General features: G+C 47.2%; 1 protein-coding gene across 1 annotated transcript; it reads right to left on the minus strand.

The window, feature by feature from the left end:
• Window positions 1-59216: 59216 nt before the first annotated feature.
• Marco (macrophage receptor with collagenous structure) lies at window positions 59217-95468 on the minus strand. Its single transcript, XM_041649020.1, has 16 exons — window positions 95340-95468; window positions 80983-81084; window positions 79794-80009; window positions 79373-79408; window positions 76086-76130; window positions 73280-73324; window positions 72877-72984; window positions 70615-70713; window positions 70478-70513; window positions 69770-69868; window positions 69622-69684; window positions 64239-64283; window positions 62314-62412; window positions 61842-61886; window positions 61064-61246; window positions 59217-59461 (listed from the first exon to the last, which is right to left on the minus strand). Exons 1-16 carry the CDS (start codon window positions 95446-95448, stop codon window positions 59331-59333), a joined length of 1461 nt encoding a protein of 486 aa, XP_041504954.1. The 5' UTR covers window positions 95449-95468; the 3' UTR covers window positions 59217-59330.
• Window positions 95469-144179: the final 48711 nt, after the last annotated feature.

Genomic DNA, 144179 nt, shown 5'->3' on the forward strand with positions numbered 1-144179 from the left:
TGGTCCCTGCGGTCCCAAGGAGGAGGGCTGTTGGAAGCACCTGCCACCTCATTCCTTGGCACTTGTCAACTTTGGAACAATCAGTCTGCTACTTAACAGTTAACGGGCAAAGGCACGAGTGGCTGCATCCGATTTGTCTTTGTTAACACTAACAGGAGGTGGGCGTGGAGGTCTCCCTGTGCCACCTCCCTGCTGGCGCTGCACCTGGGGCCAGGAGAGCAATCACTTAGGCCCAGAGCAATCACTTTGCTAGGAGCGGGGCACACTTTCACCTGGCACTTTACGCCATCTAGAGCTCAGAGGCAATGGGCACTCTGTCTGTGTGTGTGTGTGTGTGTGTGTGTGTGTGTGAGAGAGAGAGAGAGAGAGAGAGAGACTGACTCTCTGAGGAAGGGGTCCTGCGACCGGCTCCAAGAGGAGCCCCAGAACAGAAGCCCTCCCCCCAGTACCTGTCTTCCATTTGAATGAAGGAGAATGTATGGCAGAGGGAGACCCCCTTTATGGGCAATGGGCAAAATGTGGGCACAGACCACAGCCTTACCTCCACGGCTCTGTCTAGCTGACAAGGGCAGATGAGCCCCCAGGTAATCTCTCCAGTATTTTAAGTGCTAGAATTGCAGCAGGGGCTGAGATTTGTCTAGGGAGGTGTCTTAGTTAGAGTTTACTATTGCTGTGAAGGGACACCATGCCCATGGCAATTCTTCTAAAGTAAACATTTAATTGAGGGTGGCTCACTAGCAGCTTCAGAGGTTCAGTCTGTGATGATCATGAAGGGGAGCATGATGGCATGCAGACAGACATGGCGCTGGAGCTGAGAGGGCTACGTCTTGACTCAGAGGCAACAGGAAATCCACTGACTGTCACTCTGAGTGAAGCTTGAGAAAAAGCTGGCCCCCGTGGTGACACACTTCCAACAGAAGTGGTGGCCCAGATTAAAGGTGTGCCCTCCAGCTTCAAGGTCTGGATTAAAGGCTCGTGCTAGTCAGCTTCCTCCAACAAGACCACGCCTCCTAATAGTGTCACTGCCCATGAGTTCATGGGGACCAAATACGTTCAAACTATCACAAGAGGTCAGGAAATGCCTCTTGGGTTTAAATGTGGGCAACCACCCAGCCTGCAAAGGGGAGGAATGGAGTGCTGTGCTGAAGAGAGGCACCGAGCTAAAGCGGCTGTGTGTGCAAAGGCCCAGGGGAGAGGGGAGACTGTGGTGTACTGGCTGATGTAATGGTTCTGAACTATCATGTTTTGTGTGTATGTGTTTCTACACATTATCACTCAAGTTCCTTGTTCTCTCTTCATAAATTTACCTTGTTTCTCTGCCACCTATCCATGCTTCCCATGTTTATTTTTATCGACTCATTCATCCATTTATACATCAGCCAATTTACCAGTCCATCTACCCATAATATGTTTATCCATTGACCCAGCCACCTATGTGTCTACTGAGCCATCCGTCCATTCGTCCATCTGTCTGTACACCCACCATATACCCACCTACTCATACATATGTTTATCCATTGACCCAGCCACCTGTGTATCTACTGAGCCATCTCCCCACCCATCCGTCTGTCCATCCATCCACCCACCCACCCACCATATACCCACCTACCCATACATATGTTTATGCATTGATTCAGCCACCTATGCATCTACTGAGCCATCCGTCCATCCATCCATCTGTCCATCCATCTGTCCACCTACCATATACACACCTACCCATACATATGTTTATTCATTGACCCAGCCACCTGTGTGTCTACTGAGCCATCCGTCCATCCATCCATCTGTCCACCTACCATATACCCACCTACACATACATATGTTTATTCATTGACCCAGTGTCTACTGAGCCATCCATCCATCCATCCATCCATCCATCCGTTCATCCATCCACCCACCATACACCTACCCACACATACACTTGTGCACCCATCCACCCATCCATCTATTAGTCCATTTCTAGGAGTTTTTTTTCCCCAAAATAACTGAACTCTAGCCACAGCTGGCCTTGAATTACTGAATGACCCATGCTGGTCTAGAATTTGTGACAATCCTTCTTCTTCCACCTCTATAGTATTGGGGTTATAGGCACAAGCCACCCTGCTTGGCTTAGGAGTCTTGAAATCATGACTCAGAGTCTATCGGTCTTTGAAGAGCTCTCACAATTGATGCAATTTCCCTGCCACAGGAGGGGTGCACGCTCCTAACTGACCTCAGTACCTCCCAGCCTTCCTTACAGGCACCTACCAGGGAAAGGCAAAAAAATTCACAGATGCTATAGCCTGTGCTATCTGTATGAAATTTCTCTTCTCTTTGGTAGGTGAGGCCTGGCTTCTGAAGATAAACAGGGAGCCTGGGAGAGGCTCCAGGACAGAGTTCAGCAGGACAGGCCCACTGCCCTAGTTTGGATCTTGACTCTCCCCGAAAGTTCCATGTGTTGGAGGTTTGGTCCTCGGGACACACTGTTTCTGGCAGGTGCTGAGGCCTTTAGGAGGTGAGGCCTAGAGTGTTGTTCAGGGTGTTGGCTCATGTTCTTGATTGGAGATTGTGGAACACTTGATCTCTGTCTCTGCCTCTGCTTCCTGACCACAATTGAGCACAGTTTTCTGTCACATCTCCCTCTGTGATGCTTTGCCAAAACCAGACCAAATGGCAATGGGGACGATTGAATGTGGACTGAAACCTCTGAAATGGACTCAGAATGAAGCTTTCTTTTTTTTCCCATCTTGATTGCCTCCAGTGTTTGTTTCAGTGACAGAAAACTGACCAACATATTCATTGTTGAGGACATTTTGTTGACATGGCCACATCCTTGGGGCCAGGTGGACACTGCTGTTGAGCCCATCTGTCTTGTCCATATGCCACAGGTATGGTAAATATTTTGGTTTTGTACATACTTTTCAGCCAATAAATGCCAATGGAATATTGGGGAAAGAGAAAATTCATTACCACAATAAGGATGCAACCTTGTGCCAGGCTTGCCAACACCCTGGCCAATGGGCACTAGCCTTGTCAATAACCTGGCCAGTAGGTGTCAGACTTTCCAACACTGTGGCCAGTGGGTGCCAGGCTTTCCAACATCCTGACCAATGAGTGCCAGGCTTGTCAACACCCTGACCAATGGGCGCCAGGCTTGCCAACACCCTGACCAATGGGTGCTACACTATAGAAGCTGGGGGAGGGTGAGGAGCTTAGAATCCACCGGAGTATCACATGAGTTCAGGCAGGTCTGGCCTTGCACAGTAATTTAACTACCAGGATGTAGCTCCACTGGGAGGGCGCTTGCCCAGAGGGAATGGAACCCTGAGTTTGATCCTCAGTATCACATAAACTGGGCAAGGTAACACAGAGCTGTAATCCCAGTGCTCGGGAGCTCAGGCAGTAAATGTGAAGCCAGCCTGGGCTGCATAAAACCCATCTCAAATATTTAACCACAACAATTGACCAACTGGTGGTTTGTGGCAAGAAATATAACCTCTCCAGTGCTCAGTTTCCCAAACTGTAAAATGGGACTAATCTTGTGTGTTGGGGACCTAATGCCTATGGTATCATGAAAAACAAATCACTGCACAGCAAGAGTGGGCATTGGGGGGAGGGGTGAGTCAGTACAAGGCTTGCCATGGAAGTACAAGGGCTGCTGTTGTACCCCTTGTACAAAAGCCAGGATTGGTGGTGGCACATGCTTATAATCCCTGTGCCATGGAAGGCAGAGACAGCAAGATCCCTTGATTTGCTGGCCAACTGAATAGATGAGTTCCAGTACTGTGAGAGACTCTATCTCAAAAAACAAGATGAATAGTACCTAAGGGACAGCACCCAAGGTTGGCTTCTGGCCTCCGTATGCATCTGCTCACATGAACACACATCTGCACACATGTGTGTACCCACAAACACATGGGCACACACACGAGTGGGTATTGGCACACTTTATTTGTGGAGACAAGCAAGTGTTAACAGGCCCCTTTCGTTTCTCTGAGGATAAGAAGAAATATGCTATTACATGCCGAAGCATGGGAAGGCCTCCTCTGTGTACTGGAGAGCTCTGTGGACTTGGTTTCAATGACGGTTTCTTCACAACTCTAGACCCGAAAGGTTTGAAGCACAGTACATGTACCCTCACCACTAAAGGTTCAGATTTGAGGTCATAACCCTTATGAAAGAATTTTCAGGGGCCAGGCATGGTGCCTCACATCTTCAGTCCTAGCTCTTGGACAGGGCTGGTGGTGGTGGAGGCAGGCCAAGCTCTGCGGATTTCAGGTCAGCCTGGTCTACCTAGTGAATTCCAAGCCAGCCAAGACTACAAAGTGAGACCCTGTCCTTGTCTCAACAGAAACAATAGTAAAAGATAGATGATAGATAGATAGATAGATAGATAGATAGATAGATAGATAGATGGAAGGAGAAGGCAAAACTTGGGTCTTAATCTGACGCAAGAATTCTGTAAGAAGTGTGTGTGTGTGTGTGTGTGTGTGTGTGTGTGCATACACATGCACACTTGTGTGCTAGGCAGGAGAAGAGGAGAGGGATTAGGAGGAAGAGTATCTGCCAGTTAGCTGCAGATCAAGGTCTTGTGAGGAACCTTTGCATCTCTAGAATGCCTTGTGTGGGTCAGCAAGGCCAGTGATGTGCCTTCAACACCCTCATGCAAAGGTTCTCCACGGTCCTGTGTCCTACTTTGGGATACAAAGAATCCCAAGAGGGAACCTAGCAGGGGGATTATTTGGGGCCGGGACCCCAGGCTGAAGCAGAGTGTTTTTTCTACCCATTGCTCTTTTGTATTGGGAGGAGTTGCTCATATTCCTTCACCAAAGAAGAATCTAGAACTGGAATTAGCACTCTTCCCCTCTTTCTTAGCTATTTTTCTATTATTGGGGTAAGACACCATGACCAAAGCAAGTTATAGAAGAGTTTACAGTTTCAGAAGGTTAGAGTCCGTGATGATCATGGCAGCGAGCATGGCAGCAGGCAGGCAGGAATAGTGCTGGAGCAGTAGCTGAGAACTCACATCTTGATCTACAAGCATGGGTAGAGTGAGCTAACTGAGACCGGCTGGGACTTTGAAACCTTAAAGCCCATCCCAAGTGACAAACCTCCTCCCATAAGGACACTGATGTAGGAGTCCCCTCTGTGTGCTGTGATTACCATTACTAAATAAAGAAACTGCCTTGGCCTGTTGATGGGGCAGAACTTAGGTAGGTGGGGCAGGGGGAACTGGACTGAATGCTGGGAGAAAGAAGGGCGGAGTTAGGGAGACATCATGGGGCCCACCACCAGAGTCAGACATGCCGAAACTTTGCTGGTAAGCCACTGCCACGTGGTGATACACAGGTTAATAGAAATGGGTTAAATTAATATAAGAGTTAGCCAATAAGAAGCTAGAGCTAATGGGCCAAGAAGTGTTTTAATTAATATAGTTTTTGTGTGATTATTTTTGTTCTGGGTGGCTGAGACAAACAAGCAACTTCCTATTACAGGCCATACCTCCTAACTCATTCCAAAAGGTCCCAACAGCTGAGGCCAGGTATTCCGCTATGCAAGCCTGGGAGGGCCATTCTCATTCACAGCACCACACCTTCCTCAGGGCACAGGAACAGCCAGTCCAAATCACAGGATTCCAGGCAAGGGAGCCCCTGGTACTCAAGGCTGCCTGGAACTGCTCACCCACAGGATGTATTAGTTACTTCTCACTGCTGTGACAAAAGACCGGGCAAATGCAACTTAAGAGGAGAAAGGGTTTCTTTATTTTGCTCACAGTTGAAAGTCCATCTAAGGGAGGCCTGGTGGCAGAAACGTAAGTCAGCTGGTCACACAGTATCTTCTGTGAAGTTGTTTTCTCTTTGACTGATGGGGAAGTGACATTGTGTATGTCTGTAATTGATGTGGCGGCACACATACCATCAGCATGGGCCCATCATCTTAATCAACTCCAGTCACACAAACCATCAGAGCCTATGTAACTAGTCCCATCTGCTTGATATTCCTTAGTCAGTACAGTGGCTGTGATTTGCCTTGCTAGAATCCTGTGGGGAAAGGCATGAGAATAATGGTATTTAGAGTCTCTCTCCAGAGCTTCTGGGTTATTTGACTAGGAAATGGCTAGAAAGCTTCTAAGAGCCTTCCTGGTCGTTCCGATGGGCAGCCAGGGTCAGACCCTCTGCTACTTTTGGATCTGCTCTGATTGTCTTGTTTACTCATGCATGAACACACACACACACACACACACACACACACACACACACACTCACACGTGTGCACAAGCATGCACATTTGTATGCTTCCCGCATGTGTATTCAAGTACACGTGCTGTTTGCTGAAATTTCTGTCCCTTTTACTGTGTAAGTATGTGTGTTAGTGGATGTGGCATGCCGTGGTGGACATCCATGTGGCAAGGGATATCTTTATGGAGTCTGTTCACTCACGGTTAGGTGGACTCTGGGGATTGAACTCTGTTGTCAAGTCTTGCTTGGGTTGTAAAGCCTTACTTCCCTGCTTTAGAAATTCTTTGCCTTCCCATGTTTTCTTGTCTGAGCTGCAGAAGGAAGCCAGGGCAGAGCTGTCTCATAGGAGAAGGGTAGCTCCAGTCCGCAGGGCCTTGCTCTTTCAAGCCCTCTCTGAGGGGAGTAACTCTTGGGGAAGGCTCAGAGGTCACGTGTCCCCGGCTTTGTCCCCAGTCCTTCTCTCCACAGCTCACAGGACAACTGAGCTGCAAGGTGTCTTCTCCAGAGCTCATCAAAAAGCAAACACTCAGGCACTTGAATAAGATAAGCAATTTGGGGCTTTGTAAAAAGTCAATGCAATTCAATTTAGGCCTCTTAAGGAGCGTGCGCCGCTCACATTTATTGTTTCCATGTCTAACCTGCTTCGGTGGTGGAGAGACTGCTGTTTGCGATGTGGGCTGAAGTCCCCAGAATGAGTGACCTTCAAGCACCACACGAAACTTACAAATGAAGCTGTCGCTGAGAAACCTCACTGCTGCCTCAGATCGCAGCTCTTTATCTCAAAATAGATTTGAGTTTTGCAAAAGGCAGATTATAAAACTAACGATCCCCCCAACACACATGCTTTAATTTCTTCTCTCTAACCGAGAAGGACATTAAAATGCCGCCCCGACTCTAATGGCTGCCCTTTCTGAGAGGCTCCATGTTATAACCTGTGAAGACCCCTTTGGAGATCAGGATAGACAGACACTTGAAATAGACTTCTGTCCCTCTTAGATGTCTTGGGGCAGATGTGGGTTTTTCTCCTCCTTTTGCCACAAAGCAGATTGCTCTTGGCTTCTTTATTTGTTCCTCATTGATTTTATTTAGAAAACTGGCTAATTTAGTCCCACCTTGGCAGACAAATTCAGGGCAAGCAAGAATATGAATACTAAAGATTTTTGGTAGACTCTTCTCTGCTACATAAAGCTTCTTTCTCTCTGGGTGTGTGGTGTGAATGCACGTGTGTGTGCACGCTTTTGCATGCATCGGGGGCATATGTGTGTGAGTGTGCATGCACGTGTGTGTGCATACTTTTCATGTATTGGAGGTGTGTGTGTGTGGATGTGCATGCTCGTGTGTGTGCATGCTTTTGCATGTATTGGAGGTGTGTGTGTGGGTGTGTGCGTGCATGCTTTTGCATGTATTGGGACATATATGTGTGGTGTGCATGCACATGGAGACCTGAGGTTGGTATTGGGTCTAATCCTCCATCTCTCTTCCACCTTACTCCCCACCACAGGGTCTCTCAATCAAACCCAGAGCTTGTGAATATGGCTAGTCTAGTGAGCCCTCTCTCTCTAGGAATCTCTTACTCTGCCTTTCTGGGCCCCAAGCTCACCTGGGATTTATGTGGGATTCCAGCGAATCTCAATTCCAGCCCTCATACTGGCACAGCATGGGTTTTAGCTGCTGCTGAGAAACTGTTCCAGCCCCTGCGCTAGATTCTAAGCTTGTTTTTGAACTCTTTGAGAACCTGAATCATTTTACTGATGAGGTCCAGAGACAGAATTCAGCTTTGCCAAGGTCACACATAGATGTCAAAACAGAAGGAATGTCTGGCAGTACTTTGAGAGCTTCTACATAAGACTCCACTTAAGTTTCTTCCTGAGTAACTTGGAGTCTCAGTGTAAGGTAGTCTTGGGCAGCCTGTTTTCATATGAGTTCTTTTGGTTTGTGTTCCTGGAGATCAAAGGGAGCCAAACTGAAGTCTTCTCAAATGTCTTTGTCGTTTGTCTCAATATTAGGTTTCTGCATCACTGTGAGAATGGGACCTAATAGGCCATGCTTCTGCCCCCCTTAGAAACTCTGTTCCCTCTCTCCCACCACATTTCTGGAGAGCACTGGCCACCTCCTACACACTCTTGACTTCAGAAAAGCTACAGGGCTCACAGTCGTGAGGCTCAAGTTCCTGGCACAGAATAAGGGATAGGGCCAGGCTGCTGTCCTGCCTTTCTTCCTCTCTGTCTGTGGCCCAGGTGTCTCAGAATTGACACTGGAAAGGCAAGGAGTTAGATGTGAGAAACCGTGGAAAACTGCAGCCGCAGATTGGCAGCAGATCTGATGGTGAGATGCCCTGAAGCTGCAGTTAGCTCATCCCCACGATGTCAGAAGCTAAAGCACCAGGGCGTTCTACACACGTGTGCACTAACAGAGCACCTGTGACCTCAAGATGCTGATGTCATCATAATATTGCTTGCATTGTGGTTTTGACACCTTCCACTTTTGTGGCAATCCTGGGAAAAGCGACCCTTAAAAGGTGATTTGGTCCACCTTGATTTGGAAGGGGAAAAGAGTCACCTTACTTTGTGAATATTCCACATACATCATAAATATTCATGAAACTCCTCTAAACTCTGGAACATTGAGCCCACTGGGCAGCTCTTTGCCTTGGATGAGACCACTCCAGTCTCCCTTTAGATTGTTTGCTTTGCTTAGCTTTGCCGAGCAAATTTTTGCTTGAATTCTATCTCTTTTATGTATGTACATTGTGTGTGTGTGTGTGTGTGTGTGTGTGTGTGTGTGTGTGTGTATGCGTGCTGGTACAAGTTCACGTATGTCTCTTGAACTTAGGGGTTAATGATAGGTGTCTTCCTCTTGCCATCTCCACCTTAGTTTTTGAAGCTGGGTTTCTTGCTGAACCTGGAGCTCACCAATTCAGCAAGGCTGGCAGGATGTGCAGTCTCTACTTCCGGAGCTCTGAGAGGCAGCATTGCTTTCACTGGGGCCTTTTTTGCTGCTGCTGGTGCTGAGGATCCAAACTGAAGCGTTCTCTCCTGGAGGGTCAGGGAAGAGCCTAAGACTCAGGAAGGAAATGAAAACAAGACCTAGGAAGTCAACAAAACTCACAGACTGGAAGCTCTTGCAGTTACAGGATTAGTAGGACCCTCTCCGACGTGACATAAGCAGAGATAACTGTCAGGGAGCAGAGATTCTCTGAGAAACCACTATGTCTGCAGGCTGTCCAGGGGTCCTGCGGCTGCAGCTTTTGTGAACTGTCTGTCACTCTTGCTGGACTGAGTCATCTGTGCTCCTGTGAGGGACCACTGGCTCACAGAGCTGGGCTTGGATGGAACAGTATCGCTGGTCTGATGTTGGTGCTTGTCTGCCGAAAATAGATGTCAGCATCTCTCCTGGAAAAGTCATGTGGCGAGCCCGTGTGAGACCCCATGATCCTAACAGCTCCAAGACTTTCCCTTCCTCTCCTTTGCATAGAAAGCAGTTTGATATGCAGCTGCAGGGCTCTGGGCATTCAGGAGTCCCCCAAACGGACTTGTCAAATGATGGATTACTTTTTTGATTGAACATTTTCTCAAATTAAACTTTCACAGTGTCTCTAGCAAAAGTCAATCCTCCTCTTGGGAGCCCTCAAGTTTCCTTCCGGTCCTCTGGGGCACTCAAGCTCGTAGTACATGCAGTACACACCCCAATGATAAAGCCCTCAATAACTGCGGGAGGAGCTGGCAGGATGATTTAGATCTAAAGTCCGGAGCAAGGCAATTACATCTGGCTCCCAGCTTTACAAAATTGAAATAATCTTTATCTGAATTTTAAAAGGTATGCTAACATTAGAACATCAAATGCCAAACGTGGCGGTGACTTATCCTACCCACAGGGTGACACGGTCGGGCAGGCCTTCATATGCATGTGGCCGCCACTTAAAGGTTAAACACGTCCGCTGCGATCCAGTGAGCTAATTGTACTTTTATTGATCGAGTTCGGAATCTGAATAGTATCAGGGAAATGAAATTCTTGAGGCCAGCCTTGCTGCTGTGGGCCTTCCTCATCCTCTCTGGACAGATGAGACATTAGGAGAAGGACGGTGTCTCTTGGGGCTTGCTGTCCTGCTAAATTATTTTCTCTTTCTCATTAATTCTTGTCTTCCTTGTGCCCACACCTCCCAGCCCCTTCGTGCCCTCCCTTGCCTCTCTGAGTTGCATCAGCTGTCAAAATCTTCGGCTCTCCAAGGCTGCTCCTCGCTGCTCCTTGAGCTCCACCCTGTCTCAGCCCAGGGCTCCTGGGACCCAGCCATCAAAGCTTAGTTATGGACCTCTGGAACGGATTGCTAATGATCTCTTCTGTGCTTCCTGGGACTCTGTCCATGGCAGACACTGGCTTTTTATATAACAAACATATTCTAAGTAATCTTTAGAATGTATAAACCCATGCCTATAAGAACTGCTTTAAGTCTAGCACAAGGGTTGAGGATGGAGTTTAGCTGGCAAAGGGCTTGCCTAGAATGCACAAAGATCAGTTCCATCCCCAGCAGTGCTCAAATAGGGGGTGCATGCCTATAACCCTAACACTCAGGAGGTGGAGGTAGGAGGTTCAGAAGTTCAGGGCCTTCCTTGACTACATGCGGAGTTCCAGGCCAGCCTGGGCTACACCTCAGGAAAAAGAAAGCAAGCAAAGACCAGAAAGGGGTATTCACAAGGCTCAAGCAGAGCCAACTGCATCCAGGATGTTGTGCAGTTACTGCCTGTGGGGGAGGAGGAAGAAGAGAGGCTCATAGACTCACTCAGCAAGCAAATAAAGCTTAGAAGGTTCTGAAAGCTCTAGACCCTTTCTCAAGGCTCCCTCCCAGAGCTGTATAACCAGTGACAATGGCCGGAGAGAGGGCTCGCACCTTCTGTGGCGCCTGTAACACAGACAGTGACAGAGCTTTGCTAAGTCTTCACCCAAGCCCTAGAGGGCAGGAGGCAGGAATGGCCACGTCACCCTAGCCATAGTGTGGTCCTGCCTGCCACTAACCCACTCCATCTCTCTGGCAAGGGGCTTGACAAGTTGTCAGAACTGGGTGGAGTCTCTTCCCAGTTCCCTCTCTGGGAGGCACCAGACTTCAGCCTTTCCCTTCTCCCAGCATGAGATTGCTGGGGAGGGGCTGGAGATGGCTCAGCAAAGAGAACTTGTGGCTCTTGCAGAGGACTCAGGTTCACTTCCCATCACCCACATGGCAGGTGACAAACTATTTGTAACTCCAGGTGCAGGAGAGCCAGGCCCTCTCTGTCCCCTCCCCCACAGGCACTGCATGCCCCTGATGCATAAGCACACGTGCAGGCAAAATACTCAGACACATAAAATAAAATTAATTTTAAAAATAATAAATAAAGATTTAAGGGAAATTCTAATTACTGGAGGTTTGTTGTCTCAGTAGTCTGAGAGCCAAAGAGAGAGACACAAATGTCTCTTTATAGTATCTTTATTCCAGTTATGTAGGCGACCCACAATTATAAATATGCATTTTGGAGGAAATCATTATAACATTTTCTGGTGGGCTGGGTGACAGACAAGGTTTTGGGTTTGTTGGTCTACAGGACAAACTCCCGAGTCTTCAGCAGGACTCCCAAGTGTCCCTGTTTCCCAGTCCTGTGAATGCTCCACTCTCTCACCTCTCCTCCTCCACCTTCCTGCTCCTCCCCTAGACGCAGAACTCCTCCCCCACTTGTCTGTCAGACTGTCAGGCTTTTCCAGCCCAAGACGCTGTCACCCACATTCAGGGTGAATCTTCTCATCTTAATTAACCACTGTTAGAAAACTTCCTCACAGACACGCCTGGAGGTGTGTCTCCTAGGTGATTCGAAATGCTGACAAACTGAGAATGAGGACTAATCATCTGGGTTTTAACTAATGATGTTGCTGGGTTCTCAGAGCACCACTTGGTTTGTGTCGGGTGGAGATTCTGTTGATTGATGTCTGCATTCCGTGTCAGGGGGTGGGGTGGAGATCTGCCCCTACAAAGAGAGAGGCCGACTGAAGCAGCCTTATAGAACTTCATCGTTTATTAAGCTGTGCTGTTTCAGGTGTGTGTGTGTGTGTGTGTGTGTGTGTGTGTGTGAGAGAGAGAGAGAGAGAGAGAGAGAGAGAGAGAGACAGAGAGAGACAGAGAGACAGAGAGAGAGAGCCTCCAGATCTGTTACTGAAGAGGTCTTGCAGAGATATGCAGGGACTCTTTCAGAAGTCGTAAACACACTCTGTGCCTGTACCTTGGTTTCTGACCATCATTTGTCTCCAAAGGTTACTGAGAGAAAGTGGTGGGATCAGACAGAGACAGCCTGGGACATCCATTTTTATTTTTGTCAAAAAAACAAGGGAGAGCTTAAAGACTAATTGGGTCATGTATAGAGGACACAGGGCCCAGCTGGAGGAGGTTTCACTGCACAAATCTATGACAATGTGAGCATCAAAGAGGATGGTGTTAGTAATGGATATTAGCACACTGACAAAGTTAATGAGTTTATCATTATGAGAAAGGAGAAACGGGGTGGGGGGGAATGAAAGGGTAAAAGGGTATAAAGTTTAGTCTTCCCAGGAGAAAGTCGATTAGTGAGAGTGGAGGGGACCAGAGAACTTACAATATCACCGCATTATAGCCAGCAATATAATTCATGATTTAGACAACCAGACTCAAGGAATTCTGCAAAGATCATTAGAGTAAACATATTCTCATCCACTGTAACTATCAAACACATCTCCTGCCTACAGCTAATTATGACAGTTCTCATGTTCCCAGTTGATGTCTAATTGCAAGTAATACTGAACCTCTTATAATTATACTTTTTCTGTCTACATCAATGATAAAGTTAATTTGAAAATTAGTCACAATAATACGTTAATATATTACAAAACAAAAATAATATATAAGTAATAATATCTATCAAAAGCAATTACAATGATAAGTATGGTAGGGTCTCACCACGTAGCTGAGGATGACCTTGAACTTCTGATCCTCCAACCTCCATGATTGCTATCAAGCCTGGCTACTATGGTGCTGGAGTTAGAACCCAGGGCTTCATGCCCCCTAGGCAATCCCTACCAACAGAGCTGCATCCTCATCCTTTACGCGATATGTTATAATAAAAGTTGCGTGACTGTGCCGCCTTCCTCAAAACCTTACGGTTCCTGCTCATTCTCACTTGAAGTAGCCACTTCCCAGCTCCTCATTGGCTCCTCTGAACTGCTAAGGTCACATTTCTCGCTCTCTGGGGTCATTACTGAGTAAACTGAAGGTGATCTGACGACCTGACGATGTGCACTGAAGTTCCACAGCAGCTGGTCTGGTGACCAAGAGGGCTGCTGAGCGGATGGCAGGCAGGCGGTGTATACAGTGTGGGGACCGGGGACGTAGGGGGATTCATGTCTCAGGCATGAAATCACAGGGCAGTGCAGAAGTCATCAAGACTTCTCGACAGTACAAACAACTGGAAATTTGTCTGTTGTTTATTTCTGGGATTTTTCTCTTAATATTTTCAGATGAAGACTGATCACTGTCTTAGGGTTTCTTTTGCTATGAAGAAACACCTTGATCAGTGCATTCCTTATAAAGGAAAACATTTTACTGGGGCTGACTTACAGATTCAGTGGTTTCGTCCATTATCTTCATGGTGGTGTGCAGATAGACACGGTACTGGAGAAGGAGCTGAGAGTCCACAGGCAACAGAAGTCACCGTGCCATTCTGAGCATGGCTTGAGCAAAGGAGCCCTCAAAACCCACCCCCACAGTGACACACTTACTCCTAATGGTGCTGCTCCCTATCAGGGCCATTTTCATTCAAACCATCACAATCATAAGTGACTGAAATGACAGTAAGTGGGTATTAGTGCAATGACATTGTATATAAATATCCTCCAAATGAATTCCATCCGGGAAGCAGGGAGAGACTCCTGAGCCTCAGGAAGTGAACACAAGTCACTGTCTGCGAAAGGTGAACTTACAAGATTCAAGAAGGGCTCTCCCCAGGGCTGTAGCTGCCAGGAACTCCTGCTGGAGTGGAGTCAGTCACTAGCCAGCCTAGTTACTGAGAAGATTCTCAGGGCTTGTGGCTACCTGCAAGTCCTGTAGAAAGCTCCAGAAAGCAGCACCATGTCCCTGGGCTCACCCACTCCCATAAGCTAAAATAAACTTCTATCCACTGAAAAAAGTATAAAAGAGAAACTGGAGAGCCGGCTCAGTCTCACAAATCCATCGTGATTTTACAGAGCACCTCAGTTTGATTCCCAGCACCCATATTGGGCAGCCCACAGACAGCTGTAGCTCCAGTTCCAGGGACTCTGGGGTCTTCTGGTTCACAAATGCACACAACAAGACACCAGAGTTGAACGAAATCTTTTTTTTTTTGAAGAAAACATAATCAAACAGACACCAAGTTACTGGGGAGCTGGCTCAGTAGGTAAAGCGCTTGCTGTGCAAGCCTGAGGACCTGAGTTTGATTCCCAGCATCCACGTAAAAAGTTTGTAACTTTGAATTTGGTAGGTGTGGGTAGGGGGAGAGAAGAGGATCATAGGGTTTGCTGGCCAGCCTGCCTAGCCAAACTGGTAACTTCCAGGTTCAATGAGAGAACCTGTTTCAAAAAATAAGGTGGAGAACAATAGAGGAAGACAGCTAATTCCAGTCCCCACACATGCACAGAGATGCTCATGCACACATGACACAACATGACACACACACATGAACTGATAAAAGAAAAGGACTCCAAGGGGACCTAAGAGGTAGATGCCATGGTCCAACTTTTATTAGAAGCTGGAGAGGAAGGATAAAAGAGGCACAGAAGACACTGTGGAAACAGTGAGAGACCAGCCGTGGCATTGCTAAGCTAACTTCCTTAGATGTGGGTACTGTGTGGTGATCCTGTAGAAGAATACCTGCATGCTCCACACGTCTCCCCCTGTACACTAAAGGCTTGAGTATCATGGTGTCCACAACTTAATTTCAAATGCTTCAGAGAAAGAAAAAGAAAATAAATCTTGGTGAAGGATTTCTAAACGTGAAAAGTAAAATGGGCAAGAGAAGAAGTGTGGTGTATTTAGAAAGAAATGGTCTGGACATCTGAGAAGGGCTGGAGATGCAGAGTGTTTGTGGGTTAAAGCTGCGATGAAGCAATGTTCCAAGACCTTCTCTCTTCTCCATGTTGCAAAGCCCCCATCCAAAGCCAAGTTGTGGGATACACAGGACACTGCAGCCCAGAGCGACCCAAGCCTGGCAGATCCAGTGCCTTTTGTCATAGCTGTGTACCTTAGAGTAGCCCTCTGATACACAGCTCCAGAGACGGTGCAGTGAGTAAGGGCATGTGCTTACAAGTATGAAGACCTCAGTTCAAATCCCCAGCACTCATGTCAAAAGCTGGGCATGGCTATGTGTGTGTGGCCGTAAGCCCAGGAAGATGCAGAGATGCAGGGCAGGAGGGTTCTGGGAGCTCAAGGAGCAGCCAACTTAAACAAAGGGCAAGCATCTGGGAGACCCTATTTTAGAAGAGCAAGGTGGAGAGTGAGTGAGGAAGATGCTGGCATTCTCCTCGGGCCTCTGCATGCCTTCACATAACTGTACATTCATGTCATACACCATACACACAGTACAGCACACACACACGGAAATATACAAGTCTGGCTCCCTTCAGCATCCTTCTCTGCAGCTCCTGCCCAGCCCATCACAAATGACGGAATGCATGATTGGAGCAATGATTCCCTCCAACACAATAATTACAAAACACTTAGCACTCTTTCTAAATGATTATATGTTTTATTTAAATATTTATCTTTCTCAAATTTGACTGAAAAATCTATAAGTAATTAGTTATCAGCCCAGTTACTGGGATGACAGGCAGTTTCCTTAATTTTCTATGCAGTCGACGGGGCTTTAACTCGGAAATTATTCTAGTCACAGCATCCTTCAAAGGTCTAAATGGAAAAAAAAGTTAAATGCCTTAATATCTTTGAGATTTGCAAAGATATTTGAGGATTTGCTGAGGGATTCGGTGTAGGACGAAGAAAGTGTTTTGTTAGTGCGGAGACTAGCTTGCATCTCCACTTTGAAAGGAACCGTGAAATCTGAATGCACAGAGAGGGTTGAGATGAGAGGGCGCCGAGCAACCATTGTGTCTCTGCAGCCTGTGCCTTTGAGGCCTAGGTTACACTGGTTCAGAGGCCTGTGGGAATGTGTGCGCCCTTCCTCTGGCAAGGGTAACTGCAGGGCACAAGGATGAAATGCAAACTAGTGAACATTAATTATAAGGTGTCTAAATTGTTAGTGAAGTACAAATCCCCCCCCCCCTCCCCGAGCAAAGGCCCAGCAGTAATGGGCAATTCTGTAGTGACTGCATTGTAAGGGCTGGGGGTGGGGAGTAGGGGTGGAGGGCAGGTTTATGCCCTGCCCTGAGTGGTGTTTCACCTCATTGGAGATACACGTTTATAGATTAAAGATAGGGCCTCACTGTATAGTCCTGATAGACCTGGAGTTTCTATGTGTAGACCAGGCTGTCCTCAAACACAAACTCTGAGATCTGCCTGCTTCTCCCTTCCATGTGGTGGGATTAAAGTGCATGCCTCCATGTCTAGCCTCACCTAGTTGGTTTTCATCATAATTTGCTGGTGTCCTGGGTTCGTCACCCTGGTCTGCTGTCCTGCTAGGCCTGGCACTGGCCTCTGACATTGGTAGGGGGTGCTTTAGATTTTCATGCTCTGTCCTCATTTCCACAGAGTGCAGCAGGAACCCCAGGGGCTGAGGAGAGAGCCCCCTAAGTAGTGCTGGTCTTGCAAGCACCAATCCTGAGTTCGATCCTCAGAACCTACATAAGAAACTCTGGGTTTGGTGGCATGCATTTGTAATCCTAGCTCTGGGGAGGTGGAGACAGGAAGATCCCTGGCATTCCTTGGCCAGCCAGTTTAGCTTACTTCTGCTTAGTGTGCTCCAGGTCAGTGAGAGACCTTGTTTAAAAAAGAAGAAGAAGAAAAGAAAAATAGATGATGCCATGCCTAAGTTGTCCTCTGGTGATGTGGGAGTGTCATATATCAATCTGTTGATTTCATTGGTTAAGTAATAAACAAACTGCTTGGGCTCATAGCTTAGAACATAGGTGGGTGGAATAAACAGAACAGAATGCTGGGAGGAAGAGGAAGTGAGGTAAGACGCCTCAGACAGAGACGCCATGCTCCGCTCTCCCAGGCAGACAGACGCGATGAAGCTCCGACCCAGGATGGACGTAGGCTAGAATCTTCCTGGTAAGCGCACCTAGAGGTGCTATGAAGATGATTAGAAATGGGCTAAATTAATATGTGAGAATTAGCCTAGAAGAGGCTAGATAGAAATGGGCCAAGCAGTGTTTAAAAGAATACAGTTTCCATGTAATTATTTCGGGTAAAGCTAGCCGTGGGGGCGGCCGGGTGCTGGGGACGCAGCCTGCCGCTCCTATTACTACACTCTGGCCTCCATATTCATGTGTTTGTGCACCTATACACATATACACATTTATGTCATTTACACACACGTGTACACACACACACACACACACACACCCCGTGTCTCTGATTAAGTAAGTCAATCCTAGATGTCTAGGGCAGCACAGCCAAGCCCATGCCCCCAGGCATCACAGAGCAAGGAAGACGTGTTTGTGGCTGCTGCCCCACTGTGGCACAGCACCAAGTTCTTGGAAACACCTCTGTACATAGATGCACCCGGATAGCTCATGATCTGCATTTGGTAGTGCCTGCCTATAGTCCCAGTACCTGGGAGACCGAGGCAGGAGGATTACTGTGAGTATATGCCTGCATAGTGAGACCTTCTCAGAAGCCAGAACTATCCTGTGCATGCAGGAGGTGGGTATAAGTCAGTTTGGAATAGGCACTGTGGTACATAAAACACCACTTCCTACAATGGCTAGGATAGTTTTAGGGTCCTAAGACCCTTATCTCAGTTATGTTTCTATTGCTATGATAAAACACCATGACCAAAAACACCTTGGGATAGAAAGTATTTATTTACAGTTCTTCATCACAGTCCATTACTGAAGAAAGTCAGGGCAGGGACTCAGGACAGGGACCTGGAGGCAAGAACTGATGCCGAGGCCTGGAGGGCTGCTGCTCCTGGCTCGCTCTCTCTGCTTTCTTATTGCACCCCAGGACTAGCAGCTCAAGGGAGACACAGTAAACTGAGTCCTCTCACATCAATAGTTAACAACAAAAATGCCCACAGGCAAATTCGGTGGGACATTTTCTCAGTTGAGGTTGCCTCTTCTCACTCTAGTTTGTATCAAATTGACTAAAAACTAACCAGGACACTCTATCCCTTGAGAATGCTTTTCTGCTTTCCATATCTGCTCCTCTCTGGAGAAAAGAAAACAGGCCCCTTCCATCAGCATTCTTGCAGGGTCTTGGGACAGTATATAGGGCACAGAGGTTTGCCCAAGGCTAGGGACCACACCTTCCCTGTGCATGCTGCCAAAGAGAGCTGCCTGATTTACAAATCCTGCTTTGTTTTCTGAGTGGTGGAGACACTAGCTATTGGCAGTTAGTGCCTAGGTCTGCTTTGGGCTCTCCTAGGCATCAATGTTCCTATCATGCACGTCTGTATTTGTACATATATGTACATACATATGTACATATACTTATATACCTATGTATGGATACATAGATGTATGTGTCCATGTGTATAGATGTACTTAACACCTATGCATGTAATACACGCCTGTTGGTGTACGTATGTGTGTGAGAATGCTCATGTACATATTTATGTACTCAATGCAGTGAGTTCTCTATCTATCTGTCAAAGTATAGTGTCTCTGAGTATTAGATTTGGGGACAGGGATGGGGTTGGAGGGGCAGAGACCAAGAGGAAGAACTGCAGATGACAGCGCCTGTAGTGGCCACTTGCACACATATGTATCTTCCCAGATCTCAATGCATGAGTTCATTACTCCTCACGGCACACTTAAAACATGACTCTCATTTAGGAAATGATGACACTGAGAGTAACTCACCTGGCCCAGGTCGTACAGCTCTTGGATGCTAACAGTTAACACCTGAATCAAGGCATCCTGGGTCTTGAAATCTGACCTAGGGAGACTGTGAGCCATGCAGCTTATCAGGTGAGGCTCCCCACTGGCAGGAATGGGGGAGAGAGGCCAATGACAGCCATGCAAAATTGGTCCATTAGGGCTTCAGAATTTCAACAACAACAACAACAAAACCCCCATAAATCCAGATTTCAGGTAAAACGCCCAGGAATAAGAAGGGCTTTGCAGGACTGTAGCTGAGTCATGGAGTACATGCCTAACATGTGTGAAGTCTGGGCTTCCATCTCTAACATGATATCAAACCAGCATGAACCTACATACCTGTAATTCTAACACATGGGAGGTGGTGACAGGAAGATTGGAAGTTATCTTTGTCTACATAGTGAGTTTTGGGGACAGCCTGGGCTAAATGAGACCCTGTCTCACAGAAAACACAACAACAACAAGAAGCCCCCACCGAAAGTCAAAACCAAAGCTTTGCATACTAAATATGTCTGCAGACTACTAGGCACCTACCTGGGCTCCCAATTTACAACAAAGCAAACAAGCTCAGAAAGTGAATGCGATTTTCCTCCAGCCAGTCAGCCTATACCAGAACCCTGGAACCCAGCCATAACCCATCAGCCTGACCTGGTCCCAGCTGGAAGAATCCATCCTCTTTCCCCAAGGCACTTCCTTCTCTGTCTCCCCTGGTGACAGGATCTGAGAGGCCAGGTTTCTCTGGGTCCATGCAGCCTGTGTGTTGTACAAAAAGCATAAAGGTATCAGGGCTCTGTTTTGTCTTTTTCTTCTTTATTTTACAATGTCTTATATGCCCCACAGATTCTTTGTGGCGCAGGTTGTGTTGGAGGGATGGCTTCCCACACTCTCATAGGAAGGAGTGGAGCAGGAATCAGTTTCTCGGGTAAAGTTATACACCGGCTCTTGCTTGCCCTTTAATGCCCCTCAGAAGTCCTGTTTCCACTGTGGGGACAGGACAGAATAAGCCAAGATGTCTGGAGAAATGACTTTGCTTTCTCTAACTTCACTGAGGGTCTGGAGTGCTCTGATGTCAGCGGGTGGGGAGAAGTGGATGGTCCAGTATGCATCCAGCCACTGGAGGCTGCTCAGCTGGCAAGCAGAGGCACTTCCAGACCTGCCCTCTGTTAACTGTCAGCGATGCCACAGACCCAGCCACTGTCCCTCTTCCTCCCGTGTGTTCTCTGATCTGTGTCCTTAGCGTTGTCATCTTAGCCCTTAGTCCCACTAACTGGCTGCTTTAGGCTTGGGCAGCCCCAGCTGTGCCCTCTGGGGATAGCTCTTCCCTGCATATCAGCCTCTCCCTTATCACTCACCCCTGCCTAGTTCTGCTTACTGCCCCAGTTCCCCCCCCCACTGTTTCTTCAGTCTAGCTGGCCCCTGCAGACCTCCACCTGACCCTTATTTCTTCCCCGATGGGAACCAAGCTGTCTTGCATCAGATAGACTGACTCCAATCTGGTCTCTGATTGTAGAATGGAGTATCAGGTCCCAGGGAAAGGGAGGGAGTTGGCTTCGGTGTGGTTGATTGGCTCCTGGGTTGATGGCCATATCACAGCTGGATTAATTGGCTTATTTCTAAAAGGCAAAGCTGGATCCCCTGAAATCACCTGGAAGGTATCGCTCCCATCAGCTGTTGGGTTTGCAAGATTAGCTGAGCTGTGGAATATCAGCTATGTAGGGGAATGTGGGCCCTAGAGCAGGAAGCAGGAAACACCCACCATCCATCCTTATGTGGTTTGCCTACTACCAGGTAGACAGTCAATAAACAAGGACATAATTAGCCACAGGGCTCATTAGGAAGGGACTTACTCCAAGAACAGCAGAATGAAGTGGGAAGGGGAATGAAAGCTTGAGTGGGGCTGATTTCCCAAGCAGGCGGCTAACACCAGAATGGAGGCTGTGAGCAGCTGCCTGGAAAGGACCATTCTAAGACAGTGCAGGCACTGGTGCAGACGCCTTGAAGCAGCAGACCACGACTGGAGCCCATATGGCCCAGAGAGGAGACCGGTAGCCAGCACAAGACTGAACATGGGTATCTTAGTTTCCTTTCTGGTCATTGCGATAAAATACTCTACTGAAAGAAACTCACAGAAGAAGGGCTTTATTTAGCTCACACCCCTAGGTGATAGTCTGTCACTGCAGGGATGTCAGGGCAGTAGGAGCGCGACCACAGTCAGGAGGAGAGAGCGTGATGTGTGCCTGGGAGGAGTAGAGAGATTGATGCGTGTCTGCGAGTACATGGCTCTCTCCTTTTCATTCAGCGCATGAAATGCAGCCTGCTGCTTTCAGGGTCTTCCCACTCAATTAGCCCAACTAAGAAAACCCTGCATAGACATGCCCACAGGCCAACCTCGTCTAGATAATTCCTCCCTGAGACCCTTGGGCCAATGTAATGTAGACAATTTCTCACCGAGACTCCCTGCTCAGGTGAGTCTAGATTATGTCAGGTTAACAATTAAAACCAGTCATCACAATGGGAGTACCACAGGAGGGGGACAGGGACAGGATGGCAAGCAGGGCTTAAACAGGGAGAGAGACAGGATCTGGCTGATGCTGAAACAGAGCCACCTCGACTGCTGTAGTGAGACAAGATGGCAAAGAACACTTAGGACCTGTGATCCGTGCAGCCAAGGATGACGCCCTGTGCAGAGGAGGGGCACTGGGTGATGAGGGCAGTGTTTGAACTCCAGGTGTGATGAAGGTGAAGCGTATGGGGTGTGCTGCGTGAGACACCCCAGGACTGGGGTCCACAGAACCTGAGCAAAGGCGTTGTGGCTGATGTGGGAGACTGTAGAGGAGCAGGCTCGGGAGGAGGATGGGGTTATTCATTCACTGAGCAGATGCCTGTGGGCACTGCTGCGTTCTCAGGAGTGTGCCAGAGGTGGAGACAGAGGGAATAACTACTAACTCGGTCCACGTGTTATGGCCCCAGTGGTCTGTGCACCAACTAATGGAAGTATCATCCACTCCAACATCAACTCTCTAGTAGAACGTGGGCTTTCAAGGACAGGCAGTGGGCCAGCTAAGCTAGTTTGGAGAGTGGCCGATGGGTGAAGGAAGTGGTATGAAAGACAAGGAACAGTTGGCTATGTGAAAAGGTGGGTGTGGGAAGCGTGTCCCTGTGAGAGGAAGTGTGTCGAGGTCCTGTGGTCAGAGGAAGTGTGGGGGCCCAGGGCACATGAGAAAGGGTTTAGTGTGCAATGTCCCGGAAGGACAGGAAAGAGCAGGGTGAGAGCAGAGGCCGGGAAGCCCAGTGATGGGCGGGACTAGTGGTACAGTATTCAGGGCCCTGTACATTCGGGTCATTTATCATTATTTTACACATCAGGAGGTATCATTTCAGTGGTGAAACTCTGAAATCAGAGGGAAGGCAGAGGGGGTGCACTTTGGACTGGTCACACGTGAGGGAGGGCGAGTGGCAGAGGGCAGATCAGAGATGGGCACCTGGGAGAGGCGATTGCATAGTCCAAGAGAAATGATGGAAATGTGGAGGGGAAAGGGTGGGACCGGCGAAACAGTCAGTAAGAGAACTGGCGACCTGTGCAATCGTCAGGTGTGACCGCTAAGACAGAAAACCAGTGCTGTGTATTTCAACCAGGGATAAAAGCAGACCGCACGGAAGAAGGCTGGGAGCTGTTACTGGGGCTGGAGAGATGGTTCAGAGTTTAAGAGCACGTACGTCTCTTACAGGAGGCCTGCACTCACAACTGCCCGCAATTACCCCTCCAGGGGATCTCATGCTCTTTCCTGGTTTCTACAAGTGTATGTGTATGTGTGACATCCAGTCATTATTAAGCAACTGGCCACAAATCATTGTGCAGGTATGGATGAGCGCATGTTGGTGTGCACGAGCATGTGTGCATGCAGAATCCTCATGTGTTATTCCTCAGGAGCTAGTCACTGTTTCTTAAAATTTTTTTTGGACAGGGTCTCTCATTTGATGAGAAACATAGCCTATTTATAAATGTTCGTATTGTCTTCTGCTGGTTCCTGAGATGGCAGTACTGGGCCCTAAACTTCTATCCATAATGTTTGTGATCGGAGGTTAGAACATGGAAAGCAGAAGTCTGGGTTCAGGTTTGAAAGCACCGCGAGTAAGGCGGGTTGCGGAGCCCAGCGCTCCCACATGCTGATTGCCAGGTGTGATGAGCTAGTCACTCAGTCAGTCTGAGGCTCAGTCCCTGGATGAGGTGGTTTCCCTCCATACCTCCTGCAACAGAACACGGTGAGATTCTGAGCTCCCTGAGACTGTGGAAGGCACATCCACTAAAGTGAGTCGGGGGTGAAGAGCAGAGGGCAGGGTGCTGCTGGATGGGGCACCAAGGAGGAGGAGGCAGCTGGGGTACACCTGCCTTTGGAACAATTCTCAGAGAAACTCGAGGATCCATAGTAATACGTTCCTGAGTTTCCTAGGCCCTTTTATCAAGGAATCTGGAACACAGATGAGCAAAAGAGCTGGGAAGAAAAAAGAAAAGAGAAAGTGGAGAATCTGGAGGGCTGACTCAATCGGTGAAGGGCTTACCTATAAGCATGAGGGTATGAGTTCAATTCCAAAACCCATAAGAAAAATTGTTGGACATAATGGTGCCTACTTTTAATCCAAACACCAGGGAGGAGGAGAAAGGTATTGGGGCTCAATAGCTAGCCAGCCTAGCCTACTTGATGAGACACAGCATCCTAAGGAAGGACACCCAAGGTTACCCTTTGGCCTCCACACACACATTCCTTAAATCATCTATTCATATTTTACCCTAATGCAATAGGCCACACTATTGCAATGAAAATAGAGCCCCATCTGGAGCAGAATGTTGCCATGTACCTAATCATATTCTTAGCCGTACTTAATTGAGCACTTCTCACCAAGGGCCAGGATGTGCTAATGGTTTTACAGGCATTGTGACATGATATTCATGTCAACTTGGTCACTTAGATTTTTCTCTTCTCACTTGACAGAAGTGGAAACAGTCTGTAAGGATGGAACCAAGAGTCCAAAGTCACCCAGCTAACAGGCGCATGAACTTAACACCTGCCTTGTCTCAAGAGTTCTTCCCATTGGAAGCCTTGTGAGGGCACGAGACAGGTTGATCGGCTGCACTGACCGAGGGAGTCCAGGGCGTGGTCAAGGATGTAAGTTGGCACTCTGAGGTTTGCCTCTGTGTGTTCTGCCATAAATACATTCCTGTTTCTTCGATGTGCTAGCCTGCTGGCCATGTTTCCTCTTGGATTTGATGACTACAGTTACTCTCCTTTGACACGTGAGGAAGGGGTCTTCCCTGCTGTGGCCCCAAGCTGCCTGGATAGTAAATATTGATTTGGAGAACTGGGAGGACAGGTTCATTTGTGAGTCGGTTCTGAGTCAAGCTCATCTTGAGTGGTATCCCACACTGATGGTGGTGCCTCGTGCTTTTGGGTGGTGCACTGAGTGTGAAGGGAGGTAGGGCTTCCTGCAGACTACCAGGAGAAGGTTAGGATCTCCACACAGCATCCCCAATGAACGCTGTGCCCATTCTGTGAGGAGGGTGTCTGAGCAAAGAGTGGGTGCTTCTGATCAAATGGCACAGGCCTTGCCTCTCTGAGGACTGCCCGTGGAGCTGTCTCTTCATCAGTTGAGCCCTGCATTGGAACACAGGCTGTCCCTTTCTGTTCCTGAAGTCAATCTTCAGCTTCCCTGGAAAGACAAGGGTGGCCTTCCCTGGGTGGTGCTCTAGCAGTACAATCATGAAATGGCTCTTGGGGGATGCTTGCATGCCCCTGCAGGAATAGCAATAAAGTGATCACTTCTGAATGGTATCTTCTGCCCTGGGGGTGGAGGACAAAGTGACAAGAGGCCAAACACATCTTACGGTGAAATGAAGTGAATTACTGGACTTCACTCCCTTTCCCAAAGGAATTGAAGGAGAAAAATCACAGTGCTTAACAATTTCCAGTGGCAGCCCAGACCCAGAGCCAAGATGCCTGACTTAAGGAACAGATGTTGAGCGGTTCCACTGTCAAAAGCTCAAGGACATCTCAGGCCCTGTGTGGCTCTTTCCTACATACTGAACACTCATTCTCTTTTGGAAGAAAGAGGAAGAAACAGGGAGGAAAGAGGTGGGAACAGGGACCAAGGAGCAGGAAGTAACAAGCAGGAACCAGAGAGGAGGGAAGGGAAGCAGAGAGGAAGGAAGAAGGAACAGGAAGAAGTGAGGCAGGATGAAGGAGAAGGAAGGAAGGAGATGGAGCAGGAACTAGAGAAGAGGGATCATGGAGAAAAAAGGAGGGACTAGAGAGGAGGACACAGAGAGGAGGGAGCAAGGAGGAAGGAAGCCTTAAGGCCCAGGAAGTAAATGAAACTCAGAAGCCTCAGGAAGCTCCTGAAACTTACAAGACTTCCTAGGACTGGCTTCAGTGCTGGATAAGCAGTAAGAACTGGTGCAGAGAGTTGACTTCTAAGTGGAGCTGCCAGTAAGTTGTATAGGGAGCTCCTGGGGTGCCTCTTTGGTGAGTTTTCACTAGGCTGGCTGGGCTTTTCACTCTGCAGCTGTCATTGAGTCACCAAAATCTCACTGCTTCCAGAGAGCTTGTTTCTTTAGTCTGTTGTCAGTGCCTTATCTAGGATGGATAGACATTTGTTCACCCCTTCCCAGGAAAAGTCATACAACACCCTACTCTCCTGCTTGCCCTTCTTGCTCTGGGAAGTCACAGGCTGCTACCTTGAGCTGAGTGACTGAGGTTCAGTCATTTTCAGGTCTAGGCCACTACCAGACCAAAGCCTAAAAGATGTACTTCACTGTGTGGCCAGCAGGAATGAGAAGACCATGGCAAGGAAAGACAGTGACAAGAGCTGACATGGTAGCACAGACCTTGTGCTGGCTAATTTATGTCAACTTGACACCAACTGAAGTCATCTGAGAGAAACCAACCTCAGTTGAAGAGATCTCCATAAAATCAGGTTGTGGACAAGCCTGTAGGGCATTTTCTTAATGATTCACGGGGGAGGACCCAGCCTATTATGGGTGGTGTCACCCCTGAGTTAGTGGTCCTGGGTTTTGTAAGAAAGTAGTCGAGCAAGCCTTGAGGAGCATGCCAATAAGCAGCACCCCTCCATGGCTTCTGCAGCAACTCCTGCCTTCAGTTTCCTGCCCAGTGTGAATTCCTTCCTCGGCTTCTCTCAATGGACTGTGGCTCTGGATAAGTAAGCCAAATAAATCCTTTCCTCCCCAAGTTGCTGTTGATTGTGGTGTCTCATCACAGAAATAATATCCCTAATTAGGATGCAGCTGTAATTACAGGACTTGAGAGACTGAGGCAGGAGGATTGCCATGAGTTTTTATATTACCAGAGTGCTCTCATTCTCTCAAACTACATGGTTTGTTCACAAGAATCTTAAATTAGGAAGTGAGAAACACCACAGAGGCTGATACAGTTGGAGTGGCTTGCTCTCTAGCCTGCTGTCTGCCTCCAGGCTATGGATCCTGACTCTGTCTCACCCCATGTTCCCATACGCTACTGTTGCCCCATGTTCCCATATGTTGACAGCTCATCAGACAGACATGGGACACTGTCCCTCACCATGTCATTTCTTTAATTTTTTGTTAATTTCATGGATGTCCATGCATCCCTACATGTATGTCCATGTGTACATGTGTGCCTGGTGCCCAAATAAGCCAGAAAAGGATGTTGGATCCCCTAGAACTGAAGTTACAGATGGTTGTGAGACTCTCTGTGGATGCTAGGAATTGAACCTGGGTCCTCTGCAAGAGAAGCCAATGCACTTAACCGCTGAAGCCATTTCTTTAGTCCCTGTGCCATCTCCTTCACAAAAGACTAATCAGGAACTCTCTAATGGAAGACATACAGGAGAAGTCCCCTCATACCCAACTAGCCAGATCCAACCTGCTGTGCTACCCAGTATCAGGCTGTCCAGTTGGAGTGGGAGAGCAGAGAGGAAGGGTCTGATGGTGCCATGGGGGCACATCCTTACGGTAAAGAGAAGTCAGGGGCAGGACTGAGCTGCAGCCTCAGTAAGCAGGCATGGGTGGAACTAGCCAAGCAAGCAGGCCATGGACTTCCCGGTGTGGGGCAGTTTTCGGTACCCTGCAGGCAGCCACAAATGGGCTTTTAAGCATCTAGGGTTAGTTCTGCCCTCTGCACTCTGGGAAAAGATTGACAGGCCCCAGAGGCTTCCTTCCTCCCACCTAAGGACAGCAAGGAAAAATAGTTTGTGAGGGGAAAAAACATCAGGCAGGTCTGAGATAGGCAGAGCTGACACAGGGAAAAGAACAAGAAGACAGAGTGTCAAATCTTATTACTTAGTCTTTTTTGTTTCATTGGTTTGTATGATTTATTTTTTACTTTTTATGTGTATCTGTGTTTTGCCTATGTGTATATTTCTGTACCATTTGCGTGTCTGGTACCTATGGAAGTCAGAAGAGGGCTTTGGATCCTCTGGAACTGAAGTCATAAATGACTGTGAACTAATATGTGGGTGTCTGAACTTGAACCTAGGTCCCCTGTAAGAGCAAGTGCTCTTAACGACTGAGCTATCTCTCCAGCCCCACCCAGCTGGTCTAGATATGTTCATCATCTCTGAGTTTGCTCAGCCAATTGGAAGACCACCTCTCTATACTGTGAAGGCATTTTAAAATGTTTTATAAAACTGTTTATGAACAACCTCATTTTACATACTTGTAACTTTTTCTTGAATATCGTATTTTTTAACTATGTGTATGTACATATATCTCTGTGTGTGTGTGTGTTAGAGGTGGTGGTGATAGCATGAGGGTTCCTGTGGGGGCCAGAAGAAGCTTGATTCCTGAGAGCTGGAAGTACAGACTGGTGGCAGTCCCCCAACATGAGAGCTGGGAACCGATCCTGAGTCCTCTGTAAGAGCAGTATACTCTCTTAAACACCGAGTCATCTCTCCAGCCCCATGGGAGCTGTTTCATGACCATTTCTAGAGTAGTCTCCATTTTGCTTGGCACACTGCCTGCCTCTCTGATCGCCTGTTACAGGAGTTGTTATAATCAGAATGGGGGCCCTGGCAGCACTAGCAGGCTAGGCTTGGCCACCCATCCTCGCTAGTCTAGTAAAGAAACAACAACAACAAAAGAAAAATAGTAAAAGGAGGTTTTTACAGTGTAAACTCATTGGGAGAGGACCAAAGTGACCCCAGTCTCAATGGGGTCCTGACATGATGTTGAAGTTCAAGCAGAGGGCAAGAACTGTGCATAGCTGAGCCATCCTGATCAAGGTGTGGTCCTGCCCACTGTCGGGGCCAGCCACTCCAGTGTCTCCTGCATTGTAATCTAAGAAGCTGTCAGAACTGTTGTAATCTTGATCTGGGAGACAAACCTCTTCCCCATCTGGCATCCCGTTTCATACTTTTTCTTCTCCCAGAATGAGATTCACGGGGGACATCCCAACTTTGTGGAATCCAATAGTTTGAAAACAGAAGGGAAAGGCACAAGTGTCTCTTTCCAATGGCTTCATCCTTGCCAGACCCCTGCGCTAATCCGAGCCCTTCTGTGGATAATTTAGGCTGACAGCCGGCATGTGTCATGTGTCCTTCTATATTTCTCCCTCAGTATGTGTGTGTGCGTGTGTGCACGTGTGCATGCGTGCACACACACACACACAGCTAAGCACAGCAGGGCAATACAAAGGCACTTTATTAAATGGCTGCCCAGTAGGCTATGAGGCTAACAGATTATGGAATGAAATAACCTATCACCATTTATTTATCTACCCTCAGCTGACAGCCATTTATAGTCTGCATCCTGTTATAAACATCAATTGCTCTTGTATAGATCGCATCCATTTCCTAATTTACTAATGTTTTAATTGGGTATGCTTTTATGTCTGTGGGGTAAATACCAAGAATGAGGATGCTCTTAATTTTAGCATCTTAATTTTAACAGGTGTTTGAAAATGATCCTAATAATGTTGATTTTCACAACCACACCAGCAGGAGCTATTCTCAGTCCTTCTGTGTGCATGTGTGCATGTGTGCGCGCGCATGTGTGTGTATGTGCGTGTGCATGTGTGTGTGCGTGCATGCGTGTGTGTGTCTGTGCATGTATTGTGTCTATGTGGGTATGGGCATAGTGCAGAGCCGCGGAGTCCAGACTCTAGAAGAGCCCGATCCTCAAGGCTGATGGTGAACTTCCAGACCTGAGGGCTGGACACTGAGCTCAGATCCTCTGCAAAAGCTGCAAGTGCTAGTAACTACTGGGCCATCTCTCCAGCCTGGGTTTCTCAGTCTTTAACATTAGTGTATCTGGCAGGTCTAGAGTAACTTTTCATTGTTACTTTATATATCTGTGACACATTCAGAATTTGGGTGTATTTTATATTTATTGGCCATTTAAATCTAAGCCTCTGTAGATTTTCTCAGGGTCTTTGTTTATTTTTTTGGTTGTCTGCCTTAGCAATTTGAAAACAACTCTATGTGTTTGGGGGTGAGTGGGTTGATAAGGACAGGTGTATGTGTGCATGTGTTGCTGCTGTGTAGCAAGCTCTAACTTGACATATTACATTCTAGAGGGAGGCTCATTAAAACACAGAAAGTAAACAATACATGTGTCTCAGGAAGCTCTTAAAACTCACATGAGTTGAGTCTTTAAGACTTACTTGGTACATCCCCCCTCAAGAGGCAAGCCTTAGTATTGAGAGAGAAGACACTGAAGTCAAGTTGCCAGAGAGTCCTTTGGGGAGCTTTATTATACGTAATTTTTATGAGTTAACAGCCGTGCATGAGGTGATTTTTGGTCTTGTAGCTATCTTTAAGCTGGTCACAATCCTATAAGTAACCCCTCACCTATACTCTGTAAGTACACCCAATAAACTCATGGGTTCACTGAAAGTTCACACAGCAGGTGTTTGCATCCACATGAGTATGTGGGTGCAAGTGCCTGTGTGTGTGCATGCAGAGGAGGATGGATGATGTCTTCATCTATCACTTGCTACCCTAATCCCTAAGACTGAATGCTATATGGCTAATGAGCTCCCTGTGTCCAGCTATCCCTGAGCCCCAAACTGGGGTTACAGGCATACAGAGTCGAGCCCAGCTGTTCATGAGTCCTGAGGGTTCAAACTCAGATCCTCACACTTGCACAGCAAGTGCTCTTACTCATCAGCCTTGTTTGTTGCCTGTTGGTGTGACAAAGCATCATGACCAAATGCAATATGGGAGAAAAGAGTTGTATGGGTTATAGGTTACAGTCCATCACTGAGGGAAGTCAGGGAAGGATCCTTGAGGTGGGAATGGAAGCAGAGACCATGGATGAATGTAGATGAAAGTGTCTGTCCTGCCTGGTCCTGCAGCTGTCCAGTCCCAAAGAAACACACAGGGGATTATATTAACTATAAACTGTTTGGCCTATTAGCTCAGGCTTACTATTAACTAACTTTTACAACTTGAATTAACCCAAAATTCTTGTCTATGTTTAGCCATGTGCCATGGTACCTTTTATCAGTGAGACATTCTCATCTTGCTTCCTCTGCTCCTGGCTGGTAACTGCAGACTGAGGCTTTTCTCTTCCCAGAATTCTCCTAGTCTTGTCTCCATGTCTATACTTCCTGTCTGACTACTGGTCAATCAGCACTTTATTAAACCAGTACAAGTGACAAATCTACAGGGTACAAGAACATTCTCTCACAGCAGATGAATGTTGCTCTCTGGCTTGTTTTCAATAGCTTGCTCAGCTTTCTCTCTTTTTAAAAATATATTTATTTGTTTTCATTTTTATGCCTTGCTTACATGCATGGATGTGTACATGTGTGTACCTGTTGCATGAGGAGACCAGAATAGGGTGTCAGATCTCCTGGAGCTGGAATTACAAATGGTTGTGAACCACTATGTGGGTGCTGGTAACCCACATAGTCTTCTGCAAGTGCTCTTAACCCCTGAGCCATTTCTGTAGCCACTCAGCTTGCATTCTTACACAGCCTAGGATCCATAATGCACTGGACCCTCCCACATCAATCTCTAATCAAGAAAATGCCCTCACAAGCACACAGGCAGACCGCTCTGATGGAGGCAAGCCCTTGGCTGAAATGTCTTCTTGCAGGTGGTTATGCTATGTGTTGAGTTGAGACAAATCAACCAGTGCATCCACTGAATCCCAACCCTAACCCAGTTTGTGGGGAGGTTGTGTGTGTGTTGAGTGATTCAGTGCTATGCCTCCTTGGGGTACGTTTTTGATCGCTCTACTCTGCTGTGCTTTAAAACTTGGGCTCTCGCTCTTAAGTTTGGAAGATTTTCCTTGTCCCCACACTAGGTGTGTAGGCATGGGGGTTTATTGGGTAATCTTCTCCACAATTTAAATCCTTAAGAGAATCTCCTTAGCTTTGTCTTGGGATGAGACTGAAGTACCCCCCTGCAGGGTCACGTGCTGAAGGTCTGGTTTAGCTGCTTGCCTCACTCCCTCTTCACTGTCCCTGCTGAGTCAGGAGCACTAAAATTGCTTAGTGTACTTAGCGCTAGACTTGGTGAGAGCTCCCTTTGAGATACAGCCATTCAGTTTCTAGATTCTTTATTCAAGAGATTTCATATTCCCAGAGAATTCAGGGTTTCCCCATTGCTCCTCTAGTGGTTTCCTTTCTGCTGGGTGCTTCCCTTTTTGTTTCTAGAATCCCCCAGTGCACCACATCATGGCCCCACTTTCAGCTATTCCATTTTAAAAATATCTTATTTATTTTAAGTGTGTGTGTGCATGCGTGCACTTGCATGTGCATGTGAGTGCAGCTGTCTAAGGACTCCAGAAGAGGCTGCCAGATCCCCTGGAGCTGGAGTTATGGGCAGTTGAGAGCTACCTGACATGGGTCATGGGAACTGAAATTGGGTCCTCTATAAGATCAACAAATAACTTTAACCTCTGAGCCAGCTCCCCAACTTGACCTTTCACGTTTTCCTTCCTAATTTTCACTACCCAATGCTTGTGCCCTGTGCACTGTCAGAAATCCTTGCTGTGTGACTCTCTGGAGCAGTGTTGCAGAAAGCACCCGCCAGAATGCCCAGCTTCTTCTGTCTTGGAGTCCAGAAGGCACTCTCCAGAATGCCCAGCTTCTTCTGTCTCGGAGTCCAGAAGGCACCCTCCAGAATGCCCAGCTTCTTCTGTCTCGGAGTCCAGAAGGCACCCTCCAGAATGCCCAGCTTCTTCTGTCTTGGAACAACAATAACAACAAAATGGACCAGGGACACATGCATAGTGGTAAAATAGAGAAAGTTTATTTCATTTAATTAAAACATTTTATTTATAGGTAAGTGTATGCAAGTGTATATTCAGGCATGTGTGCCGATGCCATGGAGGCCAGAAGAGGGCATCAACTTGTTCTGCAGCTGGAGTTAGGCAGTTTTGAGCCTCCCGAGGATGAGGATGAGGAATGAACTCAGGCCCACTGCAAGAGCAACAAGTGTTCTTAACAGTTCAGTCTTCACTCCAGCCCTGAGATCCTGTTATAAGGAAGAGAAAGACACTCCCAAGTGTGCAGTAGGGCTAGAGACCTGGGAAACGACAGGGGAAACCAGCATTGGCCCCCTGGAGTCGTGAGAGGCCAGAGGTCATTTACACAGCTCCCTCTTTCTCCAGATGGAATTCTGGTTTTTCTTTCCTTTCCCTCCCACATGCTCTGTGTATTAGGGGAGAACGTTTCTGGTCTTTGTCTCTATCATTGATAATCTCTCCACCTCATCTCCCTCCTTGCTTTCCTTGCTCTACCTTCCGGTCACAGGGGTTATATACAGTAACCATCTTTTCCTTTTTCTCACCTATCATGTTTTGAGGATGAGAAACCAACATTTTTCCTTCAGAAAAATTTTCATATGTGCACACTACCCTTGGTGTCCAAAAACTGCTCAGCTTTCCTGATTAGTACCAGAGAATGGCTATGAAAATAGAACCACAGATACGAGAGAAATTAAAATATTTATATGCAAATTTGGGCCATCTTTTTTGAAGTCTCGAAGAAATGGATAATTTCCTGCCAAACTCGTTTCAAAACTGACCTCAGAAGTGAAACACTTGAAGAGAGGTTGAACATAAAGAGAGAACAAAGTGTTGAGACTCACCACTTAGCAAGTAGCAGGCACCATCACAGCCAGACTCACTGAACATGGGGACCCCAGGAGAACAGCAATCTTCCTCTGGCTGCGTGCTTACTCTCATGGGCTGTCTCCTTGAACGTGGGGATCCCTGGAAACATGTTGAACTAGAGAGTAGCATACATCTGGTTCATCCAGAGGTTCTCAGGGTGAAGACAGCAGAATTCAGGAGAGGGAAGATTTGGACCTTTGGACCAGACTGGCATCTTCACAGTTGGATTGGGAGGCACCATGATGCCTCTAATAGCCCTCCAGGGTTACCCTAAACCACACAGAGGGGCTGGGATTTTTCACCCTTGCTTCACCTAGTCAACAGTTGTCTTGGGGAGGGGAACTGCTGTGGATATGCCAGGGCAATTCACAAAGACGTGTGGTACTGAGTACCTCCCTGGCAAACCTCTCAGACTCCTGCAGGGGCGTCTGGGAACCACACCATGATATCTACTGCAGAAGTCCCCTGTTCCTCTTCACTCTCGGTGTCTGTCACCTTTTCTGTTGCTGTGATAAGACTGCTGAAAGCTCAATGAAGGGATTTAAGGAAAGGGTTGTTTCAGCTCACATGGCGAGAGTACAGAGCGAGGGTAGAGGGTACAACCCGTGGTGGTGGGGAAGGCGTGTCGGTCAGAGCAGGAGGCAGCTGCTTGTTTTTTCCACAGTCAGGAAGTGCTCAGTTTTTTCTCCTTTTTCTTCAGTCCAGGACCCCAGGCCATTGGATGGTGCTGCCCACATTTAGAGTAGGGTTTCCCACTTCAATTCACCCAGTCTACAAACTTCCTTGTAGACCTGTCTAGAGACGCGTTTCCATGATGACTCTAAATCCCATCAAGTTGACAATGAAAATTAACCATCCTGCATCTCCAGGTGTTGGAAGATCACAAGGGTCAGCAGATTTGAGAATGGTAAACAGGGGTGGGGTGGACCCACTCTACAACAGCAGCCAAAGGGCTTCCCACTTCCTCCCACTTCCTCCTGTTCTTTCTGCCCCGGGGGCAGGGAGCATGCAGCCACATCCTGATGGCAGAGGAAGGAGAGACAGAGGAGGGAGCTCTCTAAAGGAGGAAATATTTTTGCAGGCAAGCTCCTCCCACACTGTACTGTGTCACTATCCTTGCCATTGGGTGCCTGGAGGGGAAATTATTGTGTGCATTGAAGTTTTCAAGGGGAAAAAAAAAAAAACCAAAAAACAAGCCTATGGCAATGATTCTATGAGGCTGGTTGACTGGTTTCTTTATTATTTTTTTCCTATTCTGGTGTGGTGGTTTCTGCTTTATCTTATTTTATCATTCATTATCCCTTAGAAGTCTATTCATTTTCTAATGAGATGGGGAAGGGGGTGAATCCTGATGAGTGAGGAGGAACTGGAGGAGTAGAAGGGAAACTGTAATCAGGATATATTATGTGAGGAAAAAAACTATTTTCAAAACAAGGGAATTTTTTTTTTTTAAAAAATAACTTCTTGCTTGTGAAAGGTTAAAATGTAGCTGATCGGAGGCAATTGTCTTGGCCTATCTTTAGCCCTCTCTAATACTGGACCTAACATCTGTGTTACTGTCTAATGTGAAATCTTTTGGAATGTATTAACAGAGCACTAGATTCTACCAAAAGCTACTCATAGGTCATTAGACAGAACCTGAACTCTCTAGGAGATGCTCCCTCTTTACTATACCCACTTACAGGATACTCCCATCATGCATTTGAAGTGTCATGATTTATTGACTTTAGTTGTTCTCTTACTGTAAAAATGTCATGAAATTGTTACCACGGGAACATGGAATTCTGGGTAAGCTGAATCTGTGTTCCTGACTTGAGTATAAACTATCTCTCTCGTTCCCTTTGAGGTGAGAGCTATGTTTTGGCATTGATGCCTGTGTCTATTTCCCTGATCATGACCCTGGGAGTCAGCTGACCAGAGCAGACAGTGGAGGGAAAGAACGGCAGATGTTCCACTCCTCCTAAGCACCCCTTCCTCCACGCCCCTTTCTCCACATTCCTTCCTCCACACCCCTTCCTCCACACCCCTTCCTCCAAACCCCTTCCTTCACACCTCTTCCTCCACACTCCTTTCTCCATATCTTTCTTCATTGTCCATGGGAACATTGCATATTTTCTGTTGCTCTAACAGAATGCCTGAGGCTGAGATATGTATAAAGAAAGGAGGTTTCTATTAGTACTCATAGTTCCAGAGTCTGGGAAGCCCAAACTGAGGACCCACATCTGGTGAAGGCTCATACTGTATCAACTGGCAGGAAGTGGAAGGGAGGCGGTGAGCAATAGAGACAAGGTATTCTCATGTCACAACTGCCTGTTTCCAGAGCGACTGACCCGGACTCCCTCTCGGAAGACTCATTCATCCTTTTGGGTCTTTTTGTTGTTGTGATTCTTTATTTGTTCTTTTTGCTTCTTTTTTTTTTTTTTTTTTTTTTTTTTTGAGACTGGGTTTTTCATGAACCTCAGACTGGCCTTGAACTCACTGTATAATCAAGGATATCTTTTAACTTCTGAGCCTTCTTACTCAGCCTTCCCAGTGCTGGGATTGCAGGTGTGCAACTCCACACTGAGCTGGGGATCAAAGCAGGGCTTCATGTATGTTAGGCGGTCAACTCTATCCATGGAGATGTTTTCCCAGCCTCACTAGACCCTTTTAACTTAGTCACCTCCTAAAGGCCCCGCCTCTCCATATTGCTCCAGGAACTAAAACATCGATGGGAGTTTATGAGGAGGGAGACTCTGCCCGACATCACAGTGTACATTGTGATGGAGCTGAGAACACCAACAAGTAGGGCTAGTATCCCTGGTGGAAGCACAGCTAGGTTAGACCTGGGCTGGAGGCAGAGAAAACACTCCCTTTGGGGCAAGGGGCAAGTTTAAGCAGTCCCCAGATAGCCTGTTTGGCTGTGAGTTCCAGCCCCGCCTGGGCCTTGCAGGGACCAGAGGGGTTAGCAAGTAAGCTCCAACAGCTCAGGGGTCCTTCCACTCTCAGTGTGAGCCACTCGCATGTGCAAAGCCTCTGCCTTACACATGAGCAGTTTGGGGAAATGTTTGCTCAGTCCTGAGTACTCAACAGTTGTTAGAGATTTGGGTTCTTTGAAATTCTAACGTATCCATGAGGCTGAAGTATGGAAGCCAAGGAAGTTGTCTCAAAAGACAACTGGCCACCCTCTGCCTAAGCTTAGGAAGCACTGTGTCCTCCAGAGGACCCCTGGTGTGAGGAGCAGTGGGCGTCTACCACACAGACCCGGCCGGCCATTCTGATTTCACAGATTGCCTAGGCTTAGCAGGAACCGTGTGGAGAAGACAGAAGGAAAGGCTAAAGATGTCCAGGGATCTTAGCCTGGGTCCCAGGGTTTCCAGGTGACACAAGAGCAGACACCGAGTCAAGGATAGAACGCTGTGGTGCGCTCTGGAGCAGGGAACACTCCGTTTGCCAATGCTGCAGCCACTAATGAGCCGAGGTTTGGGAAGGAAAAAGTGAAGGACGAGAGAAAATTAATTTTTCCCATTTTGTATGAAGCCAGCAAAATCCGAATGGGGATAATTTTTAAGAGGGGCTGTGGGTCCCTCCCACAGGTGACTGTTTCTCCGTCCATGCAGCAAACGTGTGTGTGGCAAATGAGCTGTGGTCAGAGCAAAGAGCACAAGGGAGGCAGGCCGTAGGAGCACCTGTGGGTGAGCCCTCCCCATAGGACATGCCTGTGACTGTCATTGCTAACACAACAGTCTGTGTGGTCATCTGTGGCATCAGCTCCAAATATGAAAAGAACTCATTCACATGGCCTCAAAGAACCCATGGTACGGCATCCCCGAGTATAATCAAAAAGGAACTTGTCTAAACCTGAGAGGGTCTCTCTCTAGTGGTTGGCACAAGCGTGGGTTGAGCCAGGCAGACTCTGTGTGATTCAATATGGACTGAAGCTCTTTCCTCCAAATGAAACCTTCCCATTTGAGGAAGGGCATGAGCGGTGTGTGTGTGTGCACAGAAACAAAACTCAGGAAGTAAACAAAACAAGCTCAGCAAGCTCCTGGAAAGTACAGGATTCACGAGGTCCCACCCAAGGTTAGATGGGGAGAGGAGACTCTCCATCTGGCAGAGCTGCCCCAGGTCAGGCAGGAAGCTCTGGGGATGCAGTTTTTGTGAGTCATCACCCATGCTGCAGTGGGCGCTTCAGGGATGAAGCTGCCTTTGAGTCACCCGCTCTTGACAGTAACCCCTGATTCATACTCTTGTAAACAACCTCAGGAAACACTTGTTCATCAAACTAGACTTAGGTAGAATCCTATAATTGGTACTCTCTCGGGGATGAATAGACATTTGTTTACATCTTCCTGGAAAAAGTCACACACTTGTGTGGTAAGCACAATGATGAAACACACACCTGTTCCTACTTGAAGGAGCTTTTTATACTTAGACATTGGCTCAATCACATTAGCAGGACTGGGGAATCAAAACAAAAATTAAGACTGAGGCTGTCGCTCAGTAGAATATGTGTTTAGCATGTGGGAAGCCCCTAAGTTTGATCCCCATCACTGCTACACAAAGTCAATTAACTTGTAGTTTCTCCTCAGCTTCTCCATCTGTGAAATGGGAAACACTTCTATTTAGGAAATTATTCACGGGTGCACAAGCATAAACTGTATATATACTCACGTGTATGAGTATGCAAGTATGCATGTCTGAATGTGTGTATACAAACATGGACTTTTGTGTGTGTGTATGCACTTACAAGTGTACACACGCATGTGGAGACCAGAGGCCAACTTCAGGTGTCATTCCTCAGGATGCCATCCATGAGAGTCTCACTTTTACCTGTAACATGCCAAGTAGGCTGGGCTGGCTGGCCACTGGGGCTTAAGGATGTACTGTCTTTGCCTCCCCAGCATGGGGATTTTAAGATACATGGGTTCTGGGGCTTCAACTCTGAGCCTTGCGTTTATCTGGGAAGCAGTTCACTGAATGAGACCCAGCCCCAGATGTATACTCTTTACATTTGTAAATAACAGCATTTGAGTGTGTGTGTGTGTGTGTGTGTGTGTGTGTGTGTGTGCATGTGCACGCACATGAACACACGCCTTTCATGGTGTCAATGTCTTTAATCCAAGTATTCAGGAGGCCAAGGTAGGCAGCTCTCTCTGAGTTTAAGGTCAGCCTGGTCTACATAGGGGATTTCAGGCCAGCCAAGGCTACCTAGTGAGACCCAGTCTCTTTATATGATATATGCTTATATACGTGATATGTGAGCATATATGATATACACATGATGCCTACATATACACATAATGAATATACATAAATACTACTTTGGCTGATGTTTCAGTGTCCTGAGGTCACCATCATCTCTCCCTTCAAGAGGCAGGGGCAGGAGCTTATGTCAAGGGCAGGTGGTGGTGGCCCCCAGGGTACCAATGTATTTGAACATCAAAAATTTTATGAAAAGGAAAAATTTGCAGGGCAGTGGTGGCGCACGCCTTTAATCCCAGCACTCGGGAGGCAGAGACAGGTGGATCTCTGTGAGTTTGAGACCAGCCTGGTCTACAAAGCTAGTTCCAGGACAGGAACCAAAGCCACAGAGAAACCCTGTCTCGAAAAAAAAGAAAAGAAAAGGAAAAATTTAAGGTTGAAGTCAGTCTAAAAGGAAATCATAAATCCTGAGCGGATTGGCTAAATGAGAATGGATTGCCTTGATCTGGCCAGAGGGAAATTTAGGAGTTAGCACGGCAATTACAGCACTCTCAGAGTTATAGGGTGCACCGGAGAGTCTTTAACCAATGCCCTGTAGCCGGAAGAGTAATTCACCAGCCTTGGCTGTATGTCTAAAGGGAAGACTGGTTCAAGACCAAGCAGTTTTTTCTCCCAAATTAAAAAGCAATTTGCATCCTTAAATCACAAGCAGCCCAGTTCTCTCTCAAACTATGCAAATCTTATTCACACAGACTGAGACAACACCAAAAGGAAAGAAGGAAAGGAAGTGGTTGGAGAGACCCCTGAGTGGGTCAAAGCATTGTAAAGAGGCTAAAACAGAGCCTAGAAAGTCAAGGGGAAGCCAGGCAGCCTAGAAAGACATCTAGGTGACCCATCAGCGTGAAATGACTGCCTTGATTGTGTGAACAGTTAGGTGTTTCTTAGGCCGGCTTTGCTCTGCTGGGTGAAGGCTTGCGTGCTGTGTCTCCGCTGGCGCTCTGTGGCTCCCCTGGGTGAAGGGTGGCGAGGTATGCCTCTGGTGGGTGAAGGCTGGCGCTGTGGCTCTGCTAGCACTCTGGGTCTCCTCTGGGTGAAGGCTGGCATGCTGTGGCTCTACTCATGTGTCACCTTTGGCCACGGGCTAAGTTGTCAACGAAACTCTTCTTTGGGGTGTCTCTTGCCTGTTATGGAAAATATCCAGCTGGTTTATTCTTGTTCACCAACCACCTGTGACTAATCAAAAGGATGAAGAGAGGCCTTGGAAACCAAATCATGGGCTGGGGCAATGGCTCGGTCGGTGCAGTACCTGCCGGGCACATAAGGATCTACTGGCCATTGTAGTGTGCTCTTAGTCCCAGTGCTGGGGCTGTGGGGACAGGTGGCTTCTTAGGGCTCACTGGCCAGCTGGCCTAGCCTGCTTGGTGAGTTCCAGGCCAGTGAGAGACCCTGTCTCAAAAGATAAGGTGCACAGTGCCTTTAAAGCAACGGGTCCCTAGGTCTCTACATGCTCACACAGACATGTTATCTTGCATGTTGACGTGTGCTTAGTTCACTTTCTTCTTTTTATGTAGTCTGGGATTCCAGCCCAAGGCACAGTGCCACCCATATTTAGGGTGGGTCTTCCCCACTTAGTTAAACCTTCCTGGAAACACCCTCAAAGGCACACACAGAGGTATGTTTCCATGGTGATTCTACCTCTTATAAGGTTGATACCACGTGTACATGTCTTGCCAGAAGAATGCAGGCAAATGAGAGCAAGAATCTCTTTCCTGTCATGTTAAATTCGCCACTTGTAATTTTGAAGCATTAACAGGGCAGCCTAGGGACATCTCCTGAACTACCAGGCTGCAGTAGCCCATGTCTCCAGAATAAGGTGACTGTCGGTATGGCCTGCACCCCGGTCCTCACGGGAAAGACTAGTGTTTGTGCAAGGAGACTCTGTCCCCTGTGATTTACTGTAGCGAGTTTCGGGGAGCCTGCACCCGGTCCTAATGTGAAAGATTAGTGTTTGTGTAAGGAGACTCTGTCCCCTGTGATTCACTGTAGGGAGTTTCAAGGAGCCTGCACCGGGCCCTCATGGGAAAAACTAGTGTTTGTGGAAGGAGACTCTGTCCCCTGCGATTCACTGTAGGGAGTTCTGGGGAGCCTGGTGTCACCACATTCACCAATGACAAGGACACACATCAGTTGGAAAGGTTCATTGCCCTGGGCCTAACCACTGTAAGGAAGAGGGCATGGCACCCTTAGAGGCTACCTGCAAAGGAGGAGGTGGGGACACCATCTGGTGCCAGCAACAGGAAGCTCATGATGCCTGCTACCAGCCTTCACACCTTTGGGTGTCACCGTCTTGAGACCTGCAGATAACACACTAAAGGGGCTTGTGCTCAAGGAGCCTGGAACAAGTCCTTCTGCCAGCCAGCATCAGAGTCTCCTGAAATCAACAAGATTCTGAAGGCCCAGGCTCCAGTCCTCTGGGTCGAAACCCCTCACTACACCCCCACCTGGAGCAAGGACAGCAGCTCTGAGTCTGAGTCTGAGCCCTTAGAAGTCTCTTTAATCTCATGATGGAGCAGAGGGTCTGCGAGCTACAGGAAAGGGAGAAATATGGGCAGAAGCCCATGGTGGCTCAGGAGCCTTTTGTAAACATCTCCATAAACCCTAGAGGGCCTTGGGTGCCATGTGGGACTTTAGAGAATTGTGAGAAGGAACCCAGGACCCACATGAATGCAGTCTGGACCTCAATGCCCTTCTTCAACAGAGTCCCCAGCCCTGGTTGACGTTAGGGATCCAGGCCTGCTTTCTTGTTCTGGGCTGGGTTTCAGCTGGGCAAATAGACCTGGTATGGGTGATAATGGCTGGCTTTCTTAGAGCAGTTATGAGCTGCATAAGGTAACTCAACAGGATGGGTTTGTCTTCAGGCCTAGCACTCTGGGTAAGAGCAGGGCAGGGCTTCTAAACTTACAGAAAGAACTGGGAATGATCTTAAACCCATGCTTTGTCAATCTGGGGACTCTGCGCTCAGCAGCATGCCAAGAAAGAACAGCAAGGTCTTAGGAGTCAACAGTCTGAGTCAACATCTGAATTCTCTCACTTCCAAGTTGTGTGCGATCAGGCAAGTTCACTCAGTCCATGCCCCCATGCTCAGGAACGCAGGTGTCACAAGTGCATCCCGTGCAGCGATGTCAACCGGAGACGTGGAGGAGTCTTTATGGGCTGTGTGACCTTCGTAAGGTGCATAACCTTTCTGAACCTGCTTTTCACCAGCTTATAAATGAACGGAAGGGTGCTCTATCCCACGGGTGTGAAGCTTGAGCAGAATCAGCCGTTTGAAATACACAACACAGTGTCGAGAATTCTACAAGGAACTAAAAACATTTTTCCATTTGAGATAATATCATTGCATCATTTCTCCCTTCCCTTTCCTCCTTCCAAACCCTGCCATATGCTCTTCCCTGCTTGTTTTCAAGTTCATGACCTCTTTTTTCATTATTGTTACATGCATATATATATATATATACATACATACATATATATGCATATATATATATTCCTAAATACAACCTGCTCAGTCTGTATAATGCTATTTACATGTATATTTAAAGAGCTAACCATCTAGTATTGGAGAACCAATTGATGTGCTCCTCCCTGGTGGGGGGACTATTTATCCCACTCTAATATTCTTTAGATGCCTGCAGTTCTCTGTACGGGGTTGAGGCTTTATGGACACCCTCCTGTCTGCTTTGGCATGTCTAATGTTGTTGTCCTTGTTCTGCTCATGTTTAGGCATAAAGACATTTTTTAAAGGGCAACGTCTCGTGTATCACAAGCTGGTTTTGAACTCTATGTATAGTTGAGAATGACCTTTAACTTCTGATCCTCCTGGCTCCGCCTCCCTGGGGTTATAGGCATGCTTCACCACGCCTGGTTTATGTGGTGCTAGGCATGGGTTCCAGGGTTTCGTGCCTGTTAGACAAGCACCGTACCCATCCAGCTGTCTCCGTCCCGAGCCCCAAATCTTAGAATGTTTTCTTCCTTTCCCTCTTCAGCCACTGCTGGAATTGCAAGCATACTCGGCAAGCGCTCCACTGGGAATGCTAGGGGACTGCTTGTGGGAGTTGGTTCTCTATACTGTGTGGTACCTGGGGACTGTACTGAGGTCAACAGTCTCGGTGACAAGCACCTTTACCCGCTAGCCCAATTGCTGGCCCACAAATATTTTTTTTTTTTTTAAAGAAGGCTCTTCCCTTGCCTGCAAGTTGCAGAGGCTCAGAATTCTCCATCCAGCTTTTAGCTGTGTCCCCCGTGGCTTCTGCGGTCTCCTGCCTTGACAGCGCACAGCTCATCAATCCTCCTCTCCACTAACTGCTCCGGTCATATTAATCTTCCATGTTCCCTCTCATCTCTGAGCCTTTGCTCCTGTCAGGTGCGACTGAAGGTTCCCCCCCCCCCCTTTCTGCCAAACCAGGATGAGCACCCTTTTCACGAGCCTTTGTCAAGTGAGAACGCCATTCTTCACAGTGAGAGGTAGCAGAAAAGAGGCAGAAGGACAAAGCCAGGGACCAGCTTTCCATATTCATATCCGTGCCGTCGGAAGAGGGGGGAGCCACTTCGAAATTAGAAATGAACAATGCGTCAATTTAGAATCAATAGGAAATGAACCCACACGGGCAGCTCACAACTAGGGACAGGGGTGGGGGGGACAGTCGATAAACATATGAAAGAGGCTTGTCCCAGCTCGTCACTCACACAGCTTCATAGACGTGCATTTTCTGTAAGTTTATTGGCAAAATAATGATGACAGTGCTCAGTGGGTCAGGGGAGCATGAGGCTACGCCATGGGGTGCTGCTAATGGGCTGTCAGTCAAGGGAGCCTCTCTGGGGGTGCTGTGGCAATATTTACCAAATAGCACTATTTTCAGTTTTTAAATTCTATTTTGTTTACTTTTTGCAGTTCAGGGAATTGAACCCAAGGCTTTGCATAAGCAAGGCAAACACCCTCCACTGAGCTACACCTACAGCCAGCCTGCAGGCCTTCCTGCCTTCCTCCCTTCCTCCTCTTCTCTTCTCTTCTCTTCTCTTCTCTTCTCTTCTCTTCTCTTCTCTTCTCTTCCTCTCTCTCTCTGTTTCTGTCTCCCTCTCTTTCTGTCTCTCTTTCTCTCTGTCTCTGTCTATCTCTGTCTCTCTGTCTCTCTTTCTCTCTCTCGTGTGTGTTTGTGTATGTATGTCCTGAGACAGTGGTCTTACTAGGTAGCCCAGGCTAGCCTGAAATTTGTGATTCTCCCTGCCTCAGCCTCTGAAGGCTGGGAGTACGGATTTGTCAGCATGCCCTGTTCATGAGGTGTTCTGTTTCTGCCTCCACAGTGCTGAGGTTATAAGTGCTCACCACAAGCTTTGTTCTCACGTAGGTTCTGAGACTTGAACTCAGGTCCTTTCAAGGTCAGCACTTTACCAACAGAGCCATCTCCCAGCCCCAAAGGGCTGTCGGTTACTGATGGACCTTAGGCTTGCCATGATGTCACCTGAATGTCAGGTACAGGGACATGCAGTCCATGCCTCCACTTAGGCACTGTCCTAAGTGGCAATGTGACAAGCTGGATCCTGAGCAGATGACGGCATGTGCCTTTGTGTGAAGAGAGCACATCTGGTGTGACTCATTGCTGCTCGTCATGGAGTCTGAGCTTGTGAATGAAGCAAGGGAGCAGGCCAAGGCCGGCCTCTCTCAGTCCATCCCATTGCCTGGCTTTCATTTTCTCCCTGCATGAGAATCACTTTTTAAATAAAGGAATTTGGCCTTCTGAGCCTTTATGTAGTCCCACCCCACTGCATTCACTATTTTTCACATCATGATAACTAGATGCCTGACACAAAGTGACCCAACGAAGGCAGGGTCTATTTGGGTTCACCTTCCAGGGTACAGCCATCAGGATGGGGAAGGTGTGACTCGGGTGTGAAGCAGCTGATCACACTCGCAGCTACAGTGGGTAGACAGAGAACAAGGAAGGCTGTTGCTCAGTTCGCTTTCTCCTTTATAGGTAATCCAGGACCCCAGCTCACGGGATGGAGCAGCCTGTATTCAGAGAGAGTCTCCATCCTCAGTCAACCTGATCTAGAAACTCTCCCACAGACATGCCTGCAGATTCTAAATCCTATCAAGTTGGTTATCAAGATTAATAGTCACACCAGAATGCCTGAAAACACTGCTTAGATTCTCTTCCACCTGGACCTCTCCTCCTAGGTGTCCAAGGGCCATCCATCCATCCATCTGTTCAACAAACCAGGGAAGGCAGTAGTGAAGGGCAGGCCCTGGGAGGCAGAGCTCGGTGTCCCTGGATTGGGAGAACATTTACTGGAGTTCATATCTCTCAAGAACTTCTGGTTCACACCCAGGCATGTTCAACCCATGACCCACAGGCCACACGCCTCAGGATAGATATGAACACAGCTCAACACAAGGCTGAAATGTACTTAAGATGCTATGAGATTGCATTCTTTTTTTATATTTATTTATTTATTATGTATACAATATTCTGTCTGTGTGTGTATGCCTGCAGGCCAGATGGTTATGAGCCACCATGTGGTTGCTGGGAATTGAACTCAGGACCTTTGGAAGAGCATGCAATGCTCTTAACCTCTGAGCCATCTCTCCAGCCCCTGAGATTGCATTCTTATGCTTTGGTTTTGTAACTTGATGGCATGGTCCCTGAGCGTGAACTCTGCAAACAGCAGTGTTAAGTGGTCAGTGTCAAAAGGTTGGACACACCTGCAAATGCAGACCCTTGAACATGGGTGTCCACACTCTGCTTGGCCCTGAGCTGGTGGAAGGAACCATGACGTCCAATTTAGGCTTTGGAGAACTCCAACTACAGAGGATCACAGAGATGTCAAGGGCTCTCCTGGACAGGCTGGAGTGGGTTAGGCTGAGAGGGGTCAGAGGTCTGGATTGAGACAGTGGCTTCTGGGAATGAGAAATGATCTCAGCAGAATCACTGGAGGGAGAAGGAGGAGCCCTTGGTTTCCCATCCAACTTTTCAGGAATGGAGCATCTTCAAAGAAAAGAGGACATGTGTGGATGGGGAGCAAGAAATGGTCCCAGCTTGGGGGCTTGAAGGTGTGTGTGAGAGGGGAGTGGCATTCGGAGGATGGTGAGGCCACAACACTAGGCAGGGTGGACAGTGTTCAGTTACAGTAATGGTACTAGAAGCATCAGTAGTGCTAGGGCCCACCCAGGGCTCAGCTCCAGGCTGCATGAACACAGACAATGACCTGTTTCTGTTTCGATGACACCAGCAGGAAACACCAGTCTTTGCACAGTATCACCTGGGTACAAAGTCTTAATGAGGAGTTGTCTAGATTTGGGTGCCTAGAGGCATGTGGAGGATTGTCATGATTGCTGACTGAGGTGGGACAACACCCTGAATGTGGAGGCCACTATCTCTTTTTTTTAATTTATTTTTTTTTAAAAGGAAAGCAAACTATCTTTTTTTTTTCATTATACATACAAATCCAAGTTCCCACTCCCTCCCTTCCTCCCATTCCCTCCACATACCCTCTCTCCCCATCCACCCATCTACAGAGAGGGAAAGACACATTGCTTTGAGGAAGGTCCAAGGCCCTCCCTACTATATATAGGCTGAGCAAAATATCCATCCAAAGAGAATAGAATCCCAAAAAGTCAGTACAAACAGTAGGGATAAATCCTGGTGCCACTGCCAGTGGCCCCTCAGTCTGCCCCAGCCATGCAACTGTCAACCACATTCAGATTAACTAGTTTGGTCCTATGCTTGTTCCTTCCCAGTATGACTGGAGTTGGTGAGCTCTCATTAGCTCAGGTAAGATGTTTCAGTGGGTGAACACATCATGATCTTGACCTCTTTACTCATATTCTCATTCCTCCTACTCTTCAGCTGGACCTTGGGTGCTCAGTCCAGTGCTCCTATGCGGGTCTCTGCCTCTGTATCCATCAATTGCTGGATGAAGGGTCTATGGTGATATTTAAGATATTTATCAGTCTGGCTACAGGGCAAGGCCAGTTTGGGCCCCCTCTCCTCTATTGCTTAGGGTCTTAGCTGGGATCATCCTTGTGGATTCCAGGGAATTCCTCTAGAGCTCCCTCAATCAAGGTAACTCTTTCCTTGGTCTCATCTCTGTCCTTCCTCCATCACCACTATCCTGTTCCCTCAAGTTTCTTCTCCTGCCTCCTCTTCTCCCCTCCTCTTCCTCTTCCCTCACTTCTCCCCCACTCCCATGCTCCCCATTTTGTCAGTTGATCTTGCCTGTTTTGACTTTCCAGGGGAGGTCACCATTTTATGGACTGGGCCCTGGACTGTGTCAGAAGAGAAATCTAGCTGAGTCTGAGAAAGCAAGCAGGCAGCATGGCTCATTCATTCTGCCCTTGACTGTGGCTCCAGGGTGACCAACCTCCTGCCTCTGACACTCACCTGCAATGATGGGCTGTAGCCAGGGATTGTAAGCAAACCCCTTCTTCCCCAAGTTGTATCTGTTCCGATTACAGCAACAAAAATAAAACCAGAGCAGCAAAAGGCTCTTTTTAATGCAAGCTTTACTTAAGAATAAGAAAACACATGCTTTGTTTATTTTTCCTTTCGTCCTCTCTCCTGTCTTTGAGGGGAAGCAAAGCTTGGGGAGGCGACCCATCCTCCTCCTGGCACCACCCCTGCTGGGGGACAAAGGGAGCAGTGAAGAGAGAGTGTAACTGCCCAGCGGGTCAGTTAGTCTAGGGTTGTCACCCGCCTGGCAGGCCAGTTATTCCAGGGTCCCGAAGAGGCGCTATCTGAAAAGACATGGGCGGGAAAGAGGAACGAGGCCAAGCAAGATCTGTTGTCAAAGCCTCCGTTTATTAGCATAATGGCAGCAGCTTATATAGCCCTTGGATGAGGAATTTGGCTTGGGATGGGGGCAGGGGGCAGGGGAATGGGATCTTGCCGGGGCAGCAATGGTCACAAGTCGACATTTGGTCACGAGTCGGTCACGAGGTCACAAGTCGACACACATAGTGTTCTCTATGCAAGCGGAATCATTCCTTTTGTGATTCCAACCACAAACAGTTCTCTAGGTAGTTGGAATGTGGGACAGATTCCGCTAACAGATAGCTCTCAAGATAGTTGGGTGTGTGATGGGCTCTGCCAACAAACAGTTCTCAATACAGTTGGGGTGTGGGGCTCTCTGCAAACATCCCCAGGACAATGGTCCCTGCAATACTTTTTGGGAAAATGGCTCCTGACAAGAGAGGAGGTGAAGAGATGTCATTCTAATGGGGCAGAAGAGAGGAAGGAACCAAAGAGGAAGCTGGGGCCAGGAAGCAAATGAATCCAAGACACGAGCAGAAGATCAAGGAGAATGTGTTTCAGAATGCATTGTGAGTCTATAAACTTTGTTGGGTGTGGTGTTGGGAGAGCTGGCTCAGCTGCTAAAGTGCTTGCTGCACAAGCGTGAGGACCCGAGTTCGATCCCCAGGACCCATGTAAACATGGCAGGCATGGTGGCACATGCTTATCCTGTGACCCTGGGAAGCTGGAGACAGGTGGATCCCTGGGGCTTGCTGGTCAGCTAGCCTATCCAAATGTCAGGCCCCAGTTTCAGTGAAAGGCTCTGACTCAAAAAAAAAAAAAAAAAAAAATTAAACCCAGCCTGATGGCTTAGCAGGTAAAGGCACAAGTCTGATGAACGGAATTTAATACCCAGAACCCACAGAAAGTTGGAAGGAGAGAATTGACTCCACAAAGTTGACCTTTAACTTAAACATGCAGGCAGTGGCATGTGCACACCCATCTTAAATACACACATTTATTATTAATGATTACTATTTAATAATTTATTCATTAACTTCGTCGATATTTTTATTAGTATAATTTTACTATTTATTAATAATAAATGAAAGAAAGAAGTGGAAGATGATTGAAGATACTTGACGTCAGCCTCAGGTTTCCACAGGTGTCCACTGTTTTCTGTCAACTTGATATAGTTTAGAGTCATCTGGGAAGAAGGGTCCTCAGTTGAGAAAATGCCTCCGTCAGACTGGTGTGCAAGCAAGTCTGTGGTGCATTTTTCTGATTAATGAGTGATGCGTGAGAGTCTCATCCACTGTGGGCATGCCGCCCCTGGGAGTCCCATCCACTGTGGGCATGCCGCCCCTGGGGGTCCCATCCACTGTGGGCATGCCGCCCCTGGGGGTCCCATCCACTGTGGGCATGCCGCCCCTGGGGGTCCCATCCACTGTGGGCATGCAGCCCCTGGGGCAGGTAGTCCCCCAGCAAACTGAGTGCGCCACAGAGAGCAAGCCATGCAACAGCGTTCCTTGAAGTCTCTGCTGCCGTTTCTTCAGGTTCCTGCCATGAGTTCCTGCGCTGACTTCTCGTTATTATGGACTCCATGATCTTGATCATGGTGTTTATCACAGAAGCAGAAAGCAAGCTAGGACACCCATGCACACACGTGTGCACACACACACACCTTATTTTCTTTTAAAGGGACAATGGCTAAGTGTCGATCACTTTCCATTTCTTTTTCTATCCATTTACTTCATCTGTCAATCAATCTACAGCTAAATCTATGTTTTAACCATCTAGCTAGGTTCCTACCTACCTATATGGAGTTCACCTATTGATCTATTTGTCTGCTGATCTATTGATATGTATGTCATCAACTATTGATCTACTGATGTGTATGCATCAACTATTAATCTCTTATGTCTATCATCTCCATCTGTCTACCATCCTCTGTCTGTCTTCACTTGGAGGCATGCTTGCCCAGCATAAGGCATTGTGTTTGAACCTAAAGACAATGCTCGGAGCAACTTACGTTTTAGTCAAGTGAAAACTGCACTGAAGTTATAAAAATTTAAGTAACAGCTTAACCCTGAAGCCACAAAGGAAAAGAAAAATACATTTGATTGCATTTTTTAAAAAAGGCAAAAGCTGCAGTAAAGTTGGGAAGAGAGCTTGGAGACAAAGGGTAAAGGTATCTGCTGAAGACAAACAACGGCCAATTTCTTTCATTTATGTTGAATGAGTCATTGAGAAAAATACTCTGGATGAGCAGGTGTGAACAGGAAACTAACCTGATGAATGCTAGTAGGAAAACATCTTGAGCCCAACACATAATCAGAAACACATATTCTAATAACAGTGAGGCTTTTTTTTTAGTCACTGATGGACAAATGAGCCTGCCGGGTCTTACTTCCAAGGCCTGGGGACAGGATGCCCTCTGCTGTGGGAGCCAGTGATACCGTCTTTGTTGTTGTTTTAGGCAGGGTCTCTCTCTCTCTAGCCACGGCTGTTCTGGAACTCACTATGTAGACCAGACTGGACTCAAACCTGCAGAAATCCACCTGCTGCTGCCTCCTGAGTGTTGGGATGAAAGGTGTGTACTACCACTCCTGGCAATACCACCTTTTCGGAAGGTGATTTGGGAGCAGGTTAGCCCTTCAAATCCACATTCCACTCGATCCAGCACAGCCCCATCCCCAGCAGTGAGACCCCAGGTGTGTCTGCACACATATTCTAGACTGTGCAATGACAGTCATAACAGTATGACTACAACTTCAGTGACCACACCAACTCAGTACCTCCAGCAAGGAGTTCCGGGGTGACTCTGCCACATCTGTATTTGGGAGTGCCATGTGACCACTGAGGGACACAGCTCTTCTGAGTACCACATGCTTAGCGTTATACACACATATGTTAAGGAAAAGCTGATATTCCATCTGGATTATCCCAAAGCATTTTGGGCAAGTGTAATGCTCCTGGCAGGAATGGAGCTAGTCTAAACAGGCATTGTGCCCCTCCTTTTGGCTATCAGACAATAGAGACAATGTACCCCTAGAAAATAGAATTTCTTCCCCAAGAAACTTGTGCTGGGAGAAGGACAGGCTGAAGCCTGGTGCCAGCCAGAGGGAGAACTTGTCACCTTGCAGCACAGACTGATGGCCAGACCACACCCTGACCAGGACTGCTTAGCTATGAATAACTCTTACCCTCCTATTTAAACATTTTCAATTTATTTTATTGTATGTATTTGAGTGCTATACTTGCATATATGTCTGTGTACCATGTGCTCGCATGGTGACCTAGGAAATGAGAAGAGACTGATGTAATCCCTGGACCTGGAGGTGTGGACTTTGTGAGCCACCATGTGGGTGATGGGAATCAAACATGGGTCCTCTGCAAGAGTAACAAGTGCTCTTAACCACTGAGCCATCTCTCTAACCCAACTCAGGCATACTAAGTTGAGGCAGTACCAAGTCTCTTCCTCTATATCAAAGCTAAGCAAGGTATCTTACCATAGGGAATGGGCTCCAAAAAGCCAGTTCATGCACCCAGGATAAGTCCTGGTCCCACTGCCAGAGATCTGCTCAACAGATTAAGCCATGTAACTCTCACTAACATTTAGAGGTGTTGTAATAGGAGCGGCAGGGCTGCGTCCCCAGCACCCTGGCCGCCCACATGGCTAGCTTATGCCCCGAAATAATTACACGGACACTGTATTCTTTTAAACACTGCTTGGCCCATTAGCTCTAGCCCTTACTGGCTAATTCTGATATCCTGACCAACCCATTTCTAATAAACTGTAGCACCGGTCTTACTGGGAAAGATTTAGCATGTCCGACCTGGTGGCTTGCTTCATTGTGTGCGTCTGCCCAGGAGAGGGGAGCATGGCGTCTCTGCTCCAGAGAGCAGAGCTCACTTCCTCTTCCTCCCAGCATTCTGTTCTGTTTACTCCTCCCACCTATGTTTTAACCTATGAGGCCAAGCAGTTTCTTTATTACTTAACCAATGACCTTCCTCCATCACAGAGGGTTTAGCTCAGTCCCATGCAGGTTCCCAGATGTCAGTTCAGAGTTTTTGAGCTCCCACTAGCTCAGGTCAACTCTCTCCATGGTTTTCCCAATCATGATTTTGTCACCCCCCCCCCCCTGCTTATACGATTCCTCCTCCCTCTATTCAACTAAGCTCCAGGAGCTCAGCCCAGTTGATGGAGGAAGGTCATTGGCTAATAAAGGAACTGCCTTGGCCCATTTTATTGGTTAGAGGATAGGTGGGAGGAGTAAACAGAACAGGACGCTGGGAGGAAGAGGAAGTGAGTCAGACTCGACAGCTCTCCTCTCGGGAGCAGACGCCTGAGAGAGACGCCATGCACTGCTCCTGGGATGAAGCTCCGACCCAGGATGGACATAGGCTAGAATCTTCCCGGTAAGCGCACCTTGGGGTGCTACACACAGATGATTAGAAATGGGCTAAATTAATATGTGAGAATTAGCCTAGAAGAGAATGGGCCAAGCAGTGTTTAAAAGAATACAGTTTCCGTGTAATTATTTCGGGCATAAGCTAGCCGGGCAGGCGGCCGGGGTGCTGGGAACGCAGCCCCGCCGCCCCTAATTACTACACCCAGTGCTTGGCTGTGGATCACTGCATCTGCTTCCGTCAGTTACTGGATGTAGGTCTAACTCAATTCTTTCCCTCTGTTTAAACCTAAATCTCATGTCAGGACCCAGAATATCGGCTTGGGAGTCACTGGGCCTCTTTTTTCCTCTTCCCCCACGTGGCCACGAGCAGTGAGCCTCTCTCTTTTCTCTGCTGTTCCCTCCCACTTGAATGTTTCCTTGGCCTGTTGAGGATAGTGGTCCAGCCTGGCTTGTTAGGACTGCAGGGCCCAGGCTCTGCCCCTGACAGCTCTGGTCACAGGAGGATGAGTGTGAAACTAGTACCTTTATGGCCAGAGGCACACAGGAAGGGTGATAAGCAGCACAGAAACAGGCATTTGAGTTAACACCTGTCTTTGTTGGTTTGTTTCTTTTATTTTGAGATAACGTCTCACGTGCCACAGGCTGACCTCAAAGTCACCGTGTGTGTAGGAGATAACCTTGAACTTCTAATACTCTTGCCGCCAGCTCCAGAGTGCTGGGATTATAGGCACGCTCCACCACGTCTGGTTTAAGTAGTGCTGGGGGTTCAACCATGTTTCATGCATGCAGGGAAAGTATCCTGGCTAGTTTTGTGTCAACTTGACACAAGCTAGAGTCATCTGAAAGGAGGGAGTCTCAGTTGAGAAAATGTCTCCATTGGCATTTTCTTAATTAGTGGTTGATGGGAGAGGGCCCAGCCCATGGTGGGTGAAGCCATCCTGGACTGGTGGTTCTGGGTTCTATATGAAAGCAGGCTAAGCCGTAAAAGCCAAGCCATCTCTGTCCTGCCTCTGCAGAGAGTTCTCTGGTTTGTGATTCAAACAGCTCTGCTCCTGGGCCACTAGCCTGTATGCCATCAATCAGTCCTGACCCCTCCCCAGCTCTGGTCCTCCATCCTCTGCTCCTTACTCAGCCCCTATTCCGCCCTAGCTAGGCAGCTGCACTTCTCCTTGCTGGTCTTGCCCTTGGGACCAGTGCACTCGCCTGGGCCATGCAATTCTGGTAGACTCTTACTATCCTTTCCCTCTTAACCCCCCCCCCCCCCCCCCCCCCCCCCCCCCGTCGCTTCAGTAGCCTTTGGGGTTGGAACAGAGAGAAGAGGAAAAGCTTCTTGTGTTTCCTTTTCCTGTGTCCTTGGACAACACCATTCTGGATTGAACTAAAATTTTCATGCCAATTGTACCAAGAGCCTTTTGAAGATCTGGATGGCTCAAGCCTTATCTTCCTACTCTGGGTCAAACACCTGTCACACGGCATGGTCTGGTAGAATGTGCTAGGTGTGATCTGTTGAAACACAAACCGGAAACACAGGAGAGCCTGAGGAGAAAAGTAGAGGGATGGGCGGACTTGTGAAGCTGGGGTCTCCTGAGGACAGAGGCTGTGAGTGTGTTAGGTAGGGAAAGGGGCAACTGCACTTTCTCCTCAGAACAACTACTGCCTCTAGCCGCCCTGAGGCAGGGGCACTTCCTGTCCTCTGGGCACCACAGCCCCACTTCCAGATGCAGTCGCCTCAAGAATGTGTGGCTGCAGGCCTCTCCTGGCTCTCCTCATCCTTCTGCCAGCACCCAGGAGGTCTGGCCAGGGAGTCCTCCATCACAGCCCATGAGAGATAGGAAGCTCTTGAATTTCTGGATGTGAGGGTCTTGGCCAACATTTCTTCTCTCCTTGACCATCTCTGGCGTAGTTTGCTGTGGTTTCCTTGGAGAAGGCAAAGGTGTCCTCAGAAGCCATCCTTACCCAGAATCAGTCTGTTATAATTAGATGTATTATATGCAAAATTATGCAGAAGCGGGCTGGGGCTGTAGTTCAGTTTGTAGAGTATCTGCCTAGGACACACAAAACCCTGAGTTCCACTCCCAGTACCACATAAAATGACCATGGTGGTGTTTGCCTGGAATCTCAGCACTTGGGATCAGAAGTGCAAGTTTGCTGCTTAGGCTAGAGATCCTGTCTCAAAAAAACAAAAAAAACAAAACAAAAAAACAAAAAACATTTTTTTTTTTTAAATATGTGTAAAGGTGTAACTACCCATAAAGTTGAGAAATTTGCGGGAGGAAAGGGCGATGATTTCTTGCATCTGTTTCTCAAGAGGTCCTCAGCGGGAGTCAGCTGGGACCTGGAGACAGAGTTGCTGCTTTGCCGTGAGCCGGCTTTTTCCTCCTACCTGGGCATCTTGGCTATCTCTGCTTGGAATCCCCCCTGTCTACCCTCCCCCTCCCGCCCCAGGTCCCAATCCTAACAAAAAGACCTAGTCCAACCCTTTCTCCTGGGAGGAGGCTGGCTGGGAAGGAAAGGCGGCAGGGTGCCACCAGGAGCCAAGTTTGAGCAGCAGGGATTAGAGCTGGACCCTGACTGGCTGGGTCTAGCAGTCTCTTGTCAACCACTTAGAGAAGTCATCTCTTCCCGCCCAGAGTTTTTACCTTACCTCTCTGAGCTTCGATTTTGTTGAGGCTGTAGAATCTCATAGTATAATTCTGAGGAATTCGTGTGTGTGAAAAAGCCCTGGTCACTGTCGGTGCTTAATAATAAATGGAAATTTTCTTCGCTGCCCTTTGCTATGCCATCTGTTCGTGTAACAGTAGAAACTGGGGAGAAGGGGGTTAAAGAGGGAGTTTGTGGAAAGCCTTGCTTGGAGAGATGTAAGAGTGTCTTTCTTCCAGGATAGCAGACCTACAGCCCGACAGTGCCCGCACAAAAGCCCTTGCGGGGATCTAGCCTCTCCTCTCCAGGTTAGAAGCCCGCAGGGTGCTCAGTGGGGAGACCTAGGTCAGTGCCTGGAGGCTGTACGCGGCCTGCAGCGCCCCCTCGTGCTGGGAGAGTGAAGGCAGGCGACCTTTGCTTCCTCGCTGCAGAAAGAAACCTAGGGAGGAGAACATCAGGCTCCGGTGACATTTGAGGAAGCCATAGTCTGAAGCCTCGCGGGGCTAGCGAGGGAGATGGAAAGAAATAGAAATAAGGTACTGATTAAATTCAGTGAGGGACCCTTAGGGTGAACCCCAATCTGTCCTCTGTCACTGATGTATCAGGGCTCAGGGACCTAAGGTTTGATCTGGACAGGTAGGTAGGGAATGGACCAGGTGCCCAAAGAGGTTGAGAGAGCAGGCAGGACATGAATGTGCAGCCAGGAATCTTCTCCAGGACACATGTCACCATTGCAACCCTGTAAGGCCACACCCTGCCTCTTCCTCTCCTCAGCTGTACAGTGGTACCCTCAGCATCTTCCTTGCAGGCTCCTCTGCACGCTGAAGGAGACAGCCTGAGCCCGACTACCGACTACTGACATTTCCAATCAAGACAGTGGAGAGTACACCCTCCCCCTGGCACCTGTCCCTCCCCCTCTGCAGGGCTGCTGCCCTTGGCTCTTGTCCTTTGAGAACACAACACAATCAGAGAACTCCCTGGTCCCAGCACCAGATCCACCAGATTCTGCATCTTTATTCACAGTTTTGCCCTTGCTCTCTCCAATTGCTGAGAAACTTTGGCCTTCTAAGGTTTTCTCAGGACTCTGCTCCTAAGAACTGATGTCCTGTCTCCTTAGCAATTGAACCTCCCTCGTACCCAGCCACACACAAACAAAACTTACTTGTTATAAAATGCCATGCCCTCCAGACACCCACCTCTCTATCTGCTGCAACCCATCTCTGCTCCTCCCCCAAGGATTTTCAAGCCCTCATCTTCCTCCCCTCCTTTGAGGGTCCTATCATCAAGCATACACAGGAGACCCAGAGGAATCAGGACTAGGAATCTGTGCTTAGGATGGGTAGGATTCTAGCCTTTGCGATGACCCATACTATACTGTTAGGAGTTCACTTGAACTAATAATATTTTTCTACATATAAGTACATACATTTCTATTTATAAGCATATACATTGTGCTTATAAATATCAAAGCAGCCAACTAAAGAACCATGACAAAGAATTTTAGAATGGAAGAGGGCTAGGTTTGGAGGCCACACCATTAATTCTAGCACTAGGGAGGCAGAGGCAGGCAGGTTTTTGTGAGTTTGAGGCCAGCCTAGTCTACACAGCAAGTTCCAGGTCAGCCAGGGTCACATACATTTTTCTAACGTGTGTTTGTGTTCATGTGTGTGTGTGTGTGTGTGTGTGCGCGCACACACGCGTTCATGCACGCGGTGTAAGCACATGTATACACCATGTGTATACAGGTGCACTTTCCCATGCTGGTCTACACAGAGGCCAGAGGCTGATATGGGGATGTCATTTCTCAGTCATTCTCCTTCTCATTTTGAGACAGCGTCTGTCAGTGAACCAGAAGCTCATTGTTCTGACTAGACTGCTGACCATGGAGTTTCAGAGAGCCTCCTGTCTCTATCCCCTCCACCCTAGCTCCGGGATGCATGTTCACATCACCATTCCTGTCTTTTCTTTTGACACAGATCCCCCCCCATACATGTAGATACTGTAAACAATCCACACACACACACACACACACACACACACACACACACTGTGTGCACCACTTAAGAAGAGGGTGCACCACAGTTACAGTTTCTGCTCTAGGCATACTGAGGTAGAAACAGCTACCCTATCCCAAGGTTGTTCCATTGTGGGTAGCCTCTTGTCTCAAGCTCAGAGGACAGGGGAGCTCTGGGGAGCAGGGCTGGTGGCTACACCTCCTCAGACTAGAGAAAGTAAGTTCTAATTCAGGGAAAGTAGCAATTTAAACATGAGAAAGACCAATAGGGCCCCAAGAAAGACCAATAATTCCCCCCCTCATAAAACACAGCTACACTGTATCTGTCTTCTGATGGTAGTGGTTGGTATTTGAAGAAACTTTTCCCCCTGAGACAGGGTCTCCTTTATCACAGGTTGGCTTTGATCTTGTTATACAGTAAAGGAGGTCTTCAAACTTCTGACCCTCCTGTCTCTACCTCCAGAGTGCTGAGATTACAGTCAAGTCCCACCGAGCACAATTTATGCAACATTGGGGACTGAACCCAGAGCCTTGTGCATGTTAGCCAAGCACTCTACCAACTGAGCCACGTCCCCAGCTTTCCACCTAGCTTCCTAGACCTCGGGTAATACCTGCTACCTCTTCCAACATCAGCACCAAGGATTATTTTAACGTCGATTTTTCTAATTTTACATGTATGTATATATTGTTAGCATTTCTTCTACAGTAAATAAGGATAAAAACATACACATACATGTGTATATAATTACTATCCTATATGCTTTTTAAAAGATTTATTTTATATATATGTATATATACGCACACACATATATGTGGGTGTTTTGCTTGTTTATGTCTGTGAATCACATGTGTGCAATACACACAAAGTCCAAAAGAGGGTGTTGGAATCCCCTGGAACTGAAGTTAAAGATAGTTGTGAACCACCATGTGGGAGCTGGGATGGAACCTGGGACCTCTGAGAGAGCATTAAGTGCTCTTAATCATTGAACCAACTCTCCAGCCCCCTGTACCTCTTTTTCCTGTGTGAATTGGTGATTTATATTCTTGGGGCATGGCCTCTTTTCTCTCTGATTACCCCATTACAAAGGGGAACGGAAAAGTGTTTGGACAAATCCATGCATATGAGCATCTGCCTGTTGCTACAGACCTAGCATAACCTCATCAGGTGAGTTCTGTTTGTGTATGATATTAGCAAAGATCTCTGGGCACTATTTCACTCATTAGCAGAAATGCAAATCTCCTGGATGCTTTTGGATTCTGACATTGTACAAATGAAAAGGCACTGGGAATTCCAAGTACAGGAGCTGAGTCCAGTGGACTGAGATGTAGATGCTGGGTCTATTCTGTGAGATGGAGGTACTGTGAGATGGGATGGAGGACCACATGCTTTGCTGCTGTGCTGAGTCCTCCACACATATAGCACAGCTAGCCTGGGCTAACCTCACAAGCACACATGAAGCCTTAGGCTCAGCATCGTGGTTTTTTCTTCTTTCAAATGGGTTATGGAAATTTAGAGAGTGGAAACCAGTCTTTGGAGTGAGGGTACATGGATCATTTCCTAAAGGAGCCATAATTCCACTTGGGTCTCAAGAATATTCTAAACATTGAGACAGAGTCTGATGTAACCCAGGCTAGCCTTCACACACTGTGTAGTGGAGGATGACCTTGATCCTGCACCAACCACACTGTGTCCACATGGTGCTGGGGATGGAACCAGGGCTTTGCGCATGCTAGGCAGGCACTCCACTAACTGAACAGACATAATTTAAAATAGCATTTTCTTTTCATTTCCCATTTTGGGTTATTCTCTCAAGGAGAAACTGTTATCAACATTTTACAACCTGGGAAGCTGGGAGCCAGTGATTTATTGTGCAGCTGTTGATGAATTAAAATGTGTGTGTGCATGTATGTGTATGTGTGTGTGCATGTGTGTGCACGCACATGTGTGTATGTACATGTGTGTGGTGTGTGTGCATGTGTGTATGGTGGGGGGAATATTTGCAGGTGAGCATAGGTGCCTAAAGAGGTCAGAAGAGGGTATCAGATTCCCTAGAGTTGGCACTGGGCATGGTTATGTGCTCCTTTGCAAGAGTGTACACTCTTAACTGTTGAGCCATCTTCTCCAGTCCCCGATGATGCCGTTGGAGGCTGGAAGGGGTGCCAGAGCCACTGCAACTGGAGCTGCAGGCAGTTGTGAGCTCCCTGTTATGGGTGCTGGGCATAGAACTTGGGTCTTCTGTAAGAGCAGGTAGTGCTTTTGGTCACTGGGTGAGCCATCTCTCCAGCTCCCCAACATTTTTTAAACGTGAGTTCTGGGTTGCACACTCAGGTGAGCCATCTCTCCAGCTCCCCAACATGTTTTAAACGTGAGTTCTGGGTTGCACACCCAGGCTTTCGCACTAGCACCGTAAGTGCTTTTATCCCCTGAGCCATCTCCCTAGCCTTCAATTAGTATTTTCTGAGTTTCTACTCGGGGGGCTGCCAAAAGTCCTCAGAGTTATGGATCTCAGAGTAACCCGTGGATGGAAAAGGACAGTTCGCATGTATCTATGACCTGGCACCATTGGCAAGCTAACCCCTAGGCAGCAGACAGCCAAAGAGAGGGCCATGTGCTGGTGACAGAGAGGGAGGGAGGCCCTGAAAGGTGATGAATGACTGAAGGGCTGGCCAAGATGAAATATGGCCACAGTAACTTTCATATGCTTCATCCTCGTCTCCCCTCTAGCTTTTGAGTCACGGGCATGTCTGTGAGCCTCGCATGTGCATTTTGAGTGGGCATGGCTATAAAGAACGGGGTTACTAGCTCAGAGACACTCAGGCACAGCAGATCCCCAGCTAAGTTTTATTAATCCCCCCAACAGAGTTAGGGAGCCCACAGGTCTCCATGTGGTTGGAGTCCGAAGACACCTGGGGACACATCAGTGACCTCTGCCCAGGTCAGCGGCATTCCACACCTGCGTCTTCACTATGGTTGCAATTGTGAGAGCCCCAGTTGTTCTTCCTGCAGCTCCACAAACTGTTCTCTGTGCCCAGACAACCCACATTATCCAGCCAGATGTTCCCAGTGCCTGACACAGAGGAAGAAAGAGAGAGAAAGGAAGGGTGTTAGGTGAGAGGTCAGGGTAACATGCCAGTTCCCAGGAGCTCCCAGGTAGGGCGAGAGACCAGGCAAACCCAGGCGAACTCTTTCAGTATCTCCGATTTTTCTCCGACCTCAACCACATCATGAACGCCTCATGCAAATATTTACTACTTAATCTACACACTATGCGTGCACACAGCCTTCCACTGTCTCCCCATCAGCCCAGCTCCCTCAAGTTGCGTCTGTATTTCCACAGGACCTACGGCAGCCATGCGGCTACCAGCCCCTTCTCTCTGGCAGGGTTGAGAACATCATTTTCCAGCCTAGCCAGACAACTTACTGAAAGGCAAGCATGAAACCAGGGAGATGATACCGTGGGTAGGAGAATCTGTGTACGGATCTCCAGCACCCACATAATAGGGCGGCCAGCCCAGCTCGGGTTCAGTGAGAGACCTTGTCTCAAGAGAATAAGGCAGAGGGTGGACTCTGTGTGACGAGGGGCTCTGTGCTTTGGGGTGGGGTAAAACAGAGAACACCCAAGGAAAGTAACAAGAAGAGCTAGGCTTGTGCCCTGTTGTTCAGCCATTGTCTTTGCTAAGGAGGGAGGATGGGTGTGTGAACTGATTTCTAGTGATGCAGAGACGCTTCCCCTACCTGAGGATAGTAAGTCTCAGCATGGTTTTTCTTTTCTCTCTACTTTTGGTTTTGTTTGAGACAGAGCTCAGCTATGCAGCACAGAACGGCCTCAAACTCTGTCATACTGTCTCAGACTCCCAAGAGCTGGAATAGCAGGTGCTGGCCACCAGCCCTGACTTCTCATGGATCTTTTAAAAAGACCTTCACAGGGGCGGGGAAGATGGCTCAGCAGGTAAAGTGCTACCACTTAAGCCAGAATCCATGTCAAAACAAAAACAAAACAAACAGATAAACAAAAAAAGAAACAGGATCTGGAGGTGTGGTCTTGTACTCTCAGTGCTTAGGACTGGCCAGGCAACCCAGTCAAGTCAATGACTCTGGGCCAGCAAGAGACCCTGTCTCAACAAAACTAGGACAGAGAAACATCTGAGGTCCTACTCGTGTGCACACACATGCATGCTCACCCACATGAACATACATGTACATGTATGTGTGCACATGTGCACACACACAGAGGTGGGAGTATCTTCAAGGCTAAGTCTTCTGGCAGCTGCAATTTGAGTTTCCAGATGTGGAAATGAACATCTGCCTTTGCCATGGTTCCATCTTCTCCCTCAGCTTTCAAAAGCCATGCTTATCCCTGCTCTATAAACAGTCCTGGCTACGTTTGCTCCAAGACTGGACGGACAGTGACCCACAGTAGTACTCAGAGCCCTTTAAAGCCTTTGCTGTCAGTGCTGGGAATGAAACAGCATCCTTCAGACAGGGGGCCAAGCTGGAAAGAGGTAAGCCTTGAGCCCAGAGCTGCAGCTACTCTACCCACTGCTAAGCTGCAGGACTTCCCAGTTGCTTGAGCCAATGGTTTTCTTTAGCCCCAGCCACACTACATTACCTCACCAAAGGACCACATGAACATGTCTAGCACAAAGCCCCTGGCTGCAGAGTCACTCACCACCTCCGTAGCTGGAAAGTGCTTTCCCACTGGAGTAACCGAGCATGCGGCAGAAGACAGTGGCATCGTTATTATCCCAGTCGTCATCGCAGATTGTCCCCCAGGCATTGTTATAGAAAACTTCAGCTCGGCCTCTACTGGTGCCACCCACGATCTGGACAAATAGGGTCGGGGTCGATTCGCCTGGACAAGAACATGTGCAGAAGGTGAGGTGAAGGCTAGCTCACAATGCTGTGCATTTGTCTGCTGCTCTTAGAGGTTCTACAGCTATGGGGGAGGATGAGTCCTGCTTGCAAGGCCTTGTCATCAGAGCTTACACTCATCCCCCTTCAGCACCAACACTTCCTGGTGTACAGCCCTCCTTCCTTCTTCCCTGGAGGTAGCAAGCCACGGGGTCAGATGCCTCTGTGGGATCGTGACTTGCCATGTGTTGTGGAAAGGGAATAAAGGGTGAAAAATGGAACAGAAGGAGAGAGTAGAGGTAGAGATGACGTGAATGGAAAGAGGGATAAATTGAGAAGATGAGAAAAAAGAAGGAAAGACGTGAGGGAGGAAGGGAAGGAGGGAGAGTGGAAGTAAACATGGGGGAGGAAGAAGAAAAGATGTTAGGAATGAAGATGGGGAGGGAGAGAAGATGGAGAAGGAAGGGAGAGAGGAGGTGCTGTCTGGGTCTCTGGTCAGAGATAAAAAATGTCCTTGGGAAATACCCCCCCCCCAGGATTCTGCAACAGGTAATTAACTCTAAAGGAGAAGGAAAGACAATTAAAGCATCCATTACCTTTTTGGCCCTTCTCTCCCTTCTGTCCTTGCTGGCCAGGAGACCCTGTCACAAAGAAAAACCGCACAATTTGATCCAAGAGTTTCCTCGCCCTTTCTGCCCTCATGAGAACATGTAGAGGGAGGACGGGTCAGACGCCCTCCTCCAGTTCTGCATGTGATCTAGCATCTCTGGGAACAGCTACCTGTGTCGTGAGCACCAGTGTGTGGGTGGGAGGGCACGGGCCTCAGATGTAGCGGAAGGTTAGACGTTAGTGACAGCATTTAGTGAGCAACAGGACGTATAGAAAGACTGGCTGCGGTGCTGCTGGAGGGGGGCGAGCACAGACAGCAAGGCTGCATGCATGCTGGGGAAACTTGGTTATGTGCAGGACTGTCTCTAGCATGCAACTTGACAACCCAATAAAGACACCCCACCAGCCTGGTTTCTGAAGATCCCTAACCTTTAAGTCCATTTAAATGGCAGCACCTACCTTTGATCCCAGGGCTTCCCTTCAGGCCGGGTTGTCCAGGTTCTCCTTTGGGGCCTGCCAGCCCAGGGTTTCCAGTGTCTCCCTTTCTGCCTGCAAAGCCTGAGAGGAGATAGTTAGCCCCATAGATGTTCCACTCTGTGCCCTAGATGAATACAAGGGCCTTGCTGATTACTGGATGAGTGGCCCTTGGCTATCAGATCCCTGAGGAATGGGCTGTGTAAACATGCTGCCAGGGCTTTGGTCCAGCTGAGGGTTGTTCTGGTTGTCTGGTCTTCTACCTTAATGCCATGGAGAACGCAAAGGAAGACATGACTGGTAGAATCCTGATAAAATGACATAGTTATGTGGAAGTTTTAGTCTTTCTGTGAGAATTTGCTGGAATGTTTCTACGTCCCCATGTCTGATTAGTAAATTAAGACTGCAGTAGAATATGTAGCTAACATGGAAGAAACATCACTCTAGAAGCCTGCCTGAGTTCTGTTGTAACGCTTGCTGTGGCATGGGCATGGTTTGCACTCACCCAACTAAGGTTCTTGTGGTGGGAGATTAAGCCTCATACAAAGGGTGTTAAGAGGATCTGGATATGGTGGTAAGTCCTCCAAGCCATGTGAGGGCGCTGTCTGCAGAAGAGAGCCTGGGACTCTGCTTTGCCAGTTTCCTGTCCTGCCTGAGCTCCCACTCATGGATGATGGTCCAGATGGTTAGATGGGATTTTAGGCGACACATGAGAAGAGCACACTTGCACCCTTGTAAAAAGGAATCCCCTCAAGCACACTGTAAACAGCTCAGCAGGACATCTACCCACACAGGGAGAAATGATGGGACAGAGGCAGCTATCTGTACCATGGTTCTCAGAGACCAGGCTGACCTCCTTGTAGAGGACTGACACCATTCCTCTCATTCTCTAGAAAGTTTGCTAGCTGGAGATGGCAGAGTGGGGACTGCAGGTCCTTTGGGAGGTTGCTCCCTATGCTCACAGCTTGTTGGTTGACTGAGTAAACTTCAGTCAGCTTAAAAAGTTCAGCACATGGGAGGCAGAGGTAGGCAGAGCTCTGTGAGTTTGAGGTTAACCTGCTCTACATAGCGAGTTCTTGTCCAGCCAGGGCTACATAGTGAAATCCTATCTCAAAAAAAAACAAACAACCAAAATAACCCCCAAATTAAAAACAAACAAACCAAATCAAAACAAACAAGCAGGGGCTGGAGAGATGGCTCAGTGGTTAAGAGCATTGCCTGCTCTTCCAAAGGTCCTGAGTTCAATTCCCAGCAACCACATGGTGGCTCACAACCATCTGTAATGGGGTCTGGTGCCCTCTTCTGGTCTGCAGGCATATACACAGACAGAATATTGTATACATAATAAATAAATATTAAAAAAAACAAACAAGCAATAAGCAGAACTAGATTCAGTTCTTATCATTTTTGCTCATTGGTGTTTGCGGTGACAGGCAACATGGGGCTATGCCATGATCTTTCATTTACTGTTTCTGTTTATAAAGGAGACTTCTTTGGGTGATGGTGATGATGAAGAAGATGATAGTATCCAGATGAGAAGTAGCAACAGAAGGGGAGGAGGGACTTGGGGAACCAAGAAGGGTAAAACAGATCAAAGCAGAGAAGGAAAAGCCTTGACCCTAAGAGGAGAAGGAGATCACCCCGTTCTTTGGTGGTGGCATGGCTTGGCACCACCCCCCCTCCTTGGGCTGACTCATCTGCCTCACTTCCTAGCCGTTTTAGGACACCAAGTTCCTGCCCTTTCCCCAGATCTTCCAGGGAAGGAATGGAGGCTTGGGCGACAAAACTTGGAGTCTCTGCTCATGTCTGAGAGTAAGGTCACAGTGTTCAAAGTCAATAAGGCTTTGCTCCACACACAGAGTTCTCCCAAGTCATCAGTCTGAGAAATTAAAACAAAGCCAGCCCTTTACCTGGGACTCCTGATTCTCCTTTTGTGCCTTTCTGTCCTTGAATTCCTAAGGTGGAAACACAGGGAAAGGGAGAGGATAATAAAACTTAGATATTAGACACTTTTAATCTTAGAACAGTCTCTACCTTTGTCTGATTAATGCCGATGGAAGGCTGATTGCTTCACACTTCACAGTGGGGTGGAAGGGGAGACAGGCTGCAGACAGATGAAGACCGTGCTTGGGAAACGTGGTGACGTCGCGTGTGAGAGCTTCAGGCCCACAGCCTTCAGACGCCCTGGCCTGACTCCCTCTCTCCACCAGCGACCCAATGTGACCTCGAGGCTAACCCTTGTCCTTACTGCTTTCTCTCTCATGAGATTTGCATAAGACAGAGCAGAAATATTTTGTAAATGAACATTTTGGTTCCAAAGACTGTGGAGTGACCACCGATTTTTAGAGGCCATCACCTAGTACATGAGTTGAAACAGTTTGTGTGTTTGTATGTGCACATGGGGAGACCAGGGGATAACCTTCAGTGTCCCTCCATAGACTTTGTCTGTCTTGTATTTGAAGGCAGGGTCTCTCAGTGGGGCCTAGAATACTCCAAGTAGTTAAGCTGGATGGTCAACCAACCCTGGGGATCCTTCATTTTCTCTGTCCCCAGCTCCAGGATTACAGGAGCACAGCACCATGTCTGGCTAATTTTTAGTGTGGATTTTGGGGGATCAAACTCAGTTCTTCATGGTATGCAAGGGCAGCCCCTATTAACCAACCTCGGATTAGTTACTGCCATCTCATCCACATGGAAAAAGGGATCTCAATGTTCAGAAAATGAAAAAAATAATAAAGCAACCATTGGGGATTATTCCAGTTGAGCTTAATGTGAGAGGCCCTCTCTTCTGCTCCTCCTTTTCTCGTGTGTATCTGTCTGTCTGTTTGTCTTTCTGTCTGTCTGTCTGTCTGTCTGTCTGATCAAAGGACAACTTTCAGGAGCTGGCTCTCTCTTTACACCGCATGGGGTACTGGGCTAAAATTCAGATTGTCCAGCTTGGCAGCACATGAAATTACCCACACGACGTCACTGGCCCCTCCCCTTCTCTCCTCCCCTCCTCTCCAGTCATTCACTCCTTAGTGAACTTACCTTTCCCAGAAGACCCGCTGTCTCCAGCACCCTTCAAGCATCCCCATGGTGGGTCATAACCTGTTTTTTCAGCACTTTAAGGGCCCATACTGGTTTCTATCAAATCAGAGGGGTTCCCCGAGGCCGTTCTGCAAATCTGGGGGAGTGCGAGCTTATTGCAGGCCATTGAGAAGGAGCGGATGATACAACAACTATTTATGGCCACCTGTGCCTGACAGACTTCCCACCTGTGCCATAAGCCAGCCTTACCACAGGCCCATCCTACTATATATCACCAGAAATTAACCCATCCTACTACATCACCAGAAATTAACCCATCCTACTATATCACCAGAAATTAACCCATCCTACTATATCACCAGAAATTAACCCATCCTACTCTAATCACCAGAAATTAACCCATCCTACTATATCACCAAAAATCATGCAAAGCCATCACCTCCTTCCTGTCCACCCCACCACCCCCTACCTCACTGCAACACTAGCAAGGGGAGCAGGGGGTGGGGGCTGGGTGACCTCTGGAAGGGATTCCTGAGAGAAGTGTTGCTCATCAGCAAATCCCTGACTGGCCCAGAACCCACTCGTTGATTCATGCTGGCTATTGGGCCCCGGGAACCTTCTCTCTCTGCCTTCCCCATTTTGAGGATACAAATGGGTACCACCAAGCCCAGAGTGTTTTCAAATGGGTTTTGGGAATCAAACTCAAGTCTTCCACGTACGTTACCAACAGAGCTGCCTCCACAGCCCAGCCCTGCCTTCTTTCATTTCTTGCTCCCCTACCCCCACCCCAGTATTCCTGCTGCTTCCCTGCCTACAGAGGATAGTGTTTGCAGAGGACACTCAGGGACTTGAGGTGAGGTGATCTATCCAAGGTCACAAAGGAGTGAGCAGTACAAGTTGGCACTTCCCCAGACGCCAGCTCCCACTGTGCCCTGAAGTTGTCTTTGTCCACCAGTGTGCCCAGCTTGCCCTTTCCTGGAGTGTCACCTTAGCTTGGTCTGAATGACCTCTTCAGGCTCCCCTGAACGACATCACTGTCTATCTTCAATGTGTTTCAGAACCTCGTGCATGTGTAGGGCTAGGAGGGGGTTCACTGGGTGAGAATAATTTCTGTGCAAGCATGGACCCTGAGTGCAAATCCACAGCACCCATGTAAAAGCCAGGCATGGAATGTGCATGGATGTGCACGGTTTCAGCACCCTGTGCTGGGGAATGGAGAGAGGCAGATCCCGGTAGACATGCCAGACAGTCTAGCTGAAACAGCAAACTTCTGGCTCAGTGGCTTCTATCTCAAGAAAAAAAGAAGTCTAGGATTGATAGGGGAGGTTATCATACACACACACACACACACACACACACACACACACACACACACCACAAAGTGCTCACACACAACCATCTTACCAGGTCCACTCAGAGATGCTGATTAAGTGGGACTGGGGACTGGGGTGGGGACCCAAGAACATGTGCTTCTAACAAGTTGCTGGCCCAGGGTCCCACTTAGTGTGACAGCCTTCTGTGTTACTCCATCTAACAAAATCGAAAAAGCATCTCTTTGGAATTAGACATTGGGATGGGCTCTCAGATCCATGTGTGAGTGCCCATGTGAAGGCCCAAGGTTGATGTCAAGTGTTCTTCTAGATCACACTCCTCTCAAGGGAGTCTCTGGCTGAATGCAGAGCTCACCAGCCCAGGCTAGTGTAGCCCTGGCGATTCTGTCTCTGTCTTCTGAGGGTTGGAATTACAATTATGGGGATCTGAGCTCAGGTCCTCATCCTGGTGCAGCATGAATTTACAGACCGAGCCATCTCCCCAGCCCCGTCTTTTCTTCCTGACTGCTGTGCATAGAAGATAGAACTCAGGTGTGGGGGTTGATAGACCATGAGTGTGGTGGTAAGCTTCCAAGCACAGCAAACAGACCTCTTCTCGATTGTAATTAGCCCGTAATAGTGAAACCCAGGCCAAGCCAATGCAACATCATTTTTCTGTCTTCATCTGAATCAGCTAGATATTCACTTGAGAGATTCATGGTTTTATTTACAAAGTGGGAAGGTCATGAGTTTGGAAGCCTGGAATGCTTTATCAACGCTGGATACCTGCCACTGAAGCTCTAGCTTGGGGATTACCAGTCTCCTGACAGTGAGGCTACAAGGGGATGCTGTCCTCAAACACGAGGATGACATCTGGATCACATCTGCCACCTACCCCAGATATCACCAAATATAACTGGTGCAGAATTCCTGGAAGTCCCTTCCATGGGAGGTCCACATAAGCCATCAGATGCGGCACCAAGGCAAGCTTCAGCCTTGGGTGAGCCGCCAACCCAAATGGTGATTAGCAGACATTGAATATTAAGTATATAATTCATCCTTTTTACCTTAGGAGCCACACTTAATGGGTGACCCATGAGATTGGGCTGGTGGTATTTACCACCTGGATGAAAAATGGGGTGCATGCACACATATAGACGCCACATAAAGATGCTTCCATGGAGACATACAATGAGCTAGAGACTAAAATGTCTGTAATAAAATTGGCTGGGATCTTGGTGTGTGTAGGTGTGTGCATGTGTGTGGGTACTTGTGTATTAACTGGTATGGGGTCCTGTGTGTGTGTACACACGTGCGCATGTGGCAGGCAAAGGACATCAGCTGTTGTTCCCTAGATGCTGCCACCTTGTTTTCTGAGACAGCGTCTCCCACTATCCTGAAACTTGCCGAGCAGGCTAAGCTGGCTGGTCAGGGATCCACCTGTCTCCACTTTTACGGAACTGGGATTAAATGCAAATACTGACAAGCCTGTTTTATTTTGACATGAGTTCTGGGAATTGAATTTGTGGCCTTGAGCTTGCTAGGCACTCCAGCCATCAGAGACATCCCCCCAACCCTGGTGAGGGGTTTTGTGGGAGTCAGGGGCTGGAACCTTGGGGAGAGCTCTTGAGGGAATCTGGGGCTAGGGTGGGGGGCGGAACTCAAAGAGAAAATGCAGGTGAGACAATGGCTTCTAACTGACTTCAGGAAGTTCACAAAGATCATGCACTCAGTGTCCAAGGCTTGCTAGGCAGTACTGATGCAAGAGTGAGTGAGTGAGTGAGTGAGTGAGTGAGTGAGTGAATGAATGAATGAGCTAGACAACCACTTGACCCAGTTCAAACTGGGATGAGCCAGCTTTTATATTTGTCCATATCTCTGCAAAGGCAAGGACACCCAAATTATTTGACCCTGTTCAACCTTATTTTCTGGCAGAGGAAGGGGTCAGGGCAGAGAGAGTCCTTAGACATTCTTGGGGACAGAAGCCTAGCATCACCACTCAGCCTTCCATCCTCACAGAACTCTCAACTGGCACTCCTGACTGCACGGGGCTTTCCAAATGACATCAGAGAGTCTGCACCAACTGCTTGCCTGTAGTCTGTCTACTGCATCCACCCACAAACTTAATGTCACCATAGTCCTCAGTGCAGTGGTCTGAACTTTCTAGACTAGGTGAGCATAATGTAGAAGCCCAACTTCAGAGATCAGACAGATTATCTCAGGGACTTGGGAAGTGGCCCACACTGATGAGTGGGCGTGTTACACAGACAAAACTGGCAAGTTGTTTATAATCCAGACCACAAAATGGAAAGTCTCTATGTTAATCTGTATGACAGTATAGAATAAATCTGTTAGTATATACAATAGAACAGAATGAGTCCATGTTTGTCTATATGACAGAAAAGAATGTCTGTTTGACCATATGGCAGAGTAGAATTGTCTGTTAGTCCATATGATGGAGTAGAATGACTATATTAGTCTACAGAACAGAATCTGGAAAAGACCATCTTTGGAACAATCCCCCAGACTGATTGTATACCGAGAGCTTCAGGTAAGCTGTTCAAAGGCTTGTGAACTAGCCCCCATGAGTTCCGTGGGTTGGATCAGTGTTCCCAGAAGAGAACAGAGGGAAAGATTTTTGCTCCCTGTCCTAATCCTAGGTGCTGTCACTGCAGGAGAGCCCAGCTGGGACAGGGTTTCAGCTTGCTCCTGTAATGCTGCAGGTTTGGTCATAGCATTCAAGGTTCTCTGGGAAACACGGGCAGAAAAGAATAACCCAGAGACCTTGGGCTCAAGGAGACTTAGTGGAGGAAACGATTTTCCTTCTTCAGGAGCCTCTGGGGCCAGAGGACAGGAGAATCTCTGCCTCTTGTGGGATGCTAGGGGCAATCCTCCTTCCTGTCCTTCCAGAATATCCAGCAACTTGACTCCCCACCTTCCCACACCCACTCACCTGTGTCCCCCTTGCTTCCTTTCACACCTGCAGCCCCTGGAATCCCGGGGATCCCTGGAGGTCCTGGACAACAGATACCACATGGGCATAAGGATTGGGCTGGGCAGGCATTGGAATACCACTCCCAGTGCAGGGATAAAGGCCTCACCTGTTACCCCAGGAGGACCCGTGCGGCCTGGTTCACCCTTGGCACCTGAAGGTCCTGCTGCACCAGGACGGCCTGGAACACCCTGCACTCCAGGTTGTCCTGGAAGGTAAGTGGTGATGGCAGGGTTAGGGGTGAGTAGCACAAGGGCTCCCCACTCTTCATGGCATACATCTCCTAACACTATCCAGCCGCCATCTTTAGAAGTCTTCTACTCCCCTATGGGTGAGAAAGAAGCAATGCCACAGACTTCATCTCCTCTGTCACAGCTGTGGGATTGAGGATGGGGGACAGATTGAGGACGTTGGGTGGGACCTCCAAGCTCTGCTCCTCAACAGCCAAGGAGGTAGGCATGTAAAGAGGGCTATCATTAACGTCTTCCCTTCTACCAGTTGATCTATTTCTTTTAGGGACATTCAGGTTTCTAAATCCCTGGAGTGCTCTGGGCTAACACTATGACAAAATGAAACTTGTGATCCCAGCCCTCGGGAGCTGGAGAATCAGAAGGTCAAAGTCATCCTTAGATAAATAGTGAGTTTTAGGCTAGCCTGGGCTACATGAGACCCTGTCAGAAAGAAAGGGTCAGAGAAAATGAAGAAAGAAGAAAGGAAAGTGGAGAAAGGAGGAATAGAGAGAAAGATAATGAGTAACTTTCCTATTCGACTCTCTCTGGGGCCCGCAGTCACTCTGCCAGATGCCCACAGTTCCTACCTTGATCACCTTTGACTCCAGGAGACCCAGCCAAACCTGCAATGGATAAAGACTCCTAAGGATGCTGTCACTAGTTTGGGCTCCCAGAAAGAGGGGCATTTCCTCCAGGTCTGCAACCCTACAGTGCAACCTCTTACCTGGTAGGCCTGGTTTTCCAGGGTCTCCTTTATTTCCCTGGGCTCCAGGGGCCCCCCTGACCCCTGTGTCTCCCTTCATGCCCATGTCCCCTTTGCTCCCTGTAACAAACAAATGAAAAAGAAATCACGGCTGGGCATGGGAGAAGGGTAAAACAGCCCACGTAGGCATTTGCCGTCTTATGCAAACTCCAAACTAAAGTGCCCTGTGCTGGAAATGGAACATCTGATCACGGCCCTCCAGAAACAGGCCAAAAACTTATAACAGGTTGACCAGAAAATCTGACCCCAGTGACCGTGGGGCTAACCAGGACCCCAGTCAGAACCATTACTCTGGGGAGAAGGATCACAGCCTGGGGTCACCCAGGACGTAGGGGGCTCATTTTATTGTCTATAAATTTGGAAATTATCTTTCATAGTCTCTCAGACTGAAATCTGAATGTTCTAGAAAGCATCTCTCAGATGCCGAGAATAGAAAGGTCATTGGGAAAGAGAAAAACAATGCAACAGTTTCTGTGCCCGCCTGCAGTACAGACACGGGCTGTCCTGGCACCCCCGCCTGCGGCACAGACACGGGCTGCCCTGGCCCCCAAGATTTCAAATTTTCCACTTGTCATCAGCATTCAGAACTCATTCAGCCAGTCCTCTCCTGAGTCCTCTGTCTCTCCCTCCTCCTTTCCCTCAGTACCTGGTGCATATCAATTGAGGGCAGCTGCCTTCCTGAAGGGCAGGTCAGCTGGGGAGGGGGCTGCACAGTGGGCTCGCTCAGTAGTAGCCACTCTGTCACACTGTCATCTGGGTGTGGACACCCAGCTCTGTTCCCACTTGGACCAACATGGGGTGAAGATCTCAAAGAGGATTGTCACCCCAAAGCAACCTTTCCAGCTTTCACTGGACACACTGGAAGAAAATTTACTAAAAGAAAAATGGATCGCTCTATTCTGTAATATTGGAATGTACTAGTTTTGTGAAGTGTATACCTGTGCATGTATGTGTAAGCACGTGGACATGAGTCTGAAAGCCAGATCACCTTGGGTATTGTTCCTCAGCTGCAATCTGCCTTGTTTTGTTTTTGAGGCAGGGTCTCTCACCGAACTTGGAACTCAGCACACAGGTTGGCTAGTTAGTCCCAGGGATTGGCCTGTCTCTGCCTCATCAGTACAGGGATTACAAGCATATGCTACCATGCTTGACTTTTCTCCATACCTTCTGGGGCACAAGCTCACATCCTTGTACTTGTACAGCAAGTGCTTCACCAAGTGAGCCATCTCTCCAGCCTTCTACTCTTGCTATTTTGACAAGGTCCTGGGAGAGGACTCGGGTGCCATGCCAGCTTCCTCTCAGTGAATTGATTCATGATTGAATGGTTCCGGAGAGGACAGCAAGAACAAGGATCAGCCTCCCCGGGTCTGAGTGAGTGAAGGTAGCCCAAGGCTTGGGAGAGAGGCTAGACAATTAGACATAAGGGACCAGAGAGATGGCTCAGTGGGTAAAGTACCTGCTGCATAAGCCTGAGGTGCTGAGTTTGAATCCTAGCACCCAGATAAAAAGCTAGGCATGGTGGTAAGTGCTTGTTATCCCAGAGCTTGGGAGAGAAGGCAAGAGATCTCTGGGGCTTGCTGGCCAGCCAGTGAGGGAGCTCCAGATTCCGTGAAAGACCCCATCTCAAGAATAAACCACACTGAGAATGTGTTATATGAAAATATATATTTTCAATAAAAAAACAAAACAAAATGAAAAGACAAAAAAGCAAAAAGGTGGAAAGTGATTGAGGAAGACACTCAATAGCAACACATGTACAAAAGTGTGCATGCATACACTATATACCACACATGTTTTTTAAAAGGAGGGCTCTTTCCTGATGGGACACCAAGTGCTAATAAAGGACTGAGTTCAATGTGCACAAAAATGTCACCAGGGAGCAGGAGCACACCCCGGTATCCTCGCCTTATGAGTCCAAATAGTTCCATGAAAACCATCCTGAAGACTCCCACCACACAGAATTAAAAGTGTCACAGATAGGGCAAGTATCTCGTGTTGATCAGTGTACAACCTACGTATCACACTGTAACCTACAAACATGAATGATTATGTATCAATAGAAATAAACTAATTCCTTTTCGGAAGAACTGGAGTACAGTTGAGGCTTCTCTTAAACAGCCAAGCAGGCAGTTCTTGAGCCCTGTTCTCAGCCACAGTTGGTATACACAAACTCCCCACAACCCCAACTCCCCGTGAATGCTAACAGCCCAACACAACTCTTACCTGGAAGGCCTAGGTCCCCTTTGTCTCCCTTGGTGCCATGCTCCCCCTTGGGGCCAATGAGACCTTTGTCGCCTTTGCTTCCCTTTTCTCCTTGAGGTCCTGGGGCACCTGTGGCAAGACCAGGAATGAGGCAGGCACCAACTGTCCTGCTGGAGATGGGCTCCTGGGGACAGAAGCTGAGTGAGATGGAAAGGGATCTCTAGGGAAAACCTGGGGGACACATTGATTAACTCGTCTCTTTGATGGGCTTGGTGAGCTCTTTGAAGTCTTGAGACAGAAAGGAGAGTAGAAGGGCCTTGACCCTCAGGGGTCAGGGCAGGGCTGTAGAGAGAACACATGGGTACAGTTGCTCTATGGGAGTTGGCAGTGCATGGCTGGTCCCAGAAGAGGAAGCCCAAGTTACCCATTGCTCCTTGTTTCCCTGGTGCACCCGTGAGTCCTTGGAGGCCTGTGAGATGAGAAGAAGGACTCAGTCACTGTGGTGTGGTTTTTTGAGTGAGCTGACATTCTGGGGGCCCCGAAGTGGTGCAGTTACCCCATCCTAAGTTCCCTATCCCTACACACAAATGCTCACACAAGCATATGTGACAGAAAACGAGGCAGGTTCAGATGACGGTGACTATTTTTCAAAAGGCTTGGGGCCAGTGTATGGCCACGGAAGGAAGACTCTAGAAGAAGGCGGGTCGATTTGAATGGATAGCTGTCTCTCCAAGCAAGGTAAATGACCTTGAAAAAGACACCTAAGTATCCCTTGTCTCAACACTCTCATCTGTAAAATGGGACTGGTGATGAGTGGGCCCTCTGTAGATCCCTTACTAATGCTCCTGTGCCCAGGACAGAAAATGGAGTTGGGAAATAACTGTCCCCTCCTGGGTCACTGGGGTTATGGGTGAGCATGCAGGACACAGCCGAAAGTGCAGGAGATTCCCAGGGATGAGGACTGGGACAGGATAGTGAGCACAGGGAGAAATGGAGAGATCTGGAGGGTAGGTGAGAAAAGAAGAGAAGAGGGTCTACAAGGCTCCCTGGAATGCCTGAGCCCCAACTTTTCCTGGGGCTATCAGCTGCTCTTGGCTCTTGACCTCTGTGTCACCATCACAGATACTTCCCCCTCCTGCTAGGTTTGTGGGTTCTGTGGAGCATGAAAGGAGTGTTGAGAGTCAGTAAGATGTCCAGCTTTCTCCTGCACTCTGCAGGTGCCTGCTGGAGCCAGAGGAAGAGTGGGATTCCAGGCTTGGCTTCTAGGGATGGCCTGTGCCTGCCCTTCCAAGTGGCCTGGTTAGTTGTGTCTCTGGAATCTGGGGAACCTATTCCATGCCCCTTTCTTTCTGGGTGGAAAGAGGGGAGACTAGCTCCCCTCCGAGTGGCGTGATCTGTGAGTGAGTGTGAGGCTGCTTGTGCACAGGGCATGTGAGTATCTGCAGGTGCATACTCCCGAGTGTCCGTATGCTGTGCATAAGGGTGAGCACCAGAGTGTGTGCATGAATGTGTGATCAGGTGACTGTGAGGATGTATGTGTGTGGATAAATGTGTACTCACATGTGTGCATGAATATGTGAGCGTGTAGTTCCTTGATTGTGTACTGTGAGGATGCACGTATGCCGAAATGTGTGTTTACACAAGTCTGAGTGCATGAGTGTGTGGCTCTGAGAGCATGTTGTGTGAGTGTGAAGATTTGTGGGCACCGGTGTTCATATGAGTGCACAAGCGAATGTGCTGCTTTGTGGACAGCATATGAGTGTGAAGACACAATAATGTGTGTAGCTGCATGCTTGCAAATGAATGTGTGTGAGTGTGAGAAAGCACATGGTGGTGCCATGTATGGGAACGTGAGTGTTTGTACATGCTTCTCACCACACTGTAATTGCCCTTTCCCATGTTTAAAGCCTTTTGGAAGAAGCCCTGCCTAGACACGGAGCAGTGGGTTCCCCAGAATCCTATTAACTGCCTTCTTAACAGAGCCAGTTCCTAAAAGGCACTTTCTCTGCTCACCCCCTTTTGTGGTTGCTGGAGCTTTCTGGAGGGGTAAGCCTGCGATTTTGTTTACTTCCCCTTTGACCTAGACCAGCTGGCTCCGCTCACTACTGTTAAAAGGTCTCAGGACTCTGAGTCCTTCCTCCTCCGCAGCAGGTCCACCCACAAGGCACTGGGAGAGTTCTGTGAAAGCCAACAGTCACTCCCTTAGGCTTTTGTCTCCTTGTAGAGACAGCTCTGAGTCTACTACTCTGATAGAGCTATGCTAGAGGCTAAGACAGCTGGGCAGGTCTCAGCCTCAGCCTGAAGAACAGAACCTAATACATGGCCTAGCAGCAGTTGTGGACTTTAAGCCATATCTGGAGGCTGGTATGGTGATGTAGGCCTGAAATCCCAGCACTCAGGAGGCTGAGGCAGGAGGACTGAGAGTTGAAGGATAGTCTGGGTTACTGCTGGGCTCAAAGGACAGTAACAGCAAAGGGCTTGGATGACGACTGTCTCAGTAAAGTGCTTGCCTTGCAAGCGTGAGGACTTGAGTTTGACTCACAAATCCCACGTAAGGCAGCTAAAAGTGAGGCTGTATGCTTGTAGTCTCAATATCGAGGAGGCCAAGACAGGTGGATCCCTGGGGCTCACTGGCTAGTTAATCTAATCTATTTGGGAAGTTACAGGTCAGTAAAACATCTTGCCTCTAAACAAAACAAAGCTCAAAACAAAACCCAAGAATACTGCCAAGGCTGACTCCAGCTTCTATATGGATGCATGTGTGCCAGGACACAACATATATGTGCATACGTGCATAGAGAGAGAGAGAGACAGAGAGACAGCCAGAGACAGAGGGACAGGGAGAGAGGAATGTTCAACAACATCAGCTTACTGAAGTCTCAACTCCATTTTACATAGAGAGAAACCAAGATGCCTGGAGGTGAGGGAGGCAGGGTCCCAAAGGCAGGTGTGTGGATGTTTCAGCCCCTGCTGGACCATGGAGCTGCACTCCCCTCACCCCCAGCTCACAGGTTTAACTCCTCAGCAGAGAAGATTCAACAGGGCTGTCCACATCTTACAAACTGTCCAGGCTGAGGAACCACTGGGCAGTACTCCTGTTTGTGAACTTCCCTCACCTCTGAACCCACCCCAGGTCTCATACAATCTTCCTCCCCTCGTACAGACCACCCCATGGGGTTAGCCACTGTGGAACCTTGTCACTGAGAAAGCCCACTGTGATGCCTACTCACCTGCCTCTCCTTTGATGCCTGGTGGGCCCTGGGGTCCTGGGACACCTAGAGATGTTAGGGTAAAAACATGAAGTTAGGGACCCTGGGGAAGATAGATAAGATGGCTTACAGCTGGCTGGGTGATGTGGGATTCCCCTCTGTATGCTATGAATACCATTGGTGAATAAAGAAACTGCCTTGGCCTGTGATAGGGCAAAAGAATAGTTAGGTGGGGAAAACTAAACTGAATGCTGGGAGAAGGAAGGTGGAGTTTAGAGAAGCCATGTAGCCCCATGGTAGACAGACGCTGGAACTTTACCGGGTAAGCCACAGCCTCATGGTGGTACACAGATTAACAGAAATTGGTTAAATTAAGATGTAAGAGCTAGCTAGGAATATGCTTAAGCTGTTGGCAAAACAGTATTGCAAATAATATGGTTTCTGTGTGATTATTTCGGGTCTGAGCAGCTTGGAACAAACAAACAACCTCTTACAAAAGTTGGGTAGGATACAGACAAGTTGAGAAGTTAACAGGAAGAACAGGATTCTGGAAAAACGAAAAACAAACGGAGCTGATCTCAGCAGGAGCTGAACCAGCTCCCTGAATCCTTCCTCGAAGTTCACACGTAAGGCACCATTGCCCTTCCCACTAATGAACTTCTCAACCTCACAAGTGGGTACACTTGAAACACATTTTCCACAGCTAACACAGCTAGTTGCAACAGACTGCATGGTAGGCAAGCCTCCACCTCCAGGGCTAGGATGTGGCTCAGCAGTTAAGATACTCTTGCAGAAAATCTGAGATCAGTTCCTGGCACCCATGTAGGGCACAGATGCCGGTATCCCCAGCTCCAGGGCATCTACGTGTTTCTTCGAACACAGCGTCCACACGCATGTGCCCCCGTCTTCCAACACAGCGTCCACACGCATGTGCCCCCGTCTTCCAGCACAGGGTTCACACACACCTGTCCCTGTCTTCCAGCATAGCGTTCACAGACTCATACTCATTCATATTGCCAGAAAAACAACACTTAACAAACCATTAAGAAAAACTCTGTTTTTAAAAAACAAGCCTCTGCATTACAATCCCTGACTTCAAACTCTACTACAAAGCTACAGTACTGAAAACAGCATGGTATTGACATAAAAACAGACAGGAGGACCAATGGAACTGAATCAAAGACCTGGATATTAAACCACATACCTTCAAACACCTGATTTTTGACAAAAAAGCAAAAAATAGCAAATGGAAAAAAGAAAGCATATTTAACAAATGGTGCTGGCATAATTGGATATCAACGTGTAGAAGAATGAAAATAGATCCATATCTATCACCATGCACAAAACTCAAGTCCAAATGGATCAAAGACCTCACTATAGAGCCAGCCACACTGAACCTAAGAGAAGAGAAAGTGGGAAGTACACTTGAATTCATTGGCACGGGAATCTTAAATATAACCCCAGCAGTACAGACACTGAGAGAAACAATTAATAAATGGGACCTCCTGAAACTGAGAAGCTTCTGTAAAGCAAAGGACATGGTCAGCAAGACAAAATGGCAGTCTACAGAATGGGAAAAGATCTTCACCAACCCCACATCAGACAGAGGTGTGATCTTCAAAATATACAGAGAACTCAAAAAATTGGTCATCAAAAGAACAAATAATCCAATAAAAAAATTGAGTACAGACCTAAACAGAGAACTCTCAACAGAGGAATCTAAAATGGCTGAAAGACACTTAAGGAAGTGCTCAACATCCTTAGCATCAGAGAAATGCAAATCAAAATAACTCTAAGATTCCATCTTACACCTGTAAGAATGGCCAAGAAGATCAAAGATACTGATGACAACTTTTGCTGGAGAGGATGTGGGGAAAAGGGAACACTTCTGCATTGCTGGTGGAAGTGCAAGCTGGTACAGCCCCTTTGGATGTCAGTGTGACGATTTCTCAATAAATTAGGAAACAACCTTCTTCAGGACCCAGCAATACCACTTTTGGGTATATATCCAAAGGATGCTCAACCATGCCACAAGGACATGTGCTCAACTATGTTCATGGCAGCATTGTTTGTCATAACCAGAACCTGAAAACAACCTAAGTGCCTCTTGACCAAAGAATGGATAAAGAAAAAGTGGTACATTTACACAATAGAGTACTGCACAGCAGAAAAAAAATAACGACATCTTGAAATTTGCAGGCAAATGGATGTAGTTAGAAAACATTTTGTGTGTGTGAGGTAACCTAGACCCTGAAAGACAATTATCACATGTACTCCCTCATAAGTGGTTTTTAAACATAAAGCAAAGAAAACCAGCCCACAAATCACAATCCCACAGAATCTAGACAACAATGAGGACCCCAAGAGAGACATACATGGATCTAATCTTCATGGGTAGGAGAAAAAGACAAGATCTTCTGAGTAACTTGGGAGCATGGGGACCTTGGGAGAGGGTTGAAGGGGAGGGGAGAGGCAGGGAGGGGAGCAGAGAAAAATGTAGACTTCAATAAAAATCAATAAAAATATATTTAAAAAGCAAGGCTCTTCCTATCTCAGGGAAAGGACTGCCCTAAAGCACTCAGGGAGATACAGATGGGGACATGATAGATTGAGATGCTAAGTCCAGACATAGGAGTGGCAATTGCTCATGTTCATGGCTGGGACCACTCTCTGCTCTTGAAGGTATATTTCATTTTCTCTTTTAAAGCCTATTCTTTATGTGTATGTGTGAGCATATGCCACATATAGGGGTACATGTGGAGCCCAGAAAAGGCTGCTGGGTCTTCTGGAGCTGCAGTTACAGGTTGTTGTGAGCCACTCGACATGGATGCTGGGAACCAGACCTGAGTCCTCTGCAAGAGCAGCCAGCACTCTTGCCGCTGAGCCTCCCTCGGACTTTCTCTCTCCTTCCTTGCTTGGTAAAAATAAGCTTTGGTTACTCACAGTGTTACACACTGTGTCCTAGTGTGGTTTATTTTCCTGCCAAGATTGGGATCAGAGGCAATTCAGAGGGAGACATCTCCCTATTCATGACAGAGGGAAGAAAGTTCTAGAAACCTAGGACATTTGGGGAAGGTAGGAGGAGGAGATTGATGGACTGTCCTGGGAAGATGACAAGGTCTGGATGTTGGAAGGAAGAAGCCCAGAGCAGGGGACCTCACTCTATGGGGCACAGAGGAGTCCATGAAGAGGCAGCCTAGGGAATGAACAGATCATTGGAAGGTGAGATGAACTTAGAAAATACACAGCTCCCAACTAAGGAGACTTCCAGGGGATGGAACGTTAGGTTAGACAGGAAATGGACATACCTGGGGAGCCTCGTTCACCCTTCATCCGGAACAGCTCTGTGAGGGAAGGAGAGAGGGTTGCAGACTGAGCCAGGGTGTGGAGTGGAGCTTGTGCCTTCTCCTGTGCCCCACAGACAACTCAAGACTTTGCATTGGAAGGCTGGGCCCTGTGGTTATTCCAGCCTTGGGGGTTTAGAACAACACCTGAATGTGTTCAGGAAGTCAAGCTTTGAGAAACCAGGAACCCGGTCCCCAGAAGCTGGGTAAATACAGAAATATTCAGATGGTCCCAAATCAGTTTGCAGAGGTGAAAGCCTGTTTGTGTTGGTCTAAGGGCTCTTTTGCAGGCAGGGCATGGAGCTCAGCTGGTAGAGTGCTCACCCAGCATGGATGGAAGCCTTGCTTTCATCCTCGGCATCACAGAAACTGGGTGTGTTTGTACCTGGATTCTGAGTCAGGTTGTCGACCCGCTGAAGCAGTTGCTCCTGGCTGGTGTGGAACTGAGTAAGCTGAACCTGCAGGGCCTGCAGCCTGGGTGGTACCAGGTGTGTTTTGGGATATGCCAGCGGTAGTGAGAAGAATGACTTGTCCTCCGCAGCTAGTGTCCCATTGTCTAAGAACATATCCAGGAACAGGACCCGCTCCTGCAGATTGAGAACTGGAACCCAAACCCAAAGCATCATTTAGGGGCCTCATTGAAGCCTGAGACATTGGGGCAGGGTCCCGAAATTCTGTGCCACATGGACATGACGTCTGTAGGTCATAGAGTTCCAAACACAAGCTCTGTGCAGTGTGGGGAGAAGGGAAAGGAAAGTGTCTCCACAGAGGATCCCTGGGACCTTTTGAGCAGTCATCTGGTGAACTCCAGGCCAGAAAGAGAGCCTGTCTCAAAACGGACAATGCCTGATGAATGATCCTCAAGAGTGCTCTCTGTCCTCCCCCAACATGTGCGTGCATGTGTATGTATGCCCCCTACACACGTGTGTGCATGTGTATGTATGCCCCCTGCACGCATGTGCGTGCATGTGTCTGTATGCCCCTGACACACATGTGCGTGCATGTGTATGTATGCCCCCTGCACGCATGTGCGTGCATGTGTCTGTATGCCCCTGACACACATGTGCGTGCATGTGTATGTATGCCCCCTGCACACATGTGTGTGCATGTGTATGCATGCCCCCTGCACACATGTGCGTGCATGTGTATGTATGCCCCTGACACACATGTGCATGCATGTGTATGTATGCCCTCTACACACATGTGCATGCATGTGTATGTATGCCCCCGACACACATGCACATGAAGAGTAAGGGAGGAACAACCCAAAGTTACCATCTGGCTTCCATGTGCACACACACAGGTACCCCCCCCCCCCCAGGTACACACAGACACAGGTACACACACAAGTACACAAACACACGCACAGAGGCACACAAACACACATACACCACACACACACAGATGGACACACCTTCACTCCTCCATTACCTTGGTGGGTCTAACCACTGTGCCCTAGCAGGAGGCCAAATGTCCTCTCAAGATACCTCCACTCGGCCTGTACTCTCCACCCAAGGAACTTAGGTGGCCACCCCATGAAGAAGCACACAGGATCAGGACCGGGACTATCTCACCTAAAACAAACAGCAGGGCGGCAGCTGCGGTGAGCAGGGTCAGGTGGATGGCTATGACTACCATGCAAAGGGCCCCTCCATTTCTCTTTTTGGGTGTTGGATCTGGAATACAAGAAGAGAAGTAATGGCTTCAGAGGCACCGAGAAAGGGGTAACTTGTGTCAGGTCACATGTGGGACAGCAGGGGAAAGTAGGAAAGGCACCCAAATCGTTCTCGTTTCTGTTTTTGCCAAAAGGCAAGACGGTCCATGTTTAGCTCTTCATGTGTATGGCTGGGGAGGAAGAGACAAGCAGATCTCCAGGGCTTGATGGCCGGTCAGCCTAGCCTACTTGGTGAACTCCAGGTTAATGGGAAATGCTTCCTCAAAAGAAAAGGAGGAGGGGGAAGAAAGGAAGGAAGGAAGGAAGGAAGGAAGGAAGGAAGAAAGAAAGGAAGGAAGGAAGGTGTTGAACACTTATGGAAGGACAGCTGAGGTTAACTGCTGGCTACATGTCCACACACGGATTACCAGGTGGATGGATCCTGCTCAGTGTCGAACTAAGCATGATGCCCGGCCTGTGCTGGAGTCACCAATGCTTACACAGCGAACCACTGAAGCTACAGGTTTCATTTACACAGCCTGGGAGGGCAAAGAGGTTTGTTTCTGTTTCCTAAACACTGTGTGAGGCTCAGAGAAGTGAGTTACTAGGATATAAGATGCAGGTGTTTAGTTCATGACTTTACTCCCTTGGTCTTTGGTTTCGCCTCTCTCTCTCTCTCTCTCTCTCTCTCTCTCTCTCTCTCTCTCTCTCTGTGTGTGTGTGTGTGTGTGTGTATGCATGTGAGCATATGTGTGTAAAGCTATATGTGCATGCAAAACATGCTTAGCATAAACAAGCAGAACAGTAGGCATGACAGGTTCATGGCCTTGCCTCTCTGTTCTATAAGGTCCCAGCTTGCTGGGGAATGCATTATGAGCATTCAGGGGTGTGTTCTTGTATTTGTCCCTTCTGTGCCCACAGATCCATATACAGTGGTTCCGTGATGTCTACGTAGATGGCTCCAGAGCCACACAAAAGTACCTAAAACACAGAGCTCATTGAGTCCTTTGTACAATATGACTTTTGTGGATACCACACAGACCTGTGGAAGAGGTGGTGTGCCATGGGATGGGAAAGTGAGCTATGCCAGTGTCCCAGGCATCAGGAATCAGGGTGGGACAGTAAGAGCAGTCATGAAAAATGGCTTGTTGCAAAAGCATGGAGGGAAACTTTGGAGAAAAGATCCTCAGGGCCTTCCCTGGGGTAAAAGAGGAAGATTAGGCAGAGATTTCCGGGGGACATTCCAGACCGTGACAGCATACCTGGTGGGTTCCAGAAAAGCGAGGGACCCTGTCTTTAGAAGAAAAGGTGGTTAGTGCCTGAGGACTGTCACTCCCAGAGGTTATTCTCTGCTAGCACCTTATACATGAGCACACACACACACACACACACACACACACACACACACACAACACACAGGAACACATTGCACATGCAAACATGCATGCAAGTGTGAGACATTAAAGGCAGAGGACATTTAAGAGCTGAAGAGAAAGGACTGGATGCAGTTGGAAAGGACACTTTCTGCCAAGACACACTGATCTGAATGACAGCCGACTTTCTACCTGAAACCATGGAGATGAGACAGAAGTGGCACACTGTGTTCTGTGTGCTGAAAGGAAAGAAATGCCAACCACGAATCTCTTGTGAATGAAAACATCTTCAGGAATGAGTGGAAAGGACAGACAGTCTCAGAGGGAGGGTGACCAGGAGAATTTAAAAATTTCTCCTAACAGGAAATGACGTAGAAGGCCTATGCTTCAAAACAGAAAGAGAACAATGGAATGGTTAGAAATGGCGCGTGCGCGCGCACACACACACACACACACACACTTTTCAAGTTTCTCAAATCACACTCCATGACTAAAAACAAATATGCTGTCTTTTTACATTGTGCTCAATGCACAGAGAGGAAATTCTTAAGATAATTTCATTTTTCAAGTGTAGAAGGGCACAAATGGGAATAAAAGTCCTTTGTGTGCCCTTACGTGGGAAAATACTAATTCCAACAGATGGTGGCATATTCTTTAAGTATATTACAATGCCCAGAGAAAGCCCTAAAGAAACGGTTGCGGTTTAAGTGTGCCCTGTTCCCCATTGGCTCACGTGTGTGGGCACGTGATGCTGTTTTGGAATGCTGTAGATCCTTTAAAAGGTGGCACCTTGCTGGAGGAAGAGAGTCACTGTGGCTGGCCTTGAGGCTAAGCAGCCCGGCCCTACTTCCTATTAACTCTCTGCTTCCTGAGCAAGGATGCAATGTGAACAGCCACCTCCCTCTCCTGCCACCTGCTGCTGCCACACCCTCTCACTGCTGACATGTCTTTCAGCTGTGGTGACTCCATTCCTTTGGAATTCTAAGCCAAAATAAACTCCTTTTCCCTCAAGTTGCTTTTGTCAAAAAATTTTATCACACCGAGGAAGTAGACAAAACAAAAAAAGGGGGGGATACATTCAAATGGGATTTCAAATAGTATTCAAATAATTCACTGTAAAGAAAGAAAAAACAGAAAGTAAGAAAGGAAAATAGGGGAAGGGAAAAACATGGAAAGTGTATGATAAGATGGTCTGTTTAAGCATTTGGTAATTGATATACCTGTAAACAGCCCCAGTTTACCAACCTAAGCACACATGTAGGCAAGGAGAATTACTCGTGACACAATTACATATTATCTATAAAAAAAAAACAAATAGTGGAACTTAAAACTACAGAAAGAAAAAAAATGATACAACTGAAAGGAGAAAGATACAAATCACTAAATATAATTAGAGATTTTAATTTTTGTATTTTTCTCTCAACAACTGATAAAACCCAGCAAAGATACAGAAGGACCCGACACCATCAACGAATGCCTAGTGAACAGTTCCAGAACATTCCATCCAGTAACAACCAAGGGCACAGCTCTTTCACCACACCCAGAACATCCATTCCCCAAGACTGAGCATATCCTGGGTCAAAACGAGGCCTTAATAAGATGTGACAGAAACAGGGCTGGGCCCTGGTGAGATGGCTCAGTCAATTGTTAGGTCCACAAACATGAGCATCTAGGTTCAGATCACAAGAACCCAGGTAAGAGTCAGCTGCTGTAACGCTCTTCCATAATCCCAGTGTGAGGAGACAGGGACAGGAAGATTCTTCTTAGCCAGTCTGTCTGACTGAATCTATAAACCCCAGGTTCAGTGAGAAACTTCCAAACAATGGGGGCGGAGAGTTGTCTCAACAGTTAAGAGCACTTGCTGCTCTTCCAGAGGACCCAAGTTCAATTCCGTGCACCTATGCTGGGTGACTCACAAGCACCTCCAACTCCAGTTCCAACGAATCTGATGCTCTTTTCTGGATTCTGTGGGAATACATGCACATGTGCAAACATATAGGGACACAGACATAAAAAAATAAAATAAAGAACTTTTAAAAATAAACTAATAATAAAAAGGCATCTGCAAATGTCTACAGCTAGTATCATACAGTTGTAAGGGACACGGTGTTTCTCCGTTAAGACTGGGAACAAGGCGGGGATGTCCATTCCTGTCTTCTTATTCAGTACAGTCTTGGAGATTCCAGAGCAATAAAGAACAAAAGGAAGAGACATAGCTCGGAAAGGAACATATACATTCCTATTTGCAAAAGCAAGAGTCAATGCAACAAGTCCCTAATAATATTTAAAGGGAATCTAGAGAGCTAATAAGTAGTTTGTCAAAGCTGTAGGATACATGATCAACACCCGATTTTGACAAAGAAGCTAAAAATGTAAAATGGAAAAAGAAGCTTATTCAACAAGTGGTGCTGGCATAACTAGATATCAACATGTAGAAGAATGAAAATCGATCCATTTCTATCAACATGCATAAAACTAAAATCCAAATGGCTAAAAGACCTCAACATAAAAATCAACCACACTGAACCTCACAGAAGAAAAAGTGGGAAGTACACTTGAACGTATTGGCACAGGAGACTACTTCCTAAGTATAACTCTAAGAGCACAGGCACTGAGAGCAAAAATTGATAATTGAGACCTCCTGAAACTGAAAAACTTCTGTAAAGAAAATGACATGGTCAACAAGACAAAATGACAGCCTAAAGAATGGGAAAAGATCTTCACCCACCCTACATCAGACAGAGGGCTGATCTCCAAAATATAGAAAGAACTCAAGAAACTTGACATCAAAAGAACAAATAATTCAATAAAAAAAATTGGGGTACACACCTAAACAGAGAATTCTCAATAAACAAATCTCAACTGCCTGAAAGACACTTAAGGAAATGCTCAACATCCTTAGCCATCAGAGAAATGCAAATCAAAACAACTCTGAGACTCCATCTTACACCAGTCAGAATGACCAAGATCAAAAACACTGATGACAACTTATGCTTTGAGAGGTTGTGGGGAAAAGGTTGTGTACATTGCTAGTGGGAATGCAATCTGGTACAGCCCCTTTGGATGTCAGTGTGGTGATTTCTCAGAAAATTAGGAAACAACCTACCTCAATACCCAGAGATACAACTATTGGGTATACACCTAAAAGAAGCTCCTTCATACCACAAACACATGTGCTCAGCTATGTTCATAGTGGTGTTATTTGTAATAGACAGAACCTGGAAACAATCTAGATGCCTTTCAATCAAAGAATGAATAAAGAAAATGAGGTACATTTACACAATGGAGTACTACTCAGCAGTAAAAAATAATGACATCTTGAAATTTGCAGGCAAGTGGACAGAACTAGAAAAAACCATACTGAGTGAGGTTTAATATATAATATTATATATAACATATAATATGTATACAAATATAATATGTATTTACTCATAAGTGGCTTTTTTACATGAAGCAAAGAAAAAATATCCTACAGTCAACAACCCCAGAGAACCTAGACAACAAAGAGGAGTCTAAGAGAGACATTCATGGATCTAAATAGGAGGGAGAAAAAGACAAGACCTCCTGAGTGAATTGGGAGCGTGGGGGTCATGGGAGTGGGTAGAAGGGGAGAGGGGAGGGAGGAGAGTGGAGAAAATGTATAGCTCAATAAAATAATTTTTAAAAAGAACAGAGTGAGAAAGAGCCAGAAGGCAAGCAAGAAATAAATAAATAAGTTCAATGTCTTTGTTATATTCCAATAAAAAACAATTGGAACTAAAATTAAACATAGTAGTATTGGGCTGGAGAGATCGTGGCTCAGCAGTTAAGAGCACTTACTGCTCTCCCAGAGGACCAGAGCTCAGAACCCAGCACATCAGGAGGCTCACAACCACCCTTAACTCCTCCTCAGGGGTTCTGGTGTTCTCTTAAAGTCTCCATAGACACCCACAAGCATGTATACATGCACACACATGTGCATGTACACTCATGCAGAAAGAAAACAAAATAATTTTGCCATTTTAATTTAAATTTTTATTATTTTGATTTAAAAATTAAATTTAACTCGGGATTTAATTAAAATTAATTTACAATAATAAAAATTTTTAAATTTACTTTTTTTAATTACAAATTAACCCCCATGGTAATACTATGTTCAGTCCAGAGAAAATAAAGTTTTCCAATGTAAACAGATACAGATACAAAATAGATACAGGATTTGTATACATACTAGAAATTACAAAATTCTACTTTGGAAAAATAAAATCATGAAATGAAGAGATACACTATGTTCATAGGTTAAACCTGTATGGGGCAAAGGTGCTAATTATTAATACATCCATTTAGAGGTGTAACACAATTTGTACCAATACTGCAGCACGATTTTTATGTAGTAATAGATGGACAAGCTAATACGAAAATGCGTGTGGAAAGGCCAGGCTGAAGAATAACTGAAATAATCTCTAAAGATTGGAATGTGAGAAGAACAGCTCTATCCAGTGCAGTAATCCAGACAGGGTGGACGGGGAAAGGGCTAGTCATAGACCCTGTGAGCATTGTCAAACCATCCTTTCATGCCTGGAATAAAGCCCACTTGTGGTGGTTTGAAATTATCCTTATGTATTACTTGATATGTTTTGTGAATAGTTCCCCAAGACTTCGTGTCAAAAGCATGAAATTTATTGGTTTTCAGTTTATGGTCTATATGACCCTATTGAATGTGGGGGAGGAACACAGTATCAGTCTTAGCAAAAGGCTTCTAAGTGTCCAGTGACCAAGACTTGATTCAAAACTGTGAAATCTGATAAGAATCCACAGTGTTTCTGGTAGGGTTGTCATTGCTGCACGGTGTGACTTTGCTGCAGTGTTGGTCACATGACTTCCCCGAGCATGTCCTCATGTCACACAGTGCCAGCCAGCACCACCAGAAGCACCTGTTGGGATCTGAGAATTTGCATGTTGGTTACCTGGTTTGCTGTGTGTTGGAAGTGTTCTGCTCTTACACAGTGAGGGTTGATGAAAAACAAAGACAGAATGTCAACACGAAGCAGGCTATCCTCAGATGCTGGAGAAAGGAAATGTATCTTCACACAGAAATTTTTCATAATTATCTATAGCAACTTTATTTGTAGAAGCCCCAAAGAGGAAAGAGTCCTAATGCCCCCTGAGGATGAACACTTAGACTGTGGTGCCTTCACCCTGTGGGTCACTACTCATTCATAAGAACCGACTCCTGGGATCCCGCTGTCTGAATGGGGTATTACACTATGTGGTAAAATTGAAAACCCTGGTTGGGGAAATAGTTCAGTGGACCGAGCGAGCACGTGCCATGACTTGTGAGGATTTGAATTAGAATCTCTAGAATCCATCTAATGTTGGCTGCAGTAACACACAGTTCCAACCCAGTGCTTCTGTGGTGAGAGGGGAGGAGAATACAGGATAATCCCAAGAGACCTGACCCCTGAGGTTGTCCTTTGACCTCCACTTGCATGCCAAGGAATGTGCACATACATATATACACATATAAAATGCGCATGCATGCATCATACACACTATACATACCAAAAGAGAAAAAAGCAAATATTTATTACACTTTTGTGTATCTCACTTTCTCTCTCTGTCTCTCTCTCTCTGTCTCTGTCTCTCTCTCTGTGTCTCTCTCTGTCTCTGTCTCTCTCTCTGTCTCTCTCTGTCACTCTCTCTCTCTGTCACTCTCTCTCTGTCTCTCTCTGTCTCTGTGTGTCTCTCTCTGTCTCTGTCTCTCTCTCTGTCTCTGTCTCTCTCTGTCTCTCTCTCTATCTCTCTCTCTCTGTCTCTCTGTCACTCTCTCTCTGTCTCTCTCTCTGTCTCTGTCTCTGTCTCTCTCTGTCTCTGTCTCTCTCTCTGTCTCTCTCTCTGTCTGTCTCTGTCTGTCTCTGTGTCTCTCTCTGTCTCTGTCTCTCTCTCTCTGTCACTCTCTCTCTGTCACTCTCTCTCTGTCTCTCTCTCTCTGTCACTCTCTCTCTGTGTCTCTCTCTCTCTGTCACTCTCTCTCTCTGTCTGTCTCTGTGTGTCTCTCTCTGTCTCTCTCTGTCTCTGTCTCTCTGTGTGTGTCTCTCTCTGTCTCTCTCTGTCTCTGTCTCTCTGTGTGGTGTGTGTCTCTCTCTCTCTGTCTCTCTCTGTCACTCTCTCTCCCTGTCTCTCTCTCTCTGTCTCTCTCTCTGTCTCTGTCTCTCTCTGTGTGTCTCTCTGTCTCTGTCTCTCTCTGTCTCTGTCTCTGTCTCTCTCTGTCTCTCTGTCTCTCTCTCTCTCACACACACACACATACAAGCCTGCCATAGCACACATGTGGTGGTCAGAGTCTAACTTGTTAGAGTCAGATCTCTCTTTCCACCATGTGGACCTAGGCCATCAGACTTGGCAGCAGCTACCTTTATCCCACTGAGCCATCTTGCTAGCCTCATTACCAGTCTTTAGAAAGTCACATATGGGGCTGCAGAGATGACTCAGTGGTTAATAGCATTAACTGCTCTTCCAGAGGACCTGGATTCAATCCCCAGCACCCACATGGCAGCTCACAACTGTCAGTAACTGTCCAGTTTCAGGGTACCCAATGCCCCTGGCAAAACACTAATACACATAAAAAGAAAGCTGAAAGAAAGTTACATATGATGCCATTTGTCTAACATTTCCAAAATAGCACAAGTGTGGAGATAGAGATTTGACTGGCCTTGGCAGGGGAAATGATTGCCCATGAGGAGTGAGAATTAATTGTGTCTTAAAACCTTGTGCAGAGTGGTAAACACACATAGACGAGTCTGCCCACAACTGATAGAATGGATAAGCGTCACATTGTGGGGTTGTACCCAAACTATGCAGAAGCTATGCCTCAAAGACGCTGGTAATAGGTCACTGAAGACCTTCTTCAACACATTTCCTTACTTTCTGGGGCTCTGCATGATTATTTAACAACAAAAAGTTTTTTTCCCTACACCTCTATGGTAAAGTCAGATGTTTCAAGACTTGAAGACAGAGCAACCAGGCGTGGTGGTGCACACCTTTAGTCCCAACACTCGGGAGGCAGAGGCAGGAGGATCTTTGTGGGTTTGAGGCCAGCCTTGTCTACAGTTTGTTCCAGGACAGTCAGGGCTATATTGTAAGACCCTGTCTCAGAAAAAAAAATAGAGAGGGGGAGGGAGAGAGGGAGGGAAGGAGGGAGGGATGGAAGAAGAGAGAGGGGAGAGAGAGGCAAGGAGAGAGAGAATGTTAAAGGACTGTGTAAAACCACAGCAGTCATATCCACAGAGTTGAAGGGACTTTGGAGTAGACATGTGTCAGAAGGCTTCAAGGTGTCTTAGATTATCCTTAGATCAAGAAGAAAGGGCACCTGGGAGTTGCTGCGGGGGTCAAAGGTGAGTACTATGATAATTACAAAGCCCTAACTTCTCTATTAGCATTTTTGGAGGTTCTTTCAGTCAAGATGAATACTGTGGCTAGTGGGGCGATGGCTCTGTTGGTAAAGTGCTAGCTGTGCAAGCCTGGGGACCTGCGTTCGAATCCCAGAACCCACTTCAAACAGGACCTCAGAGCAGATACCTGTGAGCCTAGAGGAGAAGCCAGGCATTTCGAGCAGCTTGTGACCAACTAGCCTGGAGCATACAGTGAGAACACTTGAGGATCAGCATCACACCCAACATACACACAGCATTTGTGTGTGTGTGTGTATGTGTGTCCCCAAAAAGGACATAAAAACTCACTGAATCACCTGATGTGGGTGCTGGGAACTGAACTCAGGTCCTTTAGAAGAACAGCAAGCGCTTATAACCAGTGAGCCATCTCTCCAGGTACTCTCAAAAACATCTATAAATTTTATTATTATTTGGTAATTTCTGCTTGTATATAATGTATTTTGATCATGGCCATGCCTACTCCTCTCTACAACTCTTCCCAGATGCCCCACCTCAGTCCCATTCCAATTTTTTGTCCCTCTTTTCTTAACCCACTGAGTCTACTTAGGGCTGGCTGTATGTGCATGGTTGTGTGGCCACTCGCTGGAACATGGGCAGCCTAGCAGGGGCCCTGCTAGGTTTCCCCTGAAGGAAGCTGCCTCTCCTTCCTCCTGCTGAAACTCTCCACTCCCAGGCTCATTGGATAGGAATGGGGCTTCTTGAGCCCTTCTCCTATCCATGCAGGAGTGTTCCCTGGCTTAATGCTGTGCATGTCTGTGCAGGCCACCACAGCTGCCGTGACTACAGGACTGCAGTGGTCCTGCGGTGTCCAGAAGACACTGTCTCACCCCAGCCCTCCCCAAACTCTAGCTCTTGTGATCTTTCCACCCCTTCTTCCTCGTTGTTCCCTAGGTCTTAAATATAGAAACCTCCATATATTTTTTAGTTCCCTAAGCCAAAGTATGATATGATTTAGGGTTGGATCCATACCCACTCTCTTATTCTTTGCACTTTGAGCAGTTCTGGTTCTTTGCAGTAATGCTGCCCACTACCCAGAGCTCCTGCATTGAGGAGAGGCTCTCCATCCATGGAGAGTTTGAAGGACTTAGCAGGGGGCTGCGCTGGAGTCACGGACATAGACGATTCTTTTAAAGGAGAAAGTTCTCAGATTGAGGATGTAAGGAAAGAGGTAATGGCTGAGAGTTTGGGTGTGAGAGGACTAAGCAGTTCCTTGACTGACAAGGGCTACCAGTGGAGAGATGGAAGTGAAACAGAAAACAGACAGAGGCCAGTATTCAGGAAAGGAGACAGCATCCACATACACACTCCAAAGGCCATGTAAGAACTCTCCCTTAGGCTCAAATATCCCACCAACCCTATATCATGGCAAAGGACCTGGCTTGAGCTTTCTGTGTGTAACGAGATCTATTGCAGGTGACACCCTTCAGAGATCAAGGCCATCTGTGTGTGATCATTTCCCCAGGTTTGTGCTACAGATAAATATATTTTTATTTCCTAATGCCTCTCAAGATCTGGGACAGCTTTGGGTACAGCTCAGTCAGTGGAGTGTCTGCCACACAAGTATAAGGATCTAAGCTTGACCTCTAGGACCCATGAAAAAGCTCGGTGCGGGGACATCCAAATCCCAATGCGAGAGAAGCAGAGACAGGCAGGTAGGTTCTGGGTTCACTAGACAGCCATGAACACATTTAATAAGGGAACTCATCGTTACAGAGACAAGAGGGCAAGCACGACTGTGGGAACACATCCTGGCCAGAGAGAGGGGGACAAAAGAAGATTTTGCCTTTTTAATGAAACTTAAATCATCATTTTTAGTTAAAGTGATAGGAAAAAGCATATTTCAAGTTCGAACTACAATGAGACTATCACTAACATCTATGAGAATGGAGAGAGAGGGAGAGAGAGGGAGAGAGAGAGAGAGAGAGAGAGAGAGAGAGAGAGAGCAGAGACATATATAGAGAGCTGCTGCCACAGTCAAAACGCCTCATGGTGTTCCTGAATAGTTAAAATAACTAATAGCTGTCCCCAGGAGGCTAAAGTGTGAGGACCATGACTCTGAAGGCCCTGTCTCAAAAAGAGATATGTTAGTATATTATCAAGCAGGAAGACTTTAGTGTAGGCCAGGTAGTAAAGTCCCTGTTCAGAATGCACAGAGCCCTCCCTGGGTTCCGTTTCCAGCACAACATACACTAGGTGTGATGGTGCATGTCTGTAATCCCAGGACGTAGACAGAGGCAGGAGGATGAGACACTCAAAGTCATCCTAGGGAGTTCAAAGTCAATCCAGATGACAGAGATCCCATGTAAAAAAGAAGAGGAGAGGGAAGATTGATGACACTACAAATGCTTTTCAGTGATTCCTTGCTGTTGTTGTTTGAAAAGCATAGCATTTTTTTTGGTTGTTTGTTTTTGCTTTTTTTTTTCAGAAGAAATTAAAAATAACTTGGAGGCACGCTTTCCTGAGTATCGAGGTATTTCGGTTATAATAGGAAACCCTGAGGGGTCTCCATGCTTGCCAAACCTTTCAGCAATTACTGTTGAGCATGGCACTTTTCTAGAAGGTTTCATATATTCCCTGGTCTTCATACTCAAGAGCAGGAAGTTGTGACTGCACGGGGGAAGTGTTCTGCCCTCCGTGGTTTCTCAGGATTTTGTTGAGGTTTGGTCTTGGCTCACAGCTCGCATTTTTCCCCTCTGAAGCATAGCTACAATTCAAGTCTTCTGTCTAGAGTTTATCCTTGCCACTTGTCTTACCATCTTTGCCCAGGGCAGTCTCTGTTTTACTGTGCTGTGGGCACGTACTTGACACATAGAGAGGTCAGGGAACAACCTCAGGGGTCAGCCCTCACCTTCCACCTTGTGAAGACAGGGTCTCTGTTTTGTTGTTTCCTGCGGAGTCCACCAGTCTAGCTGGCTTTTGAGCTTCCGGGCACTTGCTTGTTCCACCTCCCACCACATCATAGGAATGCTGGGAAAATAGACAGGCGCTACCATGCCTGGCTTCATGTGAGTTTTAGGAATTTGAACTCGGTTCCTCTTACTTGTACAGCACAAACTTTCCACCAGACTCCTGTGTGCACTCTCTCCCTCCGCCCTCTCTCACTCTGTATGTGTGGTGTCCCTGTTGTGTGTGTGTTCCGGTTTGTAAGGTGTGTGTATGCACATGTGTGCAGATGTGAATAGAGGCAGGAGCTGACATCAGGTATCTTCCTCAACTGACCTTCCCCTGATTTTCTGAGACGAGATCTCTCATCCAACCCAAAGCTCAGCAGTTGGCGAGACTAGCTGACCAGGGAACTCCAGGGATTCTCCTGTCTCCACCTATCCCCAGTACCAGGTACAGACTGCAGCCCTGACACTTGCTACATGGGCACTGGAGATCTGAACCTAGGTCCTCAGCTTGTGGGCGCTTAACCTGTTGAGCCATATCCACTGCTCTTGTTTTTTTCCTTACAGCGACTGCCTTGGTCATCCCTTGCTGTCTGGCTCTCCACCTATCTCCCACCCACCACAGGGAGCAGTCTCAGCTACAGGCCAGTGCACTCAACCTCTATGCGGCCCTCCAGCCTTCCCAGGCACCTCAGGATAGGGTTCAGAGTCCTCAATCCCACCCTCAATCCCACTGCATGGAACTCTTTAGATTTCTAAGGGCATTCCTCGTGTGTGTGTGTGTGTGTGTGTGTGTGTGTGTGTGAAAGAGAGACAGAGAGAGACAGAGAGAGACAGAGAGAAAGGGGGAGAGGGAGAGGGAGAGAGAGGGAGAGGGAGAGAGAGGGAGATGAAGAGAGAGAGAGACCTAACCTTGTCTTACTCCTCCCCAGCCACTCACCGTCTCATTTCTGTCCTTAGTTTCTTCCATCCTTTCAACCTGAGAAACGACAGCAGCTCTGCCCTTAGGCCCCATCCCAGGTTACATCCATGATGTCCTATACAATTTTCCGCCTTAGCTGGCGTTGTTTAGAAAAACCAGCCAAGGCAGGGCTTGCCCTCCTCACCTCAGTATGCTTCCCTGAAGGCCAGCCGCCCTGTTTATCTAGTATCTTTTCTCTGTCGTATCCAGAAGGTAGTAGCTGCTGAATATAACTGTCAGCTGAATTTTCTAGACTAGTGTATATTTAAAATAATCCAGAGGGTGAGATGATGAGATTAGTCAGTGGAGTGCTTGCCTAGAAAGCATGAGGGCCTGGTACACATCCCCAGAACCTATGTTCAAAAGGTCAGGAACACAGGCTGCAAAGAAAGCTCCGTGGCTAACAGCACTCTCTGCACTGCCAGAGGACCTAAGTTCAGGTTCCAGCATGGTGTCATGTGACTCACAACCTTTTTAACTCCAGCTGATCACTATGGAAGATGATTCCCACAGAATGTTCTAGAATGGGAAACCAGAGCTCTCCAGTGGCAAATTAAGTCCACCCCTGACTTTAAATGCTGCAGACTCCTGAGGATGTAAAAGATACCTCACCTATATAATACTGAGAGGTCATCTAAGCCGTCTTTAGAAGGCAATGACATAGCTCAGTGCAGAAAGGCACTTACATCCAAGACTGACCCCTGAGTTCCATCCCAGCATTCCACAGGGAAGAAGTGGGGGACTGATTCTTAAAGCTGTTCCCTGACTGTCACTCATTCACCCTGACATATGCATCACATATACATCCACACACACACACACACACACACACACACACACACAAATAAATATGTAAGAAAACTTTTCTAATATTTGAAAGGTGTGTTCCATCTAAATTAAACCAGTGACAAAGCTAGAGAAAATGACAAAAAATGAGGAATGTGCTCCCAAGTCAACACCTCGGCTATCACAGAAGCCCCTTAAGGCATATTAAAAGACTTCCATCCAAATATATATATACAGCTTTGGTTTCTACGCCGTTGATTTTCTTTTTGAAACAAAGCTTCACATAGTTCAGGTTAGCCCCAAACGTGCCGCATAGCCAAAGATGGCCTTGAACTCCCTCTCATCTTTTTGCCTCTGCCTCCCCGGAGCTGAGATCACAGGCATGCATCACCCATTTATGTCGTGCTCCCGGTTGAACACAGGGCTTCATGTACACTAAGTAAGCCCCCTCCTGTCTGAGCTGCATCTAAGCCCCTGTGGGACTTCCTCTCATCTCTTGTCTTGTAGCATCATCTCAACAGACACTCAGTGTGTCCTCATGAGATGCTCAGTAAGAAAGGAGCCATTGCCTTAATAAGCACTGGCATTCATACAGGAGGAAAATACTTAAATATGACTTTTAAAGAGGATCAGAATTTAAGCAAAAGTCGACTATGCACCAAGAACACAGCATCTATGGTCAGCTTTCCAGAAATTTCAGACTGATGCAGTCCAGCTAGTGAGAGTCAGGTGCGAAGTGCACCAGGTCACATGCCTGCACCTCCCATGGTTGTCTCTTCTTTCTTCCCACCATCAAAGGCTAAGTTTCTGTGCAGTCCCATCACTAGGGAGTTGTACTTTACCGTTGATTTCGAAGGTCTCCATCACAGGGAACATAGCTTGGTCAAAATTGGTGCCTTCTTCCGTGCTCCCCAACAAGGATTCCTCCTTGAAGGTTTCTTTATTTCCCATTGCTAAGTTTTATAGGTGGCCAAAGCCCTGGAGCCAGCAGAAATGCTTCCCCAAAAGGAAGTGAGGCTCCTATTTAACTGTAGCATCTAGCTAGAGACCTGCGTGACTTCCCTTTGGCAATGATTCTACAATTTGCACGTTTCCTGATTTCTTAGTGTATAGTTGATTTTTGCTTACAATCAGGCTGTTCACCTGTGGAGCTGTATGCAGGGAAGCTGCTGATTAAGGGTAATTGAAGAGGTTGGGGAAGACTCTCCTTGTCCTCGGGACTCTAGGGGACGCCTAAACAGGCCTTTCTCTTCCTTCTGTCTTCCGAATCCTGCATTCGTGCAGACCTAGCTAGCTGTCCCAGGATTTCTCCTTTGACTCTCTTCAGGTTGAGTTCATCCTTAGTCATACAGGGTCCCTGTATCAGCCTCAGAAGCATGACTTGGGACACAGACCGAATCCAAACCTATAGTTTAATAAGATCCCCAAGTGGTTTATAGCACATTAAAGTTTAGGAAGCAAGCTGGAAAGATTAAAGTGCCTGCTGGGCAAGAGTGGGGACATAAATTCAGATCACCAAAACCTATTCAAAAACAAAACAACAACAATAAAAACCAGGTGTGGCTGCAATGTCTGTCACCCCAGAGATGGCAAGATAGAGACAGGTGTCCCTGAGCTCCTTGGTTAGTCGTCTAGCCTATCAATGAGCTCCAGGTTCAGTGTGTGTGTGTGTGTGTGTGTGTGTGGTACAGGCCCTTATAGCCAAAACTGCCAACTTGAATTTGAATCCCAGGATCCACATGGAGAGAAAAAGAACTGACTCCCACAAACTATCCTCTGGCCTCTACACACATGTATGTACACCATCACACACGTGTGTACATACATACATACCACACACAATTAAAGTTAAAACACTTTTGCAATCACCTGGGAGGTATCTTTCTATAGCACACCAGTAAGGTTTCTGCCCAAGCTTTCCATATCACTCTTGTGTGTGCGTGTGTGTGTGTGTGTGCGTGCACGTGTGTGTGTACATGTGTGAATGCACGCATACATGCATGCTTTCCTGTGCACTCTGTGCATGTGCATACATGTGTGTGTGTGTGTGTGTGTGTGTGTGTGTGTGTATGTGTGTACATTCACATTCCCTGCAGCTCAGTGAGGCCTAAGCTCATTCCTCTCGTCTCTGTTGAACCTGAGGCAGGTCATGATAATTAAGATTCAGATGGAGGGAAACAATGCTTGCTTCAGACCCCGCCTGGTCCTCACGGCAGCTGTGGGATAGTAGAGAAGTCACTCAAGCTATGCCCTCCACATGTGTGTAATAAGGAAGAGGCTGAATAAACTCGCACGAGCTCAGGGCTGGGCCATAAGGAGGGTCTCTTGCAAGTAGGAACCGTTGATCTGATGAAGACGTTGGCTTCTTTGCTCAGAGTATCTTGTTCTACACTACCTTGCAAGTGTCAGGACCTAAGTTGAATCCCAAGAACCCACTTGCAAAAGCTGAGTATTGTGGTCTGCCCTTAAATCCCAGTGCTGAGAGACAGAGGCAGGTGGGTCCCTGGCAGCCTGGATCAAAGGACGAGATGGATGGAGGGTGCTGAGGGATAACGACTGAGGTTGTCCTCTGGACTCTGAACACACATGTATACCTGTGCACATTAAGATAGCTGGGCTAGAAAGAGCTAAAGGAGAGGAGTGGGTCATGCAGAGGTAGTCAGCTGGCAGCTCCAACTAGAAGCCAGGGGCTGTCAAAGTGAGGGTGGCAGGGGTTAGGGCCTCTTACAGAAGGGGAATTCCCAAAGCAAAGAGGCCTGCTTCTGGACTGCCCCACTCCTGCCTTTCCCTGACTCACTCAGCGCTGTCCTTTGAGCAGCAGGGATGGGCTCCTCTGGGCCCCAAGCCTAGGCGGATCATGTAATGAACATCAAGTGTGCCTGTGTTGACTGTAGCTACAGGGCCAGGCAGAGCCGAGTCTCCCAACCAGGGCAATGGTTCAGGGAGAAGTGAACTTAGGTAAAGTGTTCTCCTACACAAGGATGAGTTTGGATCCCCAGAGCCCGTGTGGGAAGCTGGCCATGGAGGTGCAGCTGCAAGCCCATACCTGGCACATGGAGACTGGTGAAGCCCTGGGACTTAGGCCAGCCAGCTAACCTGCTTGGTGAGATGGGATTCAGGGAGAGTCCTGACTGAAAAGTAAAGTGGACAGGGCAGACAAGATGGCTTCATGGGTAAAAGGTGCTTGCGGCCAAGCCTGGTGACCTGAGTTTGGCTCCTAAAACACGCGTGGTGGAAAGAGGGAACTAACTCATGAAAGTTGTCCAACCCCCCCCCCACACACACACACGTGCTTAAATACATGAAATCACACACGCAAATATACATATAACATACACAAAACCAAACTAAATCTGAACAACAGCTCTCATCTGAACTCACTGTGCAATTTTAATCAACCTGCTTAATTTCTCTGAGCTCAGCACAAAGCTGTAGCTCCTTGAGTACTTTAGCAAGATTTGTTGTGGAGACAGGACTTGACAACAGGTAAGCTGCCTGGCAAGCAGATAAAAAGAAGGTGTCCAACTTCAAACTCAGAACACCGCTTCTACAGCCTGTTTAAGTTAGGACTCCATACTTGAGGGTACCAGGAAGGTGTTTTGTGAAGCCAGATATGCTGGTTCTCCACCCTAAGCCCTAAGCCCTGGTCCCTCATGAGTTTCCAGGTCAGACCTCAGAGCAAGAGGTTGAAGTCCACCGAGCAGAACCCCAGAAGGTTCGCTTATCTCTAGAGGGCAGGTGGGGCATCCTAAGCACCTTCATCCCGTGTGTGTGTGTGTGTGTGTGTGTGTGTGTGTGTGTGTATTCCTTAGTTAATGGCATCCACTATGAAACTCACATTAGTCCATTTGTACTCAAGAGACTGGATGCTATATGATTGTGTGTGTGTTTGTGTACAACAGAGGACAACTTGGCTGTCATTCCTCAGGTACCATCCTGAAAGAGAATCTTTTCTGGCCTGCAAGTCACCAAGCAGTCTAGGCTGACTGGCCAGTGAGCTCCAGAGAGACAGCTGTCTCCATCTCCTCAGCACTGGGATCACAAGCACGTGACACTGTGCCTGACGTCGGAGGGCGGGAGTAAGGTGGGTTCTGAATATTGAACTTATGTTCTTATGTATTCTGCAAACATGCCATTAACCCAGCTATCTCCCCAACCCTAAGATGAACAGCATTTTTATAAGGATTTATTTGCTCATTTGCATGGTGCATGCCTGCCTGTTGTGAGTGTAGATGCACACGTGTGTACATGTGATTGGAGCCAGAAGAGTGCATTAGTGTCCTTCTCTGTCACGTTCTGCCTATTGCTTTAGGTGAGGTCTCTCTCTGAACCTGGAGCTCAAGTTTGCCCAACTAGTCTAAAATCCAGTAACTCCTAGTGATCCTTCTGGCTCCACCGACCCCCTCTTGTAGGCACATACAGGATGTCTCGCTTGTTATATGAATGCTGAGCTCTAAACTCATGGCCTCATCATTGTGCAGCAAAGTCTCTTAACCACTGAGCCATGTCTCCAGTCCAAATGATATTTCAATGCAATATTTAAAAAGTCCAACTGGGTGTATGCCACCAGCAAATTACGAGCATTTAAGTAACAGCCTCCTCCCCCAGGGCTGAGCAACTCAGCTCTTGTGGGCCCTGATCCCAGTCCCCTATATGCCCTGGGTATTAGCATCTTCATTTCAGGAAACTCCAAAATGTCCCTGCACACCTGTAGGCTGAGGTGAGGATCAGAGGGGCTGATAAATGCGTGGCACATCTGTAAAAGGAGCACTCTGCAGAGGCTGGCACCACCTTCAAGCCAGGCTGTAAGGGGCACTTCATACCTTCTCAGAGGTACCCTTCTCCATCCTTTATATCTCCCATCCGGCACAGATCATGCAGTTCTGGGGTAGGTACAGTCTCTTCCCATGCTCCACTCAAACACCTCTCTGTCCAGGAACACAGATCCGGCTGCTTCTTCCCCAGATGAAGTGGCCTGTTTGCATCTGGAGACTGACTTGTTCAAGATGTCCAGTGTGGGGCTTCGCTTTCCAGGCAGAGTGCACCTAATTGGACTGGAGTGTTGAGATGCTTTCCAAGAGGCCTCAGTGGAGTTAGGTCCAGTTTCCTGATATTCTGAGATGTGGCAGCCAAGGGCCTCATGCTGCTCTGGTGAGATGGGAGGAATGAGGAAGAGGGAACCCAGGCATGTGTGATCCCATTCCTGGAGTCCTCTGCAGAGTTCAGCACCTCATCAGTTGGTGAGTCCCAGATTTGTTCACCGATGAGCTGCTGCCTGTGTGACCAACAAAAAGAGCCCTGGGCTTACCTCATTCTAGCCTGAAATGAAGTGATGGTGTGGTGTGGAGGTGACAACGGTAACGCCATTTTGTCCTGACTGCTTAGACACTCACTCAGCCCTCTCCCTTCTAACAGCCACACCCACCTTGGCAACACCTCGGGTATTCCCATGACCCTGACCGTAGTCCAGATGTATTAATCAACACAAGTAATGTTGATACGAACCAAGCATAACTGAAAGGGTACAAATCTAAATTAATGGTCATGCTGCATCTGAAATAACTATGTTCTGCCTAAACAATGCCACAAGGTTACTCTGACCCTCATCTGCTGTTGATGTGATTGTGATTTTTGCCCCTGAGCTTTGATACAAAGAAACTCTGAGGCATTAGCTGACTCTTGATCAGAATTAAAGGACTCTTGTGCTCTTAATTGACTAAGTTATCACAGCAGCCTGCATCTTTCCTGAGTGGATTAGTTCAGCGTGAGAATCACTCCACCGAACTAACAGTCCAAACAATGCCAAGCCTTCAGAAAGAGGGTACACAGCATCTCTTTAGTGATCCCATGTCCCTTCATCTCTCTCCATTGTCATCCACTTGTTCTGTCATTTATCTCAGGCCACCAACAGAGCAGGTTACAGGACCTGCTTGGCTGAGAGACATATACAGGAAACACAGGTCTGAAACTTCTTCTGCCAGAGAGCCTGCCTAACAGGTGAAAAGCCCTGGGTTCTGCCCCCTGCAGAGCAAAAAATTGAGCATGGTTGTGCATGCCTGAAATCCTAGTGCTCAGGAGGTAGACGCAGAAGGACAAGAGATTCAAAGTCATTCTGGGCTACACAGTGAGTTCCAGGCCACCAGGACTATACAAGATCTTGTTTTTTAGAAAAGAAAAAGAAAAGCAAACAAAGAAACAAAAAAACCAAAACCCCAACAAACAAACAAAAACACAAAAACATGTTAAAAAAAGAAGCCAATAATACAAGCAACCATGGACAGAAAACACAGAGTTATACCCACTTCCACACACTACTGATCATACCACAGGATAAGACAGCAGATAAATCTCCAAACCTGTCATGTTCTGTGAGAGGAACTAGAACTTAAAGGGAACATAAGGTATGATTCCATTCCTAGAAGGTTCCAGAACACACAAAAGTCATTTTCAGTATCTGAAAACGGATACTGCTTTTGGTGGAATGCTGACAGCACACAGAGTGTCCGGTGTTATAAGGATGTTCTGTACGATTGAGGTGTTGGTTTTAAAATACATAGTATGCATTTGCAGTTTACCTTGGAAGTTAATTAAAACAGAAATCAAATAGAAGAAGATTCTGGAATCCATGTTGCTACACTAGTAGAACAGAAGATTGTCTTTTGGGCCACTGGAATGGGAAGGTGATGGGAACATTGGCATCACAGAGAACTCTGTCTGCTGATTGGGTTTACAGCCAGACACTGTAGGAAGTCAAGTCCTCCACACACAGGGGGAGCAGGGGCCACACCACAGCTGTGCTTGGAGACCAGAAGAAGGGACAGAGGAGCTACTGCCCAGTTCTATCTCTCCTGGGTCTCTGCCAGGAACACTTGAAGTCGGCAGTGACAGGGATCCTTGCACACCAACATTCACTGCAGTGCTGTTCAGAATAGCTAAGTTACAGACCCAACCTGAGCATCCAGCAACAGAGGGATGGACCAGGAGAGGGTTTATAGATACAGGGGAGACTGTTCAGCCAAGAGTGAAGCTGTGCCCCTTGCAAGAAAGTGGATGGAACTAGAGACAATTGTGTTAAGTGAATTAAGCCAGCCTCAGAAAGATAGATATAAGATGTTCTTTTCTCATTTGTGGCTGCAATATAAAATTTTGTGTGTATGTATGTATGTGTGTATGTATATGTGTATATGTATGTATGTGTATAATGTATGTATTTATGTGTGTATGTATGTGTATGTATGTATATATGTGTGCGTGTATGTAGGTAAGTATGTATGGAGTTGTGTGTGTATGTATGTGTATGTATGTGTATGTATGTATATATGTGTGTGTGTATGTAGGTAAGTATGTATGGAGTTGTGTGTGTATGTATGTGTATGTATGTGTATGTATGTATATATGTGTGCGTGTATGTAGGTAAGTATGTATGGAGTTGTGTGTGTATGTATGTGTATGTATGTGTATGTATGTATATATGTGTGCGTGTATGTAGGTAAGTATGTATGGAGTTGTGTGTGTATGACATGACTAGAGGTGAAACTGCCTCGGAGCAAAGGGTGCTAGAAGGAGGGTGAAGGTGTGAGAAAGGGAAGAGGAGGGATGCCAGGGAATAATGCTCAATACACAATAGCATATACTTGTATAAGAATTTTAAAATAAAATTTGGATAATAAAAAATAATTAAGCTGGTCTCTGTTGAGACTCTCTCTGCACAGAGTTTCCAACCAGGGCTGACACAGGGCGAGACCAGTGCGATGTCTTTATAAACTTTATAAAACCCGGAGTCACCAGGAAGGAGGATTTCAATGAGGGATCGTCTAGATCTGGTTGGGTCTATGGGCAAGCCCTTGGGTGATTAGTTTTGGAGTTAATTGATGTGAGATGACTCAGTCCACTGTGGGTGTCACCATTCTCTAGGCTGGGACCCTGGGACTGGTCACAAGTAGACATGAATGCATTTGCTGTCTTTCTTCTTGACTGCGGATGTGACGTGACTGGGTGCTTCCAATCCCTGCTTTGGCTTCCCTGCCATGATGGGCTGTAACCCGAAATATGAGTCAGTTAAACTCTTTCTCCCTTAGGCTGTGTTTGTTCAGCACATTTTACCACAGCAACAGGAATGAGGCAGCTCCTTCCACCCACACTGATTTTGGAGACACGTGCTCCTGAGCCCACACCGCACACCCTTCATTACTGGAACCCTTGATGTCTTCATTGGTGACCAAACTTTTCATTACACCACTTAGAAAAGAGTGTCAAAACGCACTTTCATTCATAAGAGAGCAAAATGAGACCCTGACATGTAATTCCACGAGCAGTAGCGACCCTTCCCTGGAGCAGGCTTAGGAAATCATAGGAAACATGGGGTGGGAAACAGTAGCTACCAGTCACGTGCACTCATTGATTCTCACAATCCCTTCTTATTTCCCGATTTCTGTGTGTGTATGTGTGTGTGTGTGCATATGGAAGCCAGACGACAACTCCAGGTTATCCCTCACTACTCTTCACCTTATATCTGAGATGCCCTCTCTCAGTGACCTGGAGCTCACCAAAGGTGAGGCTGGCTGAACAACAAGCCAAACATTTGCTTGTGTCAGCCTTCCCTGTATCGGGGTCATCAGCACATACCACTATGCCTGTCTGCTTATTTGTTTATATATGTTCATGTGTGGTGTGTGTGTGTGTGTGTATATATATGTGTGTATGTGTGTGTGTGTGTGTGCATATTATAGAGACCAGAAGTCAACAATGTTTTCTACCATTGCTTTTTGCCTTATCTTTTGAGATGGGAGCCCTCATTGGACCTAGAACTTGCCAAATGTCTACACTGGCTGGCCAGTGAGCAGTGGGCATCTGCTTGTCTCCCCAAAATACGAAGATACAGATATGCAAGACTACGTCCAGTTTTTATGTGAGTTCTGGGGATCCAAACTCAGGTCCCCAGGCTTGCACAGCAGATGTGTTACCAACTGAGCCATCTCACCAGTCTCTGGTGAGATTTAAAAAAACTCCACATGAATTCTGAGAGTCAAACATAGGCCCCCATGCTTACAAGGCAAACGCTCTTGTGATCAAACCATCTCCCTCCCCAGCACCTGCCTTCCAGTTGTCCCTCCTGTCCACTCCAAGGACATTCTTCCACAGATCCATCAATACTCTATTGCTTTGACATCTTGACTCCAACTGCACCTTGTCTCAGGACCTCTGACCTCAGTCCTCTGAATCTGCCATTCTCTTGTGGCCCACTGCCCACTTCATGCCCTGTCTCTTTATGCCTCTGCTTGTACTGATAACGTTTATAATTATCCCCCCTGCACACAGCCTCCACTGCCTTCTCCCTCTTTGTCTTTGTTGCACTTGACAAAACCCATGACCCCAGTTAGACCTGGCCCTTCAGCAATTGGATGTAAATGGGGGAGAGATGAAGCTAATGTGATTACACAGACGGTCTGATGGTCTTGTTTAATTGAGAGACATGAGCTGCAAATGAGCCTCAGACTTCTGGTAACTGTATAACAGTTTCACATTCAGCTCATTCCCCAGCCAGCCCTTCCAGGCCTGATGTCGTTAAATTCCTCACCTTCACTGTGTGTGTGTACATGCGCTTGTGTGTGTGCGTGTGTGTGTGCATGTAGTCCTGGGTAGATGGCTCTATTGGTAAAGTACTTAAAGAACTCAAGCATGGATACTTGAGTTCAGATGCCCATAATCTATGTGAAAGGCTGGACCAGGCAGCACACATCTATAATCCCAGTACTAGGGAGATGGAGATGAGAGGATCTCTGGCCTGTCACTGAATTAGTGAGCCCCAGGTTCACCGAGAGACCCTGTCTCAATAAGCAAGGTGGAAAGTGGTTGAAGAAGATAGCACACACACACACACACACACACACACACGACACCACACCACACACACACAAGTGACATTGACCAATATGACCTCTTACCATTCCTTACTGAGTAGCAGGTCTTTAACCCTGGCTGATGTGCAGGGTGAGAATCTGTCTTCCTCTTTTCAGAGGGCCACTCCCTGGGGGAAAGAGCAGAGTTCATTCACTAGCTGTCCAGTGTCATATGACTCTAGCGATGAATAGAGTGGTCTTAACCTCAAAAATGGAAGTGGGTGCCTGTGAAAGCGGACCTGGGGTGCAAGCCTTGCCCAGGGTTGCTTCTCCTTTCATTTCTGGATACCGCTAGCCGATGGCCCCGGCACTGTAAGGGCTTTGGGAGTGTGAGCCACAGCCCTCTGTGAAGAATTCACTGCAGGCTCATGGAGACAGAGTGTGGGGTTAACTTCATGTGTCAGCTTGCTATAAGCTCTCTCGACTGATATGAGACACTCAATTTCAGAATTATCTAGATCAGGTTGGCCTGTGGCATGCTCTTAGAGAGACGCTCTAAGTTGGGTTAATTGAGGTGAGAAAACTCATCCTGAATATGGATGGCAACAGTTCACCGACAAGGCCCTATACTGTGTAAAACTGATTTTGTGTATGGGGGAGGGGTGGTGGCAGGCACCAAGGAGGCCCAAAGAGGGTGTTGGATCCCCTGGCATTGGAGTTACAGTTGTGGATGAACCAATGTCGGGGCTGGGAACTGAACTCAGATCCCTTTAAAGAGCAGCAAACTCTCTCAAGCACTGAGCCATCTTTCCAGCCCCCCGCTGGGCTGCATCATAGAGAAAATTGGCTGGGATCAAGCAGGCAGATAGCATGGGTACATTCATTTCTTTCTGTACTTGACCGTGGATGTGATGTGACCAGCTGCTGGAGTTCCTGCCTTGACTTCCCCACTGTGATGTGCTATATCTTAGAATCGTGAGCCAAGTAAGCCCCCTCTCTCCTAAGTTGCTTTCGGGCAGAATTTCTTCTCACAACAAGAGAAATGAAGCCGGGGAACCTAGAGAGCACTGGGGAACCGGGTGGTGGGCAGGGGGAAGGCAGGAGGGCCAGCTGCACTTCACGGGACGACCTGTTACTGTAGCTTGATGATCAGTGTTATGGTAAAGAGAAGCCTGAGGTCACACTGTCTTCGTGTTGGCTGAAGCAGGGGTCTGGGTGGCTCTGGGGAGGCACAGGATGAGGCCAGATGAAGTCAAGAAATCAGTGTTCACTGGGCAGGTGACCTGAGCTGAGCTCAGGGGTGGACGGAGAGGTGCTCAGGCTTCCAAAACAGATGTGGTTTCCAAAACAAAATAGATGTGGCTGCCTCCCTGCCTGGGGATGTAACACCAGCTGACACCACAGGTCTGGGTGCTGCCCAGCATCCATCCCAGCATCTCCCCTTCTAAGAGTCTCCTCATTTCCTCGATCAGAATCGCCTCTTTTCCACTGCAGATATAGCTTAGTGGGTAGAGTGCTTGCCTAAAGTGTACAAGGTCCTCAGGTCAGCTCAGAGCACTGCATAAACTGGGTGTGTTGGGTGTACCTGTACTCCCACGTGACAAGGCTAGCCTTGGTTACCTGAAACTCTATTTCAAGAAAGGGAGAGAAGGAGGGAAGGAGGAAGGGAAGAAGAGAGGGAGATGCAGGGAGGGAGAGAAAGAAAGAGAAAGAGAGAGAGAGAGAGAGAGAGAGAGAGAGAGAGAGGACAATCTATCCATCTTCTTTACTGTCAATCAGTCTATGACAGTCCTGCAAGGAACCAGAACTGGCCCAGCAAGGAGAGCTGTTGCTATGGGCGTGACCCCCTGCTGGTGTTAATTCCCTCCAAAGACACCCCTCTAAAAGCTTTTCTTCCCAGCAGCTTGTGCTGACCAAGTCATTCCTGCCACCAGACCTTGGGCTGCCTAGTTTCCTGCCCCCTGTTGTGACCTGCTCCTTTCCTTCCTAAGCTCAGTTCTTTCTGTCATGTGGAGCTCCCCAAAACAATTGCAGTAATTTCCTTTTGTCAAGTTAGCTAAATTTCATTTCTGTTGCACATATTTACACTCTGCTTGAGGGACTTCCAGGTTCTGGGAACCTCTCTCTTCCTGATCGATCACCTCTTAGGTTCATGTGCCTGGTGACTCTGGACTTCCCTTGGCTTTGTCTAAGGAACCCCCTCTACCAGTCTCCCATCAAGGTAGTGGAGGTTCACCAGGAAATGGGGCTCAGAGTACTGAGCAAGTATGTTGAGCCACTCCCCAAGAATTTATTAAGTACCCAATTCACAAGCCAACATTATTGATCTTTTGTTAAGAGTTCCCAATTTCTGAAATAAATGTGTGTGTTTGTATGTTCATATGTCTTTAGGAACATGTGTTTGTGTGTGGAAGTCAGAGGAGACCCTTAGGTGTCATTCCTTAGGTATTATCCATATTGTTTTTGAAGACAGCATCTCCCACTGACTTAGAACTCACCAATGGGACAGGCTGATGGGCCAACAAACTCCAGGGATCTGCTTGTCCTTGTTTCCTCAACATCAGGATTATAAGCATGGGCCAATTTTAAAATGTGGATCTGTGGAATTGAATTCAGGTCTTCACGCTTGCAAGGCAAACACTTTATCAACTGAGCAATCTTTTTAGCCTAGTAAGGTTTTTGGTTTTGCTTTGTTTTAATAGAACAGTTAACAACAACAACAACATAAACCTTTCTAAAAGACTACAATATCAGGAACAAATACCAAAGGAGGCTGGATAAGGTGTCACCCCAAGGCAAGCTGCAGAGACAGCCCTCTTTCTCTCTTCAGAGATATGTCAAGTCAAGACTGAACCAAAGGTCCCCCAATGGGGAGGGCTTTTTTTCCCAGTTGTTTCCACAATGGGAGGACATTGGAGGTTATTTAAGACCTATTCCTGGAGCTAGAGAGATGGGCTAGAGAGATGGCTCAGTGGTTAAGAGTACTGGTTGCTCTTCCAAAGGTCATAAGTTCAATTCTCAGCAACTATATGGTGGCTCACAACCATCTATAATGGAATCTGATTCCTTCTTCTGGTATTCATGCAGACAGTGCTCTCATCTATGATAGATATCTAGATAGATAGATATAGATCTTTAAGCCCCATTCCTATGGCTAGGATCTTCCTCACCTCTGGAGGATCAACAGAAGCAGAGGCCATGTTACATTAATACTGAGGAACTAGGGAGTGAATTCCCAGAATCCCTTGTTAATAGGTAGGGCCTGTGGCCACTGGAAACACCACACTTCCTTAAAGGAGAGGTAGGAACTGCCATACAGCAAGAACGGGGGCAGCAGTTGGTCCCATCCACTCCTCAGGCACAGGCAGCTGGAACGGCAGCCACAGACTGTAGGTCCTACATGCTTCTAGCCCCCATTTCTCATGCCTGTTTCCTCCATCTGACTGGAAATTCTGATTCCCAGTGATCTTCTGGTCATTTCCTTCTCATCTTAAATTAAATTATTAATTAAATTAATTATTAATAATTAAATTAAATTATTCCTTTTGATGTTATTCACAGTGTATTGCAGGTCAGCACATGAGAGCTACAGTGAGTAAGGCTGGAGGAGGCAGTACAGTGGTAGAGTGCTTGTCCATAGAGGCTGAGAATCAGGCTTCCATCTCTGGCACTGCAAAAAGAAAAGTGAAAGAGGAGAGAAGAGGAGGGGAATGGAGTGGAGGGAAGGAGGAGATGGGAGGAGCGGAAGGGAGGGGTGCAGATGAATTTTTCTTTGGGCAACCAGCTCACAAAAAATGGCACGGAGGCTTATTAATTATGGAAGCTCAGCCTATAGCTTAGGCTTGTCCCCTAGATCTTATTAATTAAATCAACCCATTTATATTAATCTATGTTTTGCTTTGTTTTGTTTTTTATCTCTCTTCCATCTTGCTCCTCTCTTTGTCCTCTGGTGTCTCTCCCGTTCCTAGATTCATCTCTTCTTCCTCTTTCTCTGCCTGGAAGTCCAACCTAACCACTTCCTGCCTAACTATTGGCTGTTTGTTAAGCCAATCACAGTGACATATCTGTAATAAAATATCTCACAACATTTCCTTCTTTTTGTCTAAAAAAAGAAAAGAGTTTTAACTCTAAAATAGTGAAACTATGTAAAATAAGAACAGTTATCAGGTGAGAATTACATTTACAATATCCAGTCCATTTGTATTTGGCACTTTTGGAGAAATTATTATATATCTTACTTTGATGAGTTCAAAGTTTTATACATAACCATTTTTATCATATTTGTATTGCATATCCAAAACTAAATTTTTAGACTTCTAATAATTTTTTAGATAAGCAATTATGTCTCTCATCCTTAAAAAATTTATATCTCTTTTGTGAGTTTCTTTTTTGAATTTGGTAACAAGGAACACTGTAACTATCACTATCTCATCTTCAACCCCATCAGAGACCTGTGAAGGATATAATACTACCTGAGTAAATAGGAAGTGTAGAGCAAACAACTTCCACAACTATAGAAATGACAGAAACATCTGGCTGCCTGGTCAGTCACCCAAGCTTTCTTTGCAACATTGGGATATCCACCTTTAGCCTACACACTTAGAATATCTGACAAACTTTTCTGTAAAGCAGGATTTTTAAAGGACTGTCCTATCTTGTCTAGATAAAATTCAGCAGTCACTTTTTGTATGTTGCTCGCTTGTCCAGTTTGGACAGCTTATTATCCACAGTCAAAACAACTTTGCCACAAGTAAAGCAAACTCCAAATGGAGGTTCTTTGATGCCCATAATTCTTTGAAGTGAATTGGTGCTTCCAGGAGCAGATGTGTCTCACTGTCTTAAAAAGCCTTATGTTATTAAAATATTTTAAATAGCATACATATTCTATAGGTGTTTGAAGTGTTTAAAGGCCATCTATTTAAAATATCTCTGTTTGAGCATGAAAACATACCTAACATGACTACAGGTTTTATTATTACAGACAACTGTTTACTAACCTGTATTTCTTAATTATACATTATATTTTTAAATGAGCTGCATAGGTACAATACCTTAAACACGAGTATAAATATATATACAGTATAACAAAACTAAGCTTAAATTTCTATCAATATACAAAAATCCATACCAATGTAAAATATTTGAGACTAGTTGTTGTTCAAAAGTAGACTCAACAATTAACTCTTTTATCTCACCATTTCTATACTATATCCCCCCTTTTCTCCTTCAGAAAACAATCCCTGAGTCTAATCTCCTTTGTTCAGCTTTCTTCCTGACCATGACAAGCAACAATTTGTAACCAACCCCCCTAAATGATGACAAACATCCATAACCCACTGAATGACCAAAAACCATTTACACTACCTCTTGGGATTGTGGGTGTCATGTTCTCTAAACTGCTACCTGTTGTCTGGGAGCTGAGGGCATCTTTGGGGGACCCTGAGAAAATTAAGATAGTGGTCAAGTCCTGGAAGATCGAGCCATAATATTTGTTGTCCAATCTCTGTACAATAAGAAAGCACAAGGCTTTTCTGCAGTCCTGGCTAAAATAGTCTGTGAGGCTGGACCATCTCAGCCAGCAGTCTTAAAGTTGTTTTGAATGCAGAACTCTGAAGAAACTGAAACAGAGGCACTCTGAGAGGCTGGATCACTTGGGATACCCACTTTCATTGGTGTCTGCCCCCCTTGCTCTGAAAACACACCAACTTTCAAAGGAAAGATACATATATGCATTAACACAAGTATGGACTGTGTGTTATACACAAGCAAGTCAAAGACAATCTTTTGTTTTATGTTTGAGCAGGTAAAATATATATGACCTGTTTTGCAGTCTCTCTCTCTCTCTCTCTCTCTCTCTCTCTCTCTTTTCTTTTCTTTTTTTCTTTTTCTTTTTTGTTTTAAGATTGGGTTTCCCTGTGTATCCCTAGCTGTCCTGGAACTAGCTTTGTTATCAGGCTGGCCTTCAACTCACAGAGATCCACCTGCTTCTGCCTCCTAAGTGCTGGGATTAAAGGTATGCACCACCACTGCCTGACTCTTTTTTTAAAGGTATGTAGTCAAAAATTTCAGGAGGTCTCCCTGAGTCAAATCTAATCTCAACTAACTTTGAAGGAGTCCATAGCTTTTCATTTTCTATGAAAATAAAAACACAACCTCTCCACCAATGCAACATATTTTTGACTTTCATTCTGAATCCAAGAAATCCCTAAAGTATATAGGCTGGTTTAATTCAGCAGTCCCTTCCATACATAACTCAATGTCTCTCAGCAGTTGCTATTCACTCATTAGCATTCAAAAAATTCAAAGTCAAGAAAACACCATACAGGATCCAGGCTCCCTGTATATTTCCCCTCTTTATGTGGCTTATTTTTATTACTTTCTCTCTGAAGACTTTACTATTATTTTAAATATATTGATTTTTTTCTATGATTGTCTATACCCATTTTTACTGTACCTGTTTAAAAGTTTTTCTCAGTTTAAACTGCTTAACTAGGTACCTGCAGCATTCTCTGACCACATGAGACAAATCTTAAAGTTCCATGTTAGCCACCATGTAGCTCAGTTTAGCCAGTGGCACTGGTGTGTGGTGCTGGTGGCTGGCTCCGGCCTGCAGGTGGCAGCTGATGGCCATGCCTCTGTATGCCGCTGAGCACCAGCATGCCTGAGAGACTGCAGGACTAGAAAGCTACATCTGGCTCCTTATCCAGAACTTTCCTTAGCTTTCTAAGCTCTGTGTTTGGATATTTAAATACCCATATTGCATGTCATGTGTAGATGAAATTTTTTCCAGCTACCAGCTCACAGAAAATGAAACAGAGACTTGTTAGTAATTATGAAAGTTCAGCCTATAGCTTAGGCTTGTTTCACTAGCTCTTATAACTAAAGTCAACCCATTTATATTAATCAACCCATTTATATTAGTCTATGTTTTGCCTCGTGGCATTTTACCTTTCTGCCACCCTACTCTTTCCTCTCTGAGTACTCTGGCATCTCTCCCATGCCTAGATTTATCTCTTCTTCCTCTCACTGCCTGGAAGTCCCACCTACCCTCTTCCTGCCTAGCTATTGGTCATTTAGCTTTTGATCAAACCAATCATAGTGAGGTAACCTTACATAGTATAATAAAATATCTCCCAACAGAGGGGAAGGGAGGAGAGGAGAAAGAGGAGGAGAGGAGAGGGGAGGGAAGGGAAGGGGAGGGGGAGAGAGAGAAATTTTTTTTCCCATATCAACCATTAATCAAGAAAACTTCCCACAGGAGACACGCTGACAGGCCAATCTGATGCAGGCAGTTCCTCAACAGAGTCTGCCTCTTCCCAAGTGTGTCTAGGTTTGTGTCAAGTTAACAAAAACCAACCAGTGCAGAGACCCCATTCCTTAGTCTCACAAGTGTGTCCAGCCACTGCCCCAAAGCACGTGTGACTCAGGACAGCTAAGAATGCCCCTCAGTGCAAACTATAAATTTACTTAAACAATGAGACTTGTTACGATTTTTCTTAAATCTCAATTGCACTTCTCAAGTCAGTGTTGTGGACTACAATGTCTTCCTCAATGTCAAAAGATTGGCCCTATCACTTGATCGTTAAGTCCCATCCCGAGGCCTCTTGCACGCCACCCACCTCCTAGGAGAAGCAGCTCCATGCCCCAACCACCTCAGATATGTATGCTGCAACCAGATTCTCCTTAGGATAAGCAACCCTGTGTTGGTACTTTCGGGGCTCCCCACTAAACTGGGAGCTCCCCACAGACAAGAAACACAAACTTCAGGACTTTACTCTAGTTCAGGCAGAACTACAGAGCTAAGGAACTTGAGAAATAGCTATGTTCCAAGAAGCAGCCAGCATGAAACTTTCCAGTGTCCCCGGATTGTGTGTGCCCCAGCATAAAAGGCAGGAGGAGGAGAGTGCAGGCCCACTTGGTCCCTGAGACAAATCAGACGGGGGTTCTGGGTGTGGTGTGGCAGCATTCACCTTTTGTGCCAGCACTGGGAAGGAGGGGTTGAGGCCAGCCTTGTCTACATAGTAAGTTTCCTGTCAGCCAGGGGCTACATAGTGAGACTTGGTCTCATAAAAAACAAAACAAAAATCCCGGTTTTATCCCATGCTTTTTCAGACTCAGGCCAGGTGGCCTTAGTGGGTTCCTGATAGAACATCCCCATTGTCTCAGTGTGTGGGTGCACCCCTCGCTGTCTCTCTCCTTCTGCTCCTGATTTGGACCTTGAGATTGATTTCAGTCCGGTGCTCCAATGTGGGTCTCTGTCTCCTTTCATCGCCTGATGAAGGCCTGGGTCTGAAAAAGCATAGGATAAAACCGGACTTGTTGAACATAGCGGACAATGAAGACTACTGAGAACTCAAAAACAATGGCAATGGGTTTTTGATCCTACTGCATGTACTGGCTTTGTGGGAGCCTAGGCAGTTTGGATGCTCACCTTACTAGACCTGGATGGATATGGGTGGTCCTTGGACTTCCCACAGATCAGGGAACCCTGATTGCTCTTCGAGCTGATGAGGGAGGGGGACTTGATCGGGGGAGAAGGAGGGAAATGGGAGGCGGTGGCGGGGAGGAGGCAGAAATCTTTAATAAATAAATAAATTAATTAAAAACAAAACAAAACAAAAACCATATGGGCATTCTGGAGACCCAAGACCTGTTTTAGTACTGCGAAAATGACCCCCAGGGCTGGGAAGACACCTCAGCACTTAGGAGCGCTTGCTCCACCATCTTGAAGGCTGGGGTTCAGATTCCTGCACTCACACAAAAAGCCAGATGCCCCTGAAAATGCCTGTAATCTTGGTTCTGATGGGGAGCAGAGTTAGGGGGATAATAAGTGATTGCTAGCTTCCAGACTAGTCAAGAAAACCCAAGCTCCAGGGTTCTGCCTCAAAAGAATAGGCAGAGAGTGCTAGAGGAAACCTCTGATGCCCTCTTTTGGTGAGTGTATCCTTCACACACATGGATATCCTCACACAGACACACAGATGCACACATAAATAAATATATTTTTTTTTAAGTTGAAGAAAATACAATCCCTTGAAGACTCTAAGGAAACATGCATTATCTCAAGAACAGCATACTTTCCCTGCCTGTGGGGGGATGGCTCAGTCAGTAAAGGGCTTGCTGCATGAACAGGAGTACCTGAGTTCAATTCCCAGACCAGTGTTTTAAAAAAATCCTGGGTGTAGGAGAGCATTTGTAATCCCAGGACTGGGAAGTTGGAGATAGGAGCATCCCCGGGGCTTGCTGGCCAGACATCTTAGCTGGAAAATGTAAACTCAACGTAAATACAGGGTGGATGGCACTTGAGGAATGGCAGCTAAATTGTCCTCCAACCTCCACATACATACACACATGTACAGGCGCACTCCCATACCCACACACACGAATGTACACGCAAGAATCACACACTTTCATAGGGAACCTGGGCTATCAACTCATTAAATTAATGCAGAGGAGAGATATGAGGGTCTGACGGCCATGTCTGAGGCTGTGCCTCCTCTCTCCTCTCCCTGTCGGGAGACAAATACACACAGATAGACTTTACAGCCTGTCCCCTTAGCTCCCCATTTTAAGCATTTTTGAGTGGGAAATAGATAATAGACAGCCGAGGAAGCTAGGGAAATGGCTCGGTTGGTAAAGTGCTTCTCTTGCAAAAACAAGACCCTCAGTTCAGTCCCCAGAACACATGTAAAAATGCTGGTGTAGTGTGTGTCCCTGTAATCTAAACACTGGGGAGGCAGAAGTGGCAGGTCACTGGGGCTGGTAACCAGTTAGTCTGGTCTTTGGCAAATTCAGGCCAGTGAGAGCATCTGCTTTGAAGAAACAAGATGAACGGCACCTGAGGAAAGACTCCTGAGACTGTTGTCTTCTTCCACACACACACATGCACCTGCATACACACACACACACCACACACACACACCACAGACCATACACACACATGTACCTACATACACCATACACATACACACACACCACACAAACCACAAACAGACAGACACCCCCACATCCATACACACCACATCCACACACATCACACACACAGACCACACACACACACATACACCACACACACACACACCACACACATACACACACACCATACACACACCGCAGACCACACATAGCACACACAAACACCACACAAACCACATACATACACACATCACACACACACACATATATACACACACCACATACACACACCACATTCACACACACCACATCACACACACACACCACACACAGACATACAGACACACATCACACACACACACACACCACATACACACACACCACACCACACACACAGACACACACACCACATAACACACACACCACACAAGCACTACAACACACACCAAACATAGCACACACACACAGACACCATAAACACACACCACACACACACCATATACATACCACATACACACACCACACATATACACCCCCCACACATACCACATACATCACACACACACACCACATACACACACACCACACATATGTACACACACATCACACCACACAGCTTGAGCCCCGCCATCATTTTGCCTGACCCTACTTCTTTCTCTTGTATGAGACTGAAGTCTGGGGACTCACAATTCTGGGAACTGTACTGAGGATGGCGAAACCATGTAAAACCCAAATGCAGAGTTTTGTTGTTAGTCCACCAAGTTCCCAGGCTATTATTATCCCTCTTGTGCCATCTCGGAGAGCAGAGTAGAGTTAGTTGATGATGGTTGTACAAAATAATTACAAACAAGGAGGGAAGCAAAAAGTCCTGATGCAGAGTTTTGAAGAGCTGGGTGGAGGGAGCTGAAGTCATTGCATTTCGGTATGCTCCATTCTGAAACGTGTTTTTAGAGAGCCGATCTCCCAGGACAGGAAGGGGGCAGCTACAGTCAGCACTTGCCGAGGCAGGCTGGACTAGATGCTGACTCAGATTCCTCACTGCTCGTCTATGTCATGTGATGTCATGGCCTACAGAAGAAGAAAGCTAGCTATGTGTCTGTCTATCTATCTATCTATCTATCTATCTATCTATCTATCTATCATCTATCTATCTATCTATCTATCTATCATCTGTCTATCATCTATCATCCATCCATCCATCATCTAGCTATCTATCTTCTATCCATCCATCCATCTTCTATCTATCTATCTATCTATCTATCTATCTATCTATCTATCTATCTTCTATCTATCTATCATCCATCTATCATCTACCTATCTGCGGCAGCTGAGGTGTTTGCTCATGTGGTCGAGGGCTTGCCTCCCAGACCCGATGACTTGCATTACTTTTCTAGCACTCATGTACAAACGCCTAAAGTGGTGATGCGCACACACATTATCCGAGTGCTGAGGAGTGGAGACAGGCAGATTCCTGAGATCGGTAGCTCGCCAGCTGAGTCTACCATGTGGGTGCCAGGCCAGTGAGAGACTGTCTCAAAAACCAAGGTGTCTGATGACCGGAGTTCCATTCCTGAACCCTTTGTGGTAAAGAGAGAACCAGTTTCCACAAGTAGTCCTTTGCCCCATACATGCACTGTGGCAAACTCAAGCCCCTTCCCCCACATTCAACGTAAATAAGTAAATAAAAATTTCAGTGTGGGATTTTTTTCTGCTTTCTCTGGGTTTCTTTGGCTGTTCTGGAACTTACTCTTTAGACCAGGCTGCCTCAAATTCACAGAGATCTGCCTGCCTCCTCCTTCACTGTGAGTGCTGAGATTTAAGGTGCACACCACCACCGCCCAACTTAAGTGTCGGAATTTCTAAGTGATGGAAACGGTGAGATGGTTCAGTGAGTAAAAGTGAGTGGTCCCTGCACACTGCCACTTGAGGTTGACTTCTCCCGCACACACTCTCAAATGTGGACAGGCGGCTTCAGGAAAGGAATCTGTCGACTCCTTGCATGGAAGATGGAGCTGTAGATGGCTCATTCTTTTTTTTTTTTTTTTTTTTTTTTTTGATTTTCGAGACAGGGTTTCTCCGTAGCTTTTGGTTCCTGTCCTGGAACTAGCTCTTGTAGACCAGGCTGTATCGGCGTAAATAAATGCAAGGCAAAAATTAAAGAATATATACAGTTTTAATGTTTAAATAAACTTACAGAACCGAGGTTCCCGTGGGCGCCAAATATATCGGCGTAAATAAATGCAAGGCAAAAAATAAAGAATATATACAGTTTTAATGTTTAAATAAACTTACAGAACTGAGGTTCCTGCGTAGCAAAGGAGGTAGGAAAGAAAAGGGCCAACGGCCTCCCATGCGCCTGATTTATTCGTATGCATTCGCCCAAGGCAAACCCGCCCCCTAAAGGGGCTGGCTTAACCCTACACCAGGCTGGCCTCAAACTCACAGAGATCCGCCTGTCTCTGCCTCCTGAGTGCTGGAATTAAAGGCATGCGCCACCACCACCCGGCTGGATGGCTCATTCTTTTTCCTGCTTTCCAAGCGGGTAACTGGTTTATAAATCTGTAGTCAGTGCTGAGGTTGCCCTGGCCACACACCTGTGTACACAGCTCAGTGCGAGTGTTAGCTGGGACTGTCTTTCATCTCTTGCATAGGTTTTCCTGGAATGCTTGGCTTGTTTCTTCCCATTACTTTTATTCCTATGAATCCACCCTTAAGTTTGACAGAATGCTCCATCAAATGTTTTTAGATAACAAATACTAGGTTTCAACTAATCAGACTTGCTAAAAAACCTCAAGATTTTGCTTTAGAGAAGTCCCTCCTAAAGTATCTTAAAACTTGAGTTAATTTATTATTATGGATTCATTATTATTGTATCTGTGTGCATGACGTGTGTGAGGGGTGTATGTTCCGTAGTGTGCTTGGAGTGGTCAAAGGAGTCAGTTCTATCCTTTATGTGGGTTCCAGAGATCAAATTCAGGTCACCAGTCTCGGTAGGAAGCACCTTTATCTGCTGTGCCATCTTGCCTACCCTTCTCTATTGTTTGACAATCACATGTAAGTATAGAATGTATTATGATAGTATCCACCTCTGTTACCCTTTCTCATACCTCTCCATTCTTTCTGACCCCTGTCTTCCCAGTGAGGCCCTCGTGTGTGTGTGAGTGTGTGTGTGTGTGTGCGCGCACACACAGCATTTCACAGCACCCCTCTCCACTCCCTGACTCTTACCCATATCTCTTTATACACCATCTAGATACCATCCTTTAAAAAGTAGTTTAAAACATGTATTATGTATGTGGGAGGTGCACGCACGTCACAGGACATGCATGGAGGTCAAAGGGTAACTTGAGGAAGTTGGTTCTCTCTGTCCACCATGTGGTGTCTAGGGATTGAACTCAGGTCATCAGGCTTTACCCACTGAGCCATCTCTGGCTCTAGACACTGCTTTTAGTTTAGTATCTAAATTAGGTGCTGAGTTTTCTTATTGGTGAGTTTTGAAAGTTCTTTTTTACACACACAGTCTACAAAGATTTTCCTCTCAGACTTGCCTTCTTTTTTACTATGTTTTTTACTCTCTTCTAAGTTTAAAAAAATGGTAGTCAATGGTCCTGCCATAGCCAGGATCTGTGTTGATATCCATGAGCCATGTTGTCACCAAAGGCCACAAGGATACCTGAGGTCTGGACTGCTACCTGTGGCCAAGTTGGTGTACAAGGGCCATATTACTGCCTGGGCCATGATGATCTGCATAGCCTGCGTTGCTACCCAGGACCTTGATGACATCCCAGCCTGTGCTGCTGCCAAAGGTCATGTCAGGGTCCCTGGCCCTGTAGTATCTGGGGTTTGTGTTGATGTCCATGACTTCGGTAACCACTGAGGCCATGTGAATGTCTGGGGTCTGGTCAGCTACCTGAGCCCATGTTGGTGTCTGAGAGCCATACTGTTGCTGGGGACATGCTAATCTGAGTGGCCTTTGCTGCCACCCAGGGCCATGGTGATATCCAGGCCCAAGATGCAGCCAAGGGCCTTGTCTGGGTCCATGGCCCTGCTGCAGCCAGGGTCTGTGTTCATGACCAAGGCTTCCGATACCATTGAAGGCCATGCCAATGCTATAGGTCTGGGTTGCCACCTGCGGCCATGTTGGTGCTTGAGGCCTATGCTGAAACAGGGGCCATACTGATCTGGGTGGCCTTTGCTGCCACCCAGGGCCATGGTGACATCCAGGCCCAAGGATCATGTCTGGATCAGTGATCTTGCTGCAACTGGGGTCTGTGTTGATGTCCATAGCCTGTGTTAGCACAGAAGGCCATAGGAACCATACATGTTGAAATTCAAGGGCAGTGCTGAGCTGGCCCTGCCCTTCATAGGCCCTGGGATAACTGGCCTTGCCCCTTACTGGATGCTGCAGCAGAAGAGCTGGCCTTACTTGCCATTGGAGAGTTGTTCACCAAACTCTGGAGGAATGGCCCCACCCCTCACCGTGAGCACGGGAGAACTGGCTCTAAGGCATGGGAATAGGAGAGTTGGCTTTGTCCCTTACTGGAGGAGGGTAGTCCAAGGAGCCCGAACTGACCACCCAGGCCCACCTCCTGCACCTTGGGTTGGCCCACGCTAACATCTACCCCATCTATGGACCTGCTGGAGCACATGAAAGGACTGGTCCTGCAGAACATTAGCCCCAGGATCACCATGACTGGGGACGCAGCAGGATATCCGAGAGGAGTTTCAATGAGGCTCCAGTGATGATGTGAGCCAGAGGCCAGAGACCTTGGACCAGACCAGACTCACTGCAATGAACATTAGTAGGTGGGGCTGATTGGACAAAAGGGTGAACTATGTGTCACACCTCAGCTCCCAAAGCCACTGTGACGAAGAAGAGTTGGGGAGGTGGGCAAGACAAAGAATGGAGGTGTTTTGTTTGTTTGTTTGTTTTGTCTTTAATTAAGATTTTTAGAGAAAACATTTCAGAAGTGAGGGGCAGACACGCAGTGACTGGGAAGTGACCAGGATTGGGGTGCATGATGGGAATATTTCCAGACTCAATAAAGAATTATATTGTGTGTGTGTGTGTGTGTGTATGTGTGTGTGGTGTATGTATGTATGTATGTATGTAAAGTACTAAAGACAAATCATATGGTTGTTTCAGATACAAAAAACCCCACAATCTAATTGATACTCAACAAATTTGTTACAAAGGAAAATTCTTTGACCAGTTAAAAGGCATCTCTCAAAATTTGCATTAAATATCACACAACATGATAATGATGAGTATTTTCTCCCAGCGTCAGACTCAAGGCAAGCGTGTCTAGTTTTGCTATGTCTACCAGAGGGCCTGGCGATGCACTGAGACAATAAAGTCAAGCAGAAGCAAACTCTTGTCTGGGCTAGGACCCTATAGAAGAAGAGGCACGCTTCAGCGGCAAGCAGCTGTGGCTGTTGCCCAGGTTCAAGGCATCTGTGAGAGTGAGTTGTCATCAACTCGAAACAGCCTAGAATCACCTTGGAAGACAGTCTCAATGAGAAATTGTTTTCCTTAGGTTGGTCTGTGGGCATATCTGTGTGTGTGTGTGTGGGGGGGGTTAATGTCTTGGTTGCCTTAATTGAAGCGGGAAGCTCACCCTATATGTGAGTGGCACCTTCTGGTAGCGTCTCAGATAAAGGGACAAGGAAGAAAAACTTTGCTCTTTTACCTGCTTGTCCTTCATGCTTGCTGGCAAGTTCATCTACTCTGTTGCTGCCACCACTAGTTCCTTCATATTAGAAACAGCTTCCTATAATGACTGAACAGCAGAGGCTCTCCAAGAATCCTCCGGGCCGGCTGCCATCACCAGATTGGGACTGCCATGACCTCCAGCCTCATGAACCAATCAACCACCAGATTCTCAGTGTCTCCAGTACGAGTCAGTCACTGTTGGCATAACCCAGACCACCTACCTGACTGCATATTACAGCTTGTGCAATGAATCTTTCACTATCTGTCCTAGGGTTCTGTTCCTTTAGAGAACTGTGTATCTGTGAAACATTCAATGCAGCTGGGCTGGTGTGATGGAGATTTGCCCACGTGACTGATAGTCCTCTGCTCACAGCAGCCTAGGTGGGGATGGGGGTAGGGAAGAACTTAAAATCTGTCAGTTAGGGAGTCACGTTGCCCTGACACCCCCCCCCCCCCAACATCTTAGCATAGTTAAAGGAAAATCACACATTACCAAGGGTATGCACAATTGAGACCTCCATTAAAAAGACACCGTGGTCGAATAATGTTTATTCTCGGTTCAGGTGGTTTAGTTAAAACAATAGGGACCCTGATGCTCAGCTGCCCCATGGCCATCGCCAGTGGTTTAGTCCGCAGCTCAGCGGTGCCATCAACACAGCCTCTCTGCTGCTGGATATAGCCATAAATACTGACACTTCCTTAACCCCACACAGGGAGAGTGGCCTGCACTGTACCCCATATTGGGTCACATGGCTATTTCTGCCTTTAGCTAAATCTGGAAGAGGATGAGGAATGTCAGTTACGTCAGGTGCGAGCCCCAGGCCTTACCACTGTGAAGGAACGAGGGCTTCTGGGCATACAGGCTGTGCAGGCCAGCGGCACGATGCGAGTACTAATGGAGGCAGCTCCCACAGAGAGAAGGGAGTGCGGATGGTGAGGATTCTAGACTTGAAGGCCGCAAAGAGGACAGTTTAATGGTGTAATATCTGAAGTGATCATTCCCAAAGAAATTACTATTGCCAGCCTAGATAATCACAGACCTAAGAAGCTAAAAGTAAATAAAAGAGCTGAAATATAATAAAAATATTAAGAAAATGTGAGGAGGTTGACAACAAAATTAAAATGCAATTGCATCTTCTTAATGGAAACTGTTATCAATTTGAAATATAATACTTATACTATAATAAACCACCTCACTAGTATTGCAAACAGAGACGAAATACCTAACGATAAATGCAACAAAAAAAATCAAGCCTCAACTCACGATGGTGTATTAATGATTTGCACAAGAAGACCCAATGCTAAAATGCTGTCGACTGCCCCTAAATGAATTTATAAATTTAATATAAGTGCATTAAAAATGCTATCAAAGTGTTTTGTGTGTGTATAGCGCATGTGTGTGCATGTGTGTAGGCCAAAGGACCTGAAGGTGTCACTGTCCAGAACACCATTGACTTTAGGCAAAAAGGGGACAGACTTCAGAAAAAATAAATTTTTTCATAAATTACAGTGTGGCAATTGGTCAGCAACCTGGTGAATCAGCTGCAGTTGCAAAAGCTGACAGAACCAGAGGAAAAAGTGACCTGTTTTAATGGTTAATACACATGTTATTGGAGTAGGAAAGACTATCCAAGCAAAACCCAGAAACTGTTTGACCATATCAAAGTTCGGCTGACCAGAAAGGGAGACGTAAAGTTTTGTTTGAAAAAGACAAATCAAGAACAAATTTTTTTGTTATCATTCTTTTTTATTGATATCATTGAGCTCTACATTTTTCTCTGCTCCCCTCCCTGTTTCTCCCCTCCCCTTCTACCCCCACCCATGGTCCCCATGCTCCCAATTTACTCAGGAGATCTTGTCTTTTTCTACTTCCCATGTAGGTAGATCCATGTATGTCCCTCTTAGGGGCCTCATTGTTTAGGTTCTCTGGGATTGTGATTTGTAGGCTGGTTTTCTTTGCTTTATGTTTAAAAGCCACTTATGAGTGAGTACATATGATATTTGTCTTTCTAGGTCTGGGTTATCTCACTCAATATGGTGTTTTCTAGATCCATCCATTTGCCTGCAAATTTCAAGATGTCATTGTTTTTTCTGCTGTGTAGTACACCATTGTGTAAATGTACCACATTTTTCTTATCCATTCTTTGGTCAAGGGACATTTAAGTTGTTTCCAAGTTCTGGCTATGACAAACAATGCTGCTATAAACATAGTTGAGCACATGTCCTTGTGGTATGATTGAGCATCCTTTGGGTATATTCCCAGCAGTGGTATTTCTGGGTCTTGAGGAAGGTTGTTTCCTAACATTCTGAGAAATCACCACACTGATATCTAAAGGAACTGGACCAGCTTGCACTCCCACCAGCAATGCAGAAGTGTTCCCTTTACCCCACAACCTCTTCAGCATATGTTGTTATCAGTGTTTTTGATCTTGGCCATTCTTACAGGTGTAAGATGGAATCTCAGAGTTGTTTTGATTTACATTTCTCTGATGCTAAGGATGTTGAGCATTTCCTTAAGTGTCTTTCAGCCATTTTAGATTCCTCCGTTAAGAGTTCTCTGTTTAGGTCTATATTCCATTTTTTTTTATTGAATTATTTGTTCTTTTGATGACAAATTTCTTGAGCTTTTTGTATATTTTGGAGATTGGACCTCTGTCTGATGTGTGGTTGGTGAAGATCTTTTTCCTTTCTGTAGACTGTCATTTTGTCTTGTTGACCATGTCCTTTCTTTTACAGAAGCTTTTGTAGCTTCAGAAGGCCCCATTTATTAATTATTTCTCTCAATGTCTGTGCTACTGGGATTATATTTAGGAAGTGGTCTCCTGTACCAATGCGTTCAAGTGTACTTCCCATTTTCTCTTCTATGAGGCTTAGTGTGGTTGGCTTTATGTTGAGGTTTTTGATCCATTTAGACTTGAGTTTTGTGCATGGTGATATGCATGGATCTATTTTTATTCTTCTACATGTTGATATCCAGTTATGCCAGCACCATTTGTTAAATATACTTTCTTTTTTCCATTTGCTATTTTTTGCTTCTTTGTCAAAAATCAGGTGTTCAAAGGTGTGTGGATTAATATCTGGGTCTTGGATTCTAAGAATAAAATTTTTACCAAAGCAATGGGTTTCACCCTTCTTCTCCCATCCCATGCACTGTCTCCCACTGTCCTGTGCATTGTCTCCCACTGTCCCATGCATTGTCTCCCCACTGTCCTGTGCATTGTCTCCCCACTCTCCCATGCATTGTCTCCCACTGTCCTGTGCATTGTCTCCCCACTCTCCCATGCATTGTCTCCCACTGTCCCATGCATTGTCTCCCACTGTCCTGTGCATTGTCTCCCCACTGTCCTGTGCATTGTCTCCCCACTGTCCTGTGCATTGTCTCCCACTGTCCCATGCATTGTCTCCCCACTGTCCTGTGCATTGTCTCCCACTGTCCTGTGCATTGTCTCCCACTGTCCTGTGCATTGTCTCAATTCACCCTTCTCCTCCACTGTCCTCCTCTATGCTTCCTGCATTCCTCTTTTTTATCTCCTTCCCACCCAGATAATCACTTTTTCTGCTTGCATGTCATATATATTCCATCACCATTAAGAAAAATATTATAACATTTAAAAATGGCTAATTTCCATAATATACAAAGAGCACAACTAGAAAAATGAACAAAAAATTTCAGGGTAAAAAAATGAGTCATAAATCATAAGACCTTTGAAAGCGTCAGGGTACAAAAACAAAGAGCTGAACAGAACATCTGAGTGAATGTGTAAATGGACATTCTTTTGACTGGAGTTCTCGGGTGTGTGCTTCTTAACTTTTTTGATGAGCAACTTGTCTATGTGTCTAAGAAAGAATTTATGTCATAGGATTTTGGATATGCGTACAAGGACACTCATGAAGCAGTGTTCACAAAGACAAAACTCTGTCTCCTCTGCCCCTGGGCAGATGCTCAGTCCAAAACCCTGGCCTATGGGAGGACCTGGCCTCTTCTCAGGCAGGGTCAAACCTGGTATGGTCTGGAAGAGAGAAGTTGATTTTTCACTGTTGATTTTCCATTTTGACACAGTTAAAAATGAAACTGTGGACTTGGAAGCCCATCATTTCCAGAAATAAAATTCTGCAGACTCATAGTTGGGTTTCACACTTCAAGAGTCAAACTTTAGAGAGAACAGGGGACAGAGGAAGTAAGGGTGGCCCCTTGTGAGGTCAAAGAACATCTGGAAGTCTCCTCTGCCGTAGGTGCCACAACCCCTTGGCTCTTTGGTAGTCAGCAGTGAGGGGGGAGTGCATCTCCCTGACCCCTAGTCTCTAGGAGGCTTCTAGTCTGGCAAGGGGGCAGGCAGCCATGCAGCGTGACCAAAGAGCCCAGATGGTTTTAGTGCTCAGAGCGGAACTAGTTCCATCCATCTGCACTGGCTTCTCCTTCCAGTCAGAGTGAGATGGTCACTGAGATGTTCACATTTGGATAGTACAAGACAGGGTATGGGAGTGAGGGTGTCTGAATTGGGGGCCAGAGTGACAGAATCAGAAAGGGGTATCCAGTGGGCAGGGGTCGGGGGGTCAGAGTGTGGTAGTCAAATAAGATGTCCAAATTCAGATAGTAAGAGTGAGGGTGTGGGAGTGAGGGTGTCTGAGTTGGGGGCCAGAGTCCGGGGTTCAGAAAGGGGGGTAGCAGTGGGGTGGTCAGAGGGAGAAGTTCAGAATGAAGGGGGTCAGAAAGGGGGTAACAGTGAAGTGGTCAGAGTAAGTAGGTCAGAGTAGGGGATCAGAGTGAGGGGGGCCAAGAAGGGGGCATAGTAAGGGGGGCCAGAGGGAGGTGGCCAGAGGGAGCTAGCTGCACTGATGAGAAGTAGCCTATCTCTGCTGGGGAAATCTCCCTTGTGGGTCCCAGGGCACCAGTGCAGACTGACTGGGACTGTCCCTGGGGCTTGTGAGCACCGGGTGGTTATGGCCCTATGAACCAGGCACATGGGCAGAAGAGATCTATGCAAGCCCCTGTGAGGCGGAGGTCTTGTTTTCATTGCAGAGGGGCTGAGTCTCAAAGAGAAGTCAGAAATGACTGTGGCTTCATAACTGTTTTGTGGCACAGCTGCTGCCCAGCCTCAAATCCCATTGATGCCATGGGTCACAGAAGGTGGTGGCCAAGCTCTGAGGAACAACCATGACTCTGAAACATCCTCCTGGGGCAGGATAGAGGACAAGAGGAATCATGGGGACGTTGGAAGGAAAGGGTCATCCTGACAGGTAATGCCCAGATTGGTATTTACCAATCCTGGTAAAGCCCAGCTTGCCCCTGAGACAGCATATGCTGTCCTAAAGACCCCTCAACCCAAGACAATAAGTGAACTGTTCTTACTTGTCATGCAAATGACCTAAAACCTTAGTGATGTTGAGTCCTCTCTCGTCCCTAAGTCAACGATGCCCTTCATAAAACCATCTTGCGGCTTTTTTACAGAGAAATTCTTTAACTCCTCGTCTTGTAGTAGATACACTCTGTATGCACTGGTGGGAGGACTCGGAAACAGCCCTGGTGAATGGCCAGAGTGGAGGCATCATTAATAATTTTAGGTTTGCCTAAGTTAGCATTTCCTAAGCATTGCCTGTTGACCGCCAACATCAGAATCAGCAGTCAAGGACAGATTCAAGCCTGACCTACACACCTGTGTTCTCCTACAGGAAGCCGAGATACCTTGTTACCTGGCTACAGCCTGCTGAATTCGTCCGGAAGTGCATGAGTGTTCAGTCTTCCCCTCAGTGGAGTAATATAGTACAGAGCTGTATTGTTTGGATGGGCGTTAGAGCATTGTTGACACACCAGAAAGCCATGTCCACATTAATGCCTGTTCTGAATACATCACAAGAACCCACAGTTTGGGAGAAGTCGAATGAACAGTTAAATTGCACTCTGACCTCTTCCTCCTCCTTACCCACTTCCATCCTAATGAATGAAACCAGCTGGTCATCAGCCTCTGAGACCTAAGTGGTGTCTCTATGTACATCTTTTCTAAATCTTGAAAAACTTCTCTGCACCTGGTCCCAATTTCCCAACCTTCGCTCTCTTCAGTGACAAACAAGATCTCTTCCCCTTTGGATTTCTACCGCCATTATCCTAGTTCATATTATGAGGGCTAAAACATATGCTGTCTTCCTTATTTTTAAGCAATATCATTATTCATTTGTTAGTATATTTTAGAAAGACATATTAAAGTTTATCGCACATAAACAAAAAACAAAAAAGCTACACTCTTTGAATAATGTTAAAGAAGGGGGAAGGGTGCTTCTTAGCAGTTTTTAAGAAGATCCATAATCCAGGAGCCACCCAAAACCTGCACACACCCACAGTGAACCCTGCACACACCCATAGGGAACCCTGCACACACTCACAGTGAACCCTGCACACACCCACAGGGAACCCTGCACACACCCACAGGGAACCCTGCACACACCCACAGGGAACCCTGCACACATTTACAGTAAGCCCTGCACACACCCACAGTGAGCCCTGCACACACCCACAGTGAGCCCTGCACACACCCACAGTGAGCCCTGCACACACCCACAGTGAGCCCTGCACACACCCACAGTGAGCCCTGCACACACCCACAGTGAGCCCTGCACACACCCACAGTGAACCCTGCACACACCCACAGTGAACCCTCCACACTCCCACAGTGAACCCTGCACACACCCACAGTGAACCCTGCACACACCCACAGTGAACCCTGCACACACCCACAGTGAACCCTGCACACTCCCACAGTGAACCCTGCACACTCCCACAGTGAACCCTGCACACTCCCACAGTGAACCCTGCACACATCCACAGTGAACCCTGCACACACCCACAGTGAACCCTGCACACTCCCACAGTGAACCCTGCACACTCCCACAGTGAACCCTGCACACTCCCACAGTGAACCCTGCACACTCCCACAGTGAACCCTGCACACACACACACACACACACACAGTGAGCCCTGTACACACCCACAGTAAACCCTGCACACACCCACAGTGAACCCTGCACACACCACAGTGAACCCTGCACACACCCACAGTGAACCCTGCACACTCCCACAGTGAACCCTGCACACACCCACAGTGAACCCTGCACACTCCCACAGTGAACCCTGCACACTCCCACAGTGAACCCTGCACACACCCACAGTGAGAACACTTCAGTACGACTCGTCTTTGGAAGCCTGAACCCATGTTCTCTGGTGTGGCTCTATTCTCCCCTGAACACCTTTTTGTTTTTAAAAAATACGTTTTAATTGGAACAGAATTAAATCGCCCTCTGCCCTTTATATTTCCAATAAACAGCAACGCAGGCTGATGAGATGGCCCAGTGGGTAAAGGTAATTGCATGCAGCCAGACAACCCGAGTTCCACGCCTGGAGCTCACAGGTGACAGTAGAGAACTGATTTCCGAAAGTTTCCTCTGCCCTCTTACGTGTGCCACTGGCACGCTCGCACCTGCACGCACAAACACGCAATAAACAAGCAGACCCCACATCTACTTCCTGCTAGTTTGTCCTTGAATTGCTCTCATCACAGGAGCTGAAACCTAAGGGGAAAGGGATTCTTCAAGCTACTAGTGACAGAAGAGTGGCTTCTGTTCCCATCTCTGCCGACACTCTCATGTAGGACACTCTTTCCCAGGGCTTCCCCACGTTCAGGCATGCTGTGAAAAGATGTTTGTGCCATGCCCTGTGTACATGGTCACATTTGCACAGAGGCACCAACTACCCCTTCCTGGATTTCTCTTGGTACACAGAGCTGAGGCCAGGAAGCCAGGAGCGCTGGGAGCCTGGTACAGTGCCGGCTGCAGGCCACGACGCAGAACCTGCATGGTTTATGATGCTTACTGAACGTCTTTTGTAGAATGACATTGTTACTTCCTCATTTTGTCCAGTTTTAAGTCCTGTGAAACCATCTGTGGATCTACACAAATATGTAGCTATTCTTCCAAACAAGTAAAAGAGAAAGAGATGAAGAGAGAAAGGCCAGAGTGAAGCAAAGCAGTGATGGAGTCGATGGCACTGATGAGTGTGGTATGCAGGCACAAACCCCATCCTTAAGGAGCACCCGATGTCAGTGCGGGTGTCACTGACGGACCTTCAATGATGGAGTCGATTGCCACTGATGAGTGTGGTATGCAGGCACAAACCCCATCCTTAAGGAGCACCCGATGCCAGTGCGGGTGTCACTGACGGACCTTCAATGATGGAGTCGATTGCCACTGATGAGTGTGGTATGCAGGCACAAACCCCATCCTTAAGGAGCACCCGATGCCAGTGCGGGTGTCACTGACGGACCTTCAATGATGGAGTCGATTGCCACTGATGAGTGTGGTATGCAGGCACAAACCCCATCCTTAAGGAGCACCCGATGTCAGTGCGGGTGTCACTGACGGACCTTCAATGATGGAGTCGATTGCCACTGATGAGTGTGGTATGCAGGCACAAACCCCATCCTTAAGGAGCACCCGATGCCAGTGCGGGTGTCACTGACGGACCTTCAAGGGCCTAATGCACTCAACTGATGCAAGCCATGCTAGCGAACCTGCATCTGAGCATTTTCTCAGGTAAGCACAGAGAACCAGAGGTGTGTGTGTGTGAGAGAGAGAGAGAGAGAGAGAGAGAGAGAGAGAGAGAGAGAGACAGAGAGAGAAAGAGAAAGAGACAGAGAGAGAGACAGAGAGAGAAAGAGAAAGAGACAGACAGAGACAGAGAGAGGGGTGTATGTGTATGGTATGTGTGTGTGTTTGTATGTGTGTGTGTGTGTGAGAGAGAGACACATACACAGACACAGAGAGAGGGGTGTATGTGTGTGGTATGTGTGTGTGTTTATGTGTGTGAGAGAGAGAGACAGAAAGAGAAAGAGGGAGAGAAAGAGAGAGATGTGTGTATGTGTGTGGTATGTGGTGTGTGTGTGTGTGTGTGTGTGTGTGTGTGTGTATGAGAGAGAGAGAGAGAGAGAGAGAGAGAGAGAGAGAGAGAGGTGAGCTGGCTCTCAGGGGAGCAGGTTATGGTGAATCAAGGTTATGACGAATCAAGGCCTGCTATCCCTAGCCTCTACTACACATGACAGCTCCCCTTCCCTCTTCTTTGCCATATTGTAAAGTGCTCATGGTGGCCTTTGCTGGGATACTGGCACCATGCTGTATTGACCCCCCAGTCACTGGACTTGAGAGCCAAATAAGCCTCTTTTCTTTGTGCATTGCACATCATCAGATATTTTGTTATAGCAAAACAAGATGGAATAAAACAGCAGTTATATAAAGACTCAGAGTGAATCATGCCTCTTCTCTTTGAGCTTTATTGACAGGTCCAGGCTCAGAGGTTCCTGGAGGCTCCCAGACATTGCATATTGGCTGGACACAATATCTCCATAGCTACCTGAACTTTTCTCCAGTCTAGCAGTTGTTCTAGATGTCTAGGTATGTCAAACCTATTTTTAGTATACGACTGTGTGTAAGACACGTATGTATATGTGTAGATGTACTTGTGTTCACAATGTGTACCCTGTGTACCTAGACATGCCCATGAGACCAGAGGGCAGTATGGGGCATGCTCCTTGATCACCCTCCACCTTATTTACTGAGACGGGGTCTGTCACTGAGCCTGGAGTTCACAGGTTTGGCTAGCATGGCTGAAAAATGAACTCGGGACATCTGCCTGTCTCTGACTGCAGTTCTGAGGTTGTAGACACATGCCACCATGCCTGGCTTTTACATGAGTCCCGGGGATGAAAACTCAGGTCTTTATGTCATTCAGCAAACACTTCACTGACTGAGCCACCTCTTCAGGCCCTGTATTCAACCTTTTAAGAGTCTGACAAATGTCATCTACAAAGTTTACAATTGAGAACTGCACAGTTGAGTTACCCCCCCCCACAAAAAAAAGGAAAATAAACACCCCATATTATTTTAAACAAGTTGACAATTTTGCATTAGACCTCTTTTATAACTAATCTGTGATCCCTGCAGTGGGTTGGACACGCCTGTACCTGGAGGCAGAGACATTACCTAAAAGGCCCCTATCTTTGTAGGAGCTGGAGTCTTTCCAGGGCAGGGCTTTGCTAGCTACTGTTTTGTTTTTTTTTTGTTGTTGTTGTTGTTGTTGTTGTTTTCTGGGGCTGCGGGGGCCTCAGCCCCCTACACTGTGCCTGTGGGGCCTCAGCCACCTACACTGTGCCACAGTCATATTCTCTCATGCTCTGCCACAGTGGCTTGAAAAGCCACACAAAAAGATGGTAAAGAAAGACCAGGTCAGAACCGTCCCGTGGTCACATGGCGGTCACTGCACCCCAGGACACTGGGAACAAGGAATCGGATGGTGGTACCTGGGAGGAGATGGATCCTGGTACCTCAGTGTTGGACTGCTGCCATGGCAGGTACCCACCTGCTCTGGCTTGTCACCAATCTTCAGTGCTGATGGTGTACAGAGACTGCGGGAGGGGAGAGCTATTACTGGACAGTTAAGCAGATCCCTGGAATCCACTCTTTATACCCAGTGTCACTGCTCTGTTATTCATGTCCCCTCCCTAAGCTCTCACTCAGTAGCAAGGCTTTGTCTGTGGCCCTGACTATAGAGCACTCCGTTCACTCCGTTCTTTCCTCTTGACCCTCGACACCCAGTTTTGCTTAGCAGGAGAAGCTGGGAGAGAGAGGTGCTTTCTTCTGAGGTCCTCTAGTCTGTCCCAAGCATGATGCACCAGTCCCCTAGCCATGAAGAGATGGCTTGTTGTGGTACCCAGTTCTCCCTCCTGCACCTATCACCTTGGAGGGCCACCTCTGATATTCAAGAGAACCTTCAGCAGGTATTCAGAAGCCAGAGTTGCTTCTGTCTCTTAGTCTGTCTGTTCCCCCCATCCCAGAACCCAGCCCTTCCAGGTGAGAGGTGAGTGGTATGACCCACCTGGGAACTTAGTTTATGCGCTTGCCGCAATGGAGACCAGAGGTCATTGTCGGGTGTCTTCTTCAGTCACTACCCACTTTGCGGATCTATTTACTTAGAGACAAGGGCTCTCACTGAAAGGAACTCACGAAATCATCCTGACAGACTCACCCCGAGCCCCGGGGATCCCTTCTGCTGGAATTACAATAGCACAGCACTGTGCTTACCTTTTTTTAAAAACATGGTTTTGGAGTGGGAGTTGAACTCAGGTTCACATGTTTGTGGGGCTCCCCTCCAGCACTCACCCCTGCGTTTAAGACAGGGTCTCTTATATGCCGGGGTGGTCTTGAACTGGATTTATAGCTGAAGATGACCTTGATCTTCTGGTCCTCCTTTCTGCTCCTTCCCAGCACTGGAATTCCAGGTAGAAGCAGCTACGTTTAATGGTTTAATGAAGTGCGGATGGGCATTGAACTCGGGGCCTTGAGAAACACTCTACCCCCTGAGGCACACATCTAATTCCTACCTAGGAATTTCTCTAGTCTCCTTGGTTGATTCCTTTTTACCCTAGAGTACCAACAGGCCCTTGAAGATGTCAGACATATGAGCTACCCCCTCTACACACACACGGGGTGCCCTAGGGTCCTCACTTCTCCAGGAGCCTCAGTGGGGTTCAGGGAAGAGTTCAGGTTGCCTGTTCGGGCTTATTCCTTGTGGCCTCACCTGCTGTTTGTCATTCAGCTCGGGCCTCAGACAGGATGGAGTGGATTGGCACTAAAGCAGCTGATTTGTATTCTGAGCAGAGTTTCAATGAACTGCGCAGAAGTCAAATCTCGAATTGTTCTTGTTTACTTTGAGCAGTGCTGAAGACTTAGGCTTGGGTCCATCCAAATTCCTAATGGGCCGACTGTCCCAATTACAGATGACGCTTCTGGAGAGGCTCGGTGTCCTTCAGCTGGCCCCGGGCAAGAGACGCTGCAGAGAGGTGCTGGCCTCACAGGGGACGGGCATTGGGCCAGGGAGTGACTTTCATGGGTCTTCTGTTCTCTACTGCAGCGAGAACTTCAGAAGACAGAAGACTCCACAGGGACAAGACTTTACAGTGGGTGGCAGTGGGAGGAGCCATCATGGCTTCATGGGTGAGACAAGTTAGGCTAGTATTGGAGCCGGCTTTGTTTATGAGAGAGTCTCATGAAACAGAGGCCAGCTTCGAACTCCTTGTGTAGCTGAGGATGACCTTGAACCTCTAATCCTCCTGCTTCCACCTCCCAAGTATGGGGATTACAGGAGCACACCGCCATGCTCATTTTAGGGGGTGCTGGGGACTGAACTTAAGACCCTCTGCGCGCTAGACTACTCTCAACCATGTCTGTGGTGTCTCACTCGATGTCTGGTGCATGATCCTGCTGAGTGGAAAATATGGAAGGAAGAATAACTTTTGTGTTACCTCGGTCACCACGCCAGATGGCTAGTCTTGTAGGACATTGACCTAAGAACTTTGTCAGGGCCTGAGCAAAGCAAAAATGTCACAGCTGCTACAGGACAGCGATGCTCAACTCATTGCTGGAGGGACTGTAGAGAAGGGATCTGAATCAGCTTTCCGGGCATGGAAGCTTCCATCTCTAAACTCTAGCCCTGCCCTGGGCAATCCCCAGCTTTCTGACCCCAGGGTCCCCCACCTAGACAGAAAAAGGAAGTTCTAGGCTTACTTAGCAGCCCAGCCCTCATGGGATGTTGGTGTCTTAGCCCTGCTGTCCCTACGGCCTAGGTCTTTACAGTGCATCTCTGGCTAGTGGGGACAGAGGAGTACTCAAGTCGCGTGTGTTATGGGAATTCCAAGTGTCACCCGAGGCAACTCCTGGGGTCTGTATTATTAGAAAGGGTAAGATGTAGGGTTGCTTACCAAGTCCTCCTTGTCCTCTCTCCCACAGGGAAAAGACACACAGACATGCATGCATACTTATAGGCACACAATAGGAACAAGTGAGTAGCTGTGTTACATGTCAACATAGTTGTACACACACAAACCCATAGCTACTCGATGAGAAGCTGTGCTTTCTCTCTATGTCAAGAATATTCCCTGGGGCTATAGAAGCAGCTCAGCTCAGTAGAGTTCTTGCTTAATAACATTCTGGGGGTCAGAAGGTCAAGGTCATCCTTGACTGTCTACCAAGCTCAACGCCAGCCTAGGATACATAAAACCGTTTCAAAAACAAAACTTATGTGTTTCAGGAAGAGTTATTTGGGTTCAGAAATCCCCTGGCCGGTACCCCAGCCATTCAAGGATTGTCACACAGGGTCAGCTTCGTGGCTTACTCAGACCGAAATTCTCTCTCTGGTAGGAGTCCAGAGAAACAATGAGTGAGCGGCTGGCAGCGCTCTCCCTGCCACCAGATCTGCGTGTTCCCCATGCGACTGTGTCAAGTTTCCTTTAATAAATTCCAATCTGGCTCTGTCATCCTTGTCTTAAATGTAGTTATAATTTCAGCTGTCAGTTTATTTCCCAGAGTGAAAATAGCAAACAGGCCTTTAATGAATCAATCACCCAGTGCTATTGTGCAAACAGTAGGCCGAGAAGAGATGGCTAATTTGCCGGGAAGCCAGTCTGGTTTCCCAAGCTCCTCTCACTGACGGCTGTTGTAGATGCTGGGGACTCAGGCTGCAGCAAGATACATCCGGGTATTCATCGGCACATGTGGGAACAAATACCCCTCTGAGGTGGCTGGGAGATGACTTGGTCGGTAAAGGGCTGCAAGCATGAGGACCCGAGTTTGGATCCTCAATATCTACATAAATATGAGCATGTCAGCATATGCTCCTGTAATTCCAGCTCGAGGGAGGCAAAGACAGATCCCAGCGGCTTGTTGGCCAGCTAGCCTCACCAGACTGGTGCACTGCAGGTTCATGGGGGAGAGAGACTGTCTCAAAAACAAAGAAACAAATACATATAACAACTGAGGGAGCCACCCAGTGTTGACCTCTGCCTTCTACATGCACATGCGTGTATACATACATGAATATAGACACACACACAAAACTTGCTTCTGTCCCAAAGGGTCCTCACATTTCTCTCTGGAGCTCAATAAACTGCCTGGTACTACATTCAATGAGCAGGAGTGTGCCAGGGGCCTTGTGCCTCCCTGAAGTGCCAAGTCTTTCTATGTCTGTCACCCTATAGGAGTGGTAGGGGGTGGTGTGTGAGCCCCAGGTTCTCTGATCACTGAACACGGCCAGGTGACACTACAGTTATTCATGTCTCCCTTCTAGGATACAGAATTAGATGGTCATGTCCTTCAGGGAGAGCGAGACAGAATAAAAGATTCTTTCCGTTCATGAGTCAATGCTGATTCACTTTAGTGGACAGTACAATAGGCACATGACACCTTCATTAAAGGAAATTTTGTTGCTGAAGGAGTCCTGGAAAGTCCACGGTCACTTTTAAAGGGCAAATGAGAAATGGAGGCATTCTCTCCCCAACTCCTCTAGTAGGAGGGAGGGGAGACTCGTAGAACGGGGACAGGGGATTCCATCCAGCTGCAGTAATCTCGGGAGATGCTCAGGAAATAGGAAGTGGAAGCTGACTGAAGCAGGACCCCATAATGCAGCTTCCACGAGGTCATCATCTATGGTGGGGGTGGAACTTTTAAGTGGTGTAGCTGTTTGGGGGTCACCCACACTGCTGTGAGTAACCCCCTCCTTCATGTTCTGTAAGGTGGCCCAATAAACTCATTACCTCACCAGCTGGACTTGGGTAGAATCATTTACTTTGGTCTGTTGTTAGTACCCTATCTGGGATGAAAGGGCATTTGCTTACATCTCTCTAGGAAAAGTTCGTGCAACAGGAGGAGAGCGTTGAAGTGGCAGGTGGAAAAATACTTAACGTCCTTGAGGCTGTCACTGGGGCTCAGAATCATCCAAACTTGTCCTCATTTTCTTCTTTGGTTTCAGGGGATAATGGATGGCTCTGACTGTGGAGGCAGTGTCTGATGGATCCTCTTCCTACAGCTGGTGACTGCTTCCTGTGTCGGGCAGAATACATCCCGTCAGGCAACTAAATGAATTTCACAGGTTTGTTTCTCACTCGGGCCAGGGGTCCCTGGGGGTCTTCCCTTTACAGACATGAAAGCTCTGGCTACTGAAAGTTAGAGAAGATGACTACTCAAATCTCCCTTGTTCTGGAAGCCTCTGTCTTAGACCAGCACCTTTGCTTGCAAGCTTCATTGGTTGAATGGTCACATTGGCTGCACCTTATTGTGTGTGTGTGTGTGTGTGTGTGTGTGTCCATGTGCGTGCTTGCACATGTATCATGTATGTGTGTGCATGTAGAGGGCAGAGGGCAACCCTGTTGTTGTTCCTCAAATGCTGTTCACCTTGTTTTTTAAGACTGGGACTCTCACTGGCCTGGAGCTTGCTGAGTAGGGTAGACTTGATGGCCAGTGAGTCCCAGAGACCATCCTGCTCTCCAGTCCTGGGGTCTTAAGCATACACCACCATGCCAAGCCTTTTCACACAGGTTCTGGGGACCTAACTCAAGGCTTCACGCTCATACTGACTGCAGTGTCTTCCCAAAGCCTGGGTGAGAAGCTCCTGGGATCGACAGTCTCACTGTGTACCCAGACAGAAAAGGCTGGAACATTTGGTGAACAACATTATAGTACCCTAACTAAAACCCACTGAGTGTGGCTGCAAGGACTGGTACCAACCGCTTAGCCCCCATGAAGCTTGTTTTCCTCACTTACAACATTTTATTTTTTCTGCTTTGAATGCTTCCTTCTTCTGCTGCCATGGTAAAAATAGCATACACACGGATGTATTTTTAAAGTCCAATGAAGCCCAGGGGAATGGAAATCTGAGGGTTGTCTATGCAGTCCCAGCAAAGATGCTGACTGGTTAAAGAGCGGCTGCCTGAACCCCGGATGGTGAGGACACAGTTGCTCTCCCATTCTTATGACAAAAGAGGGTCCACAATGCTCTGCTACCGGGGAGGTGAAGGTGGGGAGGGAATGGGGCAGGAACAACTTTTCCCGGTGCCTTAACAAGAAACTCAGCAGTTCACGCGCCCCCCCCCACCCCCAGTTTTGGTGGCTGAGGTTCAAGATCAAGGCACAGAAAATGCCTAGGCTTCCCCTGAGACCACTCTGAATTGGGAGCACTCCTCTCCTAGGTTCGCCTTTGGTTTCTCCTCTGTGTCTGCCCATCCCTGACGTCTCTATGAATTCAATCTGCTTCTAGGAGACCAGTCGACTGGAGGGAGGAATACTCTAAAGCATCCATTTAAACTGCAATGCCTCTTTACAGGTTCTCTCTGTATATCCAATCCCATTCTGAGACTCTGGTGCGTGCGTGTGCACGCGCATGTGTGTGTGCATGAGCATATGCGTAGTGGTGATGGTTCTTTCATCAACATGTAACTCCTGTACTGAGTAGGCCCATTTTGCCTGCATGGGCAGCAGTCATGGAAATGAGTTTTGCAAATGAGAAGTAGTTGTGGCCATGAGGCCTGAGGGCCGTTCTCAATCCCTACCTTCCTGAGGAGCGAAGTCAGGGTTACTTACGGGCTAAAGAAGCAGAACCAGTTGAGGTGGGAAGAAAGGAGATTGCAAGTAAAAGGACACAATCCACAGTCTGCACATGCATTAAAAAGAAAATACAGTATAAGCAAATACGGCACATGCATAGCTAAAAACATGGCGCATGCGCAAACAAATACTGCTTGGAGGGAGTGAGAAACGAGGCCGCATTGTTATTAAAGAGCCCCAACAAGGGGGATTTTACTCCCTGCAGTCAAAAGGTTGTTCGTGGGACGCTTAGAGAGTATAGGCAAACTTTACCAGCTGGACTCACACCTCAGAAACATCATCTACACCCATCGGCTTGACGCTGCCAACACAGTGTTGTCATCTGCAGAGTTCACTGAAGGACCACACCACCAAATATAAGAAGTCATAAGAATATCTTACAGTATTTAAGTTTAGGATTTTTTGCTGGCCGTATTCAGAGTTTTTCTGGAATGCACGTGGCTCATGAGCAAGAGCTTGGGCACATGTGCCAGCAAAGCTACTGGGAGCCCACTGCTCAGCTACCTGACTACAGGTCAGCAAAGCTATTGGGAGCCCACTGCTCAGCTACCTGGGCACAGTTGTTAAGAGCACTTGCTGCTCTTGAGGAGGGCTTGAGTGTGGCTCCCGGCACCTACATCATGCAGTAGCCCTACTTCTGAGGGATTTGAAGCCCTCTTCCTGCTGACCACATTTGTCATATACACATAGACACATAAATAAAAAACAAATCTGCAAAACATCAAACAAACAAACAAACAAACAAACAAGCGGGGCCTGGCTCAGTGACTGAGTGCACTTGCAGAGGACCCAGGATCCCAGCACCTACATGGCAGCTCACAGTTGCCTATCACACCAGCTCCAAGGGACCTGATGTCCTCTTCTGCCCCCTATGGGCACGAAGCACACACCGGGGGCAGATACATGCATGAAGACAAACACTGATACACATGAAATAAAAATAAATAAATCTTATAAAACAAAAACAAGTGATCGAAAACCAGGAAAGCCAGAGTTGACACTCTTTCAAACAACGGTTAACAGAGGCAGTTCAGCTGTTCAAAGAGAACATCCTTGTTCTTTCAAAGAGGAGACTGAACAGGAATCAAGAAGCACTAGCTACCAGGGTCGCTGAGGCAGAGGGAGAAAACTACAGAGAGAAGACAATAGGAAGTGAAGGCAGAATAGACAGAAGGGAAAGTGGAGCCTAGCAGGGTTTGAAGCATATGCTTGCTGCAGGAGTCAGTGGGGCTCGGGCGTGTGTAAGGTGTTCCTCTGAGGATCTACCCTCCAGTACCAACGCTGTAGATGACAGCAGGCATCCTCCACAGACAGCCAGCTCAAGCCACTCTGGCCAGTGACGGTTGCCAACGTGTTGTATGCAGAGGGATTGGTGGGCTAATGACGCCCAGTGCTATGGAGTTTACTTACAGATAAACTTGTAGAAGATATTCATAATTAATTGTGTAGGTTTAAATGCTTAGGAAGGTTTATTTATAATCTTAACTGTAGTCTTTACATTCCGCTCACCTGAAACAGAATCCTAATTTGGGGAAGTCGGCACACCCTGTTCATTTTAGCAAGTCTTACCAGACCTGCCTTCTGCCATGAGGGACGTGGCATGACTTTCTGTCATCGGCTCTCAGGGGTCGATGTGCCGGGCAAAGAAAATGGGGTGCAGAGAAAGACCCTCCAAATGCAAAACAGCATGCATGAAGATGATTTTCTCTAGGGGGGAAATACATGCTTGGTAGTATCATGGTAGTATTTGTTTTGCAATCTGTTCTGTGTGCTTAACTGTGCCCTCTTAATTCGTACCTTAGGCTGACAAGAGAGCCCATTGAGTAAAGGTGCTTGCTGCCAAATCTGGAAGCCTGATTTTGATGCCTGAGACCCACCTGATGGAAGGAGAGAACTGAATCCTAAAAGTTGATCTCTGATGTGTGCACACATGTATGCATGCATGTGTGTACATGTTTGCACACATACCCAATAAATAAATGTAATTAATATTCATATGTCAAAATCCAGCTGCAGCACCTCAGAGCATGGCTTTGTTTAGGGACAGGGACTTTGTAGCGGGATGTAGCTCAGTTGGAGCTTTATCCAGTGTGCACAAACCCTGAGTTCCAACCCCAGTGCCTCTACTGAGAAGGCAGAGGCAGGAGGATCTAAACTTTAAGGTCATCTTTGACTACAGAGGGAGTTTGAGGCCAGCCTTGGCTACAACTGCCGCTTTGAGAGATGGGGAGGGAGAAATACGGGGTTATGGTGTGGGCAGAACACATCCTGATCCTTTGGAGAGAGCAAGGAGAGAGGCTTCATCCCTGTCCTCAGCCCTCAGCACCAGAAGGCAGTATGTTCTGGGTATTGAAGCCATCCAGTCTGAGGTTCTTTATTGTCACAGGCCTAGCAAACTGATACAGTCCCTGAGATCTAGGGACTTATATATAAGATGGCAATGGGTGGACAAGGGAGGCATTCAGAATGGTACACTGGGCAGGCTCCCCTATGAGCAGCCCACAGGAAACAGTATTTTCTCTCTCTCTCTCTCTCTCTCTCTCTCTCTCTCTCTCTCTCTCTCTCCCCGTCTGTCTGTCTGTCTGTCTGTCTGTTTCTCTTAGGGAGGGGGCATATGTGCATGTGGAAGTCAGAGGTCAACCTTGGCTGTCACTCACTCTGATTTTTGAGCCTTGCTGGCCTGGGACTCACTGATTCAGTTAGGTTGCTTGGCCAGCAAATCCCAGACACCTGCTTGTATCACAGGCTTAAGTCATCACACCACCTAGTTACATGGGTTCTGGGGATCAATCCCAGGTTCTCATGCATGCAAAGCCAGCACTTTATTGATGGGGCCATCTCTCCAGCTCTGCAAATAGCATTTTGAAAACATGTGATGCTCAGTCTCTCTCCCAGAAGTTATTCAAGTAAGCAAGCTGGGGAAGAGGATTTTCCTGAGCCTCCCTGTAGTTCTTTTTTTTTTAAGATTTATTTATTTATTATGCACACAGTGTTCAGCCTCCATGTATGCCTGCAGGCCAGAAGAGGGCACCAGATTTCATGCTGTGAGCCACCATGTGGTTGCTGGGAATTGAACTCAGAACCTCTGGAAGAGTAGTCAGTGCTCTTAACCTTTGAGCCATCTCTCCAGTCCCTCCCTGTAGTTCTTTAACAGTACAGTGTTCCAGTGGGGTACCACCCGTTATGAGTTTGCTGCAGGTCCCTGGCAGCTTGCTGTGGGGTTGAGACCATTCAGCAGGTCCCCAAACCAAGGTGGCTGGTCCCCAGCCATGTGGCAGCTGGCTGGTCCCCGGCAAGTGGTGTGGGCAGGCGGCGGCAACAAACGGATAGGCTTCTAGAAAGCTCTCCTGTTAGTTGATGCAGATTAGCTACATCTGTGTCCATAACCCCAGGGGATGGCTCAGTTGAAGCTTCCACTGTGCAGTCCTGCAGATGACAGCTATACACATATTTCCTCCACCATCCCAGCTGTCCTGTCCTCTGTCCTCTGAGTGGTGAAGGCCTCTGCCTGGCATGGCCTCATGAAGGACTTTGTCCAAGTGCTCACAAAGTAAGGATGGAGCAGTTTTTATTGTTATTGTCATCATTAATCCTTTAATTAAGGCCTCCTTTATTCGTGTCAATATCCTGCCCCTTTCTCCCCTTCCTCTCTTTGAAAGCACATCCATTGGGCTGGCTTCTCCAAGCTCTCAAAGCCCAGATTTTAATTAAAGTCAGTCACCAGCCTAGAATCTTTAATGAGCCCCTCTCCCATACTCTGTTGGAAATCAGAATTGCTGCTCTCTCTGTGCTTGGATTTATTAGCATGAAGACCCCACACCCGTTTTAAATACACATGGCTCCTGTCCTATGTCTTCTTTCTTTGGGTTGCTATTCAGATGTAAAGCTACCCCCTCACATGTTTCACAAAGGGTTACATGGCCCATGACATTGCAAAAATTAAAATGGTGTCTATTAATTACTTCTCTCTTTGCTGGGACAAAATGCCTGACAGATAAGGGAGGAAGAGTTTGCTTGGCTCACGGTTTGAGGATGCACAGTCCATCAGGTGCAAAGTCATGGCAGTGAGAGTGTGAGGCCACTGGTGACATGGCAGTGACGGCCAGGAAGCAGAGAGTCATGAATGCTGGGGCTCAGTTCAATATCTCCTTTTTTTTTTCTTCTGAAATCCAGGACCCCAGTCCATGGAGCGGTATTGCCCAGTTAATGAGTATCTTCCCACCTCAATTAACTTGATCCAAACAACCCTTTACAGGCATGGAAGGGGCTTGTTCCTGTGGTGACTGTGGACTTGGTGACATTGACAATCAAGATTCATGTGTGAAGCAAGAAAAAGCATAGGAGTGGAAGCTGCCTCATCCTGAGAGGACTCAACCATTCAGCCTACATTACTGGAGTCTAAGGATTCTCCAATAATGGGGAATCTATTCAGGTGACTGAGTCCCATCCTTTTGGACATGAAGCCTGTGAGTGTGTGTGTGTGTGTGTGTGTGTGTGTGTGTGTAAGAACACATGCACGTGTATATGTGTGCAGGGATGTGGAGGTCTGAGGTCAGTCTCAGATATCGTCCTCAGTCACTGTTTTGCTCTTTGAGACAGGGTCTCTCTAATTCGGTTACATTGGCTGGTCAGTGAGTCCCAGAGATCTGCCTGTCTGTGTCTTCCCAGCATAGGAATCATAAACATGTGTAGCCATGCCCTACTTACATGGGTGCCAGGGATCAAACTCACGTTTGCATGGCGGGCACTTCACTGACTGAGCTGGCTCCTTGGCCCCAGCATTTTCTTTTCGGCAGAGGATCTGACACACATGTCTATGTCTTCTAAATGTCTCAGACATGTTTTATGGTGAGTGGGCTGCCACGGTTTGGGGTCCAGGCATCTGGGGATCATGTGCTGGCTTGCAGCCTGCACTGGGAGATGGAGGAGTTCACAAGTTGGATGTTTCCACAGGGGCTTCTGTTGCTGTAAAGAGACATGGGACCATGACAACTCTTACAGAGGAAAACATGGTCCATTATCTTCATGGTGCAACACACCTGCATGTAGGCAGATGTGGTTCTGAGAAGGAACTGAGAGTCCATCTTGATGTGCAGGCAACAGGAAGTGAACTTAACTAGGCATAGATTGAGCTCCTCTTTTTGTAATGCAGGTGGTCATGTGTTGTGATTTGGATGGGACATGTACCCCAGAGACTCATGGGTTTGGATGCTTGGTCCCAGCTGGTGCTGCTGTTTGGGTTAGGAAGGCTGTACCTTTGGGAAGTGGAGTCTTGCTCAGGAAATGGGTCACTGAGAACACGAGGTCTTAGAGTTGCCTCCTGACTGGGGGCTGGGTTGGGGGGTGGTTAACTTGACAGTCCAGCCTTCTGCCCCTGCTGCTGTGGGTTCTTGAACTGTGAGCCCAAATAAACCCTTAAGTCGCCTCTTGTCAGGAATCTGGTCAGAACAGGAAGGCAACGAGTGCCACATGGGACATCCTTCTGTTAGGATGCCAAATGCCAAGACCAGATTGCAGTTGTGTGCGAAGAGTGTCCGTGTGGCACACAGCACCAGATCGGAGCTTCCTGGGATGTCGAGCATTTTTGAAGCTTCCCGTCTTGTGTCTAGCCCCATTGTGACATTATTGTGGGAAAGACTTCTCGTTGTGTGGCTCTGAGAAGTGACCAACCAGATAGAGATCAAATCTCAGAAGGGACTCCAGACCAGAGGTCTGTCTGCCATGTCCACGGAACTCAAGTAGAAAATGGTCGGCAGTTAAAGAGCAGAAGAATGGAGGCCGAGCTGGTAAAGGCCACCTCCGTTTAGCTCTGGGATTGAGGGAGCAGCTTTGGGATAGAGAGATGACTCAGGAAGGAGCTTGCTGCAGAAGGGTAAGGACCCCCAATCTGAGTCCCCCAGCCTATGGGGAAAAAAACCAGGCACATCAGTGGGTACCTATAATCTCAATGCTGGGGAGGCAGAGAATCCCTGTCTAGCTAACTGGTGAGTCCTGGGTCGCAGAGACATCCTGTCCATCCATCCACCCTCCCATCCATCCATCCATCCATCCATCCATCCATCCACCCTCCCATTCATCCATCCATCCACCCTCCCATCCATCCATCCATCCATCCTCCCATCCATCCATCCATCCATCTATCCATCCACCTTCCCATCCATCCATCCATCCATCCATCCATTCATCCATCCACCCTCCCATCCATCCATCCACCCTCCCATCCATCATCCATCCATCCATCCATCCACCCTCCCATCCATCCATCCACCCTCCCATCCATCCATCCACCCTCCCATCCATCCATCCACCCATCCATCCATCCATCCATCCATCCATCCATCCATCCATCCGTCAATAAATATGAATGTGGAGTTAATGTGGAAGATACCTGACAGTGACCTCTAATCTCCACTCGGCTATTCTGTACACACACACACACACACACACACACACACACACACACACACACCTGCACCTGCACCTGCATAGAAGCTACCACACACAACAATAAAGAAATATGTTTGGTCAGATCAGGGGATCTTGTCCTCAGCACTGCAGCCATTTCCGTGAGGTAAATTTGTTGCAGCTGATGTCCTTTTCATTTCAGAGTGGAGAGGACGGGGTGGCTCATTGGTGATGGAGAGGTTGACTGCCAACGGAAATGTTCTGGAACATTCCAGAAAGTTGGTTCGGGTACTGGTGGAACTTCTTTCGGAAGTTTCCAGGAAGCTGCCTGCTCTTGAGCTCACCAAACAGTCACACCTTGATGCCATGGACCCTCCTGGGAGAGGTGCCTGGGAGTGCAGGGAGCTCCCAGGAGTAAGCTGGACACAGAGGTCAGGAACAGGAATGGTGGCCTTTTATCCTGCGGCATGACTCTAGTGCCCTCTACCGGTGATGCTCAGCATCTCTCCAGTTAGCAAGGAGCGGAGTTTGTGAGATTTCAGTTCCCGTCAGGAAGGCTGAAGGGCAGATTTGGAAATGTACGGCAATAAACTGACATGTACCAAGTTCACAGGCGGGGACTCTGTCACAGAAGTAGCCTGCGCGCATGCACACGCATAGGGTCAGTGTCAGCGTGCTCATCATCCAGAGAGCCCAGACAACTACAGGAGTGTTGTGGGAAGGGCCCGCAACGCTGACCAGCAGAAAGGACTGAACCCAAAGACAGCCTTGCAACTTTCCTCCCTCTCCGTCCCCTGAAGTTTCCACTAGGGCCACAGCAGATGACCCGAGGAAGGTTGTGGAAGCGGGAGCTTGTGGCACCAAGTTCATCGTGTGGTACCCATTCTCATGCAGACTGAAGATAAGTGGTCGGGAACAAGGTTGGCTATGTGAGCTTGGGACCAAGCTGGCACCCACTGCCTGCATGTCTGTCCTGTGAGTGTCCCAGGATATGCTGCCAGCAGCCTGTCTTTCCTGTGTTGACAGATGAGCCATCTTTTTATACCACGGACAGCGGAAGGGGACTGCATTGGCAGGCAGAGACAACGGCTTCATCTAATAGCTCTTCCACACGTCTCTCCCCTGCTCCTTACCACTCGCTCTCAGTCTGCGATCAAACGGGAACAACAGTATGTTTCTTTTATGGTGGCACATTCTAGAAAGTCACAGCACACAGGGAAGGCCCCAGGAATTGCTAGGTAGAAAGGGGTATTGAGTCTTTTCGTTTCTTTCTATCTTTCTACATCCCCGCTCTCTTCCTAGGTTAGCGAGGAGCTTGGCGCACAGACCACCTAAGG

This window comes from Microtus oregoni, unplaced genomic scaffold (assembly GCF_018167655.1).
Source record: "Microtus oregoni isolate MIOR12 unplaced genomic scaffold, Mior012 000003F_ref0000135, whole genome shotgun sequence".
NCBI classification, from domain to species: domain Eukaryota; kingdom Metazoa; phylum Chordata; class Mammalia; order Rodentia; family Cricetidae; genus Microtus; species Microtus oregoni.

What these genes read in the sequence shown, in the direction of transcription:
- Marco (XM_041649020.1), bottom strand. Translation starts at nt 95,448, where the DNA reads ATGGGAAATAAAGAAACCTTCAAGGAGGAATCCTTGTTGGGGAGCACG. An exon ending in CGCCCTGCTGTTTGTTTTAG is followed by an intron (nt 80,010 to 80,982) that starts GTGAGATAGTCC and finishes TTTGGGTTCCAG; the next exon opens with TTCTCAATCTGCAGGAGCGG. An exon ending in TGGAAAACCAGGCCTACCAG is followed by an intron (nt 70,514 to 70,614) that starts GTAAGAGGTTGC and finishes TATCCATTGCAG; the next exon opens with GTTTGGCTGGGTCTCCTGGA.